This window comes from Erigeron canadensis, chromosome 7, assembly GCF_010389155.1.
Source record: "Erigeron canadensis isolate Cc75 chromosome 7, C_canadensis_v1, whole genome shotgun sequence".
Lineage (NCBI taxonomy): Eukaryota > Viridiplantae > Streptophyta > Magnoliopsida > Asterales > Asteraceae > Erigeron > Erigeron canadensis.
The window spans coordinates 25,689,766-25,811,305 of NC_057767.1; the positions used below are offsets into that span (position 1 = coordinate 25,689,766).

Below are 121,540 nucleotides of genomic sequence, written 5' to 3' on the forward strand. Positions count from 1 at the left end.
TCTTGTTTGAAACATTTAATTTGATGTATTAATTTTAGAGAGAAGGAGGAGAGTGCAAGAGAGTTAAATGCTCTTGCATTTAAGAAAGAGAAAGAGATAAGGGAAATGAATGAATGAGAGGGAGAGGGGTGTAAGACTTTGGTTGGGTCATGGGTATGGGTTGACCCATGGATAGTTCATTTGCTTAATCAATCTAGTTTCACCACAAGTTAGCAATCGACCGTTACATTAACGACCATTCGATCTCATAAAACACCTTGAATATCATGTAAACACAACTTGACTAAAAACGATCATTATATATATAAAATGCATATTCACCTTGAACACAATTAAATCATAGCCAAACTCGATCATATATAGAGTAAATGATCATCATTAATCAAATGTACACAAAACTAACGGGTCAACAAAAGTTAAATTTCTCGAATGTTACATTAAGATTAAACAGCCATGATTCTTCTAACTTGACCTATCAAGTTGTTTCAACTTGAGGGAATCTCCTTCCAAAGTGAGGAGGCTACTCAGGTTCTATTTATATAGAAAAGGGCCTCTAGCCTTGGAAGATAGAACCCTTGGCATCCACTTGATCCAACTTTGTTAGTTTTTTTAATGCTCCAATAAACAACCCAAAATTTTGACTTTAAATGTTGATTTAAAGTTCAGCCGTCTTTAGAAAGAAACTCCTTGAAGAAGAAAAAGAAAACACTACGAACAAAATCCAATAAAAAGATAATAGGAACAAAAAAAAAAGAGTTTGATAGAGAAGAGGACAAGGCACCCGGAAACATTAGGAAATTCAAAGCGGAAACCCCCACAAACCATTGTCAATGACAGGAATCCCAACCGGAATTCAGGCACAGCGCCGCTTTTTCTTTAATGGATGACAAAAACTAACTAAATCTGTTTTTTAGCGTACATACACCGATCTCTTCTCTGCCTCTTTTAGTTTATAAATATAAATAAATAAATAGAATAGATTATTTTCCATAAATATATATATATATAATAATGGAAAATGTTAAATGAAGTGAGATTTTATTGTATATTTCTATATTAAATATTGGCACCTGATATAGGAAGTGTACAATTAATTAATGCACCTTAACAAAATCTCATAATAATATATTTAAAAACTATTTTCTATAATTAATGATTATATTTATGAAAAAGCTTTTGCTAAATCAAGTTATAAGAGTTTTCATTAAGTTGCATTAAATAATTGTATATTTATCATAAAATTCAAAAGACTTTTGATATGGAAAAGTATAATCTTTTTATTTACGTTAAAGGAAACCTGGAGCTTTATTTAACATTTTCTTTTATAAAAACATATAACATAATTGTGTTGATTTAGTGGTTTTAATTAAGGGTAGAGATTCCATCAAGTTATCACAACTTGATTGGTAAAGTTGCAATGATATTGAACATTGGATCAAAATCAATGGTTGAGATTTAAAGGTGAATATTGAATCTTGACCATTGATTTCAATCTAATGGTAATAATCCTCCTAACTTTACCCCTCAAGTTGAGAATAACTTGAGGGAATCCTCACCCTTTAATTAAAGCTTTCATTCAGTTAATCTAAAGGTCTAAATTTCACGGATTATAAATTAAGATTTTTATGTTGTTAGAGATTAGATATAAAAGTTATACTTAAATAGGTTTTAGGTAAAATAAAAAAAGTAAAACAAATAAAACAATAGATTTTCTTCAGTGAAAATCACTATGCATCATTAAAAATATCGTGCATCAATTGTTCCCCCGGTCTTCATAACTCCCAAATGCATCATTAAAATTATCGTGTATCAATTGTTCCCCGGTCTTCATAACTCCCAAGTCTTACCGCAACTTCACTTTATCCCCCGGTGTTCATAAATCCGATCAAACCGATTTTGATTCCTATCTATCTCCGATCAAATTGATTTTGATAAGCACAATTAATGTCAGAATTAATATTTGCTGGAATTAAAGTGCTTAGTTGTATTGATGTTGTCCAGCAAAACCTCTATTTATGTTCAACGGGAAACATATAGCATGGGTAGGTTTGCTAATTTAACCAAGAAATTAAATCAATCCAATTGTTGCCCGTATTAGTGTCTTAACCGTGTTTACAACTTCCGAGGTTTATACTTTATATAGTTTATTATTCTTTATATTTTGTTAGCTCTTTGGCTTTGGGATCTGATTTTGTTGGTTTTCTGTGTATGTATAATTTGTATATGATTGAAATATGTCTTCGATGACCATGGAAATAGGAATATAGGATCTCTTGGCCAGTTGGCATATGACATGAAGATGGAAAAGTAGTGTACCAAAGTCATATTATTAGTGACCTTCCAAAAGCATAACAGAAATGTGTGTTAATTTAATTCAAACAACAAAAAGGCTCAAATGCAAGAACGTTATTATTAAACATGTAAAGCACTTTTTATAGGTTGTTTTATGTCTAAATTATATAGTGGTTTAACTTAAATACCCGTGATGTAAAGCTATAGGATGTTATATATGACAATGAAGTGCAACTCATTCATAAGTTATGTTTAATAACTTCTACCCGAGTCTCAAAGAACAAATTACAAAGAGCTTCGATCACTTTTGTGTTTCATGTACGTACTGACTTTGAAAAAGTTAGGCTCCTTTAGATTGTTTTCATAACTCTATTTTTCTGTTTTGGCAGGCAAGTTCATGGCAAATCGTGGCAATAATGATTGATCTTGGGTGCGAACTATAAGACAAATTCAAGAAATGCATGGATGATTTCAAGTTTGCCAACTATTGTTCACATCCCTAGCTGAATTATGTCATTAAACTGTGAAACACATGGTTACTTTTAAATGTAAATTACTGTCTAAAGTTGCTGATTCGGTAAAGTAAATGGACATTAAAAAGTATGGCCCAAGTCCAAAAGTGCTAGAGTTACTTGATGGCTTTTCAATTGGTTGTGGTTGCTGCTACTGTGACTGCTCATTATCGTACACCTATCTACGAACTAGTACACAGCCACAACACGCAGAGAAATATATACAAACTCAATTCGGATCAAATTTAAAACTAGAGAAACAAAAGGGAAATAAAGGTCAATCTAGCTAGTTGAGGTCTAATCGTTGCTACTGAAGTTGAAATTTCGACTGTGACTTGGACCAAATAAAAAAGGAAGCAATCAACTTACCTGGGACAGAAAATTCTAAGAAATCTAAATCTAACTTTAGTCAAACCCGTCTTATTTGCATAACACCAAAGCTGTGGCAAATGTTTATTAAAGTAGTTTAGAGTTGTGCACTTTTGTGTTTGCGTGATCAACTATTTGCAGATATTCACCTATTTGCAGACAGCCTTTAGTAGAGCATATCTTGAGTGATTGCACTTAGCAAACAGTAATTAAAAGAATATTCGCATTTGCATATCCCCATTATTAGGTGTAATGTCTAGAAGGGTTACATAAAATACTTATATTGATTTCCTTTGAGGAGCTGATATAAATTCTAAAAATTATAGAAAAATAAGCATGATACAAATCAAACCCATTTAACACCAATTCTAAAGCAGGTTAGGCTAAAGGAAGTGAAGTATCCCCATAACGCCCATAGGGGCGATGTAGTGGGGGTAATGAGGGCATTCCATACACCTTTAGTCTTGTGTGAATTGGTGTGGGTGTGTTCTTTGTACTTTCCCAAAGATTAATCTTCAAAAGTATACAGACGGTCAGACGGTAATGAAAACACGCCTATTATCATAGATCATAAACGCAAACACATCAAACAACCGCACACATGGACTACATTTAAATGCTGCCTGGATTACTTCTGCCCTTTTATTAAAGAGGTAGTTCAACTGCCCAAATAGATACATAGGCTGCTCTACATGATTTACTTCTTTCTAGAGTCCTAGTTAATAGGCTGCAATGATCATCTGTGGACTAATTTCAGATGAACAATCTAGAAACCTATCTGATAAGAATATTATAGATAGTCCGCTAACCTTAAATGAACTATCAAATCAAGACTCTCCCTTTGGAAGGCAAAAGCACTCTCGTATGGAGGCCAGATCTTGTATACGAATATTATAGATAGTCTGCAAAGTTTCCTTAATCCCTAAAACTTCCACATATCAGCAGAAACCTGACATGTCACAACCAGAACATCAATATTAAGAGCACATAGTTAAATGATGTGGATATGCTCAGTGATTGCCCTCTATTGCTGACCTATCCGCACTTATAGAAGAGTAAATATATGTATGTATGATATGTAAGATAAGAAGAAGCATCAGTTTATTTACGGTATTAAGAGCTGCAGTCTCTTATATCAGATGGGAACGTAACAAACTATTATCATAATCCATTTACAACTAGAACAATACCCGTGCGTAGCTCGGGTTCATTTTATAACATTTTTTTTTAACTTGAATTTGAATTGAACATAGTTAAATAGCAATTTAAATAGAATGTAATATCCACATGTTATCTCTAGTGCGGTACTACGTTAATGTTCTATATATCAAATTTAATACTCTTTATTATAAGAAATACAAATTTATAACTAAAAGTGTTCATACCGATATACATGTTTGTCTCTAAGTTGTTCTACTTAATAATGCTTAAGTCTATCATATAATCCTAAGACAATAAAGCTTAAGTCCGTTTATACTTAAATATAAATATTACTTATGGATGTTTGTTTTTGCAAAACATCTTAATGTTTGAAAAACATTTGTTTACCTTTTGAGATGTTTATAATTTTTCATAGCTAACATATATTAATCAATTTACACAAATTGAAAGAAAAAAACAAAAGAAACATACGAACAAATGAACAATATAGTTACATGCACGGGATATGATGGAAGTGAAATGTAAATAGTCTTATCTTTATCCAAAGGTAAAGAGACTGTTTTCATAAGAAACTCCGGGCAAATAAACAATATAGTTCATCCCACATAATAATAATAAAATTATAAAAAAATCAGCAAACTAAATTAAAAACCCGGACAAATGATGAAAATCTATTAAAAAGAATCTAAAAAATTCCATATTTACCAAAGCTTCTTTTATTTTCAACTGCTCTGTATATTTTCTTTCTGTTTTTGAAATACCTTATTTCCCTTTGGACATTTTTTATTCCCATAATACCCTCTCCACCTTAAAATCAGGCACGCTCCAACCATTGTCCCTATTTTGTAACCCACAATTTTGTTAACGTTGATATGGAAATTACTACCATCAACCGCTTTCATTTCCGTCCACCGCCGCTGCATCGCGCGGGTATCCATCTAGTCTATTGAAGCAAAATTGATTTCGATTAGCATGTTTTTTGGGGGGTTAATTATGTTCCTAACGATATTTTGCATTACAGAGCAGCTATAAACACAAAATTATATAAAAATAGTATGAGTTGAATTGTTATCTTGTCTCAAAACTTGAAATGCAATATTACCAATAAAATACGCAAATGCCAACAAACTAATACACACATGACACATGCTGATTATATGTACTTTTCGCTCTAATGGAATTTCCAAAACAACATCAAAGTCTTATCCAGTTAACCTTTTGATATGATTTCATAATTTTTCAATCCATGTTAATTGATTTTAATCAAACAATAATATGAAGATATGAACTGTAACTAAAAATAGATCCCCCATTCATTTAAAAAATACGTAGTAAAATTTTTGCTAAAAATGAGGGGATTTAGTTAGTGTGGTGCTAATAAATTTTAACATGTTTCTATTATCTACTTAACAATACTTCCATTTTAATTGGACAATTTATGTGTCTGCGATGAAAAGTAAATTCAATTGAATGATCAAGATTTAATATTAATAAGACTCATTGGTGGCAATATAATATGTATCTTGCCGGTGAATCCATTCACAACATGTAACAAGTTTAAGAACAAGTTTATGTTTGAACAAAAATCACATATACCTGGTTTCCAGTTCACTTCCCCTTTTCAATATCTTGTTCTTGCACTGCTGCCGGTGGACAGAGGTAACAATATATCATATACAAAGATAGCCCCACCATTTCGAGCAGCATCAAATAGTTTTGCAATGTATATGGAGATAATGCACCAAGAAACCCCTTGTCGTGGAGACCATGTATTGTCCACATCTGGAAAGATACACTTATTAAAAGAAAGTCTTAACCAAATGGATGTTTCGGTTATGAATAATTTGCCATTATAATTCTTTCTGTGTTTCAGGCTCCAAATAAGATTTTAGATCAACTAAAACGGATTTAAAAAAAAACTTTCGCCTGGTATACAAGACAACATAGAGCATTTATATGGGTTGCTTGAAAAGATACTTTTGCTCCATAAGTGTTGGCTGGGCTGGTTGTTGGATTGCTTGGGGCAATAAATAAGTTATTAACTTGTTGGTATGGCAGAAAGTAATTAAATTGGTGCAAAACTAATGGTAATTAGTTTGAAGTTCCACTGAGAGATTCAGTAGGAGGGGTTTGGAACAAATTTGTAATGCTAAAAAAGATATGCAAAACATGATAGCTGGAGAAGCTGTTCAACTGTGATGGAGTAAAATAACCATAATTTTAGTGTAAGAAAAAGTAAAACAATAACCTGAGAGAAGGAGAGAAACATGGTAGCTTTGATAAAGATCAATTTCTGTGAAGGTGAAATAGCATTGACAAAATTCTTCACCGCATTTAAAAACATGATAACAGCAACAAGCGCAAGCATTCCAGATAGAAAAGACACAGCAATCAGAGCATAGTTCCCCCCAGCACGGTGCTATGTCAGCAGCTACCAATGTTATCAATAAAGCTGATCCAACTAATCTAATGATTGGATACTGTCTTGTGAACTTGCGGTAGACATTACTTGTGCTTTCATTCAGTGGGACTATGGATGGCTACAAAAAAAGATATATCAGTTTTCAGTTTCTTTACCAAACAAACTTACAGATATGAACACAAGTATTGAAGTGCATAAATATAACCTGAAAATAAGTAACTGGAAAAAAGTTTTTGAAATAATGGCCTTCAGGTAAGCGGTTCCAGTCTCCTTGCAAAGTATTTTGAAAACTGACAAGCATCAGATCGAATAACATAAGTAGCACCTGCAAAAGTAGTCTATTATAAAAAATTTCAAAGTATTACAATCCAATAAGGTACAGAGTAATTGTTAGTGCGAGAGCTTACAATTGAGGAGTACCCTTCTGTAATTGCATCCAACACAATAGCACTTAACGTAGAAGGACCAGACATTAAGAGTCTAATGTAAGAGCATATTGCATACACCGATGGTAGTATATCAATAGCTAGAATAGGACCTATCTCACTTAGCGTTTTGTACTTCCTTAGATGCACTCCACAAAGTGTTAATGATAAAGCAATGACTAGCAATAACAGTGATGTTAGAAAAGCAGGTTCATTGCTGCAAGAAACAAAAAATCATAAATATAGAAAATTCTAGAAATTGTAGAAAGTCATACAAAATTAGATAAAATCATAAATATATTTCGTAAAAATATAGAAAATTCTAGAAAGTCATACAAAACTACATATGATCATAACTAAACTCCGTAAATCTAAACGCATTTTCTATAAAATCACACAAAAATACATAAATTCCGTAAAAAGTAAAATCAGCTAGCAAACTAAATAGACTAAACATGATATCAGTCAAGTAAACACAAATTCAGTTAATTCGTACACGAAGCTCGCAGCTAAAATTAAACAAAATATTATCTAAATTGGAGACGAATTCGGTACCTAAGAGAAGCAGAAGCGGTAAGAAGGCCGGCGATGAGTAGAGGTAGAAGACACGTCAGCATCAATTTTTTAACAGGAGACATTTTTGTGAGTTAAATTTGCAGTGATGTTGAATTTTAGTGGAAATGGAAGTGAAGTTGTAAAATGAGAAGTGAAGAATGTTTAAATAGTCCGGGAGTGGGAAAACAGGCTAGAAGAAAGGGGGGGAGAGGAAGGGTATGTTTGTCATTATGCATGGCTTTTAAAAAATATAAGGGGTGTTTGGTCATTGGATATGGAATATCGCATTGTTTTTTATTTTTGTAAATATGGGTGGTGTTTGGACATTGGATAGGAAATAATAATAAATATAAATATAAATATAAATAAATATAAATATAAATATATAATATATATAAAACACTAATATTCCACCAAAGTACCAAACCATCTGTATTAATATTAATATTAATTATATGTTTTTGAAAAAAAATCTGTATACAAACATAAAATAGAAAAAGATATATGAAAAAAAAAACTACATATCAATATATCATAAAAAATTAAAAACAGAGTAAACTTGTTTTTTCTTTTTTGAGAAATTGTCACAAATCGTCCCTGTGGTTTGCTCGATTCGCAATTTCGTCCCTCGACATTTTTTTTATTACTAATTTTAATGGAATTGGCTGATCTGGGGAATCTCAGATTGCTTTGATCTCCGAAATCGCCAAATCTAGTTCATTATTGAAATTATCACAAATCATAAACCATTGATGGCTTACCACAAGAACAATAAACCATTGATGGTTGTTGAGTTAGAAAGAAAGAAAGACATAAGTTAAAAAGAAAGAAGATGGAGATTTAATTTAGTTAGGTTTTTAGAATAAAGTGTTATGGGATAAAATAATTTTTTTGGAAGGATAAATAAGATGAGATTTGTCCCTATGGTTTTGTTTTAAAGTGGCTGGACGATTCTACCCTCACGTGCATGGCACGTGAGGGATTTAACGGAGTTTTTTTTACGACTGTTAGTATCAGGGACGTCTAGTAATGAAATGGAAAAGCCCAGGGACAATTAATGATAAAAAAAGTCGAGGGACGAAAATGCGAATCGAGCAAATCACAGGGACGATTTGTGATAATTTCTCTTATATTTTTTACCAACCATGATTTTGCCCCCTTTCTTCTTCCATTGAAGGAATGGCTAGCACTAACAAGAAAAATATAAATCTGTATATATATGTGTATAAACATATAAAAGAAAAAAATATATAATAATAATAAACTACAAATCATAAACAACAGGAAATTAAACAATTTTTTTCTTCTTTTTTTTAAAACAAGCCAAGATTTTGCTCCCTTTATCATTCTACTGAAGGAATGGCTCGAATTAACCTTTCTAAGAAAACCCATCTCTTAGGATTATACTTTTTGGGGCTTTGTTTCTGTGTGTGTGTGTAGGGTTTATTGAAAAAACGAAAGAAAAAAAAAATTGTAATGATTTTTCTTTTTTTCGTCTGGCAGAGAAAAGAAAGGGGAGAGAAAAAGTGTTTTGGACCCTTGTATCTCTGACTATGTAAAGCCCTACAATGTGAGATCTTCCTCCATATTTATACTGCCGTTTATTTTTAATTTTATTATTGTATTAATATACAATATTAAATTTAGAATGTAAATGCTCCTCGAAAACAATACTATTAATTTGTTATTAAATTCTGATTTGTTTACATTAAGTAAATTTTTTTTTGAAAATTAACTTTTATTAATCACACGGCCTACACCACCACAAAGTGATGAGGCAAACTGTACAGTCGATTACAACAAAGCAAAGTTACACCAATTTTCCCAACTAGTCATATAATGTTTTCCTCTATTTCTATACCAAAAAACCCAATCGATCTAATGTCTTGAAGTATTTTTTCCGTGTTAATGACACCATTGTTAAATCTTACTTCGTTTCGAGCATTCCATATATACCAACACGAAACAAACACAATACCTTTTATGATTTCCTTATCTTATTTACCAATTCTGTCTAGTTGGAAGAACTCAAACAGATCTTTAACCGAAAACAAGAAGATAGGGGGGTTTTGCACCACGTACCAATTTTGTACCAAATTTCCATCGAGACTGAACAAGAACAAAACAAGTGCTCTGATGTTTCTTCAACCTGGTTACACAGCTTGCAAATGCTCGAGTCGTAAACACAATTCCTTTTCTTTAAGGCCACGAGAGTAGGAAGACGATCCATGGCCAATCTCCACATGAAGATGTTGACTTTTTTCGGCACCCACTTAGACCAACTGAACACAAACCTGCTGTAACATCCGTTATTTTGACTCATTTGACTTTATGTGCAATTTGACTAACTTTCGTATTCAATGATATTATTGGGCTCATTTTGTGATTAATTGGCTAGATGACATGTTAAACGGGTCGATTTACCAAATTATTATATGACTCGGGATATGACGTATACATAATTTAGCTAGTTAGTTGTATGGGTCAACCCGTGGATTAACCACAACTCATGACCCATGACCCATACCCAACCCTAACCTTATCCAATCCCACCCAACCATTCACCACCTAATCACAAACTCTTCCCTTTCTCTCTCTAATTTACTCCAAGAACCTTTTCTCCTCCTCTCTCTAGCAAATCATCAACATTTAATGAGTTTCACAATAATTACATGAAAGATTAATCATCATCATCATTTCACCTTCATCATATCGAAAATTTAGGGTTTCAAGTGCAAGAACTTGTCTTTTATAGCTTATTTTCGGAGTTATTCACTTGAAGGATTTTTGGTAAGCTAATTCTCACTCTCAAGCATCATTATAAGTAAATAAACATGTCTTGGTCGAGATTGAATGACCCTTGGCCGAATTTGAGCTCAAAACCACATTTTAGGTCAAATTTAGGGTTTTAGATTGGATTGTCTTGGAATTGTGGAATGGAAAGAGTTTTGATGATGGGTTTTATCTAAATTATGTTAGAAACATGTTTTGTAGCTTCAAAATGGTTCCAAAATGGTAAAAAAACGAGTTTGGGTCAATTTTGATGTGAAAACCCGTTTTAAGCAAGAACATGCCCAGGTGTGGCACATGCATGTATGCATGTGCCACAGTTTTTGTGTAAAGCCCCAACAGAGTCAAATATGCGCCACATGCATGCATGCATGTGCCACATATTTGTCAAAAATCTGAAATGCTAAATATGTGCCACATGTAGTAATGCATGTGCCACAGTTTTTGTGTAAAGCCCGAACAGAGTCAAATATGCGCCACATGCATGTATGCATGTGCCACATATTTGCGCAAAAATCTGAAAAAGTTAAATACGTGCCACATGCATTTTCTACGTGCCACATATTTGCTAATTATGTATATTTTGTGTGTAAAAGTGTCAAATCCTTAGTTGCTTAACCCAAATTCATTCTTACATCTTAATGATCCATAATAAGGCGCGTGTAACGCTTTGATTCCTCCGTCAAAATTTAGTGTCAAACCTCAACTAGTGTTCAACCAAAACCTTTATATCTTTAACCAAATGTACTAGGCATACTTTAAGATATAATGTGATGATAAGATGTTGATGTAATAGGTTTGTGATCGTTGTGCTCCTCACTCATCCATTTAAGCTCATTCTAACGACATCCAAGGCTAAGGTGAATTTCGTAGCTCCCTACTCGCTTGAGATTCGGGCTGGAAAGTGTACAACTACTTGTTAGTCGTTTGATTGTCTGATTGATTTACTTGACGATTTATCCATTACTTGGTTGGTTTTGCGCATGTTTGTGATATCATGATTAGTTAGGATAGTTGTGCCTACATGGAAGTCGGTTATGCTTCTCAAAGGGTTTTAGATGTGGTGGGAAGGCTGCGGGTGACCCTGTATACAAGCATCTAGAACTTGATGAAAGTAAAATCCTCCGAAGTGTAGGTACGTGTTGTGTAGTGTAGTGGAATGGATGGATATTGGATTGTGTTGGAATGGACATATACGTATTGTTACTCATGATTTACGCGCTTTACACGCAACGTATATTATTTATGCGTTTTACACGCAACGTATACTTACTTATGCGCTTTACACGCAAAGTATACTTATTTATGCGCTTTACACCCAACGTATACTATTTATGCGCTTTACACGCAACGTATACTATTTATGCGCTTTACACGCGACGTATACTTATTTATGCGCTTTACACGCATAAATATACTTATTTATGCGCTTTACACGCAATGTATACCTATTTATGCGCTTTACACGCTACGTATACTTATATATGCGCTTTACACGTAATGTATACTTATTTACGCGCTTTACACGCAAGCTCACTAGTCTATGCGAATTACACACATGCAAACCCTTTACGTGACATGGTTGGCTTACATTTGATATTCATCATGGCACATGCATACATACGATACGTGACTTGGACATTTACATCACTTGTATTCATTTATTACACGTAACTATTTTATGCCATATGGTCTTATTGTGATTAGACATTATGAATATCGACAATGGTTCCTTGTGAACCATTTCTACGAACTCACCAACCTCGTGTTGACTTGTTCAGTACACTTTTCAGGTAATCAGGTGAACCCAAGGCAAGACGTATGATTTGATAGATTGTTGGACCCGGGCTTAGACTTACATGGATCAAGGATTCACATGCCCTTCTTTTGCATTATGCTTAGGATCGATCGCTATCTTTTAGATTGTTTTGTAAACTTGTGATGGCTACTTGCTCCTTATGCATTTTGTGTTTGTACTTGTCTTAAACTTATTGAATTCACTGAATTCATTTATTTTTATTTAGTTGCCTACGATAATTCCATCATGTGCTATTTAATTTCCGTAATATTCCGGGCCCTAGTTCGGGGTGTTACACCTGCTACTGACATCTTTGTCTTTTCTCAAAAATTCCTTTACCGCTTTAACGTTGAAACCGTTCTTGCTATCACCAGTCCATTCCCAAGTGTCCCTGCATTCTCTAAGGCTTTGACTAGCCAACAATCTGGTCAACTTTCTTCTCTCTTCCACCTCGTCATCAGGTAGTCCGCCAATATCGTTGGTTTCAAACATTCTGAAAGTTCCCGCCTCACTACAGAACCTGTCTATAATAAGACATTTCTTTTCTTTTTCCTTTTTGAACAGCCTCAGGCACTCCTCCTTAAGAGGTTTATTACAGATCCAAGGATCGAGCCAAAATCTAATTTGTGAGCCATCCCCACACTTACCTCTAAAGAGATTACTAAGGCACACATTTGTAACTTTAACCTTTGTGATAGATTTAACGATGTTATACCACACCCCTGTCACCACTTTGTTGTATGGAATGGCAGACCAACATCTTTTAGTTTCATGGATCGCCTTGATAACCTTCCTCCAAAGACCTTCAGGTTCTAGTCGATACCTCCAAAACCATTTTGATAAGAGTGTAAATAGTAAGTAAATATAGTAGGTATAAATCGTCTCCTCAATCACCTACCCAAGCTACAAGCTTGTTTTTTGGGCTTTCATTTTGTGTTTGGTTTGTTGGAAAGAATGAAAGAAAACACTAAAATAATTTTATCATCTCATAATTTTATGCATAATAACACGAGAAAAAAAAAACAATATGAGTTTGTAGCCCGGAAACTCGAAGCCCAACCCAAGAGTAACCGAACCCGGCCCGGATCGGTAGTCAATTAATCTGCTCCTCGGGTTGTAATATTGTGGATATTTAGTCCTCGAGGTCAGTTTTGAGTAAATCTGTAAAGAACCCTTAAGACAAAAAAAAAAAAAAAAAAAAAAACCCTCGAAGTGTGTGAGTTTACACTACATACATGATAATACTCTCAATTACTTCTTTTTTGTTCACTAATTTAAATATTTTTTACCTAGTATACATATAATATTCTTAATTAAACCAATTACAACATACATTCTTTAACCCTTAAAATAAATACACTACCCATTTTTACAACAATTATTTTTACATTAATAATCACACCGTTACCACTGTCACCACTACCTGTCGCGTGACCGCCGTCGTATTACGTGGATACCCTTCTCATTCCTATAATAACAAAAGCATCAAGACTTAAAAGATGATTAATTGATTTGCATATATATATACTTGAATTGAGATATTAAGGTATATAAATATGTTTTAAAAAAATGAGGTATCTGCAAATTCGGACAAAATGATATCATCGATCAAGAAAAAGGCTACAGGCTACTAACTTTATCTTATAAAAGTCTTACCAGTACTAGTTCACCATAAACCTCTAGTTGATAAATTAATAAGACTTATTGTATAATATCATTTGACAAACCTCTATGTTTATAGAGATCTAAATTTACTTTCGGTTCTATTTCTATATTGAAAATAACTCAAAGTGTACTCCCATGATCTGCAAAGCCGGCTGATTTAGAGTTAATTAGTTTTAGTTTGGGCTTAAAAAAAATAAGAATAGAGCACTAGATGTATCAATTGCTACACTCCTCGAAAACAACTGAATAGCTAATACACTCGTGCTTTTGCTTTAACTATCTAACACTACTAATATATTAATTACTAGATTTTAAATCCGTGTCAGATACACAGGTTTTACAACATTATCAATATAAAATTAGTATATGAAACAAAAAAAAAAATTACTTATACGTTAAATGTAAAAATATACGTAAAAAGAAATTGAGATATTTAATATAAATATTGAACGCTAAATCATATCAAGGTTGGATGGTGTAGTCCCTACAACAGAAATGTCAATTGCTCACAATTATTTCCTTGCATTTCTAAAAAGTGTGAAAGAATATGTTAATTTGTTCACATTTAAAATTGTATAAAAAAATCGCACTTTGAGCTAATTTGTCACACTCAAATTCCTCGCACTTCCTCTTGTGTAAGGAAATTTGGTGTCACAAATTATTTCCACACTTTTAAGTGTGAACAACTATATATTTTTAAACATTTAAAAATGTGAACTTTTTGTTTCTACATATATAATTGTGAAAATTTTTTGATCCTTTAACTTTATTCACACTTTTAAATGTGAGTTCTTTTTCACACATTTATAAGTGTGAACAAATTAACAATTTTTTAAACATTTTTAAAAAGTGCGAAGAAATGAGTGTTACGAAATAACATATTTGTTGTGGTGAGTAGGGTTTCATTTATAAAAACTATTCAAATAAGCAATATTCTAATTTTGATTACACAATTGACCGAGTTTTTATTGATGTCTTGTAAAAAAAATATTTTATTTTCGTTAGCATGCTTGTTAAAAACAATAAAAGTAGCAGCTGGTTCGTGTAGATTTCAATGATTTCGTGTGTTTTGATTTTATTTGTAGGATTCGATTTATATAAAAGAATTTGTATTTCAAACATAATTTGATTCCAATTAGTAATAACAATAATAATTATCATAATTATAGTCTGATTAAAATTACTAATACAGTTAGTTTGATTACAATTAATAATATAAAATAATATATTGGTATAAATATTAATTCGTATTAAATCAAATGTTGTAACCTCTCTAACTTTTAGCTATATTTTGTTATTAGTTAGATATTATTCAATAAAGTATTAATTATTTTTAAATTGAGTTAAAGTGTAAATTGGTGATGGAAAACCAAAAGGTGTAAATTAATCTGTCATTGTTGATTTAATTAATTTTGAGAAATTGAGGAGTGTGATTGGTCAATTGAGGTTAGGTTAGTTTCCTTTCAGTATATAAGATCTAGACCAGTGTAAAATACATGGATTGTTTATAAGTATTAAAGATAAATTAATTGTATGTAGTCCAATAAAACTTGTGAAAGAACAAACCGGTAAATTTAAATATAAAGAATGTAATTAAATTTATGAAAACAAACCGATAAGTTTAAATATAAATAATGTAATGTAAATCAAAGTAACAAAATGTAATACTTGAACATTGACAAAAACGTTTAACTAGTTAATCTGTATGAAGGCTTGCTATTGTAATAGTAATCTTAACAATACAATTAAATAAACTTGTTGTAGATTTTGTTGTTTTTGTTTTTCATGAAAGTTTTGGGTTATATACTTATTATTTGTTTGATGTATTATCTTTTATATATATATAGTCGATAAGTTATGGTTATAGTTGGATGAAGACTAGTTGTAATCAAAGTTGTTTTTTATTTATTAAAAAGATATTTTCTTTTTTATTGTATAATTAGTTGGATATTTTGGATAAATATAAGTTTTATATTTTACGTATTTTATTTTAATAAAAGTTGTATTTTAAAAAATAAATTTAAAAGTGTAAATTGATTATGTAAAGAAAAAAGTGTAAATTGTATTCATGACATGTGTTAAATTAACTAAATTAGAAAAATTAAGAATTGTAATTGGATTTTAGTTCAGTTGTACTTTGTATAAAGATATATAAATACTTGTATTTATATAGATTTTTTTTTAATATTTAATAGGTATCATACACTTGTTTTGCAGTTATATTTGTTTAGAGATGGGGTATTTATCTAGAGATTTCTTTTGGTTTTTTTGATCGGCATGTAGAAATTATAGTTGTATTTATCCTAGAATTATAGTTGTATTTATCTAGAGATTTGTTTTATTTTTCTCGATGGACATTTAGTTTTAGTACGAGTATTTTATAAGACAACTTAATTTTAATATATTGAATTAAGTCACATGTTTAATTTGATAATTTTAAGAAATTGAGAGTTTTGATTGGTTAATTGAGTTTAGGGCAGTTACCTTTTAGTATATATTAAGATTAAGATTTTTTATGCCGTTCAAAAATCTAATACTATCAATATTGTTATTAAATATATAGATTTGCTTATAATATAGAGTTATACGAGTAGAATACCATCATCGTCATATCCACCATACCATAGTAACTGGCTCCCTATTAAAACATTTCTCTTTTTGCCCTTGATTTGTCCATCATCACTGTTTCTTTAATATTTTCATTTGATATACCTATTAAAGGTTATTATATTATTACTTATATTATTTTATTTGTTTACCTTATTTAATTATCAGTTTAGTTATAATTAATAATTTATATTTTTTAAAGATAATAATGATTTTTTTGAAATTATAGGAACATTATCTTATATACGTTGTGCGGTCATTATGTTACCATTTTCTTACACAAGTGTCGAGTATGAAATTAACATCGTCACGACGCATTACATGTTGTCTATTGTCTTTGTCACATTGCATAGGTATCCATCTAATTAAAAAAGAAAGCAATGGGATATACATGTACAATTATTAAAAATGCTAATAAACAGATCACTAATAATATAATACTCAAGAAGAGATATACGGATTTGGACAGGAAGTAAGGATAACAGTTTCGCGGTAAAGAATGCCAAATAATTTTTGAGAAAAGGGAGAAGTCAAAAAGAGAATGTTGTTCTCAAATGGTCAAGATGGGTAACGAAGAAGTGTAACATCTTTATGTGGCGGGTATCATTGGATAGAGTGCCGACATTGGTTGCCTTGAGAACTAGGAATTGCTACTTTGGCAGCATGGTTTGTGGTATGTGTCAGGAAGAAGAGGAATTAATTGAACATATTTTATGCTCATGTGAAATCGCCTTGGAAATATGATACAAAATAGGATTATGGTGTAAGATCAATCCAATTTTTCTTTTCTCATCTAGGGACTTATTCTCTATTGAAGAACACATGGGGTTAGGAAGAAAAAGGAAAAAAGTATTTAAAGGTATGGTCTTTGTTACATGTTGGTGCATTTGGAAGGCGAGAAACGAATTGAAATTCGAAGGCAAGAACATTAATGTGGAGAAGGTTATCCATGAGATTAAGACTACGAGTTATTTACAGTACAAAAATCGCTCGAGGCGTTGCTCAATTAGTTGCAAGATTGGATTTTCTTTAATGTATAAGTGTAATTATTAGTGTTTGTATCCATGTAACTCCACAATCTATATGAGTTTGGCGATTTGTGAATAAAAATTATTTTTCAAAAAAAAAAAAATAATATAATACTCCATAATAATAAGAAACAACCACCAAAGTCACAACATGAATTGGTCACCTGACCCGACGCGATTGTTGATTTCGATGGCTTTGTTTTTATTTCTAAACGACATATGTCGGCATGTCGCACTAGCATTGCTCCATGAGGCATTTTGTTTATTGTCTGTTGTAGTATAATACATATGAAACTCTCTTTCTGGTAAAATAAACCCGTAAGTATATGGAATGGGAACAAAGAAAATGAAAAATTAGGCCAGACCCATTAAAGAAAATGAAACGGTTTGGGCCAGGCCCAAAAACATAAGCCTTTTACTTAAGTCTTTTCAAAACCATAAGCCCGTTGATGGTTAAACCCAAAACCATAAGCCCATTATAATTTGTTGCATGCAACTTGTAAGCCCGTTGCTGGCTAGGCCCAAAGACATATAACTGTTATTAACTTTTTGTGCGTAAATCGAAACCTTTGTTTTTACTGTAGTATATAGGTAGGATCATAGTTGTCGACTCGTAAATCTCAACTCGACTCGAAATCCGATTTTTCGACTCGTGACTCGAATTGTAAGAGTCAGGATATTTTATATTTTATATATATATATATCACATCTAAAATTAAATAAAATAAGATTTAAGTTGATTTCCTTAATATATTTACTAAAAGATTACATGTGCGCTAGTTTCGAGTCATAGCCTCACAATTCATTTCCAAATTTACAACACAATTGGTCAAAAATGCATATGTAGCACATGAAATGATGTAAGTAGCGATCTTGTAATCAAGTAAATGTCAAAAGATTTGATAGCATCACATGACTAAGGTTCAGGATCAAAATTGTTATCAGCCTCTTTTTCATCATCTAAAATTATGGTTGTCTCATGGAGTCCATCTTCATCTAGTCCATCCTCATCCTCATCTTCATCATTCACATCAACAGTTTGGTTTCTTCCTATATTCTTGTCGGCAGAGACTTTGTTTAAATTTCTTGGTCCTATAAACAAGTAAAAAAATGTCATTATTAGTTGATGTTTTTTAAGAAAAAGTATAATAGATTAATATCAACCAAGTATGTAATCTACTTTAATAATTTAATAAAATAAAAAATAAGGTTAAATATTTACCTTACATATAGAGAGCCAGAGAGGATGACCGGATGGAAATCAAGAAATTAAAAGGAGAATGAAAAGCTGCTTCATAAAAGAAAAGATGATCATGAACTATCTTTCATTGATGAAGAAAAATAAAATAAAGAAAAGAGAAAATGATGGTTAAAGAAAAAGAACTAGAGAAGTAAAGTAGGTATCCTCAAATATTGTGCAAAAAGACTATACGACCTTTTATTCCTTTAGTCACTTATGAGTCAAAGCTTTTTCTTTGTTCAAACTTTAAATTTGACCAAATATCCAAAATCGTACGAGTTCTGAGTTGCAACGACTCGGTACGAGTCAAACCAAAAATCGCGAGTTAGCTTCCGAGTCTGGACCCTTTTTGAGTCCGCGTCCGAGTCGCCATTTTTTACCTTACATTTTGACTCGACTCGTACGAGTCGACTCGAGACTCGTACGAGTTTGACAACTATGGGTAGGATTCACATAAGAACAACAAATATAACAAATATGGAGGAAACTCTAAAACCACTAGTTTCTCTCTTCTTTTTTTTGTTATGGTTTTTAATTTTTAGTTTCTTGAATTTTTTGAAAGAACTCAACTCGACTCGACCAATTTTTATTTTTATTTTTACAAGTTGACTTTATTTTACCAATCCATACTAAGAAAAATTTTAGACAAAATAAGGTGAAAAACTCAAAATAATCAAATTCAAAATCTAACAAATTAGAACACCTTAATATATTATAATAAACATATCCTATAAGTTTCAGACCTTGAAAACATCGGATGAAGCTCGGAAAAATTTTGCTCGAAGACAGAGAAACTGCGGCCGCAAGCACGGTCGACCGTGCTTTGCGTCCGTGCTCTCAGAAACTGAACACCAAAAGGAAATACTGCAGACGCTGAGCACGGTCAGCCGTGTCTGCGTCTGTACTCTTACTGCACACACCAACATCAAATTTGACTATTAACTCAATTTGAAACCTTTTCCAACTCAAAACCAAACCTCATATTACAACATTTTTGAGTTCAAACAAGGATTTGACCCATTTACAAGCATAGTTATGATATTTATTTGAAACAACATCCATAAACACAACCAAATGGGTCGTTTACCCAAGTTGACAATTTAAACAAAACGACCATACTTACTCTTGAAACCATAAGACCCAACATGACCATAATTCCAAAAATTTACCAAAAACAAGATTAGCAAAACATTCAAGAGTGTCAAGAGCCATAATGAGGTGGGATATCTAAGTGTCTACACAAAATACCATTCTTCCATGAATGGCAATACCTCCAAGTCTTCCAAAAGCAACTTCAACTTCAAATCAACAAGTTCTTAGTTCCTTCTTTCGGAACCGCCTATAAAAAGGAAACAACTAAAACGTAAGCGAATGCTTAGTGAATATACTTGCATACATCTATGGATACGAATGAGGGCAAAGTACAAGAACTTTCACATGTAACCTATGACATCGTCATGTCACATTTACATATTCACCTTGCACACTAACAACACATATATGGATCCATATAAGCCAATCAATTACCACACATGGACTAACAACTTCAACATGGTGGTCTTTCCACACATGGACAAATAACTTCAACATGGTAGTCTTTCCACACATGGACAAATAACTTCAACATGGTGGTCTTTCCACACATGGGCAAATAACTTCAACATGGTGGTCTATCCACACATGGACAAATACTTCAACATGGTGGTCAATTGACCCAACATAAACATAAAGGTATGCAAATATACCCACCTCCTCCGCAAAAAGGACAATAAAGCTAAAAACGAATAAGCACTAGCAAGCTTCAACCGATAATCATATCATAAAAATGCATAAGCTTACATTCACACTTGACTAGCTCAACCTAGTCATACTCAATCATTAGCCCTTTATAAACCCAAAACCCAACCCATTTGTCATTGAGTTACTTTCATCTTAACTATAACATTAGGTAGTTCAACCTACCATTTTCATTCACATAACAATAATTAGTAATATTCATCTTTTCTTACAAACTCAATTTATCACATGAACTTTTCAATTTCATAATCAAACACATCATATAACTCAATGACAACTAGGTTAACTAAGGAATTGGAGAAAATTAACCATAATTCATTTCCTAATAAAAACCCCCAAATTGGTCCACTCTATGAACCCTAATTTTCCCAAGAAGGATAGAACTAAAGTAGGGGAAATCAATACCTCAACAATGGAAGACAATAGATTAGGGTTTTTAATTCACAATTTCTTCCCCCTTTTTCCTCTCAAATTCGGCCACCACCACCAAGACCCACAAACCCTAACTTTTGAATTCTTGAATGAAGATTATATGTTGGTGATGATTAATACTATAAATTCTTCCTTGAACTTGAGAGGATTTATCTTTGATTTTGAAAGAATGAGATGGAATGCATGGAAGAAAGGTGAAGAAGAAAGAAAATTAGTAATGGAAAAGTGATTCATCAACAAGGTGGAGGGCTGACACTCTTTGGAGCTGCCACGACCCACCCCATTATTTTGTGGGTATTTTACCCGCTATCCGTTAAAGTTCCAACTAAATTAACCCCATATCTAAAAATAAAATACTAGGAAATTAATTTAATGTCAAAACTATGAAAAGGGGTTAATTTCTTTTACCTTAAAATCTTGGGGTGTTACATTTTTTTTTTCTTATTTTCTTTTAACAAAAACCCATTCCGAAAAAAAAAAAATTTAAAAAAAAAAAATCATATGGGTTACGTGTTGAAAACGCATGGATACGGTACGGGCGTTGCCCTCATCCGTTCTAAATGGGTTGTCACCGGACGCATATGGGAATGATATGGATTTGATGGGTGGCAATTCAAGAGATGGTGACGGTTTGATACGGTGCAGACGTGACCCTTAACTCTAAGAGCAAAGTCGTTAGAGATAGATTATTAGTGGTTCTCACCATATATGTTTGTTCTTACTTGATCCCTTCACGTAGTATCTATCTATAAACCCTTATAAAAGGTATTGTAACTAAGTTTTAAGCAATTTTTTTATTCCTATAATACCCTCCTTAATTACATTATATTTTACATCTCCTCCTCTAAATGCTGATATAACCCCTATAATAATTTAAACCCAGAAAAAAGAAACCCATATAAATAAAAATATTCATATCACTATTTTCAGCAGATCTTTCTATCGCAACCCTTGCCATCAATTAATCACCATCAACAACTAAATCACAACCCCTCTCTCTCGCCGGATTCATCGCCTCCAACCACCGCCGCCGGATTTCTCACCATCAACAAGGGTTGTTCTAATATTGACAGTTGCTTTCTAACCGCCGCAAGGCGCGGACACCAGACTAGTATATACTAATATAAGTGGTCAACCAAAACAAACATGAAACATTAGATTAACAAGGGGGTGATGTTAGTCCTGTGTTCATACCTCACAAATTAATTTTATTAACATATACCATAATACCATTGCTCATTTATTTGTGATCGACAATCAAGTATTAGACGTTATATTTTCATTTTTTAACTAGTGCCTTATAGATATTTGTTAAAAATATTTAATGATGTAATATATTTTCATAGAAACAAAGAATCATGTTACAATGGAAAAGTTTTGGCTTATTTACTGTTCATCATAGTTACAAATTTAAGCTATTAAAAGTAACACTAAGATGAATGAACACTTTTCAACAAGTGCCTTGTAAGCAGTAATTAGAAAATTCCTTTTCACTAATGTACGTATGAGTCAAATTAGCCCCTATATATTCCGAATTTTTGGGTATTCATTTTAATGAGTATTAATATTTTAGGAGTTTTTAGTTTAAAATAAAAAAGTAAAGCTCCTGAAAAGTTCGTGTTCAAATGTATCCGAAGACAAAGTTTTCACAAGAAAAATAACGACAATACATATTATGACCATAACTTTATGGAACAGATGAAAATTCTACATTGAAAAACCCATTACTCGTGTTCATTAATCATTACATTACAAGTACACTTTAGATATAGGTGTACATAGTATACAAACACTAGGAAAAATGAAAGACGAATTGAATCAAGGGCATTTGGGGCCACCCTTTTGGTCTTCCAATTGTTATAACAAGGGCAATATTGTTTGTTTCCATAGGTTCCCGGAGGTACGCACAAACATGTGGCACAACACTTGTTGCAAAAGAATAAACATGGCTTCTTAAATGCGGTTTTAGAGCACCTATTTGTGCTTCTTGGTGCACATCTGGATCAAAACATATTGCAATAAAGGCAAATATTATGCTAAAAATAGTAATTAATGATTAAATACGGTATAAGAGCATGCTTATGGTGCACAAACCACCACCCTATTTCGATAATTAAGTACCTTGAGGTTGAAGACTGCCTTTAGTTGCTCCATACTGCAATTAATTTGAATCTATCGTTACGTCTAATTATTACAAAATCTAATACGACTAATACAATGGCGGTGTCCATTTTACCCACTCAATTTTTTTTCGAGTCACTTTTACTTTTTCTATTAACTGAGAAATTGAAAGCAACAAAATGTCAAAATGTACCATAGAAAAACGGCTTAGTGGTTGTGGTTGAGATGCCTGTGAGTAGTCTGTTAATTTTGCCAAACGATACAAGTTACAATTGTGAATGTTAACAAGATAAAACACAACGATAATATTCCCTCTGAGTTTATTAAAACCAAAAACAGATATATAGTATAACTTAACTCATATTTAGAGAGTTAATTAAATTGTTTCTCGAAAACATGCCCACACGTCTTCGGTAAATTATATTTCTTGTTCGAATTGAGTAATCGACCATGTTCTTTTCATCACCAATTTAATTTAACATGAAACATTTATATGGAAATTTTATAGGCTAGTCAAATATGGATACGCATTTTTCGGCTTAATCCATTAGATATGAATATACATGGATGAAGGATTCGAGTTTAATAGAATGAATGTAGATTATGATTCCATCCTGTCTATATTCGACCTATATTGTTCTCCATGTTCAAATGATTTCTAAACATATGAAAACATATGATACTATTATTAAAACAATATCATCAACAATGTTTTAGATTCACACTAGATTTTAGATTCGTGTCCAGGGGTTTATGATATTATCAATATTAGATGTTCATACATTTAACTTATAAAAACTTATACTTTTGAACGTATACGGTTCTAAGTGTTATACTTTGCAAGTTTTAGTACAATAATTATAGGTTCGTCACTGTCATTATTAGCTGAGACATATTGATGGAATTGTTTGTTGTAGTCATTCCACGAGGCACATGCTACAATAGTTTCTATATTATAGAATTTTTGAAACCAGTTGTACTCATAATTTGATATTATTATCAAAGATAATTATGAATTAAAATATAAATATACTTGTGATCATGTACTTGACATTCAAGTATATGTATTTGATCATGATGCGGGCTCATAACACGAATAAGTTTACTTTCAATCATATGTCCTATGATATTTAGATAACATTTATGATTGTTTTCATATTTTTTTTATAACAATTAGGATTCTTGATTTGAGTGATAATTGAAACTTTAAAAAATTAAATATAAATACCTTTTGTAACATTTTTAAAAAATCTCCTCAAGTTGATGTTAAAAATAAATATAAATTAAGTATTGAGGGCTAAAATGTGTAAATTATTGATGTAAAACAAAAAGTGTAAATTAATGAGATTTTTTCTACAAATTAATATAAATACTAATATAATAATATATTTGGATAATGATTATTAGAGTTTTTAATTTATAGCTAATCTAAATGATGACATAAGCGAGATTCAATTTGATGAAATTGAGCTATTTGATTGGTTAATAAGTCATTAGTTCAACTGTCTTATAATATATATTAAAATTAAGATTGTCTAGTATATCATAAATAATTTCACATTGTTTTAATCTAATTTAAGATGTAATGAATATTATTTTTGTTCAAAGTATACCAAGAAATTTTATTTGATAGAAACAAAACACTTAATTTATATGTGATGTTGTGAAGGTATATTTTAAGAGAAAATAATATATGCCGTTAAGAGCACTGTTATTGCCCTCATAGCATTTTATTTTTATTTTAGTTTGACACATAATGTAACCTCATTTTTAAAACATAATAATTTTTGGACCTTTGTTTTCATGCGTATAGGGTTTGTTGAAAAGAATGAAAAAAGATTAAAAAGATTTTTGTTTTCACGGTATCTATTGGAAAATAATAGCTTAGAAGAAAAACAGAATGAATGATACTTTGTATTTGTTACTAATAAAGCTCAATTAAGTGTGTCCTTCCCCCCTCATACTATTTTTTTTAGTTTGACACATAATGTAACCTCATATTTTAAACATAATATCTTTTGGACTTTTGTTTTCATGTGTATAGGGTTTGCTGAAAAAGAGGTTAAAAAGATTTGTGTTTTTACCGATATGTTGGAGAATAATAACACAGAAGAAAAAACAGAATGGATGATGCCTTGTATTTGTTACTAACTGTAGGGTGGTGTCGTTACCTTTTAAAAATCTAGGGATAATGGTTGGAGCTAACATGAATAAAGTGGCGAATTGGGAGTTTATTTTTGAAATATTCCGGGAAGACTTGAAAATTGGAAAGGAAAATGTCTCTCGATTGGGGGTAGGGTAACGTTGATTAAGGCGGTGTTGGAAAGCCTTCAGACATAGTATTATTTTTCAATGTTCAAGGCTCCATGTAAAGTAATTGACGGATTAGAAGCAATCATGAGAAAGTTCCTTTGGGAAGGTACGACTGAAGGAAGGAAAATAAGTTGGGTATCATGGGTTAGGGTGACTTCTCCTATCAAATTTGGTGGTCTGGGACTAGTCAAACTCAAGGATACAAATGAAGCTTTGTTGCCCAAATGGCTATGGAGATACAGGAATGAACCACACGGACTATGGCGGAAGGTTGTAGATGTTATTCATAACAATAAAAGACACTGTACACGAGGGTTTGGAAAAACTTTGTCAATTGCATTGAAAAGGCTAGAGCGGCAGGAATGAGTTTCAATCAACTAGTTAAAGGGGAGATTGGGGATGGGAAATTGATTCGGTTCTGGCTAGATCCATGGCTATGTAACATTCCGCTGAAAGATAAATTGCCTCATCATTTTATATTGGAAAAAGTCAAAAAATGTAAGGCTAGCGATCAGTTACGAGGAGAATGGAAATGGTCAGGTGATCTAAACGAGCAGGAGGCGTCTAACGAATGGAAGGAATTGACCACGTTGCGAGAGAATGTCTCGCTATCTAGTGGGCATGATAGGTGGAAGTGGCTTGGGAGGAAAGGTGACGTCTTTACAGTGAAGGATGCAAAGGCGTTCATGGTAAGTGGAAGAGATTATAGCAACAGAAGGGTGTTCAAATGGTCAAAGTGGGTGACAAGGAAGCGTAATATTTTTATGTGGAGGGCTTGTCTAGACCGCATTCCTACCCTTGTGGCATTACAGAACCGAAATTGCCATTTTGGAACTGTTTTATGTGGATTCTGCAATAAGGAACCAGAAGATATTAATCATTGGATACTGCAAAGAAGATATGGAAGCACGTAAGCAAATGGTGCAAGGTACAAATTGGAGGTATCAATTCATTGGAGGATTTGGTGATTGTTCATAATCGGCTGGTCCTCGACAAAAGAACTAAAAATGGTTTTTAAGGGTATTGTGATGGTGACATATTGGAGTATATGGAAGGCAGGGAAAGATTTTAAGTTTTCAGAGTAGTGTTGGGAAGATCATCATTTGTTTAAAGTCGACGAGCTTTTTATGGTACAATAGTAGAACTAGAGTTGGGAAAACAGAGTGGGAAAAATGGTGTAAATTTGATGTAAAGTAACAGTTTGTTATGTTTACTCGTTAATTTTTATGGGGTGTGTGAATAAGATATACCTTTAAAAAATAATAATAATTTTTGTTACTAACTAAAGCCGTGTCCTTCCTTCCTATTTATACTACTTTTTACAGTGTTACTAACTAAAGCCCAATTAAGTGTGTCATTCCTTCCTATTTATACTACTTTTTATATATTATTATTGAGATAATAATAAAAAAAAAAAAAAAGGTAATGGGGGAAACCCTAGCCTCGGTATCACAATTGGATACCCATCGACCCACCTCGTATGAGCTATATGATGCCGGTAAAATACCTTTATCCTAATCCCCACATGATCTGGGCATCTTGAAGGATCAAACCCGCGTATTTAAACTTCACATATGAGTTTAGACTTCATTGGTAACGGGTATCTTAAAGGAAATATTAAGGAAATGTTAAATGCATTAACATATAAAAAAAATTATATCTTTAATATTAAAAACTCATTTTCAAAATTTTGGTTTCTTTTGGTATTATTTTACAAATTCTAAATTTTTTATTTTTAAAATTGGTTTAAATTAATAGTAAAAATTTTCTATTTAATGAATATGTGCTTTTTTTAAATAATTAAGTGGTTGACAAAAATTAAACGACATAAACACAAAAGTAGAATGACAGTTTCCAATACAATAGCTCGAAACAAAAAGAAAAGTAAAAAAAATTGTAAACAAAGAAAAAACTTGAAGGAAAAACACAAGTAAAGTATGACGTGACTAAAATCAAATGATAGAAAGGTGTCGTGGAAACCAAGAAGGAAAAAAATGCTAGAAACCAAGAAAAACCGAAGAAAAAAACCCAAACGGATTGAGTTGTGATAAAATTTGAAAGTTGGAACTAGGTATGACTTGGTTAAATCATAACTCGCCAAGTCTTCAAGTTACTATTCACTTCCTCTTCCTATAATAAAAAAAGATAACTATCATGTATGAATTGTGGCATTCACAAAGAAAAAAAATAGTTGAGAAGGTGGACCACATTTTTCTTGTTTTTACTTTTACATATTTATATTACACTTGCTCTTTTGGTTTGTTTGGTATGATTTTACAAGTTTTAATTCTTTTTAAAATTGGTTTTAATTATTAGTAAATATTTATTTATTGAATATGTACGTGCTTTGTTAAAATAAATAAGCGGTGGACCAAAAATAAAACGACGTAAACACAAAAGTTGAATGAAAGTTTCCGATACAATAACTCCAAACAAAAAAGTAAAAAACAAAAATATAAAAACAAAAAAAGCCTAATGGAAAAACCCAAGTAGGGTATGACGTGGGTAAAGTCGAATGATGGAACGGAATTGTGGAAACCAAAAAGGAAAAAAATATGCAAGAAACCAAGGAAACCCGAAGAAAATAAGTGCAAAGTAATGCCTGCAAAAGGAATCTTTTTATAAAAATGTTGATACATTACAATCCAATAAAGTATAGAGTAATAGAAACTGCAGGAGATCACGGATGCGGAATACGCTTTCGTTATACAATCCAGTACAGTAACACTTAACGCAAAGGCGCTAGTCATTGAGAGTCCGATATAACAACATATGGCATACACTGAGGGTAGTATATCAATATCTAGCTCACGTGGAGTTTTGTAGTTTCTTAGGTGCATTCCACAAAGTGCAGATGAGGAACAAACGACTAGCGATAACAGTATAAAGAGAAAAACAGGCTCTTTGCTGCAATAAAACCATATACATAACTTGTTATAATAGCATTGATAACATACAATCAAGCAAACATATTTCAAACAAATAAGGGTGAGTTCAGAAATCAAATTACTAGATACACGACATCAAAATTGTAATAGCTTTAGACAATAAGTTAAACAATTATCAATACATCAAACAACAAGAAGACAAACAAAATACATAATTAGGTTATTAACTTCAAAATAACAGTAAAAGAAAGAAGCAAACCTTTCACGGGTATCATGTGCAATCGTGAAGTCTTGTGTCCTAGAAGTAAGTGGGTCATGCCTTCAAATGTATTGAACAAATATTATTACAAAGATGATAGCCGATAGAAATTCCAAGTAAAGTAAGTTTACAAACATCAAAACATGAAGAAGACAAAAAAAATGATAAAAAGAAGGATGAAAAAGTATTGATGACATACAATATATCAAACAAAACTAGAACAAGCATAAATGATTCAGAAAACAAATGACAAAAAAGAAGACCACATGCTGTAAACATATTTGTAACAAACCATACACAAATTTGTCATTTTGTTAAAAAATTATCAGTACATTTTTACATATAATAGCTATAAATATCAAGAAAAGATTTAATAACAATAAAAAAACAAAAACCTTATGGTGTTTCCCAAAAACAATTCATCTCTACAATATGTATAAAAGGATGCCAAAAAACTTTCATAAACAAACTCTAAACAGAATAAATAAAATAATTAATGCAGATGAAATAGATTCAGGTTTAAAACATGTGAACTAGTTATCAATATCAAAATATCGATCAATAGTAGTGATAACAAAACGTACCTTTCACTACGATTACTTTCAACCTCAAAGTCTTGTTTGCGTAACCCAACATGGTCAATCCTTCAAAAAAAAATGTTCAATAAGTTTTCAGACAAAGTATCAAATATAAAATAAGTTAAACAATACTAAAACAATATATCTTCAAACGAATATGTTACAATCATATCATCACAATAAAGCTAATTAAACGAATATTTTTAAAAAGATGATTAAAATCCTAAATCTCACAACAAAGTAAAAATAATTCATGAAAACAAAGAAAAAACCTGAAGGAAAAACCAAGTACGGTGTGACGTGGCTAAATTCGAATGATGAAACGGTATTGTGGAAACGAAGAAAGAAAAAAATATGCAAGAAACCAAGAAAAATCCAAAACGGGTTGAGTTGTAATGAAATTTGAACTGTCAAAACCGTGTACGATGTGGTCAAATCAAAACTCGTCACGTAACCAAGTTACTATTTACTCTTCTTCCTTTATAAAGAAGATAACTATCATGTATGCATTGTGACATCCACAAAGAAAAAGAGTAGTTGAGAAGGTAGAACACGTTTTTCTTATTTTTAATTTTACATATTTATATTACAACTGCTATTTTGGTTTGTTTTGGTATTATTTTACCAATTATAAGTTTTTCTTATTTTTAAAATCAGTTTTAATTATTAGTAAAAAGTATTTATTTATTAAATATGTGCTTTTTAAAAATAATTAAGCAGCGGACCAAAAATAAAACGACGTAAACACAAAAGTTGAATGAAAGTTTCTGATACAGTAACTCAAAACAAAAAAAGTAAAAACAAAAAAAAATCTATTGCAAAAACCCAAGTAGGTTGTGATGTGGGTAAAGTCGAATGATGGAACGGTATCGTGGAAACTGAAAAGGAAAAAAATTATGCAAGAAACCAAGGAAATCCGAAGAAAAAAAACTAAACGATTGAGTTGTGATGAAATCTGAACGTCAGATTTGGTGGTGTGGCTGTTTGTGCTTATGAAGGTGTTTTACAAAGTGATTAGTTGATAAGTGATAATGAAAATATGGTAGTTTGAAGAGTTTTATAGAAAGGATAGTGGTTGAACTCTGGTTGGGTTTGGTTGGGCATGTGGTTCAATACTACACACCAAAGAAACAACAAAAATAACTGAGCTTGTTCAAATATAATTCAAAAGCAACCCCTAAGTTTAGTGAAATCATCCTTACTTTCAACTCGGCCTCCCGGTCAGTATATCCGAGTTCGACTTAAATAGTCTCGGTTTTCATATTCTTTATCTTTGATATGTGCGGTCCTCAATTGCCGGACGGCTGCCCTCCATCCCCTTGCTTCACGTGCGTGCCCTTCTTATCATTTGTTAGCTAGCCTTTTGTATTTCATGGCATGGCTACATGTGCCCTTTGGATTTGATGGGACTTCAACCGGGGGTCTTTTTTCATCCTTCGATGCTAACTCTGAACTCATGCTTCCACCTCCAGCTTAAGCACTTCTATTGATCAATTCTGGTTCAAGATTTGAAACTGACAGCCGAACCCAACGAGTGAAGTATACGTAAGGAGTCAGAAGAAAGCAAGCAATAAAAAAAGAAAGATTTCACGGCGATATCAATTCCGTCATATCTGAAAAAAATTCCTGAAATAAATAAAGAATTCTGTCACTTCAAGAAAGAAGGAAGGAATTCCATCAATAATTGCCAAATCCCCAAATTACTAAAGTACTTGCTGCACTTCTTGGGAAAGAAGTCGTCTTGGTATTGGATCCGCTCTTCTCTTAGCATGAACATGAATTCTATTCTATTCGTCTTCTTTATTCAGCCCCCACCCGTTGCATAATGAAAGCGGGGCTATACCCATCCTGCACCAGGGTAGCCTCCACAGAGCGCTCCACTATCAATTGAGCGTTGATAGTGGAGACCATACGCCGGAGGTTGACGTCCCCCCCGTCATGGTTCGAGAAGGCCCGAGAGATCCCTAATATCTCTTCATTAGAGATTAGAGAGAAGTACCCCTGGGTAAGGATTCCATTTCTCTCCTCATCCGGGAGTAGAGGGTGCGGTAATTCGGGGACTCCCACGGGCTCGGGTCCCGGGGTAGGCGGTGCCTCGGGAAGAGGAAGAGCCTGCCCTGGTGGACTAAGTGGGGGGGAGGCGCCCCGCGCGTCACACCAGGCTATGACAGGATTGAGAAGGATATCCCCTATCATAGCAAAGCTAACTACGACTGCTAACGCCACAGAGAGTGCCGCCCAGCACTCCCCGAAACGATTCCGCCTCGCCACACGTGAGGAAGGTACAGTCCAACTAGGGGATGCGGATGTTACTACATCACGCAGAGACGTGTTGGCCGGCTAGGTTGTGAAGAAAAAACCAAACAAGTAAAATGAATGCCATTTGTTATCTTTTGATTGGTTCAAAAAATTAATTACATTTGAGACTCTAGAAGACCATTGTTAAAGGCGAGTAAAAATAGTAAATGAAAAAATATGTTAAGTGAATTTTTAAGGACTGTTGGTGAAATATTGTAGGTAATTGTGAATATGTGATTACTTGAGTGAAAGAGATAAAAATGGAGTCCATTTTTAAATTATATATACTATTTGTTTTGTTTGACCGGGATATATTGTGGGGTATTTATTTGACGGTAAAGGTTACGGAAAAAAAATTGACGTATGTGAAAAATTAAACAACTAAAAAAAGGTCTAATGACGAACCACAAAATAACATAAATAATTGAGAACTTAATGGTAAAGATATTGGTGGCACTGGCATGCAAAACACATTTAACTACAATCACACATTTTCTAATGAAAATCCTTGCATTTTTAGACTTATGGTCCTTGTTCTAATGGGCGAAAATTGTGACTCTTTTGCACTTTTTTAGCTCATTTGACTAGACAAGACTCCAACTACTTTATTTGTATGTACCCAATATCATATCCTTCATTATCAAAACATCACAAAAGCTCTGAATTGTCATGTCTTTGCATAAATCTACAAGAAATATTATGCAAACACTAATTGACCTTACCTTTAAAGTTACAATGAAAACTCATATAATGTGGCTAATATCACCCACCTATTATCAACCCAGCCTAATTAAATTTTGTTTTAATGAATTGAAATAAATATGATTTATGGTATATGTTATATCAATTAATTTATATTAAAAGTATTAAAAAAAAAACTATATTTGTCAAAATTTATTATTTTAAATATGAAGTATTAAAAGAAATATATTTTAGAATTACATTCATATATAATTGCTTTTAAAAAAATGAATTAAGTTGCAATCATACTATCATAGTGTTGATTCAAAGTACGTAATAATTTATTACTATTTAGAGTTAAGTGCATGAAAATGTAATAAACTATGTAATAAATTATACTCAAAAAGTTATTGTGTGTATGAACTTACAAAACCTCTATTATGTGTAAGGAATCATGCTAAAATGTTTATTGTATCGTGAAACCGGATAAAACCATACGTAGGGCCCATTGCCTCCAAATTAACCTATCAAAACCCTATTTTTATTTAAACCCTATTTTGGGGAGAGATAGTTTGTTTTACCACCACCCTCACCACCAACCGTCGCTGGATTGCATGGTTACCCTTCTATATAAAACAAATTGAACCCTCATTTTTAAGTAATCAAGCAAATTTTCATATATTATCCATAAGACCATAACTTACCTATAATTTATACCTATATTTACTAGCATGGTACCCTCGCAATGCAATGGTGGTTGTGACGACAACGGTGTGGTGGTGGGGTTGACTGTTGATGGTGAAGGCGGCCGCGAGTGGTGTAGATTATTGATGTAAAAGTAATTGATGTAAAAGGTTAATGCAGATATTTTGGATAAATAACTGATGTTGTAATTTAATCATTAATGATATTTTAGATAATTTCTCAACAACTTTTAAAGAGATGTAAATAGTATAAAAGTATAGATTAGGTTCATAGGGGAATTTGGATTAAAAAATAAAGGTATTTTGGGTATAAAAATATATTGAATTCCTTAAAATAAGAAAGGTCAATATACGTATATGCTTTATAAGGGGTTACAGATATCTATATCTATATCTATCTCTATACTTCTATATCTATATTTATATTTCTTTATAATGCAAACTGATTTAAGTAATTAAGCATTTTTTCAATATTCCCATATTACCCCTATACAAATACCCTTTCGATACACGTACCCTATTTTTCAATATTGATGTACCGTTTAGCCGCTGCAACGCGCGAGCACCAATCTAGATCTCATAACGAGGGTTTACAAACAAATGTCTAGCGCTAGTACTGATTCATTTTATATTCGTAGATTATTCTCAAGTATAAAAACGCATAGAAAGACAACAATTACTTGTAAAAACAATAACACTAGTTTTAAATTTAAAATTATGTGCTTATGTTTCATTGTTTTTGTTATTTACAACTCGGTCTTTATAAATGTAAATACTTTCCAAGTCCGTTGTTGGTAATGCGACCTAACATTTTAGGAATAGAGACTACAATTAGCACAATCAAATTTCAAACCCAATAGGCCAATAGCAATACGTGGACCGTGGTTACATTCAATAAGTTGGTCAATATATATCAAAGCGTTGAAGAAGTTCAAATTTCACACTTTACCATTTAAGAATACTGATCGTTACAAGAAACTTTTTGGCGTTTTGTATTGCCAATGCCCGAATGTAGGACATGTTCTCATATACGCATCAATCTAACATATAAATTAACATGTTTTGTAACAGGCGGCGTGATCCGTTCGTTCTTTTTTGTTGATCATGCATCGTTTCACATTATTTATTATATAACACGATACATTAATGCATATTTAATTTGATGGTGTACGGTGAAAAAATTAACTGTATCATCAACCTTTATGAAAAGATAACCAATTATGTAACAAAGGGACATAGATACCCCCTCTCTCTCCCTTGCCCCGATCTAAGTCTCCAATACTTCTTCAAGTCTCTCGAGTCATGTATAAAGTTACAAAACAAAATGGTTTAACAACCTTTTTTTTTGGAATGACAAAAATTAAAGAACGAACAATATTAGTTAAATATAAGCAACCTCTCATTTAACATCCATAAACAGATTATTAGTGTCACTTAATCGACTTATGTATACAAAAATTCAAAAAGGATAAAGCTTATATATAAACAACATCAATATCTACCATAGGTGTTACAATATTCTGTTAGTCATAAGTCATAACCGTATTTAAATGACGGGTTCAATATGTATATTTGATAAACTTAAAAAAAAAAAAAAAGGAACAATAAATTTAAATATATTTTAGAAAAAAAAAGTAGCTACTCGATTTATTTTTATTTGGTTCATTAGTTCTTACTTCTTACTTGTTAGTGTTACTTCTCTATGTTCCTAATGATATTCTCGTCCACGTACGCTTCGATGCTTTATCGTATTTTGACTATTTTCACAAAGTCCCATAGATAAGAATTAAAATTGAGGATGAAAATGAGCTTAAGATTTTTAGTCAAACTACAAACTTTAGTCAGGGATGAAGATCGGAAACATTAAGGCGAGAATTGGAAAGCTGGGATATGTTAAAAGTAGAAATTGAATGTTTAACTAGATAAAGGTAAGAAGGACGACATTGGGGTGAAAATGGGGAAATTAGAATTTGTTAAAAGTAAAACTTGAATTTTTTAAATTAATTTATTTATAGAAACTGAAGTGCCATCTTTTGAGCATGTCCACATATTGTTGATGTACTTTTATACTAATATATATTGTTAGAGTAGAATTCTATATATAGGTTGGGAAATCTATGAAACCTACAATTATATAGGGTGATAGGCTGTTTTATGTATCAACAGTAGACAAGTAAAACTTGCCTCTCTTTAATCATCAACAAACAATGTGGTGCACAACAACAGGTCTACCTCAATCACCTTTAAAAAAAATTCGATCATTCACGTTTTTTGGATTGGAGGAATTGTTGTACGGAATACAGAAGTTTTGGTTTAATGTATTTTTTTCTCTTATCACATGAGTTGTATTTAATAATCAAATAGTGAGTTTCTGATATATATTAGTTTGTATTGGGATGCTGGACGGGAATTGTATTGAATTTGTATTGGAAGAGAATTTGCTAATGTGATGCCGAGTTGAAGAGTCTATTAGTAAAGACGTTGAGAGTGCTCATCGTATCCCTCTTTCATCGTACCTCTCTTTGGTTAATAATTTTGTTTTGTCGTTTTTGATTGATGTGATCAAAACTTGTAATTCATAATATATTTACATTTGTTTCCACGTGAATTGTAAATATAAAAAAATATTCACATCTGAATATTTCAAGTTATATGTAATTTTACATGTTTTTAATAATTTTTTGTTTAAACATATTTTTTCTAATAAATATATTAAAAATACCCCGAATTAATATACAACATAATAAAAATACCCCGATCAATTGTTGAAGGGCCATATATGAAAACCAAAAAAAAAAACTACACTTTACCATTGGAAATCTTTGGTGAGTGGAATACAAGAGCACTACATCGACGGAACCTTTTTGCCGCCCCTCAAAATCTGCCACATAATTCACTCTTATCAGAATCCTCTGTTCTTGCTCTGTGAGTCAATTCATATACTTACAACATATATATATATAATATATATATATATAATATATTATATTAACAGTTTAAGCTTAATTTTATTCATTTTTACTTGGGTTTCATGTATAGTTGTTTCAAGTGAACCAAGGATATCAATTAGAACATTTAGGTATAACTAATGGGAAAAGGTAACAGTAAATGTTTTTTTGGAAATTGTAAACAAAGTTAAACATTAAAAATAGCATGTTTGACAATGTGGTATGTGTAAATTAGTTGTAATCCTAGGATAATATTAAACATACCCATGTTGTTAAAGTTGGTATTTTTATGACAGTTTGCCCTTCTAATGATCTTAACACGGGTAGACGGATGACGTTATCACCTTTCCAGGCTATTTGGGTAGAGTGAGTTTTTTACTCGCTTGGACGTGGTCTAACCGCGGTATCTCCATGACGGTTTCTAAACCATTTCCTAGCGAAAGTTAACCCCAAGATGTTTGCCTAGGGAGGTTTGAACCTACAACCTCGTGTCGTGAAATTAGGACGTATGATCACCAAGCTACCTTGGTTTATTGAATGTGCCAAATTGGACTTATGTTACCTTTTGGATGCCGGAAAATTTACGCACCCCAAGTGGTTAGCAATTTTCCCATTTAATATTCTCTAACTGTGCGAAATTTGATATATCCTTAACTTTTTTGGAGCAAAGGAATTTTATGACCCCACAAGTCACTAAAGTTAGCAGTTATCCTTGTTAATGTTCCTTTTATGTGCTAAGTTGGATTTATCTTACTTTTTTGGGAGCACGGATATTTTATACACCCCAGATTGTTAGCAATATTTGATTTTCATGTTTTGTAAATGTGCCAAGTTGGATGTATGTGATCTTTTTTGCCATTTGGGGGTGGGTAATTAATTACATGTCATATTTGAAAAATGAAAGTAAATCATTGGATTAAAATTGTATTTGATTTTGGAATTTTTTGGCATATGCTTCATATAGTGTTCAGTTAGTAAAGCTTGTTTTGTTCAAATTGTGGATAAAGTCACTTTAAATTATGATCAAGTTCATCTTTTTAGTTTTTAGGTTTTGTGTTATATTTGCATTAAAGCTTTCCTATAGTAATTGCATTTGTCGATGTTATGTAGTACTTATCATATTATTGTTGTTGTTTGTCAAGAAGGGCTGGGAACAGTTTGTATAATGCTTTTACCCTCAAATGTTTACATGAGGCGTGGAATACTAGGGGTTGCATGCTATGGCCGTAGGGAATTCTTGCACACTGATAGAGTAGCAGGGGGAAATAGATATATATCGCACTATCGCAATGCCTTTGATCTCACTGGGCTGAAGGTATTTCGTTGGCTTGAGAAGATACCGCAAAAAGGTATAGACGAAGACGACCCTTGCACACATTATGTTTTGAATGTTAGGTTTTTAAGTATTAGAATATAATTGATATCAAAGCATTAATCTCTCCCTTCTAGACTAAGGGGTGCTTGGATTATTGTTTTGAAAGTGATACTTATAGCCTTGCGACCAAGTCTGAGTTCTTAGATGAGTATCCCTTTTTATAGCTACATCTTTATATACCTAACAAAACACAAATGTCGTGGTCAGAGCTATGTTGGTTATATTTATTAGAATGTTAATATGTAACTTGAATGTTCTTATTATCTGGCAGTTGTAAAATAATGTTAAGTGAATCATGATGTATATGTTTGTCTGATATTCTGAGTAAACTAATACATAACTTTTAAAATTCCAATATTTCAGGCTTGCAATCTGCAAATATGTCTTCTCAAACAGTGATAACAGTAGACAGTAGTAGATTAACCAGTGAAAACTTCCAAGAGTGTCATTCACCATCTACATATGAAGCTGCCATGGAAGCGCTTTCATCTCTGATCACAGGCAAAAAACGTTCTGCCAGTGTAAATACTGATGCTAAATACACGAAGCTAGAGAGGATGTCAATGTATATTCAGGTAACTCGATTCTCAACAACAGAGGATGCAATTTCAACACATTTATGAATGCATCAATATAAGATTTGGTTTATCTCACATGTCCAACAAAATTTTCTGCTAAAAATGAGAAGTGTCAAATGGAGTTGATGTGTCAGATGAGATAAGTCACCCGAATTATGATTTTCTAAAAGGTTGTAATCACGGCAGCCCTAACCCAAAGTGTAATTTTAATGTTTATGACCCCCTATAGCATTTTATTAATAGATAATTATTAAGGCTAAGTGCATGGGAATGTATCCAGCTATAGGCCAAAGTCTATAGTGTTTATCTAACTTTAATCTGGTATATTGCGGGTATATAACTCTTAAAAATTGATAAATGATGTAGCGTAAACCGGCAGAGAAATTAGCCAGATAACCTTCTATGTATTTAAAGGGCTAAGTGCCTGAGAATGTATCGAACTATAGACATTGGCCTATAGTTGGATACATTCCCAGAAACTTGGTCAAATTTATAATACTTGCAATAAACTGGATTGCTGCTGGACACACGCTATATACATTGGCCTATAGTTGGATACATTCTTAGGCTCTTGGTCATTATTATAATAGTGTTCCATGATCATAAATAACACATCGTATGTATATAATTGTTACCTTTTTTAGACAATAATGCACTAGCTTGTCAATCCGACATGACTGCCCCCTACTATAACTTTCCCATTTATGCCTAAACCTGTCTTGTACTGTTTCCCAACCTGCCCATCTTGCCGCCTATACTCAACCTAGATGTTCACATTTTGTTTAACATGTATGCTTTTACCAAGGCAAGTATTAATACAAACTCACCATTTTATGTTTATTTTGCCAATCATTAGCTTACAAAGAGATTGAAACATATTTGGTTTCAGATATTAGGCATAGAGGAGCAAATTGCTGACCTTAACATTATCCATGTTGCTGGAACTAAAGGAAAGGTACTCTAACGTTTATATTTTTTGTATTTATATTCAATTCATGATGCTTCTTTTAGTTAGTTATTTATTTAATTGATCTACTTAATTGTTTTTTACTCAGAAGTTGATTATCCAATATGTTTTGGGTATATGTTTCCGTTTTTTCTGATAAAGTTCATATATCAGGGATCAACATGCACATTTTGCGAAGCAATTTTACGGGAGAGTGGTTTTAAAACTGGCCTATTTACTTCTCCCCATTTGATCGACGTGAAAGAAAGGTTCCGTCTGAATGGGTATGTATCTAGTTCTGCTACATTGTTTCATTTATTTTACAAACATGAAAATAGTTGAAACTGATTCAGGTCAAAATGGGTTATGCTATTATCTATCCTCTTACTCTTGAAAGTTTTGTTATTTTCTTGTATATATTATTTTAATCCATGATAAATCAAATGTTTTATCGTTGCTGCTGAGTAATGTGGTTATATCATACTAGTTTTAGTATAAATCAAAAGTAGAAAATGTGGCTATACTATGCCACTGATATGATGTATGCCAACATCTAAGTACTTGCTATGTAAAGGAGTTTAATATTTTTAGATAGAAAATATTTTCGGTATAGAGAAAGGATGTCTACTCCTTCATGAGGAATCTTGCATTTGTAGCAGAAAACATTGAAACCAGACATGTCTAAAGTTATACTCCGTATATGATTATACATTATATAGTTTGAATATTCCAAATTAAAAAGTGGCCTCTAATCCTTTATTACGCGAAGGAGGGATCAGGAGTTTCGTAGTTCTTACCTTTATGCAGTTCCATGTGTTCCATGGTCGTTTTCTATGCTAAATCGAGGATTGTAATTTTTCCATTCTAACATTATTCTTCTGAATATAATATATAGGTTGGAAATATCTGAAAGGCAATTTTTATTATATTTTTGGGGTTGTTGGAACCAGTTAAAGGTATTGTTCATGTTTTGAAAGCTTTGATTTTTATTCTCTCTCTATCTCTAGCATTTACGCATGTAAAGTTCTTATTATGGTGTCCACGCTATGTAAATTGGCAGGATAAAGTCACAGCAGACCTTCCAATGCCTCCACTTTTTCAGTTCCTTACCCTATTGGGTTTGAAGATATTTGTATCTGAAAAGGTAAAGTTCAACCTCTTCCTTATATTTGAACTTTTACTGCTGGGCTTGACGTTGTAATTACTATAGAGTATGAGAATACTTTTCATCAATAGCGTAATGTATTTATTATGAGACAGCTTACCGAGTGCATCATTGGTACAGGTCGATGTTGCTATTGTCGAAGTTGGTCTTGGAGGGAAAACTGATTCAACAAATGTGGTAATGTGCTTACTTGTTGGCCTAAAATCTAGTTGAATCTTAAGAAAAAGGATAATTAACTTATATTTCCGAAATGGTCCATCTGTTTTTATACGGTGCTACATAGTACTGGTTAAATTGAAGTATAAAGATGTGGTGTACAATAAAATTGTGGATCTTTACATTATTGTGTTATAAAATAAACCAATCTTGATCCTATAGTATGGATGTCGTTGAATATCTGCAGATTCAAGATCCTGTTGCGTGTGGCATCACTTCTCTTGGTTTTGATCACACAGAAATTCTAGGTCAGTTCTTTTTATACATTCCTGTCTCTATCAAGGTTTTTTTTTTTCTCTAATAATTCAAGCTGTTTTGTATCTTCTAATGGTGGTGATTGTCTAAATACTGATCTGTAGGAGATACTCTGGGAAAAATTGCTCTACATAAAGCTGGGATCTTTAAGGTACAAAGAAGTAGGTACATTCAAACTGCTCTAGATATCGTTTTCTTCGATCTTTTCATTTTTTGATTTTAATATCCGGAAAAGTGATTTGGCATCTCGTCCCCTTTGAAGCCTCATGTTCCTGCATTCACTGTACCTCAACTCCCTGAAGCAATGGATGTTCTTAAGCAGAGGGCACATGAATTGGAGGTACGCTTACATGAGATATTATTTCAATGTTAAGTAGTAATCGATCAACATATGTAAGACCATTAAACATGCTTGATTTTAAGCAGAATAGAAGCAGGAAACTGTAAAAGAAAAATAAGATTTCTCATATATAAACAACATATATATAGTCTACAATTCTATGTTGAATTGACATTTTTGAATTGATTGAAGGTTCCATTACAAGTAGCAGCCCCACTTACTTATAAAATGTTGAATGGGGTGAAACTAAGTCTATCTGGCGATCACCAGCTTGTGAATGCTGGCCTTGCAGTTTCTCTTTGCCAAAGCTGGCTCAATGCTAAGGGATGCTGGGAAAAGCTATTCCAAAAGGTGAGTTGACATGTGGTGCCCTTTACCTTTTCCCGGTGGCGGTAATTTCAACTTATTTGCTTATCAATAGGTGATTCGGGTTATATATGTATTTCTAATTCTAATGGGTTAATAAGATAAAATCTGAAATAGGCAAAAAGCATTTGGATCATATGGGTTGCACAAGTTGAAAGTTGCCTAAAGTGCATTATTTAGGTATTTTTTTTGTAGACAACAAGTTGTTATGCTTAATCAAGTTGACTTGTTTTGACCCGTGTTAACTGTTAAATGACACTCATTTTGACCCATTTCTGTCCCAATCAGCCCATTTTGCCATCTTTACTTATTGAAGCATTATATAAATATCAAAAATTCTTATCAAGTGCCAACTCAGGATATTACAGAAAATAGTCTACCAGAAGCATTTCTAAGGGGTCTTTCAACTGCATATCTTTCTGGAAGGGCTCAAATAGTTCATGATTCTTTGGGCTTAATTGATCAAAACGAAATCAATCAAAGACGTTGTGGGGAGTTGATCTTCTACTTGGATGGCGCTCATAGTCCTGAGAGCATGGATGCTTGTGCCAACTGGTTTTCTAGTGCTGCCCATGAAAAGGTTTATAGACCAGTGTCATCATTTTCCAAGACTGAAAACAGGGAAGTAGCTTGCAGCAATGGGTACATTCAACGACCAAATGGACAAGAGGAATCTAAGATAATAACCAAAAGGGTAATTTTCTGCTGTCACATTATATGACAAAATATAGTTACTTAATTTTATTTTCATTTACCCATATCTTGATCTTAATTCCGGTTATGTTAATTCTATAATCATTTCAAATTTTGAGCAACATGATGTCATGTGTAGAGGTGGCGGCGGTTCCAACTCATTTTTTTAATGGCTCATTTTTTGTAATGTTTCTTCTTTATCTAGTTGAATGAATCAATTAATAGATTTTGCATGTAAGTTCACAAGTGTATTTTCAGTGCATAAAACCTCCCAAAAAGTTCTAATAAAAAAAAACCCATCTTTTAAAGTAAATTTGGCATAATAATTGTTATTGAAATGAGTAAAACCTTCCTTTAAAGTAAATTTGGCATAATAATTGTTATTGAAATAAAATGCTGTAAATCATATCTGACACAAAAAAAGAACAGAGTTTTGGACAAAAGATAGTTTCAGGTCACCCTGACCCATAGTCCCATACGACAATACACGTTTCATCTGATATACTACTTGCCCATACCACCCAATTTTCCACTTAGTCTCATGTCTTGAATGTTGTAGTTGTATGACAGCTGCTTATGTAATGACAATGTTATCTTTTAGATTCTGTTATTTAATTGCATGGAGATAAGAGATCCTGAGATTATACTTCCAAGACTGGTGGATATATGTGCTTCATCAGGTATATCTTTCTCAAGGTGCACAGTAATATATAAGCAATTGCGACTGTTTTATATGTTTGTATTAGCGTATTTACTGAACACATCATTTTCTTAAATGATATTAACATGATCAGGTTCTAATTTCTCGAAAGCGATTTTCGTACCAAGTATCTCAACTTACAGCAAGGTTACTTCTGGTACTTCAGACATCCCTATAAACATCCAGTCAAAGGATCTCGCATGGCAGTTCAACCTCCAGAGGGTGTGGGAAAGAATTATTCATGGCAAAGGTTTTTTTTTTGTAATACAATTGCAAATAAAGTCTCAAATTACCCTTCTGGAATGTTTAGCGTTTCATTTGTCTTTTAACATACTCATGCAGACATCAGGCTAAACAAGAATATGAAGATAGAAAATTTGCCACCCACTGAATTCCTGTATGATGATATATCTCGCTGCAATCCTGCAAATGAAAACTATAGTTGCAGTGCAGTGTTCCCGTCATTACCTTTGGCTGTTTCTTGGTTGAGAAATTCTGCTCGGGAGAATTCTTCTCTAAGGCTTCAGGTAATATACCAAAGATAAATTTATATACAATACAAGGGTATCCACTCTCCACCCAGTTTAGGGGCTAGATTGACTAAGGTGGCAACATGGGCCAGGTTGGGTAATGCGTCAAAGCAGGAAATTCTGTGTTGACCTGAAATACTTTTGGTCCAAAGCTTTCAAAGTGTTCAATAGACAGTTGGTTTGTCAAATATGATTATGAATAATTATATCATGTCAGTCATAGTTTGGGACACCATGATCTTGGAGGTTAAGTGCATCAAAAAATACATTTTTGGCCGACTTTTGACCCGTTTAACCTGTTTATTCTAAGCTAGTTATTATAACGTAATATTTGCAATTTGACTTGACATAATTGAATCATACCCGTATTGAATCGTATCTAGGTCGCTTTGATAGAGGCTCATATACAGTTTATATGATGCTATAATTTTCATGACACCATAACATTTTCTTAATTCAAAATGAAGGGATGTTGTGTAGTTTTGCATGAATTTATCCCCACTTTCAACTATAAATCACAAAAAATCGTGTCATGGGAATTTATTCGGGTCTAGGAAGCATTTATCATTTTGCATAAACACACAAAGCGAAGGACTAAAAAGGCGAAACTCGTTATACAGGTTCTCGTAACTGGATCGTTACATCTTGTTGGTGATGTCTTAAAGCTACTGAGAAGGTAAGATCTAGCTGGTTGGAAACAAGCAATGATGCTAGGTCATATATTAGGAAGCTTGTGTTGCATCTTAGGTCGATGAGTATCTCCAAGCATAGCATGTATAAAGCTTTTACAGCCCAACACACTCATACAAACCACACTTCCAAAAATGGTCTTACAATTATAGCTAATCGCCATACCAACTTCTTGTTTCTTTGTTTAGCCCTGGTTTACTCTTTTTTGTTGTGGTGTTCAATATGTGAAAATCTTTGTTTCCCTTTTGCATTTTGGAAGGGAAATCACAGACCCATGAAACCTGTAGATAAGAGTAGTATGTGCATAGCATTTGTATTGTGGTAAAATGGGAACACTTGTAATAAAATTACAGCATTCGCAGATCATGAGATGAACACACCATGTATGCGTGTTGTGTGTGCTGAGCAGTGTAAAAACTTGTCTATGATGCTTTGGCAGAAAATATATGTTTTTGCCTATATGTTTATAACTTGTCTATGATGGTTTGGCAGAAAACATTTGCTTTTGCCTATATGTTCATTCTCTAAACATATTTACAGCGTGATTGCAATTTTAGCAGTTGTTTGTAAATGCCATATTAAGCTTCCACATGTGGAAAAACCAACACTATACTAAAAAATTCAAAAATACTTCTTAATATTTTTCCAAAGAAAAACAATGAAATTCATAATTATCTTAATTATTTTTTACCTTTTCTAATCATTTTGAATTAGGATTTAGGAATGAGCGTGAGACTAGTACAATACCGGAACGGGAAGGGATATTAACATCAAATCCCGACTAGTCCGATTAAAACAAAAAACTAACAAACATAAAAAAAGGGGATAATATAGATACTACAATATTATGGCATAACTAAAAAAAATATATCCAAAATTAAAGATGAAGTGATCTGCATTATGGAATGGAATTAAAGGTGAACAAAAATCGATTTCTACCCGACCCGAACCGGTTTGCGGTCAAACTTTGACCGGTTATTGACCGGGTTTGACTCAGTTTTATTCACCAAAAAACCGAAGCAGACCCGATCTCAACCCGGCTTCTAACCGACAATTAAAACCGAAAATCCAAACCGGTTAATAATCGTCAGGCCGGGTCAAACCCGGTTGTTGATCAGTTTCGGTTTTGGGTTCGTTTTCGGGTTCGGTTTCCAAGCCGGTTTTTTTTTACACCTCTAAATGGAATTATGAAAGCGTACCATAACACATGAAAGCATACCTTCTGGGAACGAAGTGTACATGCAAATATAAAGGCTGTATTTATTATCTTAGCGAGCCATGTCATGATTTTGAACCCGAGAGTGATGTACTTTCGTTTTGTGGCGGTCCTGGCAGAAACTAATAGCTCCAAGGTTATGTAGCAAGGATGGCTAAAAGTATTATTTTATTTTTATCATATTGTATAAACTCAATTATTTAACAGTTGCGTCCTTTGTTCATTTCTAATCTCTATATGTTGTAGATATTTTAAAAATATAAGTTTTCACCGTTGCATCCGAATCCGCCTTTAGAACGGGAGGTCGAATTTTAGATCCCTATAGAACTAGGTTGTCATATTTTTGGTGCAGGCCTTGATATGTACCCAAGATTGGGTAAGGAAGTCATCCAAGATGGTGGTTGATGATGAATATGTTGATTTACAAAAAGATGAAGATGTTTGAGTTAATGTAAATTAAAATCAAATTTGATTTTACTCCAGGTTTATGTATCTTTTTATTAATTAGTGTTTAAGTTTGTATAGATGCAAGGAGAACTACACATGAGCATAAAGGGAAATCAAATCTATTGAAAACTGTGTTTAAGTGATGTTTCATGTATGCATATTGCATGTATGTCATGTTAAATTCTCTGAAATTTTGTTTCAATGCTAATAATGTCTTGGAATTTTTGTGGCAATGGTATCATGTGTACTATTAGCATTATAGTTGCAAATTGATGCACATATTTCTATAAAGATACATTCTGCTCATAAATATACATCATCTTGTAACATATATTTTGCTTATTACATTTTCGAGGCTGTCCAAGAGTAGGTTTAAGGCGAAAAATTCAAAGCAGGATTGTAGCCCAGTAATAGGAGCCCAACAAGCAGTTTACTAAAAAACAGGCTTGTGGCCCAGCAATAGAAGTGGGTTTAAGGCGAAAAATTCAAAGTAGGCTTGTAGACCAACAATAGGAGCCCAACGAGGACTCTGCTAAATCAGCTAAAAACAACAAAAATTCGGTCCTTATCGGGTTGGACCGAAACCGGACCATATAACGCAGGACTGGACCGAACTCCACCAAGTGCTAAACTGGCTGGCCCTCGGGTTTGGCATTTGGTTATTTTTAGATTTCTGTCTTTATCGAAAATTGCCAGTTTAGATCTAGTGCTATGAATCATATAGTAAACATATATGTACTTAGTGAACATATTTTATTATAAGACAAAAATCTTTTAAATCTCATATTAGAGAAGCACAAAATCGGGTTTCGCTCGACCTGACCCGAACTGAGTTTGGTCAATGGACTAGAAATCAGAACCCGAACTAGTTTGAAAGCAGTTTTTTTTTATTGGCTTTTGGTCAAAACTGGACCCTTTTTTTTTGTTTTTTTACCCAAAACCGACCCCAACCTACTTCTCTACCAATTTTCATGTGCATGGCTATCCGATCACACTTAACAAGATAACATATCGGATTGCCAATGGGTTAAAACCCCAACGACATTCCGAAGTCCTTCAATGATGCTTGGATCTTGGGAGACCAGGATTCGAGTCTGAGCAGACGAGGTTTTACCTTCAATTTAACGTCGTGCCTTTTGTAGTGGTTAAACTGTTGGATTTTCCCTCCCCTGTGGTCATTGACTTCGTAAATCGGTCGCTAGTGATTGTCTGCCCGTATGGATGTAATTGCTAGTCGTCCCATGATACGAACATTAAAAAAAAAACTATCGGATTCAGATCATCTTAAATAAAAAATTAAAATTAAAATAAATAAAAAATAAACTCAAAATGTAAAACCGAAGTTTCCAACTACTTAAAAATGACGGCAAACACCAAGTCACCAAATGACAAAAAACCGTCCTCTTTTTTCAGTCACTATTTACTGTATTTCACACACTTAAAAACACACATTAAAAAACACACACAAACACACCATCTTCATCATCAATGGCGGGTCTTTATTCCCATCTAAAACCCACTTCAAATCCATCTTCATCTTCTTCACAATTTTCACATTTTTTCTCTTCAAAAATACTACTTTTACTCACCATTCTTCCTCTATCTTTAGCAATCTTTGCTTTTGTTCTTCAATGGCGTGGCGAAATCGATGACCCAACAACCCGATGGAGCCCCAAAGATCGACTTGAGTTTCCGGGTATGGATACTTCATCATCATCGACCCGAGATCATGGGACCCACTCGAATTGTGCGGATCTTTTGGGTCAAAGCAAGTCAATTTCTTTTCCTTATTTTAGAGATTGGAATTTTGATTTCAAATCAAATCTTAAACCAAAGGTATCATTTTTCCCCCTTTTTTAAAATCTTTATAAATATTTGTGACAAAATTTATGATTTTTTTTATTGATCATATGTTTTCTAAGTTTATTTAATAATTATTGATTAAATTTTGTTGTGGGTATTTTAAATATGGAATCTTTTTATGAATGTAGTGTATGCTTTTTAGTTTTGAGATTAAAGGAATTTGGTTATGACATTAGATATTGGATTAGGAGTTATTCTTTTTTTATATTTTAAAATTACAATTTTATAGGTATGGGATTCTTGAAGTTAGTGCCTTGAAATGGCTAGAATGCCCGGGAGTTTACGTGAACGATACCATATATTTTACATAGTGTAAAAATTTGTAAAAAGTTTCGATTTTTATAAAATGAACCAGGTTTAAGTACTTTTAGCATTTGGTAACAATTAGTCCTGGGTCCGCCATTGTATGGATGCCACCTGTTATAACTTGCAAATCGTTGATGTTTTGTTTGTTTTGATGATGTGGCACGAAATATGCGTGTCATGCCAGCAAAAATATCGTTTAGCGTTTAAAGAGGTAACCAGATACATATGATAATATCTATGAATTGAAAACTTAATAGTTGATACACATGATAGGATTTTGGATTTTTGATAAAGATAATCACAGTGTGACAAGTTGGATAATTTTTGGGGCACTTAACCTTATAATGTGGGATGGAATTCACAAAACGTTAATAATATGTGGGAATCAATTGTAACAGGATTCACAATTGAATGGTTTATTAATTGAAATGTGGGATTTAATTATGTAATCAGTATAGCAGAATTAGCGTTTTAGTGGTTATAGACAAAGTAATTACATGCAAAAATAATAGGACTGAAGTTGTTGAAACAGAAAATGATCTTGTTTGAATTATAGGGAATATATGATTTAGAAGTGCGGATTTGAGTCATGGATTACTGTGGCATGTTTTCTGGTGGAAACAGTGGTGTTTTACTTGTTAATTTTTAAGAATAAGTTTTAATAGTAAATCGAGACTGAAAATAATCTTGATAAGTTCTTTCTATAATGAGGTCTTCACCAAAAAGTTGAATTGGTACTACTATTCTTGTTGTGAACATGCGTTCTTAATGAACTTTATTTAGCAATTATGTAAAGAAAGTGATAGACAGTTTTTTTAAGCTCGATTGACCCCTACCCATTTTAGGATACCTATTGATGGTCTAATGCAACCCCTACCCCACTCCAATCATTATTTAGCATTAGTTGCAGTAGATCGGGCCCTGAAACTGTTTAAGGACCTGTGACTATATATGTTATGGCATGTGTTGTTTCTCTGATAGTTTTATGTCATATAGTGTAGGGGTACATATGGGGCCGGTTTGACTAGTTTATGTAATAAATAGTCCTGGTGATATCGCTTGAACTTTAAGGACGTGTGTCAAACAATTTGTGATTTCCTCAATGTATAGTAAGTTCTTTACAACATGTTAAGTTACTTTTTATTAATAATATATGGATCCTTACTTCCTTAGTTTGTTAAGTAGTTTATTAAATCTTATTTGGCTATATTCTGTATTATTTATATATTTTTCTAGAAATTTGGACTATAAAATTGCGTTGTGGGTTCACCCCTCTATATCTAAACCTGTCCTTCATAGTTTTACCCGTTTCTTAACCTGTCCATGTCTACTATAGGCTATTGGTGTATCTAATATTTCCAGTTGGTTTGGCTACTCTAATGTGGGATTCTCTTATAATTGATAACTGTACTAATGGCCGTCTGCTAAATTTCAATCGCAGATATGCATTACTGCAAGCACTTCTGCTGGTTTAGAGCAAATATTGCCGTGGCTTTTTTATCATAAAGTTATTGGTGTTTCTACTTTCTTCCTTTTTGTGGAAGGAAAAGCCGCTACCCCAGGTGTAACTAAAGTCTTGGAGTCTATCTCTGTGAGTACACGTCTTGTATTTTGCTTTTACAAAGCTGATGTTTCATAGTGTATGAGTTTCTTTATTAATAATTCACACCAATTTGATTGCAGGAAGTGAAGGTGATTTATAGGACAAGAGAACTTGAAGAACAACAAGCCAGGAGGTTAGCTCTGTTTGCGCATTTAAATTTATATGCCAATGCCAGATGAAATACACTAGAGCTGTCACGATTGGCAGGTCCGATGGGTTTCATAATGCGTCAAAATTGGTTGGGTTAAGCGGAAAACCAAATTTTGTCCATTATTAGAGCGTTCTTTACAATAATTGCTTCAATACATTTGATTAGTAAATATTTTTGAATACACTTTATATTACCGTCCACCCATTGAACACTTACAATAATTGCTCAACACATTTGATTAGTAAATTTTTTTTAATACACTTTATATTACTGTCCACCCATTTAACACTTCTGTCAGGTTTTATTTTTCAGTTGATTTTTTTTATATGACTATTTTGAGATATATACTCCGTAATCAGTTTCACTGCTTCTCGAGATCCAATACAACCCAAATTGATCATTCATAAGAAAATTGGTCAAAAGTGTCATCTACAGAATGCATCGTCCCATTGGGTTTTGATAGTTAATAGTTAATCTAGTAAACTAGTGATGAAAGTTTTTGCATTTGCCTAAGTGATCTTGTTGACTTTTCATGTTACAACACAACTCATGTGATATTAATATGAATATATGATCCGTCTTTTGGGGACTAAGGGTTATCTTCACAGGTGTTCTTGAAAGTTTTTTTTTTTTTTTTGGGATATAGCTTTTTACTTCTTATTATAAAGTTGTTTTGGCTTTGGATATGAATATTTTAAGATATTTCTGAGATTTGATATATTGATCTTCAGTCGAATATGGAATGAGACATGGCTGTCAAGTTTCTTCTACAAACCGTGCAACTACGAACTGTTTGTAAAGCAATCCCTCAATATGGAAATGGCTATTGTCATGGCAAGGGTATGATTATATCATTCCAGTAATTCTATATGAATACAACAAGATGAAGTTGATAATTTTGTTTATTTGCTTGTAGGAAGCTAACATGGACTGGATTCTTCATTTAGACACTGATGAGTTGATTCATCCAGCAGGAACACGTGAATATTCTCTTCGAAAGCTTTTGTCTGATGTCCCGGAAGATGTTGATATGGTTGTGTTTCCAAATTATGTAAGTTATTCTATTGTTTGTATGAGCTGTGTCTGGATTAATAGTTTTCTTTTCTTGACTTATATTGGTACTCCCTAGAGCTTTCAATATAGGTGGGTTGAGTGCAATCATTATCAGGTCACAACTTTTACTTTTTTAATATGTTTGGGCTATTGGGTTGGTCTGCAAGTTATTTCTTATTTTATTTTATTTTTTTTGTAAAGTTTGATTTATTTGGGGAAATACCTAATGTGTTGAGAATATCATATAACCCAAATCTCCCAATGGAGGATTAATGGGGAATTTCCACACCTCAAGTACTCAATTATAAAAACTCTGGTTGAGTGATGTTCTTTTCAATTCATAATCTTCTGATTTTTGCAGGAAAGCAGTGTTGAACGAGATGACATAAAGGATCCTTTCAATGAGGTAAGAATATGGTAGTTTCGTGCATACTTTTTTTTTTTTCCTATTATGAACAAATTAAAGGCACAAACTTAAATGAATACTTGAGCTACAGGACAATCTTGAAACACTGAATCAAATCCAAAATGTAGTTCAACTTGATGCATTATTACAAAAGTATTATTTTTTACAGTATACATGATGTTTATAGAGCAATAGACTGTCCATTACTCGCAAGTCATGATATAAAAAGTTAGAAACCTTGAAGTAGTAGTAAGGTGATATTTCTTAGTTAAATGAAACTATGAAAGTAATAGTTTGCTGTGTTTCTGCAGGTTTCAATGTTCAAAAAGAACTACGATCACCTTTTGAAGGACACGTACTTTGGCAATTACAAAGATTCAACTCGAGGGAATCCTAATTACTTTTTGACATACGGAAATGGGAAGTCTGCTGCTCGTGTCCAACATCATTTACGTCCTAATGGTGCACACAGATGGCATAACTATATGAAGACTCCCAAGTAAGACCACTTTTAATCACATCATGTACTATTGTATTTCTTTCACCTAAGTTAGAGGTGGAAATTTAACCGATTTATATGAAGATCGATCGAGACGGGATATATATTATTCATAAGTTGTCAAATGGGCAGTGAGTCTAAAGTTAGTCATATTCAGTGTGTTAATTATAATCGACAGAAAGTGCTGACTGGTCGACCTGTGTGACCTTGTTTGACTTGTTAACCAACCCGACTTGATTGAGAGGACCAATGAAAGGAATCACGATTATAGGAAGTTTTTCATGGTCATTGGGTTTAGGAAGCTACACTATCCATAATCTGCTAGGAAACACATTATTTGTTTGGGTGCAAAGCTTAGCATTGTATCTTTTGAAACTCTTATGTTTGTATTCAGTGAAATCAAATTGGACGAGGCTGCTGTTCTGCATTATACCTACACCAAATTTTCAGATTTGACATCTAGGCGTGACCGATGTGGCTGCAAGCCTACAAAAGAAGATGTCAAACGATGTTTTATGTTAGAGTTCGACAGAACTGTGAGTGTTCTAATTAGATGGTTATAGTTTAATGCTTGAGTTTTACTTGCCTGTATTAGAAGTCCGTACCCCCCTTATAAAATTGCAAATTTTGACTTTGACTATATGCCAAATAAATATATTATCTTTTATAAAAGATAAGTAAAGAAGCTATGAAACAAAGTTACTATCAGTTATTCTAATGACGGTAATGATCAAATAAGCAAAAGACATTGTTAGACACCACATATTTCCCTTATGAAAGAATGTGATTACTTTTTTCTCATCAAGTTACTTAGTGCAAATGAAATCCTCTGTATATTTCCATCACTTTCCAGTTACCTTAATCAGTACTGATAGTTGGGCTGTATGTTCTTGAAATTTTAAATTTTGTTACTCGTACGTCTAGTGATATCTACTAATCGCGTGGCAGGCTTTTATAATCGCATCAACTGCAACAGAGGAAGAGATGCTAAGCTGGTAAGTGCATACTAGGTCTGTTGAAGTGAAAATAATTGGAAAGTACATACTTGATACTTTTTTTTTTCTTTCTATATAGCTATAGTCTAGAGTTCCCACAATGTTTAATTTGGTACTGTTTTACATAATAGTGATTTATTTTAAAAGCTGATGTTGAGTAGGAAACAATTGTGTATGTCGGCTCTCAATTTTTTTCAAAGAGGCATTTCATTGATTAGAACCCATTGCATTCTGCTTTTGTCTAACCAGTCAATTGAAATGAATAAAATATATAACTTGAAATATGGGTTTAATGGGTCAAAATGGTGGACAGTCGCTTAAAATATGTTTTTAATGCATAAATTCCCCTAAATCATTATCAGTAAGTGTTAGATTATCATTGATATAGTTTAGTTTCTGTGATCATATTTAAAAGTTTACCACACTACTCATTAATGTCGAAAAGTTTGACATATCCTTTTTGTTTGGTTATAACCAGTCATGCCGGTGCAAAATATTTTGCGTGGCTACAAGTATACAACCAGTCATACCCGGGCCATTTTGCACTTTCATAGAGTAGTAACATCTGATGTTCTTGACGCCCTTGCCGTTTTACAGGTATCGTGAACATGTTGTGTGGACTGATAAAACTCTAAATTTGAAATTATTGAGGAAAGGAATATTGACTCGCATATATGCCCCTATGGTGAGTAACGACTTCTTTATGTTTTTTTCTCTCCTTTATATGTATTTTGCTTGTATTGTTTATGATTCTTTTCAAATTTTCTATTTCAACAGGTGATTATGCAAGGATTAAGAGAATCTGGCACATTCAGTTCTGTAATTGCGTCTGCCCAGAGAACTTCATTAGGGGCCGAGCTGTTGTCATCTGTTAAGAATAGTAATATTTCCTCTAAAGCCATTGGAGGGTCAGATAAGATCCTTTCAAAGAAGAATGACGAGTCAAAAGAATCTGAATTGATTGGTAGGAAGGTTCTAGAAGTATCGGAGATAGTTTTATCCGCAGTTCCTCCACTCTCACCTCCAAGTCCTACCATTGACGATATATGAATGAATGGTAGGGTGGGGTTTTCTCTTGTGTGAATGTTCCCGATCTTTGACCAAGCGTGATGTATAGTTTAGGCATAGGTTAGACCTAGAGCTAGAGTAGGCATCTTATTTTACGGCTGTCATGCTGTTCATTTCTTATTGTTTTCTGATGTATACAAATTATGATCTCGTCGTGTCTGCTGTGATTCATGGCCGAAACCTGCTATCTTTTTTGATGAGTATATGTGATCTATTTAACTTTCTTTGCTTTTCTGGAAATATTTACACCTCCACAGCATAGATGAGTATATAATTGCTTGATTTAAAAGGCAAATACAACATGGAATGACAATGTGCTATCTCCCATCGATAGTACATGTTAATTATCCACAAAACATGTCCCATATGACTCTCAAATGAGCTTTGATGCCACAAATATGAAAACATTAAATTGTGATGGTGCAGTTTAAAAAATTTGCTGAGCTAAATAAAGCATTCTTATTTGAGAATTTGTAAAGATAAACATGAACCTCAACATGTATCGTTCTTGAGATAAAACTAAATTTTCATTTGATCAGAAATATATATATATATATATATAGCAATAGCAATTTCATAAACATCTAGAGTGCAAACCCATTACAATTCATGGAATCTAATATAATGGTCGGAACTCAATGCCCTGCAAAACAAGTTTTTCAACCTTTACAGACGGATGCATATCTATAGAAATACGCGAGTCATAATCAGGCCTTACACTAATGATACCAGTCGTTTCATCGAATGACTTATAATCCACGATAAACTTCCCTAAGCTCACCTCCCACCAACTATCTTTTCTTTGTCTTGGAAATTCCATATTACTGAGTTTGTTCAATGGGTTGGAATATTCAATCAAACGATATGGTTTAATTAGTGGGCTTCGAGGTGTTATCAAAAACATCTTTTTAGTTGTTTTAGACTCAAACGAGCAGAATGGTCTCCTTTCAGAAACTGGTATACCCAAATACATAACTTCCTTGTTCAGCTGGCGACATTTAACAGTCACATCCCATGGTTGTTCGAAACACGGATCTTTTTGCATCTTGTACACAAGGTAACACGCATATGTAGTTTTTGTTGACAAAAGAGGATATATGAGCGTAAACTCGATCTCTATGAGAAGTGTGTGTTCTATAAAAAAAACTTTTCCAAATCTGCATTTGGGAAAACAATGTCTGTTTCATTATAATCTGACATACATACACAAATAGGATTACTAAAAGAGATAGCGAGATATATATAGTAACTAGATAGCGAGATATAAAATATGTCTTCATAATAAGCATGATGTACTTGATGCATGCAAGTAAATTAAACTAGTTTTTAAGAAGATATAAATGGATGCAGATAAGATGATTACAGAGAGACAACAGACCTGGATTCATTTGGAGATGCAGGTGCGGACTGAATCCACAACGAGCCTTTTGCATAAACTGAATCTAGTGAAAGCATAAAACATTTCTTCCCATTCGATTTGGTTATCCAAAACCACTGCAATCAAAAAACTTCATTTATATTATAGAGAAAAACCAATCATGAATGATTAATACCTATATTATAACTTTTGGCACAGATGTAACTATGATCGATTGGTAATAAAATGCGATACCTTGAATTTATTTTATTGATGATCATGTTCTAAGAAATATTAGCTAAAATTCAAACCAAATATGATGGTAACGCACTAACCATGTCAGTGTCCTTAAAACGCTGCCTATATGTGCCATCATATGTTGTTTCAACCTTGATACGCAGGCCTTTAGAGAGAATGGAATATGCTTCCTCTTTGGTAGGGAAGATCACATCCTTTTGAGGCATTAACATCATTTCTTTGCTTGAATAATATATGAATTGCTTATAATCACTTGGCAAATAATTCTCCCACTCGGTTTCCACATCTGGTTCCTTGATTTCTTTATCATCAACCTGTAATATATATGGACAATAGAGGCCAAATGTTATATAACTCTTCCACAATTAATTTGAAGTTAGTGATTTTTTGGGGGACAATGGATTACTTGTTCCCCTTGTCCCTCATATATATAAAGGCCTATTCAGTTGGAGATAATCAATATGTTACAACGTATACCTTCTGTATTGGCACAAACTTGACACCTTCAACAATGACTGAGGTTCGTACTTGGTTCATAAAATTAAATCCTTCTAACTTAACTTTAAAACCAACATTTCTTTTAGGATTGATGATTTGGAAGAGTTCAATCATCATCCATCCACTCTGATCCAACTCTCCAAGATATGATATACATAACTTTGTTTTACCATTTAGTTTGTAATTTAAATTCCCGACAACAGAGGAACCTCCGGGAAAGAGATATACGGGTTTCCATACAAGGTAAGCTGCATACGTTATATTGGGTGATAAAAACCGAGTTGTTATCTTGACTTGCATATTAAGCTCTGTTGGATCCAAGATCTTTGCTACCGTTGGAAATCTGAACACATATTAAAAAGAGATTAGATGATATCAGTTCTTTCAAAAATAAGTGTACTAACATCTTCCTGTACAACCCAAATTATACGGATATTACTAACAAGAGTTTTACAAGAATGTTACGGAAGATAAGAGAGACAAACCGAGATTGAGGAGCAGTAGTCTCTGTACAGTTTTTTCCATTCAAGTGCATGAACTTTTTTGCTGATACTAGTTCTTGATTCTTCCCATCATCATCCATAGAAAACCACTATAAAATTAACCATCTATTACTAACCATGTTAAAAAAGGACATATATGGTGTAATAAACAAGATTTGAAAGTTAATTACATGCAGTGAATACCAGAGTAGTTCATTACACAACATAAACATTTGCGTATAATTCACTACAATCCGAGACCCTCAATCCTATTAAAAGTTACATCTATGGTGCAACCGTATACAAACATATTTTAGAGATTAAAATTATATTTACCACGTTGCCTTCTTTGACAAGGATCCCCTTTGAGAGATGTTTGTAGAGTTCCATTCTGCTAGAATACACTAGAGGAGAATCTGACATCCTATTTATCTCTTCATACCAAGAGAAATCTAATTTATCAAAAACCTGTGAAGTTTTCGTAGCAAAAGATTATGTTTCTAAAGATAAGGAAGAAAGAATCAATGCTGTTGAAACAACTACGTATTTGAACTTACTTGCAAGTCCAGTGCTTCCACAAGTTTCTCTACCACAATTTCCATGGAGGGTCGTTTTTCACGATCATTATTCAAGCACTGATATGCAATCTTGGAAACCGCTTTCAAAGAATCCGAGTCCATTTGGTTCTTCAAACAAGGATCAACAATCTTATATAATTTTCCTTCTTCATAGTAGCGTTTGGCGAGTTGAGCTAGAAATCTTTGTTCATTATTTACATTTTTGAAGCCCAACCTCCCACATAAGACTTCAAACAATACCACGCCAAATGAATAAACATCTGACTCTTTAGTCAACACTCCCGTATGTATATATGCCGGATCACAATAACCTTGTGTGCCACACGCATTAGTAATTAGATATGTATCATTTTCATTGGCACAACCTAATTTGGAAAGCCCAAGATCCGCAATCATAGCTTTCCAATTGTCATCTAAGATAATATTTGCACTCTTTACATCCCTATGGATAACTCTCTCTCTTTCTGCAACATAGTTGTGTAGGTAGTTCAAACCACGTGCTCCATCAATGCATATATTTATCCGTTGCTTCCATGTTAACGAACATGTTTTTCCATCCACATGATGGTACTTGTCAAGGCTTCCGCGCTCTGCATACTCATAAACCAGAATTTTTTCATGGCCCTCATGACAAAAACCAACAAGGGAGACAAGGTTTGGATGTTTATAGCGAGAAAGCAATTGAATTTCCGTCAAGAATTCTTTAAAGCCTTGACCAGAAAGGTTGGTATCTAGTCGCTTTACCGCGACAGATGTAAGTTTACCCGAAAGTGAGAGCTCTCCTTTGTAAACTTTGCCATACCCGCCCTTTCCGATAAGTGTTGTGAAATTATTGGTTCCTAATTCGATATCTTTGAAGGGTATACTAAGGTGCTCTGAATCTTTGATGAATGCCATTGTTTTTGTGTAGGAAGAGTCAGAGATGAAGAAGTTTCAAAAACTCTGTATTCAAAGAAGAAAGCCCCTTGCTTCATTTTTGACACTAATTATTATAATATTATTATATTAAGTAATTAAATTTCATTCAAAAATACATATATACAATAGACTATATCTTTCAGAATTTCTATAGCAAAGTCTAGTCAAGCTTGATGGCTATCGATTATACACACACGTGTATATATATATATATATAGAGTTACTTTGTATATATGTATATACTTAGTCGTTGTATCATGACTAAAAAGTAACCCTGAAACTGTTAAGCATAATGAATTGAGCTTTTGTAAAGATGTGAAGTTTAACTTATTTCATATAAATTTTTATTAACTAGCAGTAGCCAGTAAGTACTCCAAAAACATATGAAATATATGAAAGCTAAAATAAGATTTCATATGATTAACAAGTTTTCTCTTTCAAAAGTCAAATTTTAATTGGTCAAAATATATGTGAAAGCTAATAGTAGATTTCCATATACTTAGACCACTAAAAGTCTAAAAATCAAAACTCTATAATAATAGCCACATAATAACACCAAACCCAGAAACCCAATGTAGTAAAAACACATAATTTTGATACTTTTTTTTCTTTTTCTTTCACAACTTGTAAAGTTACCTGAAAGGTTGAAATAAATGTGAAAAGCAAAATAAGGCATGAGTAGTTCTTTTTCTTGAACGCCCCACGAATTTGAAGCCCATTACTCCATCCGACAAGTGATGTGATTCCAGAGCTGGCATTTGATCAAGCACCTTGTGTGCATCTTGATAGTGGTGATTGGCGTATAGAGATTGACGCCCAGTTGTTTCTAATTAGTGAGATTGAGTGTAATTTGATCATCAAAATTAGGCCCTTTATAATTTGTTATCGTGTGTTATGTTGTTTTCTCAACTGTTAGCAAAAACACATATTTCTTTTCTTTCTCAATTTGGTTGGGCCAACCTTTTTTTTAATGACATGAACTATTAATCAGATTAATTGGATTAGTCTCATATGAAGTGAGTTCAGAATTCAGTTATTTTGATAATTAATTTGTCCAAAATATCAACCCACTGTCTGTCATATGACTATCTCAAAGAACTTCAATGCACAAACTAGCAGTTCCAAATTTTTGCAGTCTTCCATATGGTTTTGTTTGCATTTTCCAAAATTTTTGCAGTCTTCCAAAAATTTTGCATTTTCCAAAATTTTTGCAGTCTTCCAAAATTTTTGCAGTCTTCCATATAGTCTCATATGGTTTTGTTTGCATTTTCCAAAAATTTGCTGATCTAAATTAAGCTTTCTTACTTGAGAATTTGTAAAAATAACATGAACCTACTATTAAGTAAATATACATTTTCATGATCTGATAAGAAATATAAACTACTATTAAGTAGTAGCGGAGAAAGCGTAGGAGCAATACCACTAACATCTATAATGGAATTTATCTATAATGGTCGAAACTCAATGCCTTGCACAGTAAGTTTTTCAATCATAACCAAGTGTCTTATCATGATGCTAATATGGGAGTCATAATCAGGTCTTACACTAGTGATACCAGTCGTTTCATCGCATGGTGTATAATCCGAGATAAACTCTCCTAAGCTCACCTCCCACCAACCATCTTTTCTTTCTCTTGGAAATTCCATATTGCTGAGTTTGTTCAATGGGTTGGAAGATTTGATCAATCCATCTGGTTCAAAGAGTGGGCTTCTAGGTCTTTTCAAATACATGGTTCTAGTTTTTTCAGACCAGAATGAGCAGAACGGTGTCCTTTCAGAAACTGGTATACCCAAATGTGTGACTTCCATGTTCATAGGGTGACAATCAATAGTCACATTGGATGGATGTTCGAAACACTTATTGTCTAGCATCTTGTATACAAGGTAACAGGCATAAGTAGTTTTTGTTGACAAAAGAGGATATATGAGCCTAAACTTCATATATATGTAACGTGTGTTTTCTTTACAGAAAACTTTTCCATATCTGCATTTGGCAAAACAATGGGTATGTTTCATTACATGAAAAGTCAATAATAAAATAAATAATATCTGTGCACAAAATTATTTGAGAAAATATTATAATGCTCAACTAATATATACGAGTAGTATTTTCTATTCTCTCTACATGTAGCATTATTTAAGAAGATAGTGAAACACATATAGTCACTAGATAGACAAATCCTCAAATGTTATTAAATACGTCTTCATAATCATAAGCTTAATATACTAGGTTTTAAGAAAATTCAAACCAGAAAAACTAGTTTTCAAAATGTCTTATAATTGAGGGCAAATATTATTATATCTGTATATCTTAAGATATAATAAGGGCGAAGTGTTAGGAAAATGGATTCGCTAGAAGTACTTGTTGCTTACATAAGTCGTCAGCATTCAGCAGAAGACACCAGCAAGCTATCAGAAAGTATGAGATAAGTCAATGACTCATCACCCAATTTGTAAGTCAAATATGGGCGGGAAAGTGAAAAATCCAAGTCTGTGTATGGTTTGTATATGGTTTTGTCTTTCTCCCAAAATTTCGGACGCATCAGTTGTAGAGTTCTTCCCCAACGGATGATTGAAAACCTTCTACACGTTGCATTCTTTATCTCTTATAAAAGGCAACACTTGTGAAGACAATTCTTCTTATTGGTCTAATTTTTAAGTGTATTGTTTTACATTTTGCATTAAATATAATATTAGTAAAACCAATCTGAGTCATCGTAGGTCTAGACTCATATTAAAGCTTTTGTATCCGCTCATTTACATATACTAGAGAACATATCATACAATAGCTTAATTCTTCTCTGTTTACTTCATGTTATTTACTTTGCATTATTTACCCTTAAAGTAAGTTTGTAAGTATGCAAACTTGGAGACCAACACAAAACAAACACTACAGATTGGTTTTATTTATCTATATTAGCAGTAATGAATGTAAATATCTACACTAAAATGATTACAAAGATAAAAGAAAGAGGAAGAGACACCTGGATTCATCTGGAGTTGCAGGTGCGGACCGAAACGCCAACGAGCGAGGTGCTGAAAATGAATCAGGTGAAAGCATAAAACATTTCTTCCCATTCAATTTGGTTATCCAAAACCACTACAAAGAAAAAACATCAAATAAGTTAATTATATAGAAAAATCATTAATGAGATGCGAGTACCTCACTTCATGTTCTTCACATGTTCTAACACAAGATTAGCCAAAAATCAAACCAAATATAATGGTAAGGGAGTAACCATGTCAACATTTTTTTCATCTTCAATTTCAAGCTTAATTCGTATGCCTTTAGAGAGAATGGAATATGCTTCCTGTTCGGTAGGGAAGATCACATCCTTTTGAGGCATTGCCATCATGTCTTTGCTTGAATAATATATGAATTGCTTATAATCACTTGGCAAATGATTCTCCCACTCTCTTTCTTGGAGATTTTCCACATCTGATTCCCCGATTTCTTTATCATCAACCTGTAATATTTATGGACACCTTAGCTTAAGACAATCAATGTCTTGCTAACCAGCACAGCATACATGTAACCATATTTATTTAACAATACAAAGGAAATGACAATTAGCAAAGAAGACATTTGGGAGAATAGAGGCCAAGTTAGTTGGTGGTTTGTTTTGGGTCTAATAGATCAATTGTTCCATTTGTCCCTCTTGGCCTCATATATATATATATATATATATGGGGATAACTTAGATGATGTTAACATTATTTTGGTTGGATGATGTTGCTCTCACAAACCATTAAAATCATGGGGGGCTTTTTGACATGTGTAGAAATTGATTTAAGTGAGTTTGTGAGAGCAACATCATCCAACAAAGATGATGTTAACATCATAAATCATTTTATATAGGTTAAGGTTTATGTGGCTGTTAGACACCCAAGCTTGGGTGTAGAACCCCTCACATCTTGTTTTTTTAATTCATAAAAAGCATGGGGGGGCAAACATTTATAGATATATTAAAAAATTAGTATGTGAGGGGTTCTACACCCAAGCTTGGGTGTCTAACAGCCACATACTCCATTTTCTCATATATATATATATATATATATAGAGAGAGAGAGAGAGAGGAAGGGTTATTTGAGAACTCACAAATAAAAAAGAACGCGAGAACAATTCTGGACCACTCATTTTCTTATATTTTCTCTCTCTTCCATTAAATAAGAAAATTCACACAATCATTTTAAATGCTTTATCTCACAAACCATAAATCGTTAGACGAAACAAAAAGCATGGGTAGTCTTAAAATTACGTCCTCTTTCATTAGAGATCCAATTCGATATAATTTTGACGACTTTTTAATTTTTGTTTTTTTTTTCCCATCGCGTTCATCCTACACATGTGTAAGATCATTGTTTTCACATGTAAATTAGTAAATGGACATATGTACACAACAATGAAGATCAAGGGTGGAGCCCGTCAATCCATGGCAGAGCCATGGTAGCCAAGGACGGAGCCCGTCAGTCTATGGCGGAGGAATAGCGGCTAAGGGCGGAGCCCTTTAGGTAGATCACCCCTCACTGGTCACCCCCTATGACCTATCACCCTCTATGACCTATCACCCTATGACCTACACCTTCTATGACCTATCACCCCCACTAGCTTTGGTTTATGAATATCCTTAAGGGTGAAGCCCGTTCTGAATCATAATTTTTGTTCAACCTACACATGTGTAAGTTCAACCTACACATGTGTAAGTTATGTGTAACTACCAAAAAGAAAACGAAAATTAAAAAGTCGTTAAAAGTATATCGAATTGGATCTCTAATGAAAGAGGACGAAATTTTAAGACTACCCATGCTTTTTGTTTTGTCTAACGATTTACGGTTTGTGAGTTAGAACATTTTGAATGATTTGGGTGAATTTTATTATTTAACTGAAGAGAACAAAAGAGCAAAAGAATGTGTGGTCCAGAATGGTTCTTGAGTTCTTTTTTTTTAGGAGTTCTCAAAATAACTCACCCCTATTCCCTTTTTAGGAGTTCCACACCTAAGCTTAGGTGCCGGACAGTCTTATATTCCCTTTTCCATATATATATATATATATTGTATATATATATATGTGAGGAAAATAAATATATGACTATTATGTGGATCAAGTGAGAACCAACATATATCGTGAGAACCACTAAAAAACCACCCCTAAGGGTTTTTCTCTTAGAGTAAGGGCTACGCCCGTACCGTATCAAACCGTCACCAACTCTTGGATCGCCGCCCATCAAATTCATACCATTTTCATATGCATCCGGTGACAACCCCTTTAGAACGGATGAGGGCAACGCCCGTACCATATCCATACATTTTCAACACGTAAACCATATGATTTTTTTTCAAAAAAAATTAAAATTTTTTTTGGAATGGGTTTTTGTTAAAAGAAAATTAAAAAAATCAAAAATTAAAAAACCACACCAAAAATGAGAAAGAGGGAGGAAAATCAGTGGTTCTCACGGTTCTCTCCAAATTTGTTGTTCTCACGTTAACCCTACCCTATGTACCTAAGCTTAAGTATAAAACCCCTCACATAGTAATTGTTTAATATTTATTCTATAATGAATAAATGATTGAGCCCTCATATTTTCTATGGATTAGAATATTAAGAAGTGAGGGGCTATATACCTAAAATTAGTACATGACAACCACATATTCTCCTTCCTTATATATATATGGGCATGTTATTTTGAGTCCAACTTATTTTGAGTCCATTTTAAGTCCATATAACTTACACATGTATAAGTTGTAAAACTTACACATGTGTAAGTCATGGTGGCGGTGGTCGTCGTCGCCGGAAAATCATGGTGGTGGGAAGAATTTGAGGAAATGGAAGAAAATCAGTGGACTCAAATTGGACTCAAAATAAGGTGGACTCAAAATAACTTTTCTATTATATATATATATATATATATATTCTATACCTAACCTAACATATTCACTTTTCTCTCTACAAATATTCTCAAGTACCTTATGTATTGGAAGAAATTTGACGCCTTCAACAATGATACCAGTTTGTACTTGATACATTAAATCAATTCGTTTGAAATTAACTATGAAACCATCATTTCTTTTAGGATTAACGATTTGGAAGAGTTCAGCCATCATCCATCCACTCTGATCCAACTCACTAAAATATGAACTACGTAAACTTCTTCCAGGCTTTAGTTCGTAATTTAAACTCCCGGTAACATGGAAACCTCTAGGAAAATGATATGTGGGTTTGCATACAAGGTAAGCTGCATATGTTATATCGGATGACAAAAACTGAGTTACTATCATGACTTGCATATTAATCTTCGATGGATTCAATATCTTGGCAACCGTTGGAAATCTAAACATATTGAAAAGAGATTAGATGATATCTGTTGTGACACAAATATGTGTGCTAATATCGTTCTGTACAGACTAAATTATGTGGATATTACTAACAATATTTTTAAAAGGATGTCACAAAAGAGAAGAGACAAACCGAGACTGAGGAGCAAATGTCTGTGTACAATTTTTTCCATCCAAGGGCATGAACTTTGTTGCTGATATCAGTTCATGATTCTTCCCCTCATCATCCACAGATAACCACTATATAATTGACCATTCTTTATTGTTAAATCAAATAATATGTTTATATACATATAAAACAAAGAAGCATATTTACCACATTGGCCCCATTGACAAGGATTCCTTTTGAGAGATGTGTGTAGAGTTGCATTCTGCTAGACTTTACTATAGGAGAATCTGAGATCCTATTTAACTCGTCATTCCGTGGGTATGAAGTATTAAATAGGAAATCAAATTTATCAAACACCTGTGGAGTTTTTGTTGCTTAACATTGTTTTCATATGGATGAAAAAATCAGTATATCTAAAACTACAAACTTGAACTTACTTGCAATTCCAGTGCTTCCACAAGTTTCTCTACCACAAATTCCATGGAGGGTCGTTTTTCCCTATCACTATCCAAGCATTGATATGCAATCTTGGAAACTGCATTCAAAGAAACCGAGTACTCTATTTGGTTCTTTAAACAAGGATCAATAATCTTATTTAAATTTCCTTCCTCATAGTAGCGTTGGGCGAGTGAGGCTAGAAATCTTTGTTCATTATCTACATTCTTGAAGCCCAACCTCCCACATATGACTTCAAACAATACCACGCCAAATGAATAAACATCCGACTCTTTTGTCAACACTCCCGTATGTATATATGTCGGATCACAATAACCTTGTGTGCCACACGCATTAGTGATAAGATACGTCTCATTTTCATTTGCACGGCCTAATTTGGAAAGCCCAAGATCCGCAATCATAGCTTTCCAATCATGATCTAAGAGAATATTTGCACTCTTTAGATCCCTATGGATAACTCTTTCTTTTTCTGCAACATGGTTGTGTAGGTAGTTCAAACCACGTGCTGCATCAATGCAAATATTTATCCGTTGCTTCCATGTTAATGTACATGTTTTTCCATCGACATGATGGTATTTGTCAAGGCTTCCGCGCTCTGCATACTCATAAACCAGAATTTTTTCACCGCCTTCATGACAAAAACCAACAAGGGATACGAGGTTCGGATGTTTATAACGTGAAAGCAATTGGATTTCCGTTAAGAATTCCTTAAACCCTTGACCAGAAAGGTTAGTATCTAGTCGCTTTACCGCGACATTTGTAAGTTTACCCGAAAGTGAGAGCTTTCCTTTGTAAACCTTGCCATATCCGCCCCTTCCGATAAGTGTTGTGAAGTTATTGGTTGCTAGTTCGATATCTTGAAAGGGTATATTAAGGTGGCCTGTATCTTTGATGAATTCCATTGTTTTTGTGTAGAATGGATGGAATAACAAGAAATGATGCCTGGCTATGGATGATCAGCTCAAAGTATATTTTGGTTGGATCTTCAGTCTTAAACTCAATAACTTGATAACAAACATACCCTACCTAGATGATAAAATAGAATTAAAAAACTTAAAAATATATAAAAAGTAACTGCTCAGTGCCACCTTCCGCGGGTTTTGAGCCCCAATACCTCGACGGTGTATGGGGGAGGTTAAGATGTAGGCAAACCTTACCTCTACCTAAGTAGAGAGGCTGCTTCCGGTTTCTACCTAAATGGTAGAAAAGGTCCTCCAACCTTTGCATGGGATGAGGATTCAACCCATGACCTCTGTCTCCAGAGGCAAGGGTGTTTACCACTGCTTTTCCGGTTTCTACCCATTCTTTTTGGGTATAGTATATATTTTAGATGGGTATTAGTGAAAATAGGCTAATTGTAATTATCTAATTCACCTTTTATTCTTATTTTCTATACAAATCATGATTACAACATATTGAAAGCTTAAATTTAACTATTACATTTGGTACCAAAGTCAAAGCGCAAAATCCGACCGATTTTACATCATTTTGGCGAACATCTATTTTTCACCCGTTTTCACTTACAAATACCAGTATTCCCTCAAAATACCGGTTTTCCTTAATATCAAAATACCGGCTTTCCTTTTCTTTTGAATACCGTCTTTCCTTTTCAAGCCAAATACCGGCTTTCACCTTGTTACATAAATACCGGTTTTCCATTTATACTTACCAGTATTCAAATACCGTTTTTCCTTACCTGTTCTTCATTTGAATTTATATTCAAATAATACACTGTTTTTGACTTTCCGCTATGTGGTTGTGGTTATGTGAAATCTATGCCTAATTTACACCAAAACCGGTATTAGTACTATTCTCTTTCATTTTATAAAGAGAAACTCTGTCCAATTTTTTACTCGAAAACCGGGTATTTCTACTAAAACCGGTATTTCTTTTTTGTTCTTAACGAATATTGGTTTTATTTCTTTAGTCTCTTACCCAAACCCAAACCCATCTAAAAAAAATCATTTTCAAAACCCATTTCATTATTTCAATTACAAAGGAAACAATTACTTGTAACTTCGAGGCAAATCTTCTTCCGCTCGCTCTTGATCCACCCACTTTGCTTCTCTGTCACTTTTTTCAACACGCCCTCCTCGTACCTTGGCTGTTTGTTGTGTAGTGCTTACTCGCCTTGACTTGGTTGTACGCCATTTTTCTTGACTGTCATAATTTTAAAACTCATGCTTGAATCTTGTGTATTTGAAAGAAAGAGCAACAAAGAAGGAAGATAAATTTCTTTTTGCTGTTACAAGGGCTTGAAAAAGAAAACTTTGAGAGCAGTGTCGATTATTGTGTCTTTGGAATAGAAGTGAGAAGAGTAAAATAGGCGTATTAGGGGGTGTAGTGTCGTTTTGTTAAATTTTGGAAGAAAAAAAAAATATCCACTAATATAAATTTTGCTAAATTGAAGCCAATTAAACCAATATAAATGGTGCATTACCGGTTAAAATCAATTTGCTAATGTCATCATTTTCATATTTAATAAATAAATATAGCAAATTCAAAATTCTTACCCAACGTTCATATACATCGGCCAAATATAACCGATCATCTTTGCTGATTATTTTTGCCAAATGCTTGCAAACAGATACGGTGTAACAAAGCCAGCGAGCTAATTCTTACCAAACTAACTTGCCCAATAAGATAAACGGACTCCTTTATGTATTCTTGGGTGGCTCCGGTTAAGTGTTTCAATTTATGTACGTGTTTAGTCAATTGATTCCTTATTCAAAAAACGTGCCTTAGCTGTCGATTCTGTGTTTGGCATCTTTTTTTTGGGTGAGTTTAGCGATACGTTAATGATAGTTACTTTTAAAAAAAAAAAGGTTGTCGATTCTGTGTGGAAGAACTAAAGTAAATCAGAGGGATCGTAATTATGCGTGTATTGAAACACTAAAAACGTGTTTGTGTTGACCCGTCAGAATATACACGTGATATTGTTGTCATATAGTGCCAGACTTCTATACTATTTACGAGATGTCCTTTTATCTTTTAATCTAGTTTTTGGATTGTATGGCCACGTATTTACAAGAGCCGGAGACCATTATTATTCGTGGGAGTTTGTGATTTTTAAGTTTCTTGCATTAAGAGGCTTGTAATTGTATATGTGCTTGTTTTGCTTGTACATATATTTAAGAGAAAATTTTATTACATACCCCTAAGGTATGTCATATTATTAAGTTTCACCCTTCTCGTTTTTTTGTATCATTATTTCGTATCATTACATACCCCTCACCCTAACGTTCGTTTGTGAGTCTCTGTCAACCACCTTATGTGCATACCACGTGAGGATATTTTAGTCATTTTGACTTCTATAACACTCCATTCTTCTTTTTCATCTTGTTTTTCAGATCTAACAACAAATCATCATAAATCTCATCGACATACAATACCAAATAACAATAAAATACAATCAAAACCCCATATGCCACATCCCTCGGGTACAACCACCGATCGTTATTACAACCAATTATTTTCACAAATTAAATCCAAAAACAACACATCTAATTATTACAAGTAATTACTTTCACCCATAATAGCTATTAGTGAAGATCGATTATGCAAAAAAAATCTCGAAGTAAAAAAAAAGAGTTGATCTAATCTTATTGTGTGATTTATATTTGAAATTACTAAATCTATATACCTTTTTCTGATAGCCATGTTATGCAAAAGACTTTGAAACCACCACTACCGATCAGAACATCATCGCCCATGGTGGTTAGGTTGGGTCTGGTGGTGAGCTTCGTATTATGCGGCCACCGGATAAAAAGACATCTACTTCTTTACAGACATATATATATATCACCCAAGATCTAAAATCAAGAACCGACATCACGATCCAGAAACTTAAACAAAATCGTCCCTGTGATTCACTGATTTGATATTTGTATTCTATGCTGTGAATTTAAAATTAAAAAAAAAAAAAGAAACATATGAATAATATATGTATTTGTATCTAATTAGGTGAAACCCGCGTGATGCGGCGGCCTAAATTATTTTCTAGATAATTCATTGTAAATGAGATGGTATAAGAGAAATTTAGACATAAATGAATAGTTAAATACTATTAATCGACGTATATACTATTTTATATACTTATAAAAATAATGATTTGATGGATCATCTTGGAGAAAGTCACTTGTGAATTTACAAAAATATAAGTTATTTGATGCAAACTGAAAACGTGTATGATTTAAAACCTATTTACATTGGTATTCATTAATAAGGTCGTGATACCTTAGGATCAATCACTCGAGTTCAAAAGACATTCCTCACAATTATTGTGTACACAACCCTATATCTTGAAACCATACCCTTATTATTTTTTACGGAAAAATAATTAATCCTCTTAAACATCAACTTAAAAATTCTCATAAAACCACTATCCATCACTATACCCGCAATCAGAACAAACCCAAGTAGTGTTATTTACTATTCTTCTTTGTAAACCTTAAATCGACCCGACGCGAGCCAAACCCACTTCCAAGATTCCCCTTTACAACACTCCCACAAGACCTTTCATCTTTCAAACATTCTGCTTAATCCAAGTGCCTACGTCTGAACAATAAGATCCTCATTAGAATTGGAATTGGTAAGCAAAGGTTCAATAATATTTACAACCATAACCAATTGTTGACTCTTTGTAATGTTTTGGACAGTAGTACTTATAATCTCTAAAGTCATAGTTCATATATTAGCATGGTAGTTGCTAAAGATATAACCTCTGAAGTCTTGGTTCATATAAATTTAAGATATAACAAATGAAAAGGTACACAATTAATTATTTTATGATTATAACTAACATAAAAAAAGATCAAAATTACATACAAAAATATCACCATTGGCCATATTAATAGACTCGATGTGATCCTAAAGCTCATCCAACATACCTGAAAAAACACGTAGAATCACAAACACATTAGTAAGACAATTTGATTAGTTTTGATTTTCACTGACTATGCAATCAAAAAATATAGAAGAAGATTTATATGTTTGAGTCTTTTATGTAAGATTATGAAATTCAAAGTTAAAAAACTTTCATGATAGTCTCTTGAACTTAAGAAAAAAATTATGACCCGAAACACTATTAGTTGGTACTAACTATATTTGTAACAATGAAAATAAATCAATATATACAGAAATATAATAGTATATCTGATTAGATGCCAAAAATAAAAGTCATACGATTTTATATTATATCGTATGGTTAGAACTTACAAAACCCATTTGATGGAATCCAATTATGGCTTGATAACTTATGTTTATGGTATAAGTAATTGTAATATTATGTCATGGTTTCCCTATGAAACATTAACTAAATATGAATTAAGTACAGTTAAAAAAAACGAAGTAAGGACTTTAAGTGAATACAAATTCATAGTATATTTAAAACTTACAATATCTAACTCAATAAGGTCAAAATACCTGATACATTAGGTGGCTAAGCATTAAATTTTTTGTTCTTTAAGATTGAGTATCTCTTTGCATCTTTGTCTTGCTTCGACTATCTTGGCATTGGTATACATTAACTCAAATCTTTGATTTTTTGCTCTATACATCAGATGATAATAATAGTACTAAGAAACATCATCTACACCAATTAGACAAATGACAAAAAGTATCTCCATCTTATGAACTATTGAATAGATGCTTACCAAAACAATACAGGCGCTTAAACAAAACAGTTGATTTTTTTCATTGAGAAATTTCATCAAACAGTTGGTGTTCATGATATAACACCTAACAAAACAAATATAAAACTATTGAAATTATGAAAATAAAGATATCAATCTAAACAAAAACATATTTTAATAACATATTACAACTTATCCATTAAAACTAAAAATACTTAACTTGCACAAAATATAAAATGGAAATAAGTGTGAGAAATTACATATTTGTTATCAAAAATCATGAAAAGGTATATTATTACTCAATGAAGTAATATAACCTTAATCTTGAATCTATTGATTGCAAATTAATTAATCTTCTTGTGATTCAGCCATGACAATGACACTATTCAAATAAAAAATCAAACTATATATCACCATAAAATTTATCAATATTACTAAAAGTCTATAACTCAAAAAATAAAATCTTTATAACACAAAAACAACGCTATTTTTGATAGGAAACGATTCGAGGAAATTGAAAATTGGTTGTCATCGATGGGGAAGATCTGAGATTATAATTATTTCCTAAATGTGTGTTGGATCAAAATGATGCTTTATTAATAGTGAGATTCCATAAATGAACAAAAAATTCCTTGGTTCAAGTGGTAAACATGCGTTGCGCACAAAAGGTAGGTCGCGGGTTCGAAACCGATAACCTTTTTTTTTTAATATAAAGGCTACCATTATGGCTTGCATGCGTACGTGGACTAAACACATCAGCAAATATGATGCACATGTGGCTGCTGATGTGTCATTCAGATCGTTCTGGTAACGCCACATCAGAATTTGCTGACATGGCGGGCTAGGAGAACGCCAAGTAAGCACTTTCTGATAGGCTTTTATATAGATACATAGATAGTAGAATAATATATGTGGCTTAGATGTTTAGTTTGGTGAGCTACGGATAGGATTTGCATTCCTATTTTGCTAGTTATCACTTTTTATATTTGATGGAGATATGTTATTATTATTTTAACGAGATAGTTACCCGGGCGTTGCCCCGGGAGACATTATATTTATTGTGTTCCGTATTATTTAAAAAATTATTACATGCTTTTAGAAACATTATATAGCTCAAAACTTGAGTTGATATTGATTTCTTAATGAGTAAGCAATTATAAATTAAAAAAAAATCAACAATATAAATTTATAACAAATTAATATATTATATACATTCTAAAAGATAATAAGTATGAAAGTAGTATATATAAAATAAAAATATAAAATAATAATACAAACATAATTAAAGCTAATTTCCTAAATCATTGAAAATAGAAAGTGAAAAAAAAATCCATAATAATAAAACATCAACCGAAATAACATTGAAGTATTGCAAACAAATTTTTCGGAGATGGTTAGATGTATATATATTCAAAACATATACTCTACTGTTATATGTATATATACTGTGTAATAGTTCACTTGTACTAAGATGAGATAATCTTAAATATGTTACAAACTTAAAAAATAATAATATGCAATTAAAATAAGTGATCTTTGTAAACAAATTGGAATCAATTTAAAAGATCAAAACATAATTTATCAAGCCCAAAATTAATAATATAAGATGGGTCCAAAAGAAAATGAAGTTGGCCCATTAAGAAAATAAAAACGGGTCCAGAAAAATAATATGACCCGTTACTATTCTTTGCACGCATTTTCGTACCTTTGTTTTTAATATATATTAATTTGTTAGGTTTCTGGGAAAATGATAAGGGAGGAAAAAGGAAGTGGATGAGGTTAGAAGATGACAAAAAAGGACGAAATAAGAGTCTAAAATACCCTCATGTGCATTGCACATGAGGGGTTTACAGAAACACATTAATGGACATTAGCGTGAGCCGTGAGGGGTATATAATGATACGAAAAATCATCGTAGGGGTATGTAATGATATAAAAAAATGAGATGGGTGAAACTTAATAATATGACATACCCCAGGGGTATGTAATGAAATTTTTTTTATATTTAAAGTGTCAAAATACCAAAACCGCCCCAATGACATGTTTATATAAAGTCACATCATATTTGCACCCCCAACCCCAAAAAAATAGAGCGGTCCCCTGGCTTGATGTCATGTTATATAGTATAAAATGAAAATAAAGAGGCTATGGCAAGATAGTGACCGGTCCCTAGCTTGATGTCATGTTATATAGTACAAAATGAAAATAAAGAAGCTAACAAGATACTGACAAGATAAAATGGACAACATAAATATGGCATATGGAAAAAAAGATAAAATGGACCACTTAAGAAAGTTGTTTGTCATATTTATAAAATTAAATGAGGACAAAACTTAAGGATAGTGACATATACATCTCTATTTCTATTGTTATATTAATGAAACAATCTTTTAAAACATTGCCTATAACTTTGTATAACTTTGTCAGGCCATTAATTTTAGAGAAAATAGCATGAGTACCCAATTTATTATAAAAATAAATCAATTTAACCAATTTTTTTCAGACTTTCACAAAATACCCAACAAAATCGCAATAAAAAATGAAAATCGCAATGAGATTCTGAAAATCTTTATGAGATTTAGAAAATCGCTATGAGATTTTACAAAATCGCATAGAGATTTTGTAAAATCGCATAGAGATTTTATAAAATCCCATAAAGATTTTAAAAATCTAATAAAGATGTTGTAAAATCGCTATGAGATTTTAAAATCTCATAGAGATTTTCAAAATCTTTATGAGATTTCGACTTTTTCTAATTTTGATTTTTTTTTTTTTTGAAATTTTGACTTCCAAATTACGTTTTTTGACTCTTTTTTTTTTAGATTTTGACTTTTTTTGAGATTCAAAAAACACAATGCAAAAATCAAAATCTAAATAAAAAGTGAAAATTAAAAAAAAATCAAAATCAAAAACAAGTAAAATCTCATAGAGATTTTCAAAATCTTTATGCGATTTTCAAAATCTCTATGAGATTTTCAAAATCTTTATACGAATTTACAAAATCTCTATAGAATTTTCCAAAATATCTATGTGATTTTGCCAAATCTATATGCGATTTTAAAAATCTTTATGCGATTTTCAAAATCTCATTGCGATTTTCACATTTTATTGCGATTTTGTTGGGTAATTTGTGAAATTCCAATAAAAGTTGGCTAATTTGGTATATTTTAAAAAAAAATTGGGTACTCATGTTATTAACTATTAATTTTATACATTTGTATGAAATGTCAGGTGACATTTATGAGAATCAAATCGAGTTAAAATCAAATGTACTTTTAGAAAGTGTCATTAGTTTTATACAAAATAATGATATGATTTTGTAGGTTTTGCACGAAAAGTGAGGAAAAGAAAAGTGAGGACAATACTTCCTTCAGTTTTCATAAATTAACTTAAGTAATAAATATGTTTTTAATAAAGTGACATTGATTTTATACAAAATAGTGATAGATTCTTATGATATTTTGATAGTCTATTTATTATGTAATAAATATACTTTGTAATAAATGTTTCAACTATTATATATTTTGTATATCTTCTACACAAACATACAAACTAATCCAACCAAAGAAACAGAAGTAGAAAAGAAGTTCGATAAAGTTGATCATATAGTTTATGTAGATTGTTAGTGTAATTATTGTTTATGTAGATTGTTCAATAGAAAACAAATGACGAATGAATCGGAATTTTTAACCGACCAGGTATGTATCGTCTTTCATCTTCTTTATATTATAGTTAGTGTAATTATTGTTTATGTAGATTGTTTTACATTATACATCAAGAATACTTGTTTTATATTTATAGTAACTATTCATTATTTTATCTTAATAATTTATATTATCGTAGTGTAATTATTGTTTATGTAGATTGTTTTATATTTATTACAGTTAGTGTAATTATTGTTTATGTAGATTGTTTTATATTATACATCAAGAATACTTGCTTTAAAATACTTGTTTATGTAAATAACAAACCACTTATATGATATTTACAGGTGTTTAACTCTAATCAAGAATTAGTAGAATGGGCACAAAAAGTGGCATGCTCTTATGGTTACGTTCTTGTAACCAAGAGATCTAAGAAAAAAATGGCTATCTTTCTAAAATTGTACTTATATGTGATCGTGGCGGTGTGTCTAGAAGTACTAATCCTGTTGTTAGAGACACTCAAACCAAAAAAATTAATTGCAAATTTGAATTAGTGGGAAAGTATTATAAAATTAATGATGTATGGGTGTTAACAGTGAAGTGTCATGAACATAATCATGAACCTGCAGTGTTTATGGAGGGTCATCCATTTGCACAAAGGTTGACTAGTCATGAAACTAGTTTAGTTGCAACAATGATTAGTCAGAATATGAAAGCACGTGATATTCTTTCAACACTGAAGGTATTGGATGAGAATAATGTGTCTACAAACAATACCATCTATAATGCCCAACAGATGGTATGATTGGCTAACCATGACCAGTCGAACCCCAATTCAAGTTGTCTTTGATTTTTTACAAGAAAAGAGATATCACTTTTAGTATCGTACAAATGATTCAACCAACAACTTGGAAGAGTTATTTTGGGTACATCCAATATCACTAAAAATATGGCTTGATTATCCCGATATTTTATTGATGGATGCTACTTACAATACAAACAAGTTTGATACGCCTCTTTTCGAGATTGTTGGTGTTACTTCTACCAGCAAGACGTTTTCTATAACATTTATCTTGTTATATAGAGAGAGGAAAGCAAATTTTATATGGGCATTAACATGTCTTAAAATGTGGAAGATGTTGATCATGAATTTTGGAGGAAGGCTAATGTTGATTCTTCAACAATTGGTGAACCCGAAAATCACAAAGATAACCGGGGACGTCCAAGCTTGAAAAAACCCAAACATAAACCCAAACCCCAACCCCAACCCAACTTTTTCGATTTAAATGAAGAACCGAAAGATCAAGATCCAAATGCTTATATGTGTCTAGTTCCACTGTACGATGTAGATCCAGCCATGAACAATACAACTTTTTTAAGTAACCAAGGATTTGAAATGTTTCTTCCATATATCACACAGGTGCATAGTGTATTGGGAAATGGAATTTGTGGATTTAGAGCGACAGCTGTATGCATGGGTCATCATAAGGAGACATTGCGTCAAATTCGAATGGATTTATTGGGAGAGTTATATGTGCATAATACAACATACGAGCATATGTTTAACAAAGAAGGCGCACAAGTAATTCAGTATGCACTAAATTACTTTAAGAAGCAATTCAGTATGCACTAAATTACTTTAAGGAGGGATTTGCACCTGAAGTACATTGGATGGAAATATTATTCATGGGGTTACTCATTGTTTCAAGGTATAATATAGTTGTTGTTTTTTTAAGCAACAAAGAAGAGACAACATTTTTACCACTTTTTAGTAGCCCACCAAATTCGCAACCGCATGATATTTGGGTAATTGCACTCGTCAATGGTAACCATTTTGTAAGATTCGTACTTCAAGAAGATTTTCCGATACCTCATACTCATCCACTATGGTCTAGCAACGCATTCGACCGGGCATGGGAAACTCCTTTTTTGCATAGACAAAATGTGTACAATCAACTTAAATTTTCCAATCGTAATTCAGGAGGTGTGAAAACTTGTATTAATATTGATGATTAGAAAAATGATGTAATATTATCTATTGTTCCTTTTTAACCATTTCATCAAAAACATAATTTCACTTTGTTGTCGATTAAAGACTAGAGCTCTATTATCATAAAAATACCAAATACCATAACGTAATAATTTATATGTTTGTGTACTTCGTGACTTAAACTTGGGCCAACATTTGGTGATGACTTTTACACTTGAGAAATGCAGATATACACACATTTTGTACATAGTATAGTACACTGTACAATTTGTACAAATCAAAATCCCTTTATAAATCACTTGGTTTCGTATGTACTTGGTGGTCCAGTAAGTGGTTACTTGGTGGTCCAGTAAGTGGTCCAGTATCTATATATCATTTGAAGGAGGGGTGCATCTAATAGCCGTCTATAAAAATAAGAGATAAGGGTAAATTAGTATTTTCGCAACTAACTAGTTTTTAACAAATTCTATATTAAGGAGGGGTATAATTATTATAAAGGAGTAAAGATAAAATATTCTAGCAAAGTCGTTTATTTATCAACAATCACTTGAGTTATTAGTTAAGAATGATCAGGTCAATGTAATCAAAATCTGTAAATGTTCGTACTATTTGAACAGAAAACAAAAGGTATACTGTATTTCAGAGTAAGATTTGAACAAATTAAATGAATTATGATCGAGTCCAAAATTAATGTTAGAAAGGCGACTTTTCTAATGATGCGCGAGAGTGTTAAAGAATAATGTTGATACTGAGTATCATTTTTCAAAAATTAATATATAGGGTTTTTCTAACTTGATATTTCAACATTATTTAAAACTAACAATTATTGATTGATCCAATTGTTAAATATTGTATGTCCTTTGAGACGTGTAGAACTTTAAAAAAGAGCAAGTTGCCAAAAATGTGCAACTCATCGAAAAACTTCTCACAACTGTCGGCTCTTATGTTAAGAGCACTTTTTGAGCTAAAACCATTTTCATGGAATCTGCACTGTCTCAGTAGGGACGCTCTCGTCGCAATTTAACCGATTTATATTAAGATAGACCAAATCTCGGTTGGTATATGTATTAGAAAGATGTAAAAAAATGCTTTTTGTTGGATTTCAACAGAATGGTTTGTGTTTAAATTATGAGAAATGATATTAGTACCATAGTTTTTTATTATTCTCACACTGTACTAACATTACAACACACTGTACAGATTAATAATGCATGAATGTGGTAGATGAATAAAAATCTTTGATACTAATATCATAGTCTTCAAATTATAGGTTTATTGTTACATTCTTGAGTTTACGCATGTGTATTAGAAATCTGTACACACTTCATTAAAATTACAAATTTTGACTTTGACTATATGTCAAATAACTATACCGTCTTATTGTCTTTACGAAAGACAAGGAAGTACGAAACAAAGTTACTATCAGTTTATCCTAGTGATGGTGATGATGAAATAAACAAAAGAATATTAAAGAATATTGTGATATTATGAAGATTGTTGCTATAATGCTCTTTATTTATGTAAAATTGAAGTTCCTTTTTTGTAATAATAGAGTTCATATTGTGTGCACAACACAAGAATTCTCCAAATATTTGCAAAAAAGTTTTGCTAAACACTTAAACACAAGAAGCCATGGAAATTTTTTTATTTTATTTTATGACAACAAAAGCAAGTATATAATATTAAGGTTAACTAGCAAGAAACTAGCAACCAAAAATTACAGAATTCCAAATATACTACAATTACATAACCTATATCATTCCAAACTACATGCAATTAAACAAATACAATAGGGGAGTGTTTGGTATATGTGAATGATAAAGAATGGAATTAAAGAAGAGAATGGAAAGAGAATGAAATAGAAAAAAGATAGAATAATTCCTATGTTTGGGATGATGGTGAATCAATTATTACCAAACAAAAAAAAATCCCAAATAATAATAAAAAATCTATTCTGTAAATGAACATACAATTAAATCCAATATCATCACTCCAGTTGACTGTCGAAATTTTGAGTACCCCACCATTACCTTTGATATTCCATCCAAAATCACCTACTCGATTGACAAGCATAGCTTTTATAGCTGCTTTATCAAGACTTCTCCATGAACAATTTTTCTTTTTCTTTACCCAAATTAAAAGTGAAGAAAATAATTTATTAAATAATACTCAAGGTTTGGTGGGTTTTGAAGGAGGAGATCGGGACAGAGTAGCAGTGGTGGTGGTTCATGAAGAGGGTTCCTTGTGATGACCGAAAGTGGATGGGCTGAAGGTGGCAGTGGTTGTCGGCATGGTGATGGTGGTTTATGGTGGTGATCAGAAGTGATATCCGACGGTGATGGTCATGTCATGTGGGTTTCAATGGTGGAGACCCAGAAGTGGAGGGTGATGGTGGTTTCTGGTGGTGACCGGCGGTAAGTGTCTGGTGGTGGGGGGGGGGGGTTCAATGGTGGAAATCCAAAAGTGGAGGGTGATGGACTAACGGTGGTGGGATGAAGTGGGGTGGACTAGTGTCATTCACATGAGAATCCTCTTAAGCTTAATTTCACCATTCTCACCTTTCCTTAGGTTTTTCAAAGGAATGAAAAAGTGGGAAAGAGAATGATAAAATGATTCTCTATTTCCATTCTTTATTCATCACAAACAAAGGAATGTTTCTCTTTTCCTTTCTCCCATTCTCTTTCCATCCTACCAAACACTCCCTAGGTTTCTGAGCCAATCATCACAACAAATATCACTCATCTTGTTTCTATGATGGTACCAATGGAAAGAGATATACCAAACGAATACATGGAAAACTTTTATTCATATTGCTTAAAACATGTAAAAGGTGGGTTCTTTTATATTTTTTTTGGCTTGGTTCTTTTCTATTTTAGGCTTGAATTCTAAGTAAAAATACCATTATAATACTTATGTTAGGCTAATTTGGGCTAAATTAGGTGGGGTCATTCTCCCCCTGCTCTACTGAATTGCATTCGCCAGTGGCTGCAGGTCCCTTCTTTGGTAAAACCTGGAGCAGCCTCTTTATATTTGGTAGGGTAAGACTTTCTACATGTCAATCTCCCTCATACGCATTCAAAGACGGTATTAAGACTCAAAACTCATGAAAGACGACATTAAAAGTTAGTTTATTTTACTCTTTACAATGCCAGTTATCTCAATTTAGACCGTATGTTCTTGGAATGTTGAATTCCTATCATAAGCATGATAACTTGTTATTCATACAAAAGATAATGCCCGTGTGTTGCAGCGGTGAGATGTTGGATGTGATAGGTCAAGTCATAAAGTATGATAGTCAAATGTCATAGTCGTACAGGCTCCGCCCTCAGATTTAAAAATTCGTCAAAAGTATATGGAATGACATAGAAAATTTAAGAACACCCACACATTTTTTATAGCGTATCGATATACGGTTTTTGAAATAAAAGATTATGAATGAATTAGAGGAATAAAATGATTTATGGATGAGAGAGAAAAAATGAGTGGTTGAGATTTGAGGAAATAGAAAAAAATAAATGGTTGAGATTTAATGGTATTATAGGTATATTAGGTAGAGATCTTTATATTAGTGAACAAAGAAGAAGGATAATTTAAGTAGTTAATTACTTAATTGAGATTTGAAAAAGACAAAATATTTTATAAGATATTATACTAGATTTTAGGCCCGTGTCAAATACACGGGCTTACAAACTTATCAATATTAGATGTTAATTTATTATGATTTAAAATTTAGTTTACAACTTTTAGTAATAAAAAATCGATCTATATTATAAAACTTTGAGTTTTATAATGATATATTTTTTAAAATATGTTTTTTGAAGTTGTTTACTGTGACATACATAACAATATTTGAATATTACAAAATCATAATTTTTCCATAAAAGTTGTACATCGTAACATACTTAGCGATATTTGATTATTAAAAATCATAATAAGTAATTATCATTTTATTTGATTTATTGTTAGAGAAGGTGATATCACATTCTTATGTTACATTTTTAGAAATTATATCTTATTTTTAGATGAAACATATTTTAAATATTTCAATTAGAATATGATAATGTTATACCCCCTCCGTCCCAATTTAAATGTCTTATTTTTACATGTTTTATTTTTCATTATGTATCATGACATTTATTAAAAAAAACTTTTAAAAAAATGAACATCTATACTCACTTATAAAGCATTTTGGATTTTTATTTATGGAATGTCTTAAAAATTAAGAATTTTTCTTTTTATCCAAAAAACCCCTTTTATTATATATATGGTTCTCAAAATGGTCCTCCACGCAGTACAAAACTAAATTACCGTATCTCTCTTAACTTATAACAAATTGTCACTATTAAAATAAAATTATGTCGCGACTCCCGGGTATTATGCTCATTTACTTTTAAAATAGATTGATTACCTTGAGATCAATATTATTTAATGTCATGAATGGAAGAAAAAATAAATAAATAACGATGCCGATTATAAAATTGTTATTATGTTATACTTACATATGGATAAAGTATATCTTTACAGATATAAATATTCCCCTTAAATTAAGTACATCATAGATATATTATTTTATTTTAGTATTAGTATATATCTACGAAAATATAATAATAGGCGTAAAACTAACTTCTTGATTTTTTTTATGTAATTAATTAATTAATTTTATATTATAAAATTAATTTATGACATCAGCGATTTTAAATTTGATGGAATTGAGAGTTGTGATTGACTAATAAGCTATTAGATCAGTTGTCTTTTAGTATATATAAAGATAAAGATAAAATTAAAGATAACTATAAAGATAAACGGTATTACAAAATCAAAGAATATGATAGTTTACAAAAATCGTAATCTTAAAGTCTATCTAATAAGTAGAGTCTTGTGTTTGTAAAATAATAAATGCTTATATATTAATCCAAAACCAAATTTAAAGATAGTATTTGTTTGTACAATGGATTAGGTTAAAGGATTTGGAGGTGTTTGATGGGTTGGACGGCAATTCCCTGCTGGTAAGGTGTGAGAACCTTTTGTACGCCGGTTTAGATGTGTTTTAGATCTCTTAGGGTTTTGGCCGTAGTAGGCATAATGATAATGAAGGGTTTTCCCCCTTTTATAGCTGCTTTTTCGTGGAGAATAAGTCTCTCACGCGCTTTGTATCTTTGGTAACGATCTCCTTTATTTAAGGAAGTGATATGATCGTATCTTTTCATGTTTATCTTCTTTTCCCTAGGCTATGTGATACCCTGGGTGATCTTTTTAGCCTACCTAGGGTGAGGCTTTATCCTGGGTGACGGTGGGTACACCATCAAGCCCCCAGACTAATAATATGATATGCCAAGATCGTGTTGTTAGTCTTAGCTGAAGAGTTAATTCTAGCCATCCTTCCCCCTGTGTGCAGGGGGTTCGTGACTTATTCCCCAAGTAGGGTTTTTCGGGCCATGTATATCGCTTCTAAGAATAAGGGATTTGATTTGATCTTCTTTCCCTAGATATGGGATTCTTGATAAATGCAAATCTGTTCCTTGTTTATCGAGAGTGAAACGTACCCTTCAAGCATACCCTGCGTGTTTGCATCTGAGAGTCCGCTGTCTTTCAGAAGGTTTTTGAAAGGGACGATTTTGTACTAAAACGAATCTTGAATGGCCCTTTTTGCAAATTGACGGTAGTGCGGTTCATATCCCTATATAAGGTAAGCAATTGGATCCGGGTTTTTGTTTTTCACTTTTGTTGATAGATTCCATAAATAGATGAAGTGGGGTTATCGGAAAAAGAGGAGTGTTTTTTGCAAGCATGGCCGGATAAAGACTATTGGCCAGAAGTTTAAGCTCGGTGCCAGGTCGTATGTGGATATGACAAAAATTCGCCAGTTGGAGTCGGATCTGGAAATCCTACAGCGGCGTTCCTGAAGATTGTGGCACGTCCGCTGGTGTTGCCTCTGTTTCTTCCGACAATTGCTCCTCCGATGTTCAAAATTTGAAGCGAGCTCTAGATATTAAAGATATCCAGCTGCAGACCGCTCGAGACGGGATGGTGAATAGAGAAAATCAGTTGCAACTTCTTCGTTCCGATCTATCAGCTCTGTAGGTGAAGTATAAGAAGGTAATGACGAAAGTAATTCCTTTTGGACACCACTTGACCAAGGTGAATCCACTTTACGGGAAATCTCTTGTCGACCAAGCTGCTTATGAAGATTTTGATATTTATAAAATATGCCCGGTTTCGTCGGTTGGGTCATAGTCATGTTTTCGGATTCTTCATCCGATTTTTTTAGGTTTTGTACTCGGATTCTTCATCCGGTTTTTGGTTTGGTTTTTTTTTTGTACCCGGATTCTTCATCCGGTGTTTAGTGGTATACTCGGATTCTTCATCCGGTTTTTAGTTATCGGGTGTTTTATTACCCGTTTCGTAATATTAGCTTTTGTAGCTTTCATCATTTGCCTTGGTTGTTGTTGGATTACTATCACCATATATGCCAATTTACTGTCTTGACGGCTTAATTGATGGCTTTCCTTAGTTGTATACATGAGCTTGTATCGTGCCCTGTATTATTGTGGGAGTTTGCCTTTTTCCCCTTTCACTCATATTTACCTTTTTCAGGATTTTGTTGTATGCACTTGCTTTTTCAGCAGTTAGGCATAAGCTTTGATAAAATCATAGGAGTATGATTTTGAAATGCCATTGCCTTGTTTGGCATTTTTGGGCATGCATTCTGTTATAGTCATGACTTTATTATAATATGTTTTGCCTTTTTTGGCTTTTCGAAACTACGTGTGTGAGGTTGCGATCCTTCTTCACCATGAATCATAGTTTTTGTACACCGGAGGGTTTGTAACCCGTCCTTGTATTAGTCCGGTAGGCGTCCCCACCATTCTTTAATAGTGTACTTTAATAGGATATGTTGTAAGAGTTGGAGATCTTCTCTCCTTTTCTCTTGTTCAACAATAGAGTATTTATTTGCACATAAGAGTTGGAGATCTTCTCTCCTTTTCTCTTTTTATTTATGCATATACATATATATTAGATATATATATATATATTTGTTTAACAATAAAACTTACGCAGATTTGTTGCATTCCATGTCCTGTCGACGGGGTTGCCATCTCTCATTGAAAGCCTGTACGCACCATTTCCGATGACTTTATCGACTTTGTATGGTCCTTCCTACGTTGGCCCCATTTTCCCCAGGTATTCTACCTGGCTTGCGCTGTTGAGCCTGAGGACGTAATCACCGACTTTGAAGCTGTCCGGGTGAACTTTTTTGTTGTAATATTTCTCAATTCTTTGCTTATACGCAGCCTCTCTTATTGAAGCAATTTCCCTTCTTTCCTCTAAGAGGTCGAGGTTTATCCGCATTTCTGTGTTATTGTCTTCTTCATTGACATTTGTCGTTGGACATGTGGAGACTTGTATTTCCGCAGGTAAGACTGCTTCTGATCCAAAGGCTAGGGAGAATGGGGTTTCCCCATTGCTTTGCTTGGGTGTTGTACGATGTGCCCAGAGTACCAATGGTAATTCATCCACCCAGCCACTATGGCTACATCCCAGCCTTTTTTCCATGCCTTTCACAATCTGTTTGTTGATTGCTTCTACTTGTCCATTCCCTTGTGGGTGATATACTGATGTGAAGGATTGCTTTATGTTTAGCCTTTGACACATTTCCGTGAATGTACCCTCCGTAAATTGTTTTCCATTGTCTGAGACTATCACTTGTGGTAGTCCAAAGCGGTATATTATATATTCCCAGACGAAATTCTCAACTGTTTTTCCATTTATGGTTGCCACAGGTTTTGCTTCTACCCATTTTGTGAAATAATCAATAGCCACAATTAGAAATTTTACCTTTCCTGGTGCTTTGGGTAGTGGCCCCACTATGTCAATTCCCCACTTTGTAAATGGCCATGCGGATGTTACCGATGTCATATCTTGCTTTGGTAGTCTGGGGACGTTTGCGTCTAGTTGACATGCTTCACAATTTTGCAAAAGCTTGTCTACGTCTCTGTGCATGGATGGCCAAAAATACCCCAGGCGCAGTGCTTTTGTCGCCACTGACCTGGGTCCTGCGTGTAGTCCACAGATTCCTTCATGGATTTCGAAAATTATTGTTTCTACCTGTTTGGGTCCCACACAGCGTAGCCATGGGGTCAAAAATGCCTTCTTGTAAAGGTTCCCATCCATCAACTTGTATTGTGGAGCTTTGATTCTTATTTTTCTTGCTTCGTTTTCATCTTCTGGCAATATTCCGCTCACCAAATCTTCAGTATCGGTGTCATATAGTTTTTTCCTTCTTCTTTAACTAAATCATGCACCTGCTTCTCGTATATGGATCTTTCTTTCAGGACCTCTATTAGTACTTTCTTCCCAGGTGTTCAAATGTTAACGAGGCTAGCTTGCTTAGAGCATCGGCTTTTTTATTTTGATTTCTTCGTATGTGCTCGATGTCGAAACTTGCAAATTGCTCGATTAATTCCTTTGTTTTTCCCAAGTATAGCTTTATGATTTCTCCCTTGGCTTCGTATTCACCTTTGACTTGGTTGGCTACGAGCTGGGAGTCCACGAAAGCTTTGATGCTTCTGATTTTCATGTCTTTGGCCAGGTCCAATCCTGCTATCAATGCCTCGTATTCTGCTTCATTGTTCGTTGTTTCAAACTCGAATCTTAGGGCATATGTATATTCTTGCTTGTCTGGGCTTACTAGTCGTATTCCGGCCCCGCAGCCTTCTGAACTTGATGCTCCGTCAGTGTATAATTCCCAGGTTTCAGAATCTGCTTCCCCAGTCACTGTGAGTGTCGTGGATTGAGTTACTGAATTTCCAGTTTCCCGTATTTCAGTAATTGGTAGGATCTATCCTTTGACTGCGTGCCTTGCCCTATACTCGATATCATATGCTCTTAGCTCGATTGCCCATTTTGCCATTCTTCCAGATTTTTCTGGTTTTGTTAAAACTTGTCTCAGTGGTTTGTTTGAGAGTACCACAATTGGATGCCCTTGGAAGTACCTGCGTAGTCTTTTTGCTGCGTGAACAAGTGCTAACATAAGCTTCTCCATCTCTGGGTAGTTTGCTTCCGCTCCTTGCAGTATTCTGCTTATGAAGTAGATTGGCATTTGTTTTCTTTCCCTTTCTGTTAATAGGACTGCACTTACGCATTCGGCGGAGGCTACAAGATATATGTACAGGGTCTCTCCTTTCCTTGGGGATGTCAAGGTGGGGAGTTCTGCTATGTGCTTTTTCATTTGTTCGAATGCTTCATCAGCCTCCTTTGTCCACTCGAACCCTTTTTTGGCCCCGCAGCTCTTTAATGTCTTGAAAAATGGCAATTGCCTGTCCCCACCTTTTGAAAGAAAGCGACTTAATGCTGCGAGTTTGCCGTTTAGGCTTTGTACCTCTTTTACTGTCTTTGGAGCTGGTAGCTCGAGTATCTTGTTTACCTTAGATGAGTTTGCTTGGATTCCCCTATCCGAGATATAGTACCCTAGGAACTTCCCAGCCTCCATTCCAAAAGAGCATTTTTTGGGGTTGAGCTTCATTTTTATCTTTCGCAGTGTCTCGAAGGTTTCTTGGATGTCTGCAAGTAGTTCTTCCTCCGTTCTGCTTTTGATGACCATGTCATCTACGTAGACCTCTAGGTTTCGCCCAATTTGCTTGTGAAATGCTTTGTCTACGAGTCGTTGGTAGGTTGCTCCTGCGTTTTTTAGTCCAAATGGCATCTTTGTGTAGCAGAATGTTCCTTTGCTTGTATGAAAAGATGTCTTTTCTTCATCTTCTTTAGCCATTCGTATTTGATGGTATCCTTTATAGGCGTCTAGGAAGCACTTCCATTTATGCTCTGCCAAAGATTCAACTTTCCAGTCTATATCTGGTAGTGGATAACAGTCTTTTGGACATGCCTTATTTATGTCTGTGAAGTCTACACACATTCTCCAGCCTCCGTCTCCTTTCTTCACCACTTCCGGCTTTTAGAAGCTCGTTTACTTCTTTGCATGCTGCCTCATCTCGGTCATTCGATAAACTTCTTTTCTTTTGCCTTACAGGTTCCATGCTTTTTCGTTCATTCAACCTGTGTTTCGTAACAAAGGTCTGTTCCCCTAGGGTGAGCACCCTGGGGACCCCTGTCATATCCGCGTATTCCCATGCGAATATGTCGAGGTTTTGTTGCAATAATTTGAGTAACTTCTTTTTGAAATCTTCTGGCAGCCCTTTCCCTATGGTAATTAATTGATCAGGAAAGGCTGGGTTCACAAGTACATCGTCATTATCCTGAGCCTGATCGCTCTGGCAGGGTGTCTTTACTTCTTCTGGTTCCTCCTTTGATTTTTTGACCTCACTAATTTGTTTAGTTTGGTCGTAACTTGATTTTATCATTCCGACGCCTGATTTCGTTTGGAATAGTACCATGGCGTAGACTGTGGAAGGTACCATCTCCATTTGTTGTATTGCTGGTCTTCCCAGGAGAAGGTTGTATGGTGAGGGTGCTCGTACTACAGTGAAGTCTAGGGTTTCTGTCCGTGCAAAAGGAAGGGTTCCCTAGGGTAACATCGAGATCTATTTCCCCCAGGGGCCATACGCGGTTTTCAGCGAATCCTGCGAGTGGGCCTGTAGGGTTTGTCATTTTTGCCTTTATTGCTTCTGGTAATTGCAGGAAGCAATGTTCATAAATAATGTCGCATTCGCTTCCATTATCGATATATACTCTTTGTACTGAGATATCGAATATTTGTGCTTGTATTATTAACGGATCTTTGCTGGCTTTTTTGTCTCCCAAAACTGGAAAACATAGATCTCTTGACTGGATTTGCGAGTCTTCTGGATCTTTTCGTTTCATGCTTGCTTTATTAGGATCTTTGCCGGCATACATTATTTGGATCTGAGCGTTAAATTAGGGAATCTGACCGTTTTTGTGAGAAAAATTTTCCGGATTTTAATCTTTTTTTGTGTAAAATTTTCCGGACTTGAACCTTTTTTTTATGAAGGTTGTGGTGATGAGTAGCGATTGTCCTGAGGATGGCGCTAATTGTTTGTACAATGGATTAGGTTAAAGGATTTGGAGGTGTTTGATGGGTTGGACGGCGATTCCCTGCTGGTAAGGTGTGAGAACCTTTTGTACGCCGGTTTAGATGTGTTTTAGATCTCTTAGGGTTTTGCCCGTGGATCTTGTATGTGTTTTAGGGTTTTGGCCGTAGTAGGCATAATGATAATGATTAGGGTTTTCCCCCTTTTATAGCTGCTTTTTCGTGGAGAATAAGTCTCTCACGCGTTTTGTATCTTTGGTAAAGATCTCCTTTATTTAAGGAAGTGATATGATCGTATCTTTTCATGTTTATCTTCTTTTCCCCAGGCTATGTGATACCCTGGGTGATCTTTTTAGCCTACCTAGGGTGAGGCTTTATCCTGGGTGACGGTGGGTACACCATCAGTATTGATCCAAATTAAAGCTACGTGTGATTTTTATTTTTATCTTTTTGAAATTCTTTATTTTTATCTTAATTAAAATAATTCATGTAAAAAATAAATGATGACATCATCAAAAGTCAATTTGATAAAATCGAGAGCTGTGATTGGTTAATAAGCTATTAGATCAGTTATCTTTTAATATATATAAAGATAAAGATTAGATGGTTAATGATATATCATTGGTATATTATAGTTTGCGATCATATTCAAAAGTTTACGACACTACTTATTGATGCGGAAAAGTTGGACAAACATGTTTCGGATCAATTTGATCACTTTGTTTACCACACCATTCACCCATTCAATCTGTTTTCACACATCATTATTTATGGTTATGACAAGTCATACCCTGGTCATTATAAATGTTACTCATGTGATAACCATTTAAATTGAAAGAATCACGGGAATAAAAATTAAGTAAAAAGTAAACATATATTCAATAATAAAGGAAAATATATTTGGACAGAATTATTTAAGAAAATATTACAATATGCTCAGCTAATGCTTTCTATTCTTTGTACCTTTAGGATTACAAAAATATTCGTAAGATATATAGTGAAATCACAAATGTTACTGTATTAAATATGTCTTCATAATAAGCTTAGGGTATTTTTGTTTTTTTTTTAATGTAAGTAAAAGATGATGTCATAATAATTTACTTTATTAATATAAGAGATATAGTTATTGGTTTGTTTTATGTTTTGTTCTATGTTTTATTATAGTTATTGTTTTTACACTTTATTTATTTTAATTGTGAATTTCCTTTTTGCAATTTTAAACTTGAGTTCGAAGATTTGATGTATATATTGTTTGTATCCAAAATGTATTTCGCGGGAACTTTCAGGTAAATTATTAGTGGACAACAACAACAACAACAACTGTACCCAATCCCTGAGCGGGGTATGAGGGAGGTGAGCTGTAGACAGTCTTACCTCTACCCAAAAGTAGAGAGACTGCTTTCATAAGGACCTCCAGCCAGGAAGATGTAAAAGCCGTAAAAGGGTAAAATGTTTATACCTGTCTGTCGAAAACATAATAAGACAATATACATGTTAGCTGGGTCCGCCGGGTATGCCACCTTAAGAGTAGGGAAGGATAGCAAACGTACGACAACAAAACCTTAGCACAGTACATAAACTCTAGCAACCATAGTACGCAAATAACAGCATAAAATGTAGGAGCATAAAAAACAAAGCCTTCAGCAAGGACAACCATACCTATACATATGAATTGACTAAAAACTAAGGGGATTAAACTATTTCTAAACAACCTACGGAGCAAAGTACCTTAGGCCGCTAAGGTAAACTAAATCTTAGTCTAGTCACAAAACGCTCACAAAACGACAAAGGTAACTTACACACCTAGTCCTCTAGAACTGTCTGATGAGTACACCCGACAACAAAAAGAATAAGGAAAAGTAGTAACAAGCAACCTAGATAACTAAAAGCACAGGTTTAACAAAACTCATATGATAACAACCAAATAGAACGTAGACAAATTTAAAAGTGTTTCAGAATAAAGCCCATCCTACCTACATATATCCTAGTGCCCTATGGATCCAAGGAAAAATAACGGGTGGTGCGCAACCTATGAAACACACTAATTTAGCCGTCTAGCTAGATTAAACCTAGTCCTCTCCCAAGTTTCCAAAACCCCTAAACTAGTCTTAGACCTCTAATAGCACTCATCGGTCATGTCCTCCAACAGGCAGAGCATTTTGGGGCAGCCAAGAGTAACCTCCCCCCTCGATTTTGGCCTCCCTCTACTCAGGCCAAAATCACTACGGAGGTTACTGAGAACCAAAGTCTACGAAAAAAAAGTCTACAAACCTATTCCCATATGCCTTACACTCACTGACCACCTCCTCCATCCGGAAACTCCATCGTAACCTTCGGTATTTTGTCCTTCCACCTCCGTTGACCTACCTCTCCTCCTATCAGGTCAAAGCCTTCTTTGGCATTGAGTCACCTATGTTGTGCCGACTTCCCCGGTCAAACCAACACAAACCACCTTAGGCAAGGCAATATGGGAAAAAGATGTCGATCGAAGTCCTACATGAGTCAAAACCTACCCTAATCCTCTACTCTAATCCTAGTCCTCCAGACCGTCCTATTCGACGTCATGTCCTCCGACAAACCAAGTTCTATTAGGTCCTTCGCTAATCGGTCCTCCCACCTCATCTTAGGCCTTCCCCTTCTTCGTGTGCCTTCGACGTGAATAGACTCCGCTCTTCTTAGTGGTGTTGTTCGATCCCTTCTCCTAACATGGCCAAACCATCTTAGAAGAAGGGATCAAACAGCACCACTAAGATAAATTATTAGTGGATAATGGTAAAACTAGTTTTTAAGGTTTACAAGGCAAATCTTTATATTAAACAGGGAGAACTCCATTAAAAGAAACTTTAATATACGAAATCTTTATATTAAGAGGAACCTATTCTGAAATGAAATCTTTTAATATACGAAACCTAAATAGATTCCCCTTAATAAGAATTTTGTATAAAAAAAATACATTTTTATGAACTTATCCCTATTAAATAAAACAACATTGTTATGTGTTGGATCATGGATTCGCCGAGGGACTCAGCGAGTGACTCGTTCAGCGAGCACATGCATCTGCAAGCATGATCTATCTTCAAAGTCTAAAGGATATGTTCAATGACTCATCACCCAGTACTTGTAAGTCAAATATGAGCGGGAATTTAAAGAATAGAAGAATGGTCCCAAGGACACGTGTTGAAAGATCAAGATGAAGCCATGTGACCTTGTACTATTTCTGTGCAATGGAGTTTTTCTTTCATACCGTTTTTGGAAACAAACAAGATGGAGGAAAGAGACTTCTGCAGATCTGAATGATCCACCAATAGATAGTTGACAACCTTCATGTGTCAACATCTACTAGGGTTGTCATGTGATTCCTTATCTGCCTATAAAAGGAGTCACTTGACCTAGCCACCAAAATGTTGGTGTGTTCCACAGTTTTTACTTTATTCTCTTTATTTATTTGTTAAGTTTTTGTGTGTTCAAAAACTTAACGAATCTTTTCTGTTTATTGTTGTTGTAAAACAACCATCCATGTTTTCATCGTTTAGTTTGAAATACATATAAATAAACAAAGTTCTTTACTTCTCGTCTCCATTCTTGTTATTTCATATTTACTTTATAAGTTAGTTAATCAAACACAAGTAGTGCATTCGAGGACCATCATTATGACATCATTTTTTTCACAAAAATAACTTATTTGTTACCCTTAAATTCTTTCTTAAGATTTAGTTTTTTTTATTTAATTTATTTATGATGTCATAAATACTTTTCTTTTTAAAATATTTTCAACTTTTATTTTTTATGATGTTATTATCTTAATATGCTTTTGTTTTTTTAAAAAACTCCAAAAGTTTATATATGGTATTTTAAGTTGCATCATCTAAATAACTTTGTCCTAATAGATTTTCAAATTATCAGCATATTATGCGTTTCAATAAGCTAATGATAAGACATACTATTTCGAGGTCATAATTACCATTGGATTGTCGCAATTTCAGAGATATGTTTTTATAAAAATAAAAAGTTTATTAATATGCACGGCTAGTAGTAAATAAAGAATCAAGAAAGTAAAAACGAGTGGGTTTTCTGCCGTGTCTGAATGATTTCTAGCCGTTTAACCATAACCGCCATACTCCTCCTCCGCGTATAAACCCTAATAATTTCCATGTATATCTATAATAAGTTAATAACAATTCTATATCGATAGAAATTCGAAACCCCCAAATTATAATCTCTGAAGCCTTCTTTAATTCCTGTTAATTGCTTAGTTTCTTGTCTATCAATCACTCTTTTTTGCAGGATCTGTTGTCATACATATACATATATATATAAATCTACCGCCACATTCTGCTGCACATAAACCCTAATTTTTATATACTCATTAAGCCCTCTTTAATTTCTGCTATTTGCTTCTTTTATTGATCTTTTTTTTTGTTGCAGGATTTGTTGTTATATATACATTCATTATTCATATTAATTTCTTTTTATTGATCACTTTTTTTTTCTTTTTGCAGGATCTGTTGTTATAATTACCAATTCATATTATTATATATATATATAGGGGAAAGACAATTTGAGACCAACTAAAAAAAGTCCAAAAAAGGACCATTGATTTTCGTAAGTTACACACCACCATTGTGATCTACCATGATATACAAGACTTTTTTGTAAAAACACTAAGACTTTCAAGCGACGGGCCCACAGAAAAATCATGTGTAAGTTAACTTACACACTTACACATGTGTAAGTTACACATGTGTAAGTTACACATGTGTAAGTAACTTACACATGATTTTTCTATGGATCCATCGCCGGAAAGTCTTAGTGTTTTTCAAAAAAGTCTTGTATATCGTAGTAGATCATGATGGTGTACAAAAATCAATGGTCCTAGTTGGTCCTAAAATAAGAGGTGGTCTCAAATATATATATCTGTTTTCTACTAACATCACATTATGGATGCAGGATCTTTTGCTACTCCTTCCACTACCAAATCGCAATCCCAATTCCTTCAACGTCGCAATGCTCGCAAAATTGTATTTCCTCTTTCCTTTCTCCTCAATTTACGGTTTTTTCTAATATAGTTTATTTTATGAAAATTATCAATAAAGTTTGTGTTTTTTCATCTGGGTATTAGATATAAAGTTGTTTCTTGATTTAAAGTCCTAAAAGATCCATTCTTTATTGTCTAGAAATTTTGTCGTTTTTAATTACCCCGTGTTGTTGTTTTATGTCAAGATCCATTCGTTAGTGTTTTGGTGTTCTTGGATTCGAAGTCTTGTTTTTAAATTCCTAATTTGCGGTTTTGTTTTGGGTGATTATAGACTTGGGAAAGAACCCTGGATGTACCTGATCTTGCCGATGATTTTTACTTGAATATATTGGATTGGGGAAGCAGCAATGTTCTTGCAATAGCTCTTGGATCAACAGTGTACTTATGGGATGCTACCGACTGTATTACGTCAGAGCTTGTGACTGTTGATGATGAGAGCGGCCCAGTTACCAGTGTCAAATGGGCACCTGATGGACGTCACATTTTCGTTGGTCTAAACAACGACGATGTCCAGCTTTGGGACTCAATGGCTAATAGATTGGTATGTATCTTATCTTTGATCTTATAAATACATGATTTTGATGTTCATTTTAAAAAAAGTTGTGAATTTGGGTGGTTTTGTGGTTTTTCTGGGCCACCTAGAGATTCTGTTAAAGTGGTAAAAGGAACTAAATAACTTATAATGGTTTTGAGGTTTATCATGATTAATATTACCTGTTATGACCCATTACCCGATCTGCCTAACCTGTTTATTATGCCAACTCTGATAATGAATACTAATTGACTCTTTTGATTTTAAACAGTTGAGAACCTTGAAAGGTGGTCACCAGTCTCGGGTTGGTGCATTGGACTGGAACAACTACATTCTCACTACAGGAGGAATGGACGGACTGATTGTTAACAATGATGTTAGAATCAGTTCACCCATAGTCGAAATCTACTCTGGCCACCACCGAGAAGTTTGTGGCTTGAAGTGGTCAGCCTCTGGTCAGCAATTAGCCAGTGGTGGAAACGATAATCTTCTTCACATTTGGGACAGATCCATGGCTTCTGGAAATGCTCCAACTCAATATCTTTACAGGCTCGAGTATCACACTGCAGCAGTGAAAGCCCTTGCTTGGTGCCCATTCCAAGCTAATCTTTTGGCTACCGGAGGTGGTGGTGGTGACAATTGTATCAACTTTTGGAACACACACACTGGTGCTGGCCTGCTCTCGGTTGACACAGGGTCACAAGTGTCTGCACTTCTTTGGAGCAAGAACGAGCGTGAGCAGCTGAGCTCACATGGGCTTACACAGAAACAGATGACTCTATGGAAGTACCCCTCAATGGCTAAGATGTCTGAGATCACTGGCCATACTTCAAGAGTTCTTTTCATGGCACAGGTATAGTCAAAAATATAAAACATTTTGTTTTTATTAAGTTTGATTTTAGTTTAAAAAATTGGTCCTTAATGATAATATCGATTTCTGATTGCAGAGCCCGGATGGATGTACAGTTGCAGTTGCTGCAGGAGACGAGACCTTGAGATTCTGGAACATTTTCGGGAGCCCTGAGGTCGCTGTGATATAAAGATTACTATCTTGTAGAACCAAATGAACAGTAACATCTAAACAATTATAGCTCAGTTTATATAGTGTTTGGCAAATACAAAACATTACTTTCTTAACACACACACACACACACATTTAAACTATCGCTACAGGATGTTAGATGAAGATAAATTTTATTTGTGTCTCTGCTTTGGTATCTTTATTAAGCAATTTCAGCCCATTTACATATTAACTGGTGGTCAGGTTTTTATCCAATGGGTCAAATGGGTAAATGAAATAAATATCCTAGATAGGAAATGGGTCAAAAGGTAAAAGTCACTCAAGTTTTCTTTTAATGAGTGGAACCCTAATTAATCACTATTTCCAAAATTTAGATGGTTAGTGTAATAGTTCTATTTTTCTTTGTAATTTAGTCAGTCACGCTAATTATCTCAAAAATACAGAAATATTGAACAAAAGTATTGTCCAGTTGACCTGACCTATTTTTATATGTGCCAAAATTACTTACATTTGACCACAACTTACTTTTACCTGACATTCAACTGGTCACTTTGCTGCCTCTACTTCCAATGACATTGAACAGAAATTATCAAGTACACTGCTTTCTTTTTCTTGAATTTACATCTATACATTCTGTCCGTGGCTGCATGGTTATGCAACTATTGAGACGTTTAGGCAACAAGGGTGATTATAGTGCAGGAAAATCCTATGATAATGCTTCAACGAGTCAACAACCCGTTCTTGCACATTAAAAAACATATAACATTGACAAATATATTGAGTTTGGAAATAGATTTAAATCTTAAAATTCTGATCATACATTTTCTACTTGTATGTATGGAGGTTAGCGACTTGCTGGCTTGTTCACTAGAAGTCTAGAAGTAATTCTATGCTACTTCTTGTAGTTATAAGTTATCTCATTTTCACCTATTTTAAAAGGCATAATGACTCAAGTCACTTGCATTGTGAATTCAGGAAGGCGTTTTTGATGCCGACAAGGCTTACTTGGCTGCCATTGACAATTTCGGTGCCATGATGTCCAAAAGCAATGCTCATACACCAGATGGTATGATTTCCCTTGGTCTTTCAGATACTATGTTATGGTAATATGTTTCAAGAAGCTATGTTAGGGCAACGGCAATCAAAATAAAGAACTTAGGGAATTTTGTTGTTCTATGCCGTTTAAGGTCTTAGCAAAACATATTTCAAAAATACCACTTTGAGACACTTTTTTCGATACCCGAATATGTAGGCAACGGATGAGTACAATATTTCACTTGACTCTTCAAAGTATAAAGAGTTAGTGGTCACCTTATAGCATTTGAGCTGGTGTTGAAATGCCTGGGAAGTCTCTTTAGTGAGTGATATGTTAGAAAATAGAGATTGGGAATGAAAGTTCTCTTAAAGCACCTGGGATGAATAGTATTCTTAGAATAAGATGAGACTTCTGCAAATTATAAAACCTATATCTTATGTTAGAATCCTAACAAGATGATAATGTTATTACAGTCCCTTGATACTTAACTTGCTCCACGGTTATACACATAAGCTTTTCATATTGTTTCTACTTAATGGCATAATATAGAGGTGACAATTTCTCTTTTACCTACGACCGGGTCGGTATGGGTTATATAATTTGGGTAAAGGATTTTTACCCTGGTAAATTTGGTATGGGTTATATTTTATCTCTAATTGTACAAACACTTGGAAAATCATCCGCCGTGTATCCACATGTATGGATACATCTTACCTTTAATTATTAATTTAGTTAATAAAAGCATAAGTAGAAAAGGGTTTGGGTGTTAGTTCACTTGATACGAGTTTTGAAATGCTATGTGTCGCACCAGACCTGCTTATTTCGCCACCGCTAGGAAAAACCCGTCAGGCATTATCAGTTTATATATATCTTTGTTGGATGAACGATGAACTTCGCTTTCCTTGTGCCATTGATTGATCTTTATCTTTATTATTCATAATAAATATCAATGCGCTCTCACACGTACTCATATAAAGGCATTTAGAAATAATTTATTTGTCTACAATCAGGATCCATCTGTTTGGGTCAAGAAACCCAAAACATGCCCAAATATTTTTACATGTGATCTGATGTAAAAGTGTTGGCTTCCAGTTCTTATCAGATGGGCCATGCAATTACAACAAAGGTCTCGTTTACGGACAAGAAACTTTAGGGAGAAAGATAAGTTGTGGAGCCAGGGAAAAAGGCTTTACGAGAATGCACTTGTCATGGACTCAAACGATTTCCAGGTAAAAGAAGCCCTGCCTACATGCGATCTGAATTAAGGTATAAGAACTATTATTGGTCTTTTTGACTCTAACAGTCGATTATGGCATAAGGATGCAAGTTTTTTTAGCATATTTGAACGTTCTTATATCTTTTCGAATTCGTTAAACAACTGTAATGTTCAAAAACATAGAAATAATCTTATAGTAATTTGTAATTGATGCACATGTAATACCATTGATTTTGGTCAAACTCCAAATTATAGAAACTCCAATAATTGATGTTGCTAATAATATGATATTGTTGTTACTTGCCTGCTGCTGTAAATTGTTTTATTTGCTGGGTGAACATTACTTTTGTAATTCATTGTATCAAATATGACTACAGCCGTCAAATAAAGGCGACACACATCTATATGTAAACATGTCTACTTGGGTTATACTTGGTCTCAAATGTGGGTACACTTTAAAACAAAGACTAAATGCATTGAAAGTCGTGTAAATTGTATTTACAGTGTATGAAACTTCTGAATCGTTTCATTTCATAGTTTGACTATCTTTGTAATAATATAGGCAATAGGCTTGTGGAGTTGTGGGCTTGTGGCTATTTAGTTTCAACCCATTATCCAACTTGTTCATGTTGCTATCTAGACTGTCAAAGTGTCAAGTAAATTTGACATCAATTGACATGTTTTTTGAAAGCCAATACACAAATAAGCTCCTGAGAAATTAATTAAACACCCACTTCGTCGGAATTGGGCTGCAAGAGAGATATTGAGTGCTACAATGGATTTAGTTGACGGCCTTCATCTTCAAATTGTCTCTCAGAAAAAGGAATCTGGGTCTACATATAATGCCTGTTATGGGGCAGTGTTATCGTTCACTATTCCTGAAATGGTGGTTATTGAAGTTGCGAATTCGATTCATGTAACCTACAAATAGATGAATTTGGATTATCTTTTATCTAGCAAATGGGGCAAAAGCTATGAGCCTATGAGTGAGTAACTGTATTCAAATATAGAACGTCATCTCGATTTATAACCCAACTCAACAATATTATAAATTAAAAAAATTGATTTCTCTCTAATCAAATTTTACACTCCTATTAACAAACCCAACCAAAATTAGTTTTTTTACAGTATTAACTAAACATTTGTTTTATCACTTATTAAACTAAGAACTTAAACAATTATAAATCTTACTTTTTGATAAAAGAGGATCCAAAAACTAAATTTCTTTAAAAGTTTACACGTGGCATACACTGCTATCTCCTAAAACAATCTTCCTTATTTTCTCTTTTATACTTTGACTTTTTCTATTTAAGGTTTCCACAATTTCTCCTCTATTTACCCAGATTTTTCTTTATAAAGTTTCAATTTCAAACATATGAACCTCCGTTTGTCCACCACAACGATTGAATTCAAATTCTTTTGCTTTCAAGTTGTTTTCTTTTTCTTTTTTTTTTTCTTTCTTCTTATTTTTTAATATTTCAAATTTACATTTGTTTTACTACAAAAAGATAATTTTAGTTTCTAATAGCGATAGTTGGTGTTAAACGGTTTGCTCAAGGATTTACAAACATTATTACGAAGAATGAAAATAGGAATATATTTCAAGAGCTTAGAGCTTAGAGATGTTGATGGGATGTTGTATTTATCCTTCCAAAATTTTATCATTATGGGTTTGCTGCACCACTATACATTTCACCTCACCAATTAGAAAATATGGAGGTAAAATTGTTTTCAGTTAAATAATGGTGCCAAAATTATGATTTCTGAAAATGACTAGATGATGAATCACATGCCTGATATCTTTTCTTTTGGGTAAAATTCTTTCCATAAACTCAAATCTGCAATTTGTAAAAAGCGATGCTTATGTCATATCTTCCATTGTTAGAAGATTGCTATAAAACTAGATGGTCAAAAAGTTAGTATGTAAATGTAAAGACATACTATCATTAGAGTCAGTTTTCAATATGTATACTTAAAAGTATGTGTATGATTAAATGTAAAGTTAATTTGGTCAAGTATAGCAACCTATTGGCATGTCTTAAGTGGCTAAGTGGATATTTGGTAAACTTTGGGGAAGCAATGACCACTCCCTCCCCTTTACAGACGATATTAGCCTCATATTTCATGTGCACCAGCCACCCGCCACGAACATTTACGTTGTGGTTGACTTATGGGCAATACACTTTACATGACTCTTCAATTTTACCCGCACACTCTTAAGTAACGAAATAGTCCTTAAGATCATGTCGCAAATCTAGGAAATTGAAATCATTTCAGAGCATAGAGATAAGTCAATGATGACCCAATGATGGTGAATGGTATAGAGTCGTTACTTTTGGTAATTATCTATCTTTTTAAATAAGATGACTTTTGGTACGTTGATGATGTTGATTTCGAATATGGAACTAAGCCTTTCATTTTGAATTTGTAATGTGTATTAACAGGTTTGTGTTTGATCCTAAATAATGTTGCACTTTTGATATATCTCGCGCATATAATCTCTCATACATATATATAAATATAAATAATAAATAATAATAGCAATCTTTTTAAGTATTATCGATTATAAAAGGTTTAATGTAACATCCTAAATTATTAAGCCAATGAAAATTAACCTCTATTATAGTTTTGACATTAAATTAGTTTCCTAGTATTTTATTTTTGAATATGGGATTGTTTTAGTTGGAACTTTAGCGGATAGCGGGTATTTTACCCACCAAAAATATTATGGGACGTGGCATGTAGAAAGGATGTCCAGCCATTTCATTCTTGTTGAATCATCTCTCCACTATCTTGATTCTCCTCAATTCTTCTTATTCTTCAATCTAATTCCAAGCTTAATCTTCCAAACAATTCAAGTTTCCATCAAAGATTAATAATAACAATAATTTTATAACATCTAAGAAATTTAAAGGATTGGGGTTTATGCCTAGTGGTGGTGGCTGAAATTTCGAGGAAGAAGGAGGAGAAATTAGGGCTTGAATTCATGATTTTCGTTCTTGAAACATTAAGGTAATTTTCTTATTAATCATAGTTTTAATTATTGTAGAAATTAGGGTTCTTATTATTAAATTGAATTGGGGAAATTGGGGGTTTTCTTTATATTGAGTAAATTGATATAATATGAATTAGGGTTCTTGTAAGTTAATCAAATTAGGGTTTTAATTGAGTTGCATGATAGATTTTGATGAATGGAAGTAAGAAGAAATCTGGACAGATTCTGCCCCTGAGTTTGAAACGAGTTAAACACCTTCATGACAGCATTTTCACTTGTTGAGTCGTAAAAAGAAAATGTAGGTCATTGTGTTAGCAAAATTCTCCCACTGGAATGAGTTCAAAATTCGAAGTAGAACTCTAGTTATGAATTTTTGAATCCAGTGGCGCAATGCTGATCTTTCAGCAAAAATGATTCTGATGTCTGTTGTTAAAACGGGTAAAACACATTCTTTCAAGTTAATTCATGTTTTGGTCACTGAATATAAAATGTACTAAAATGTGTTAAGAAGAAGTGTCCACTGGAATGAGGTCAAAATATGGTGTAGAACTCAAGTTATGGTCATTTGAAGGCAGTAGGGTCAAAGCTGTTTAACAGCAGCAGTTTTGATTTTTAAAATGACCAAAAGTCACCTTTGAAGGACAATTCACATATTGGTCACTAAAGATAAAAGGTAGATATATGTGTCACCTAAATTTGGCCACTGAAATCAAGTAAAAAGAGTAAGTAGAACTTGAGTTATGCTTGTTTGAAGTCTGCTTGGTCAAATATGAAAATGACGAATTGGGTATGAAAGTAAGTTTTGGTCAAATGAGAATAATATAAGAGATACATGTTTGATGAACCAACCCAAGATTAATATAAGATTGTAAATGAGGGGTTGGGTGTTGAAATGCTAGTGATTATGGCTAGATGGCCTAGTATGTGATTGATGATCCTTTATGCGTTATGATTTGTTGCTAGGATGAAGCATACATGTTTTGTGTTCATGCGGTCTTCTTGATTTATGATTTTGGTTTTCGCGGAGGAGGTGAGTACTCTTGCATACCTTTATGTTTACGTTGGGTCAATTACCATGAGATGCGAATGTTCCAAGCATGGTAATTGATTTGGCGTGAAGCCCATGTGGGGCATTGTTAATGAGGCCTAAGAACCTCCGGGGCCTAAGAATCCCGATAGTTGATGTGAAATGAGGCCTAAGAACCTCCGGGGCCTAAGAATCCCGATAGATATGATTTGTTATGATTGTTTAGCTTATATGGATCCATATATGTGTTGATAGTGTGCAAGGTGAGCATGTAAATGTGGCATGACGGTGTCATAGGTTACATGTGAAAGTCCTTGCACTTTGCCCTCCTTCGTAGGTATAAACGTATGCAAGATTATTCACTAAGCTTTGCTTACTTTTTAGTTGTTTACCCTTTTATAGGTTGTCCCGGATGCGGAAGAAAGTAAGTATTGTAAAGATTGAAGTTAAAGATGCTTAATGGATATGGGTTGCTTTGGTTAAATGCGGATAATGGTATTGGTAATAGGACCCATAGTGACCCCTTTGAACTATCGGCTCTTTGTACACTTGTTATGTCTTTTGGAGAATTATTATGATGTCTAGTGTTGGACTCGAGTTTTTGGGTATTTCAAATGGGTCGTTTTGTAGTTGTAATGTATTGATTTTGTTTAAACGTGTTTTGGAGAAACTCATAATCCGTAACAGGTTTGGATGATGATTTTACGAATGGGTCATGTCGAAATTTCTAATTTTGTACGTCGTCATTTGTACGATGTCAACTCGGGTAATTGACCCATTGGTGGTAAAGTGAATGTTTGGTCAACGGATACTTTTACCTTGCATATTTCTGAGTCGATAACTTATTTGAACTTAGAAATGTTGTGTTATGAAGTTTGGTTTTGATTTTGGTAGTCTGTAAGTTTGATTAAGCATCTAGCGATTTTTGGTGTTGCTGAACTGGTGCCCACTACGGCGCAGTGGGGGTAATTTTACCCACTGCGGCGCAGTGGGGATTCTCGGTTCCAGGAAGCATGTTACTTCCACTGCGGCGCAGTGGGTATATCAAAAAAAAAAAAAAAAAAAATCCTTATTTTTCTATTTAATCGAGTTGTGTCGTTTCATTTAAGTTCTTATTTTCCTAATCATACCCGGGTAATCACCCGGGTTGATTAGCTAGTGTTAAATAATACTCTAGCAAAGTACCACGCGTGAAGCGAACAAGTTGGATGAAATTTGGATTCATAAAACAATTAGATATTTTTTTCACCAATCGACTTCTTCTTTTATTTTTTATTATTAATTTTTTTTCCCCCACAGATTAGAATGGTCTAAGTACCTTGTTGATTATTAACTAATAAAGTCATTGCAATGAAATTAACTCACAAATTACAAAGTTCCCTGTGGCGGTGATGAAATAATCGTCTTTAAATGATGCGGGACTTCAACTATATTGTTTGTTTCTGTATTATTTGTGTTTTTCTTTAATCAAAAAATCAAAATAGGAAAAGTGACAACCAGGTTTAAAAGAGTGAAATATAAAATTTAAAGAAAAAAAAAAAGAAAAAAAAAAAAAAACAAACAGAAGAGATCTGTATTAAAAGCAATACAAGTACAACGATTTTGTGTTTAAACGGTTTCATTATTATAGGGTATGTTTGGCACAAAACTTTGGAGCTTGAGGTTTGAGCTAGGGGCTGGGGCTTTTTTTTCACCTTTTGGGGCTTTTAGAAGTTTTTCGGGGCTGAGGCTTTTGATTTCTTATGTATTACCAAACAGGGCTATAATTTTCAAAGGAGCTTATTATTAAAAGTTAAAGGCTTTTAAGCCCTTAAAAGCTCCTAAAATCCCCTTGTCAAACAGACCCATAGTGTACAATCTATAATACCTTATAAAAGAAATGACCTATTTTTATATTAGGTAATTCTACATTTGAATTACCAGATTTGCCCTTGGACTTTTTTGTTTTTTTTTCTTTACATAACTACCCAAAATCTCTAATAAAACAGACCGCCTTCCCCACTACTGCCGCCGTATTGCGCGGGTACCATGCTCGTTAAATTAAATTTAAAAACGTTTAGTCACCTAAAACCAAGATAATCAAAAGGGAAAATTACCTCCTTAGACAAATAGAAGAAGGTGGGTCTTGCATTGGACATAATTCTAAAATATTCCCAATTTAGTCAAAATAGGCGTGTGATACAGTATTAAAAATCACGGATGGAATTTAGCCAATTAAAATATTACACGTGCCCTTCTTTTAGTCTATCTTTATTTTCATCTTTTCAAGTTTCCGAATTCCAACCTTTCCTTGTTTTCTGTATCTCTTTAATTCAGTAACAAAAAAACGAACATGGGATCAATTGGATTTTTAATCTCAATTCACGTTTTGTAATCTATAATTCTAAGACTTTGTTATAAGAATAAATTTGCAAAAGATTATGCATGCATACGAATTGAATAACCCATTGGTTGAGAAGACGATCATCTATTTGGTCACATTACATGAATGAAATTGGTTATGGAACAACCAAATTGATTAATACAGGATATCAAAGAACACATTGCTACTCAAACAGCCTTGTAGAGCAAGAACACATTTCCCTTCTGTTTGAAAGAGCCTTGAACAGGCCACACAAAACCAGCGAGAAACAGTCCTCGAGGAGGGCTGAAATCAATACTTGTTACCCTCTGAAGACGTGACCAGCATCCCTCTTTTAGCCTCTGATTCGAGCAGCCCATGAGACTTGGAAATCATCATGAAACAACCTATTTGGAAAATCGATGAAGCTGTAAAACTGCTCTGAATCAGCCTTTCGCATTATTTTTGAGCCATGAAAGGTTGTACTTGTAACACCCCAACTAAGGCGGAACAATGAGATGTACAGAAAGTCGAGTAACCAAAACAAAGGATTATAAATAACATTCACCATAGTTTCATTTGATAAAAGAATTTACAATTGTACAAGCATGTGAACCAATTTCCAAGTACAAATGCGTCCACCGTACTTGAATATTAAGTTCACGAAACAAATAACAAACACATGAAGTAGTGTACTACAATGATCAAGGCGGATTCCATTGCTTATCACAAGGTTTGATCTTTGACTCCAAAGGGCAATGCAAATATTCATGAAGCATATAAATCCTCAATGCTTAAGCTTATTTCCTGAAAAGCATGTAGAAAAAGTGTCAACTACGAAAACGTAGTTGGTGAGTGCATAGGTTTTTATATAAATCTTGGTACATCACCGTTTTAATACTTAGAAAAACTGATTACTATTACATTTCGAAATATCCAAACCATATGATCGACAAAATTTTCATATCATGTTATCAAGTTTCCAAATACCATAATGTCATATCAAGACTTGGAGAATCTATAGTAAAATTTCAGGTTCTCATTTGTCAAATCATCATGAGAGAAAAAGTATATAAATCGATTAATCGTATATCATACCAAAATCATTCGATTACCAAAATCATTTCAATATCACCAATTTCAACGTCTTTCAAGATATCATATGAGGGACAATACCCAATCCGTGTGTCCAAACAATTTCCAATTATGACCAAAAATAAAGAACCACCAAGAAGGACCTTCAAATATCTTTACGAATATTCTTTTCCAAAAACGTATGTTCAAATCTTAATACTCAAATCTTAATATCCAATCATTTCAACTTCAATTTCTTTTAACCACGAGGGCAAAACTTAAATAGCTTTTTGATGAATAAATACTTGAGCCACTACTACTACCATTTTCAAGTCCAAGCTTTATAATACTTCTTATCTTTGCACAAGCTATCAATCAAGTGCCTTACTTATACTTGGGGTCGTGTCATGAGGACGATCGATTAAACTTACGTAGCTAGAACACCCTAATGGTCGGACTGGAAGTGATGGTCGTCACGAAGGCAACCAACCTTCCACCGTTACACTCTGGATGGGTGGATGACTCCTAGTTGTGCAACTATCTAACTACAGGCCTCCCTTAGGAGTAAATAGTAGTGTACCGAAAAGAAAACGGGTTGACAGAACTCAAGTTCATCATATAACAATTATCACTTGGAACATATGTTATAACTTCATATCATATTCATACTTATCAAGAGTCACTTCATATATCAAACTTTCTTTCAAGAAACGCTTCATATATATAGGTATAAAATAACTTTACTTATCATGCTTTTCACCCCGAAAGTTAAATACATAAAATAGTTTGAAAGGGGCTATGACTCACCTTGATATGCCGCATATTATATTCACTTATCCAAAATGGGTACTTCCCATCAATCGCTCCATCATACATCCGTCACGTTTCTCAATCACATTTGAAAGCCAAGACTATCCCTACGATAGGACTAATACATGTAAGTTCCTATCTTAAGCCATCACTTAGAAATGCCACTTTCATTATGTTGCTATCAATTGTGGAATCCAAGTATATTGCCAACATTCGCATTGTTTTGGTTGTAGCGATTGATGGTGTAAAAGGTTACTTTAATTACATGCGTAGTTATAAGTTGTTAGATTTTTTGTAACTTGGCTTCATTTGTGGTTTCACTTGGCATCTTAGGTCATCATGTAGAAATATCATATTAAGTTATGTTATCCTTATTCATCATTTGTTGTGTAATCGATTTTAGCGTGAATTAACATTTGTGATATCAATATATAGCTTGGTTAACATAATTACTTATGTCAATCTCACTTATCTTTGTTTTATTTTGATTACACTTATCTCATGAAATTCGTTTAAGTGTTATGGACCATTATCAATTGGACCTTAGGTGTCATGGGCTTTTAAATGTTTTGGGCTTACATTAGTTATTGGGCTTTACCTTATTTGGGTTAGGTGCATAGTGGGTCATAGTGGTTATTGGGCTATAAGGCTTATTGGGCCAAGTGGGCCTACTGATTTGTGTTCCTTATGGGTTCATTATTTGGGCCGGGTTAGCCCATTATGGTTCTTAGTTCATTACATAGCCCATTATGCCATTTATAAGATTACTTACAAATTTTCTGTTTTATACTTTATTTTTAAGAAATGTTAGCTACTATTTTGGGGTCAAGACGAATTATTTGGACCTTCATGATTTTTACACAGTGACTTATATGTATCTAGTATTTTTGTGAATTTTTGGTGAATTTTTAGATGATGTTTGGTGTCCGTAAAAATTATCCAAACACAAACTGTCCCGAATGGGCACTGCTTGCGACATCAGAAGTTTTATAAAGGTTCTTGATGTTCTAATTGTTAGAAAAATCCCATGATTTTATTTTAAGTTCAAAACACATTGAAATTACTTTCCACCAAGTATGACCTCCTGTAACTTTATGGATTAGGAGATAAAAATTGTTAAAATTTATAAAATATTCATACAAAATTTCAGTTTTGACCAGTTTTAGTAGAAAAATCATATCTTTCGTTTGGTTTAGTTTTTTTGAGTAATTCCAGTTGGAAGTTAATCTTAACTCATTTGTCTACAAGTTTTATTTTGATATTTTGTCTTGAAAATGTCCTCACATGTTCAGTTTACCCGTTCTAAGACAGGAGATCAATTCTGTCAGAATGTTTATTGGTTAATGCATCCCACCAATGGTTTTGTTTGCTTGCTTTAACCTCTAGATTCCCACTAACAAAATTATTACTTTGTTTTGTATCTCTTAACATCAAATATACAGATTATATCAAATTCAAAATCATAACCATCCATCTCAAATCCCCAAATCAAAATCAATCAAAACTAGTGCAAATCTAAGCATGCATGTTAAGATCTATCACTTTCAAGCTCAATCAACTTATTATCTTTTATGTGTGAGACTTTTTAATGATTATTTCTTATTATTCCATCATTTAAATATGCATGCATGAATAGATATATGTGTATTTAGTGATAAAATGAAAGGTAAAAGGAGTGGTAATCAAAAGAGTTCAAGTTATCAACCTTTGAAGATCAAAATAACAAGATGGGTTGTGGTGTTGGGTCTTGTTCTTGATGGCAACCCATGAGTCGTTTGTTGGCTGTTACAAGCTCAAAAATAAGGGAAAATAAGCTATCAAATGAAAGAAGGGATGAAGAACAAACAAAGGAACATGTTGAGTACCCATTGATAATCAAGAACCAAAAGGAAGGAAGAAGATGGGACTTGTTTGCTCCTGTTTTCTGCTGCTGTTCGATCAGCCCCTTAGAGGGCTGATTTCATGACCTTGTTGCCTCCAAATCGACTCCATGCTTCCACCATACATGACTCTAGTTGTTGGATAATCAATGGAACTTATTATTACACTAGATTAGTTAGTTTCAAGCTCCATTTTGCCTTGGAGAAATCTGAAAATGGAGAAGGAGGTGGAGATAGTTGAGAAAGAGTTTTTGGGAGGAGTGTGTGTTGTGTTTTCAAGAATGAAAGGTGTGGGGTGGTGTGTGCAGATGTATGGACGTGGGAGAGAGGAGGAAAAGGAGTTAGGAGGATGCCTATTGGTCTAATGGAGTGGTGTAGTGGGTTAGGAGTGAACTCATTGGTTAACCCAAGTGGTTTGTGTTGGGTTTAAGTCCTAACTAGTGTTTGTATGTATGTATATGTATATGTGATGTATATTTATGTGTGAGTGTAAGAATAAGTGGGTTAGTTGTATGTTGATTGGTGGATTTTATAAGAGTTTATATGTATAATAAGTTTAAGTTGTGTGCATATCTTTTAATTGGAAGACTTATTCAAATGTTGCAATATATTTATGTACTTATTATTATTCAAGCTTACTATTATGTACATAATAGTTTATAAATCTATTTTCAAGATGGTCATTATATCTTTGTGTTCAAATGTACGTCAATTAGTTTGGCGTTTGAATTGTTGGTCCTTTGTGAAGATTTATGATTGTTATCACAACTTGTGAGTCTTACCTTATTATTTATATAACTTAACTTCTCGAGATTCAATTTTTGGTTCATTGGCATTTTGTCAAGTTCAATTAGAACTAATATCTGTAGCTTGAGATCGGCTTGATTGATTATAGTAATTGGTTATAGCATTTCTAAGATAGCTAGTCATCTATGGTATTTTTAAGGCATCTCACCATACCATAGGGCAATTATCACTATGCTTTGAATGTCTAAAAGGTCGATTCTCTTAATAAATCTCTAGGGATAAAGTCCAAGTAAATTATCCTACTCGAAATTTGAGGGTTGTTACAGTACTCGACACCCTCTAATTAATCATCATCTCTCATTCATGTTTCGATCTCTGTGACAACTCGCTCACTCTAGTTTATGTCCAAAATAGCTTCAATAATCAGACTGTAACAACCGTGGTTCCTGACCTTTTGACCATATGTACAATTTAACTAACTATCGAGTTGGTTAATATAGTTCAAGTGCAATTTGAAGTTCATTAAGTGCAATGTGTACATATAGATCAATTTGTCGTGCAATTTGGGACGTATGTGTTAGTCGAGGTCATTAAGTTAAGTTATGTTGTGGGTTCGTTTTGGCATTTGAAGGATTGACGATTTGCTATTCGTCGAATTTGGCGGAGCGGGAGCCTACCCTTTTTGGAACTTAGAACGGCCTCCCCCCTTCCATTTCCTCCTCCACCCATTTCATTTCTTATCATTTCTCTCTTTCTTTTCTCTTGCAAGAAAAACACACACAAACAAACACATATATCTCTCCCTAAAATTCTTGCATCCAAACATTGTTATTAGTGAAAGTGTTAGTAGATTCAAGGATTATTATCATTATCATCATCATCTAGCAAAGATTTGAGTTATCAAAGTGCAAGAAACTTCTCCTTTAGCTCAAAATTCGGATTTATCACTTAGTGAAAGTTTTGGTAAGTTAAACTTGACTCAAAATCATCATTTTATGTTTATTAACTTGTTCTAGTTGATTTCAAGTAAATTCGGGTCACAAATCGGGTCACAAATCGGGTCAAAACGAATTAGGGTTCAATTAGGGTTTTGACATGGGTCAAAATGGATTTGAGCAAGGATTTGATGTTATGAATCAAAATTATGATATGGGTTATGTTCAATGATGTTAAAATATGGTGATTTATGCATAAAAATGTGTCTCGGAGCTTCCTTAGTCGATCTTGAAGTCAAGAATCTGCCCAGTCGGAGCACGGCCGCTCAGATAGACGCACCGTGCTTGTGGTCGTGCTATGTGCCCAGTTCTTCCCGTACTGCAGACGCTCACACGGCTGACCGTGCGAGCGGCCGCAGTATTTCTGTTCCTTCCCCAACTTTTTCGTTTGGTTATCGGTCGACTTTTAATGATCCAAAACTTGTTTATTGGTCTTATATTAACATACTAAGGTTAACAAAATTGGTTAAACACATTTCTAAACACTTTGATTTTCAAGTGGAATTTTGGTGCTAAGTCATTGAACCGTGTCTAACCAAAACTCTTCATTTGTCATTTAAACGTTCTCGAATGACTTATAAAACATCTTTAGGGGAAATTGTGGTATAGTATAACTAGTATTGACCATGTCTTGTATTGTGACATATATTGTTAGGTCGTGGACTTTGGACGACCATTGGGCATTCATAGCTTGATATTAACTTGCTATTGCCAATCAAGGTGAGTTCGTAGCTCCCTACTCGTTTGAGATTCGGGCTGAAAAGTGTACAACCTTTGTGTGTTAACTTGTTGTTCGTGCAATTATGTGTTGCCTTGATTGATGACATAGTTCAATTGAGCATACGTTTGATTTCCTTGATGATGACATGACTTGATTGTGCATATGTTGAGTGTCTTAAGTGATGACATTGTTTGATTGATGGAATTGTTAACGTGTAAATACGTGGTTGTTATATGATTATTGTATGTGCGTGTTTGGTTGACTTTTAGGTTAGTTGTGTATATATGGAAGACGATAATACCTTCGAAAGGTTGGAGATGTGGTGGGAAGGCTGCGGGTGACCATATATATAAGCATCAAAGGCCTTTCAAAAGTAGTATCATACGAAGTATATACACATAGTGTTTGTTTCTGGGTGGACATTGATGGTCATGGTGCAATTGATGTACAATGAAGTACATTACGCGCAATTGAGTACAATGAGGTACATTACGTGTAATTGAGTGCAATTGAGGGACATTGATAGACATGTTGGGCATTATAGAACTTGTTAGATACTTCTTGATATCATTATTACTTGTTCTTGTTTACTATGCGTATTCTAAATACTTTGTGTAGTTCATTATGTGAGTACATATGTGAGGGTCATTGATGGACATTGATTGATTATGTATTGTTTGAGTATGATTGATTTATTTATGATTAGGGTAGTTGTACATACATGGAAGACGATGATACATTTAATGAGTTGGAGATGTGGTGGGAAGGCTGCGGGTGACCCTGTATACAAACATCTAAGATTCCTTAAATGTAAAGTCGTATGAAATGTATGTGCATTGTGCATGGTTGAGTTCATGGACATGATGGACATGATGACATTAAACGAGTACTTATGTACTTGATGACATTAAACGGGTACTTATGTACTTGATGACAATATCGATGACAATAGAGGGACAATGTGTGCATGTACAAATAAACGGGTACTTACGTACTTGATGACATTAAACGGGTACTTATGTACTTGATGACATTAAACGGGTACGTATGTACTTGATGACAATATCGATGACATTAGAGGGACAATGTGTGCATGTACAAATAAACGGGTACTTACGTACTTGATGACATTAAACGGGTACTTATGTACTTGATGACATTAAACGGGTACTTATGTACTTGATGACAATATCGATGACAATAGAGGGACAATGTGTGCATGTGCAATAAACGGGTGCTATACGTACTTGATGACAATTGGATAACATGAGAACAATTGAGGGACACTGATGGACATGTCTGGCATTTTAGAACTTGATGGATATTTGTTGATGTCGACATTCTGTGTTCTTGTGCATTATGTGTGTTCTAGTTATGGTATGATTGTGCAATGGATACATGTGGGTCCAGGTTGCGCTACGAGCCAACCTATATTGAGTACTTGCGCCTTTTAAGGACTTACTGTAAGTGTGTTCCTTGTTCATTAGCTTAGTTCATATTGTGAATGGCTTTGGCATTAGATCCTCGTCATTTGCCCCTACGAACTCACCAACCTAGTGTTGACCTTGTGTAGTACACTTTTCAGGTAACCTTGTGAATCCAAGACGTGGTGCTTGATGGATGTTTGTGCTAGAGTTTGGGCTTGGTCTTACATGGATCAAGGATTCTTTTGCCCCTATCTGCATTATGCTTTATGTACTTATTTGTTGATGATGGATTCACCGAATCCCTTTAATTTTCATATAGTTCAAGTTCTACGATAATTCCATGCATACGCTATATCTTTTCGGTAGTATTTCGAGCCTAGCTCGGGGTGTTACACAGACCCAGCAGATCTAGATCCATATATATGTACGATATTATTCATGCATAAAAATCTATTTAAATTGAGCCATAAATACGATGAATACGTTTCTGTCTCATAAAGCGACAAGATACATATTGGCTGATTTTTTGAGTCAGATTTTTTAAACGCCGCCACATAATAATTTGAAAACTTATTTCCAATCAAGCACTGCACTTGCAAGTTACAACAAGTGGTAACTAGTCTCAAAGGTTTAATTTATGCTTGATTGAAACCCCCAAACACTCTGATAAATCTTAGATGAACTAGTTTTTTTTTGCTTTCAAACGTGGTGTTCGTTTCATTGTTTTGTTAAAGAAGAGAATTGAATATGAGATCACAGAGGGAAAAACATCGAGAGAAGAAAAAGGAGGATACGGAAAAACAAGGACACATGTAATATTTTGATTGGTTATCTTTTATCCGTGAATTTTTATGCCGTATCACACGGCTATATTGACTAAATTGAAAAAATTTTAGTATTATGTCCAATACAAGACCTACCTATTTCTATTTGTCTAAAGAGGTAATTTTCCCTAATCAAAAAGTCCAAAAAGAAAAAAAAATGAAAAACTCTTAGAAAAAAGTTTATCGATAGGCAACGGAACCATAGAGTCTAAACTAATGAATCATCATAACACCACCACCTTATTATATTTAGGGCTTCAAAATTTGTTCATTCCAAACAGGTGCTTTTCATTTTTCTTTCCTTCAACTTATTTGTTTTTTTTTTTTTTTTTTTATATTAAAAACCAAAGTTAGATTAATTTGGGTTACCTTTTATTTCTTTTAATAGGATTGCAGTAATTCCAAAAAGGTTAAAATTCGGAGGCTTGATTCATCATTATAATAGTAATATTAATAATAATAATAATTATTACAAGAGTGGAATGGGGCGTTTTTCTTCAACTTCAAAATCAAGTATCCAACCAAAGGTATACAAAATTTTAGAAAGTTTACACATTTAATGTAGTAAACTTTTTATAATTTAAAACCATTTTATAAAGTGTAGAAATTTGAATGTGTGTTTGGGTAAGCTTATTTTCATGGCTTAGCTTATTGGGTTTTTGAAAATTTTTTATAAGCCCTGAAAACAAGCTTTTGTGACACTTGTGAATTCATATTCGTATTCGTATTTTTGTAGGAAATGGCAGAGAAAGAAAGAGCTGATGAAAATGTAATCGCCGACAATACGTTTGACAAAATGACAGTTCAAGAGCTTAAAACGAAATTGAGGTACTTATGAATATGTTTTTTTGCCAAGGTGTAATTTTCATTACTATGGGAATGAGATCAAAGTATCAGACCATAATGATTATTAGCGGTTTTATTTCGACTTATATAGTGTGGGCCAATGTAGGTTGTGATTTTGTCTTTAACGGTCAAAGTTATTGTATTTAGCTAAAATGAGAACGGGTCTTTTGTCGGACCGCTTGGAAGTCTCCCAAAAGTCTCGTATTTAGCTAAATTGCTTATTGTGTTTAGATAGAGCAGATAGGCAGTTTTTGAGTATTTGAAGTTTTGAACAAATGCAAATTGCTTATTTGAGTGTCAAATAAGTTGTAAATATTTATAGAGAGAATTGCTTATCCTATTTGTATTATTTTACCTCTTTTATCCTTAAATAAGCAGAATTGCAAAATGCTTAAACAAATTCATATCTGATCATTGTGTTTCGTTACAACAGAAGCAAATCCAAATAGATTCTTCTGCTTTACGTTTCGTTGCTACTAAATTTCTAGTTTTGCTTCTTTAAACAGTTGTAATTACTTAATTAACAATAACAAAAACCAACTTGGGTTGCACTTGTTATGATTTTGTATCTGTAATCACAATGTTTTTGAATTGTAGGAGCATGGGGGGCTCTACAAAAGGTTCTAAGCATGATCTCATATGTACCTTGAAGAGCTTCTTTGTGGAACAAGCTGATGGTACTAATATCTGCTATTCATGAACTCAATCTGGTTGTTACACATCATTTAATATGGTCACAATATTTTAAAGCTATATATGTAGGTTCAGGTGTTTTGAAGTATTATTATTATCACTATCAAATCTTTAAGAATATGTATTTGTATATTATGAAGTTTCTCAAGTCGTAGTTGAAGATAAAAAATCCATGAAAGCAACTCAAGTTGATGGTGAAAAGGGTCCCAAAAGGAAGGCTAAAAGTTCATCAGTTGAGGGGTACCAGGAGGTTATCAACACAGTTTCTGTGAATAAAAGCATCAAGAGACGGGCAAAACAAATCACAACGGATGTAAACATTGCTTTGGAGACTTTTAAAGATATTGAAGATTCTACTAAGGTGGATATTGTCGAACAGCAAGTTGAACCATGGACTGTTCTTGCTCACAAGAAGCCACAAAAAGATTGGATCGCTTACAATCCTAAAACTATGAGGCCGCCTCCTCTTGGTAGTGATACAAAACATGTGAAGTTAATGTCTTGGAATGTCAATGGTTTGAGGGCTTTATTAAAGTTAGAGAGCTTTTCTGCTTTGGAACTTGCACAAAGAGAAGATTTTGATGTGCTTTGCTTGCAAGAAACAAAATTGCAGGCAAGTTTCTCCCCTTCATATCAAATTTTTTTATTTTTATTTTTTAATACTGTGACCTACATTAGAGGTATTAATTTCCTCATCTGTTTATCAGTCGGTTAATTCGGGCTGTGTTTTATCTTTAACGGATTCAATGAGTCATATGAAATTTTATACTAAAAAGGCGACATGCCTAACTGGTAAAATGGATAGAAAGTCGCTCAAAATCTGGTTTGATGTATGCAAGATAGCCTAGTGTTTGAGAGAGACAATGTACTTACAAGGGGTCTCAGGTACAAATTTTACTAGTTGACATCTTGGGGTGGCCAGGGAAAGGTTCAGAAACGACCACTGGAATAACCCGGTTAGCCCGCGTACGTGTGAGTCAAATGACTCGCATTCGATAGGAGCTGGGTAACCCCAACAAGGAAGACCTTTTCCATTTGCCCGTTTATATTGATTGTTATTGTACTAGTATTTTTCTGTGCAATCAACTAATTCTATTATATTTAATTTTCTTAATATGGACAAGAAATTTTGTGGTCAACTCAATCTGTTCTGATTTGAACTTGTATTAAAGCTGACCTATTTTGATCTTCGACTCAAACCTGTTTTGACATCTTACACCATCCACTTGACCTGACCGTGTTGCCACCTATATGATATATATATATATATTCTTAAACAAGAAGATTTTCCGGGTGAACAATGAGATGGCAAGTGAATGAGTGAAATTATTGTACGTATGATTATGGGGTCGGTACGATACACATATGGTGAACAGTCAAAGCGAGGGATGGGGTCTAGTATATATATATAATATATATATATATGGGAAAAGTGAGTATGAGGCTGTTATGCACCCAACTTGGGTGAAAAACCCCTCACATACTAATATTTTAATATTTTAAATAAATACATGGCCCCCCATGATTTTTACCTTTTAAAAAAAGGTATGTGATGGGTTTTTCACCCAACTTGGGTGCCTAACAGCCTCATATTCCCTTCCCCCTATATATATATATATATATATTAGAAAGAAACACTGCCAGTGTTAAGTCATATATCTATTAGAAGAGCACTGCCAATGCTATTATAATCTATCAAGAAATCTGCAACTACAACCACCAGAAGAATTTTTATTCTCAACAGTAACAGTAAATTTATAAAGCAAGTATGTACTTAAGCTTTTAAGCTGATGTCTTTCACTTCGTGTGTACTTATATATCTTAGTTTTTTAGAAAATTCCTTATATCATGTCGGGCCTTTTCTTCTTTACGAAATGGACAAAATTTTAAGTGAAGACTCTGTGTTTATAGGTTTAGTCAAGACTATTAAACTTTGTAAACTTTTTGTTGCGTTTTTCTAATAACAGGAGAAAGATGTAGAAGCAATAAAACAACGTCTTTTGGAAGGATACGACAACAGCTTCTGGACTTGTAGCGTCTCTAAGCTTGGCTATTCTGGTACTGCAATTATCTCCAGGGTATGATAATTCCTGTTTGTAGCAGTATCTTATGTAGATCATTATATAACCATATACTAAACAGCGGTACCGTACATATTATTTGATAGGTTGTCATTCTTATATTTTTTGAAAGGCAGATAATTGACGATATTTTGTCATTCTGACAGATACCGCCACTTTCTGTCAGATATGGACTTGGCATATCAGACCATGATAGTGAAGGAAGGCTCATCACAACCGAATTCAATTCATTCTATCTAATTAGTGGATACGTTCCTAATTCCGGTGATGGTCTCAAAAGGCTGGTAACTATTTGTACATTTAACTAAAATGCTCTTTAAATTTGTTACCACTCAAAGTAATGATTTTTTGTGCCTTCTTTATCTAGTCATACAGGATAACAGAGTGGGATCCCAGTCTTAGCAATTACATTAAGGTAATTTCTGTAAAAATAATTAAAATATTATATGATTTATGAATGTGTTGTCTATACTCTATATCACGGGTTATTTAATTTATTATTATCATTGTTGTAATTATTTTTATTTTTTTGCTGGTAAAACTGAGTAATGAATTTGTTTCTACAGGAGCTGGAAAAGTCAAAACCTGTTATCTTAACAGGTGATCTAAATTGTGCTTATGACGAAATAGACATCTACAATCCTGCGGTAAAAAGACCATACTCTGAAGGGAACTAAACTAAATATCAATTTTTATGATCTAGGATAGGACTCAATTTCTTAGTTTTTTTCATTATTCTTTGTAGGGAAATAAACGAAGTGCGGGTTTTACTATCGAAGAAAGAAACTCATTTGAGGAAAATTTTCTGAAAAAGGGTTTTGTTGATACCTTCCGGAAACGTCACCCTAATGTTGTTGGCTATACTTACTGGGGTTTCAGACATGGTGGCCGGAAAACTAATAAAGGTACCCGTTTTTCCTTTATTTGTGTATATTATATATCCCCTAAATTGCTATTCTATATGCTCTGACACTCAAGACTTATAACATATGTTATGTTCCATGGTATGTTTTATGTGGCAAATCTTAGGATGGAGGCTGGACTACTTCCTTGTATCTGAATCTATTGCAGATAAGGTTCATGACTCCTATATTCTTCCAGATGTTCTGGGCAGTGATCACTGTCCTATTGGACTTGTTCTTAAGCTGTAGTACCCAGGAACCAAATAGTAGCAGTTTTGATGATGTGAAACGAAAGCATTATGCATCGCTGGATGAAATAATGGGGACTAATACTTTTGCGCTGGGTGTTAACGTTTGATATTTTAATGACTTAGTCTCACCATTCCAATTTGATCAGCGAGGAATGATTTGACTATGTACTAACCCGAAAAGATGAAGGTTTAAGCTAGCATATTCCATCTCTTTAATGATTAGGCAAGTCGTCAGCATGAGACTTAGTTTAGGTTGAAATATTAATGAAATTTTCTAATCCTTAGGTTTTGAGGTAAATTGTACAGTAGCTTTTGAAGGATCATTCTTTCCCTTAATGGCATGCTTTTGTTTGGATTTGTGAGGTACCCGACATAGACTTACGTGATTATTATGAACACAGACAAAACATATTACTCTTTTTTGTCATACACTCGTCTACTTGTGTGATTTTTATGGTCCATAATCTTCTAATATTTGTTATCAAACAAAAATCCTCCTCCCCTTGCACACACATGATACAAATCAACGCAAGAACAGTTATTTACATAGAAAATCCTGAACAACATAGTGTATGACTTGGAACAATTCAAATAATGGCTACTGGTCAGTTGGTTGGATATTTTGACATGAATTTAACATGCCACCTGTAGCAACTGACTTGGGCAATGGTTTAACTTTTGGAATCCTGGGTTATTGTCACTGGCATGTCAACAAGGCACGAATGTTGTCATGACATCCATGTTAGTGTGGCTAGTTTACATTGTCCTATTTATGCCAAGTCCAATTAGGAGGCTTGGGTCGACCCTAGCATTGTCATATTTGTAGACCGTATGAGTTAAAATCTCTTCAAGCATGTCTGACAAAAAGTTAAATGATGAGTAAAACTATTGAAGAGATTTTAACTAATGACGTTAAATAATTTTACTCATCATTTAATATTTTGTCAGTAGAATACCACTTTGTTGTACACCAGTCATGAGTTAAAATCTCTTCAAGCATTGTCTGACAAGTTGCCGAATGGACACATCAATTGGCATGCCACAAAAATTTACGAAGTAGATAATAAATGTTAAGTAAAGAAAAACTAATCAAGTTATATTATGAGAACTTAATTGCCACTAGACAGATAGTTATCAGAAAGAAAACATATAATCTACTACAAAAGAAATAACTTCCAACATTCATTACTTACCCAAAATGTCCAAAGAGGACTCACATCATTCACAAAAACCAACCTCAGAAAATTTACTACTCTACAACACAGACCAGCAAAAAAATAACCAGTATTCAATATTATATAACAAACAGGGTTCTCTATGCATCATGCACTTGACGAAATCTGGGGCTCACGGCCGCACATGAATACGTTGACTTCCACGTGCTTGAAAAGATGACCAATAACCATGTTGACTCCCATAGGTTCGACCGGTGGTCTTTCTCCAATTTCCGTTATTTCTCCAAGAACGATTGTACCGACTGTTATTCCCATGAAAGCTACCCGTTTTATGACTTGACATGTAGCTCTCATTATGCACATCTCCATAAGTAGGATGATAATCATTGTCATTTACATATCCGTTGCAGCCTTTACCTACTGCTTTATTATCGATTTCATCCCAGTCCCACCATAATTTATTAGCATCTCCAACGTCCCAAGAATCCCAGTTAATCCTCCCATTTTCGATATAATCATCCCAGTTTTTAGTACCACTTTGGTCTTTATTTATGTCATTAGAGTTGTTAATCTTGTCATCACTATCTCCCCAACCATACGGTGAGTAATCTTTATATGGGTCAGGCAGCACATTCCCAAAAACCAAAACTGGTTCATGATTGTTATCGATATCAGGAACCACAGGTTCAGCATCAAAGTCCAGCATAAGATTATAATCCACTTCAGCATTCCAGTCTATTTCATCAATGTACAAATCTGGATTTTGCTGTTCAACATCACAAGGATGACCATAAAACTTTGCATAGAATCTATCCTTTGCAATCCGAAATGCTCTCTCTCCTGCAGTGTCGTCCCAGCTTAGTATTTCGGGGTAGATATGGGTAAATTTCCGAGCTTCCAAGAAGTGGTCCCATGATAGCGATCCAACTGAAGAGACAAATCGTTTCTCCCAATAGGGAACAGCTCCTTGATTTGCAGCCATATCTGAAAAAGTACAAACACAATTTGTAAGCATTAATTCATGATTAAAGCGACCTAAAGTGTTAAAGTCACTTGAGTACTGATTATCAGAAGCATACGATGATTTTTTAACTACACGGATAGCAAAATAATAGAAAAAACTGGATAGCCAGTCACTCTTTAGATTGTAAGCAATATCAAATCACAACGAAACCATAGATGGTGGTTCAGGGTATCAACAACAGACACAGGAAAAATAAATTCTCTTAAAATCCATTATCGATAAGGATTTGACATCTTTCTAGCTAGTTAAGATTCTGGAGAAAAAGTGTGGTAAAAAGGAAGGATTTTAGATGACCCATCATCAACCATTGTATATTATCAAAGTGTCATCTTTATGATTTCCAACATTCCTATTTTTTCTTTATTCGGAACTTCTAAAACTATTAACGTCTTTGTTAAGTCTTATTACAAGCTACCTTTAGTACTAATGTAGCGTAAAAGGTTAACCTAGAGTCATAACTAGCTATCCACGAAGCACATATATATGGATCGTAATACAACTATCTTACTTAAGCAACAACGTTAGACAATACGTACAACCCATTTTTCCTATATTGTCAAAAAAAAAAATGACAACACAAAAACAATATACATGGCAAACGCTTCTTAACGTACTAGTTGGAAGGCTATTGTTCTCACAAAACAATCAAATACATAAGTAATATAAGTTAGGCAGGATAAACATCACAAAACAAACACATACAAAATAATTAAAGAAAACTTATCACCATTCCAAGAACTAGTAATCAAAGATGTAATATAACCAAGATCAAAGAAACTGTAACGAAAATCCCTAGGGTTCTGTTTTGCACATATAATGGTCATGAAAACCAGAGTTTCTACCCCAACCCACTCTTCAGCATTCATGCGTTTTTTGCCGGTTCTAAAACCAGAGTTTCTACCCAACCTACTCTTCAGCAACATATGTATACACACGTTTTTCGCCGGTTTTATAATATAAACATAATACATTCCTAATAAATTTTTCAAATACCCTTATAGCCCAAAACCACATTATAAGGTAATATCAAAATCAAATAAACTAATAAGCATCAGACTTAAATAACAAAATTACCACATAAAGAAGAAACCCTTAAACACATACTACATGCAAAAAAAGAAAAACAACAATCACACACACACAGATATCAATAAAAATAAATAAGATTTCAAATAATATAAAGAATCATACCAAGAGGTGGCTTTCTTCTATAATTAAGATTGTTATTATATTTATCACCACCTTTTTTTCGCCACTTTTGCATAATCACTGCAAAAAACAAGAAAAAAATACACAAGATTCAATAAATAAAAAGATTCAATAAATAATTGAAAAAAAAAATTAAATATAAATAAAAATATACAAAGATCAAAATCGAAACAGTAAGTTAAGATGGGGTACCTTCGAATTAATGCAAATAATAAGAAAAACAAGATTTTGTGGAATGGGTAATATTACAGCTTTACGACTTTTTATTCGATGTACAGAACAGAAAACGTTTTCTGTGCTTGGTTTTTTGGTTTTGGTTTGGCTTCAAGTTAAAAAAAGCAAAAAAGAGAGTGTTTAGTTTAGTTTCGTTTCGTACTTTGGTATATAGACCGTCTATGTATAATACGAAAAGTATATTATAGTCATTTCGAAAAAAGTAATTTCGTATTGTAATATGAGAATAGTAATATGATAATGTTTTTACGGTTTACAGCTACTGTTCTGCGATAAATAGGGGCACGTGGGTTTCTTTCTTTTATTTTATTTTTGGAAAGTGTGATGTATGGTAAGTTGATATTTATGGTCCATTTACACGAGTGGAGGGATGTGTATAGGGAATTTGATAATCATATCATACTCTCTCTATTTCATTTTAATTGTTTTAATTTTATTTATTTATTTATTTATTAATTTTAATTATAAATATTTTACTTTTTTTATATACGTAAATTGATAAAAGTTATATTAATAAAAATATATATATAACTAAATTAATTCATAAATAATATATCAAGTGTTATATAACACAACAAAAATATCTACAATCAAGTTTTTAAAAAAAAAACTTAAAAATTCATTGATAAAAAATCATATGATAGTAATATAGGTTTTGTTGTATATGTAGACATGTAGTTATATTATCATCATATTAGAAAGAGTTTAAAAGAAGACATTAAAAATTTTGTGAAGTTGTATAAAAAAAAATTGTATATTTATGATATTTATGCACGTTAATCATTTAGCATTTTCTTATTAGAAAAAAGAGGTTTTTATTCTATTTAATTACTGTGTTTCGGATGTATTGATTATTCATTTAATAAACTTAATTCTTTTCATATAATAATTAAAATTACATTTAATAATCACTAATTCAATTTCATAATTAATATTTTAATATTAACAAATTAATATATATTTTTATATTAAGAAAGTTTGAATTCATTAATGAACATCTTTAGTTTTTTTTTTTTTTTAAGATTTGGTTACATGTATAAAATCGTTATATTTTTATCTTAAATTTAAAAAATGGTCTTTTTTATATAAAATCGAAAATGTATAACTTTTTTATATACGTTAAAAAGTTATTGTTTCATTATAGAAGTACTATATATTTGGTTAAAATAAGAAATTTAATTTCAATTGAAATGCAAATATCTCTTATTTTAAGGAATTTGCATTCTTTAAAAGGTTGGATGGTAAAATACTAGGGGTGTAAAAAATGAACCGTAAAACCGAATAACCGGTCCAAACCGCGTGATCCGAAACCCAAAAAACCGAAACCGAAAATAACCGAAACCCAAAAAAACCGAAAACATAAAAACCGAAGTGTAACAGTTCGGTTACGGTTTTCAATATTCATTACCCGCGGTTAACCGAACCGAACCGAATTTTGATATATACCTTCATATAATCATATATATGTATATTTACACATATATGTATTCCATAAATACATCATTTACATATCTCTTAAGCTAAATTTTTGTATTTGTTATCTAAAATATTAACAATTTTACTAACTTTCTTTCACAATCTATAATTAATTTTGAATATTATAAGTAATTTTCTTATATATATACTCTTTTTAAGAAAAGTTGCTAACTTTGTTTAAGATATTTATTAAAAACATTAGTAATATCGTATAAAAGACATCACAATTAGATAAAATGTATATTTATTTATAAAACAAAATATTAATGTAGTTAAATAACCAATATATATATAAAAAAAAATTAATTAATGCAATGTAAATTGACTATTGTAATTAAAACTTAAACTTTATATTAGCATAACTTTAATAAATGGTTAACCGAAAATAAAATCGAAATTAACCGACTTTTTCGGGTAACCGATTTTCGGGTAACCGAACTTAACGGTTCAAAATTTCTAACTAACCGAACCGAACGGAAACCCGAAAAGCGGTTCAAAATTTCTAGCTAACCAAACCGTTTATAGCCCTATAAAATACGGAGAAAGAAATATGATAAAGAAAAAAAATATTAATAGAATCACATAACAAGTAAGTTTGTAAATATTTGTTTGTAATTTGTTTTTTTTTTTTGGACGATCTAAATTTTTACAAAAATTATATGTAAACTAAATAGCCTTAAATTTGAACAAACTAAATATACTCGTATTGTAAAAGTTACATATAAATCCTTTAACTTCAATTTCTATCCTATTTATAATAACTTTCATTATTTTTCAAGATGATACATGGATCATAAATGTATTGATGGAAATATATATTTAGAATTTTGTTAAAGAACAATGATATTGCTACAACAAACTTTAGCTATCTACAACAATTTCTGCATAATACAGTTAAAAATTGTGCAATAAAATTTATATAGTAAATGACAAAAATTTATTGTATGAATATAAATGTAGCCCTTAGGTTTTGTTAGAAATCCAAAAATAGTGATAAATTGTAATTTAGTTTAGTGGACTTACTTGTTGATTAAATCATAGTTTAATGATAACTAAGGTTGAGGGGCTAGATGTAATAATTACAATATGTATAAGGATAGACTATAAATACCCTCATACCTTAGATATCATTAACAAGCTTGAACAACAATCATTCATTCCTATAACCTTTACACACACTTAATTCAATCATCCTCTCTCTCTCTCTCTCAAAACACACACTCCCACACCAAAAACACACACACATCAAATCCACCATTGGTGATATGAATTCAGTGTAGAAATCGTGTTATCTACAAGTTTGTAGTTAAGATCCATTATGTTACCATAAAATCCAACAATTGGACTTTTGATATGAAATGTTA

General features: G+C 33.3%; 7 protein-coding genes and 1 long non-coding RNA gene across 12 annotated transcripts; 5 read left to right on the forward strand and 3 right to left on the reverse strand.

Annotated features, from left to right (window-relative positions):
- The first annotated feature begins 35,733 nt into the window (after positions 1-35,733).
- Positions 35,734-44,196, forward strand: LOC122607686 (folylpolyglutamate synthase). Of its 2 annotated transcripts, none has more exons than XM_043780707.1 (17): positions 35,734-35,860; positions 37,029-37,232; positions 37,622-37,833; positions 38,726-38,791; positions 38,957-39,066; positions 39,678-39,738; positions 39,843-39,926; positions 40,068-40,124; positions 40,351-40,411; positions 40,523-40,569; positions 40,681-40,758; positions 40,951-41,109; positions 41,483-41,818; positions 42,419-42,497; positions 42,612-42,767; positions 42,860-43,044; positions 43,668-44,196. In XM_043780707.1, exons 2-17 carry the CDS (start codon positions 37,049-37,051, stop codon positions 43,725-43,727), a joined length of 1,935 nt encoding a protein of 644 aa, XP_043636642.1. In that variant the 5' UTR covers positions 35,734-35,860; positions 37,029-37,048; the 3' UTR covers positions 43,728-44,196. The 2 variants fall into 2 exon arrangements, with proteins under 2 accessions (XP_043636642.1, XP_043636641.1); XM_043780706.1 differs by lacking the exon at positions 35,734-35,860 and adding an exon at positions 36,311-36,480.
- A 2,637-nt stretch (positions 44,197-46,833) lies between these two features.
- LOC122608071 (glycosyltransferase-like At2g41451) lies at positions 46,834-53,584 on the forward strand. The gene is made up of 11 exons (XM_043781158.1): positions 46,834-47,236; positions 49,011-49,160; positions 49,253-49,305; positions 50,055-50,163; positions 50,240-50,374; positions 50,738-50,782; positions 51,094-51,281; positions 51,676-51,817; positions 52,230-52,276; positions 52,874-52,961; positions 53,054-53,584. The coding sequence occupies exons 1-11, from the start codon at positions 46,889-46,891 to the stop codon at positions 53,324-53,326; spliced, it is 1,578 nt and encodes a 525-aa protein (XP_043637093.1). The 5' UTR covers positions 46,834-46,888; the 3' UTR covers positions 53,327-53,584.
- Positions 53,585-53,911: 327 nt separating this feature from the next.
- LOC122608070 lies at positions 53,912-57,444 on the reverse strand. Its single transcript, XM_043781157.1, has 7 exons — positions 56,497-57,444; positions 56,276-56,407; positions 55,943-56,049; positions 55,437-55,800; positions 55,037-55,273; positions 54,723-54,838; positions 53,912-54,501 (listed from the first exon to the last, which is right to left on the reverse strand). Exons 1-7 carry the CDS (start codon positions 57,412-57,414, stop codon positions 53,961-53,963), a joined length of 2,415 nt encoding a protein of 804 aa, XP_043637092.1. The 5' UTR covers positions 57,415-57,444; the 3' UTR covers positions 53,912-53,960.
- A 1,303-nt stretch (positions 57,445-58,747) lies between these two features.
- On the reverse strand, positions 58,748-66,620 carry LOC122606633. The gene is made up of 8 exons (XM_043779472.1): positions 66,343-66,620; positions 64,314-65,358; positions 64,084-64,233; positions 63,901-64,007; positions 63,399-63,762; positions 60,674-60,901; positions 60,419-60,534; positions 58,748-59,418 (listed from the first exon to the last, which is right to left on the reverse strand). The coding sequence occupies exons 2-8, from the start codon at positions 65,232-65,234 to the stop codon at positions 58,881-58,883; spliced, it is 2,424 nt and encodes an 807-aa protein (XP_043635407.1). The 5' UTR covers positions 65,235-65,358; positions 66,343-66,620; the 3' UTR covers positions 58,748-58,880.
- Positions 66,621-91,502: 24,882 nt separating this feature from the next.
- LOC122607406 (cell division cycle 20.2, cofactor of APC complex-like) lies at positions 91,503-95,743 on the forward strand. Of its 4 annotated transcripts, none has more exons than XM_043780375.1 (6): positions 91,503-91,622; positions 91,911-92,180; positions 92,443-93,024; positions 93,119-93,224; positions 94,041-94,073; positions 94,168-94,258. In XM_043780375.1, the coding sequence occupies exons 1-4, from the start codon at positions 91,542-91,544 to the stop codon at positions 93,209-93,211; spliced, it is 1,026 nt and encodes a 341-aa protein (XP_043636310.1). In that variant the 5' UTR covers positions 91,503-91,541; the 3' UTR covers positions 93,212-93,224; positions 94,041-94,073; positions 94,168-94,258. The 4 variants fall into 4 exon arrangements, with proteins under 4 accessions (XP_043636310.1, XP_043636309.1, XP_043636308.1 ...); XM_043780372.1 differs by lacking the exon at positions 94,041-94,073 and adding an exon at positions 95,321-95,743 and having other exon boundaries at positions 91,511-91,622; positions 93,119-93,196; XM_043780374.1 differs by lacking the exon at positions 94,041-94,073 and having other exon boundaries at positions 94,168-94,255.
- A 3,684-nt stretch (positions 95,744-99,427) lies between these two features.
- Positions 99,428-100,175, forward strand: LOC122607408. The gene is made up of 2 exons (XR_006325035.1): positions 99,428-99,469; positions 99,869-100,175. It is a non-coding gene; the product is annotated as an uncharacterized LOC122607408 (long non-coding RNA).
- Positions 100,176-110,463: 10,288 nt separating this feature from the next.
- Positions 110,464-115,415, forward strand: LOC122607429 (DNA-(apurinic or apyrimidinic site) endonuclease, chloroplastic). The gene is made up of 11 exons (XM_043780400.1): positions 110,464-110,566; positions 110,674-110,812; positions 111,022-111,113; positions 111,729-111,808; positions 111,965-112,437; positions 113,792-113,902; positions 114,052-114,189; positions 114,273-114,320; positions 114,472-114,552; positions 114,651-114,810; positions 114,935-115,415. The coding sequence occupies exons 1-11, from the start codon at positions 110,502-110,504 to the stop codon at positions 115,054-115,056; spliced, it is 1,509 nt and encodes a 502-aa protein (XP_043636335.1). The 5' UTR covers positions 110,464-110,501; the 3' UTR covers positions 115,057-115,415.
- Positions 115,416-116,213: 798 nt separating this feature from the next.
- On the reverse strand, positions 116,214-118,805 carry LOC122607888. The gene is made up of 3 exons (XM_043780958.1): positions 118,659-118,805; positions 118,449-118,526; positions 116,214-117,217 (listed from the first exon to the last, which is right to left on the reverse strand). Exons 2-3 carry the CDS (start codon positions 118,519-118,521, stop codon positions 116,406-116,408), a joined length of 885 nt encoding a protein of 294 aa, XP_043636893.1. The 5' UTR covers positions 118,522-118,526; positions 118,659-118,805; the 3' UTR covers positions 116,214-116,405.
- Between the last annotated feature and the right edge of the window lie 2,735 nt (positions 118,806-121,540).

Excerpts from the sequence above, each read along its gene's own strand:
- LOC122607686 (XM_043780706.1), top strand. The coding sequence starts at position 36,453 with ATGCCGGAAAATTTACGCACCCCAAGTG. Across the intron at positions 39,067-39,677 it reads GAAAGGTTCCGTCTGAATGG|GTTGGAAATATCTGAAAGGC; the intron begins GTATGTATCTAG and ends TATAATATATAG. Across the intron at positions 39,927-40,067 it reads AGATATTTGTATCTGAAAAG|GTCGATGTTGCTATTGTCGA; the intron begins GTAAAGTTCAAC and ends TCATTGGTACAG.
- LOC122608070 (XM_043781157.1), bottom strand. The coding sequence starts at position 57,414 with ATGGCATTCATCAAAGATTCAGAGCACCTTAGTATACCCTTCAAAGAT. Across the intron at positions 56,408-56,496 it reads TGGAAGCACTGGACTTGCAA|GTTTTTGATAAATTAGATTT; the intron begins GTAAGTTCAAAT and ends AAAACTTCACAG. Across the intron at positions 55,801-55,942 it reads ACTACTGCTCCTCAATCTCG|ATTTCCAACGGTAGCAAAGA; the intron begins GTTTGTCTCTCT and ends ATATGTGTTCAG.
- LOC122607888 (XM_043780958.1), bottom strand. The coding sequence starts at position 118,521 with ATGCAAAAGTGGCGAAAAAAAGGTGGTGATAAATATAATAACAATCTT. Across the intron at positions 117,218-118,448 it reads TAGAAGAAAGCCACCTCTTG|ATATGGCTGCAAATCAAGGA; the intron begins GTATGATTCTTT and ends GTACTTTTTCAG.
- LOC122608071 (XM_043781158.1), top strand. The coding sequence starts at position 46,889 with ATGGCGGGTCTTTATTCCCATCTAAAACCCACTTCAAATCCATCTTCA. Across the intron at positions 49,306-50,054 it reads GAAGAACAACAAGCCAGGAG|TCGAATATGGAATGAGACAT; the intron begins GTTAGCTCTGTT and ends ATTGATCTTCAG. Across the intron at positions 52,962-53,053 it reads CTCGCATATATGCCCCTATG|GTGATTATGCAAGGATTAAG; the intron begins GTGAGTAACGAC and ends CTATTTCAACAG.
- LOC122607429 (XM_043780400.1), top strand. The coding sequence starts at position 110,502 with ATGAATCATCATAACACCACCACCTTATTATATTTAGGGCTTCAAAAT. Across the intron at positions 111,114-111,728 it reads GAGCTTAAAACGAAATTGAG|GAGCATGGGGGGCTCTACAA; the intron begins GTACTTATGAAT and ends TTTGAATTGTAG. Across the intron at positions 114,321-114,471 it reads GTCTTAGCAATTACATTAAG|GAGCTGGAAAAGTCAAAACC; the intron begins GTAATTTCTGTA and ends TTGTTTCTACAG.
- LOC122607406 (XM_043780372.1), top strand. The coding sequence starts at position 91,542 with ATGGATGCAGGATCTTTTGCTACTCCTTCCACTACCAAATCGCAATCC. Across the intron at positions 93,025-93,118 it reads GAGTTCTTTTCATGGCACAG|AGCCCGGATGGATGTACAGT; the intron begins GTATAGTCAAAA and ends TTCTGATTGCAG. Across the intron at positions 94,259-95,320 it reads CAATGCTCATACACCAGATG|TTCTTATCAGATGGGCCATG; the intron begins GTATGATTTCCC and ends GTTGGCTTCCAG.
- LOC122606633 (XM_043779472.1), bottom strand. The coding sequence starts at position 65,234 with ATGGAATTCATCAAAGATACAGGCCACCTTAATATACCCTTTCAAGAT. Across the intron at positions 64,008-64,083 it reads TTGTCAATGGGGCCAATGTG|TGGTTATCTGTGGATGATGA; the intron begins GTAAATATGCTT and ends TCAATTATATAG. Across the intron at positions 60,902-63,398 it reads AATTTCTTCCAATACATAAG|GTTGATGATAAAGAAATCGG; the intron begins GTACTTGAGAAT and ends TAAATATTACAG.